The 144179-nt window shown below is 43.4% G+C and overlaps 2 protein-coding genes across 2 annotated transcripts in view; both read left to right on the forward strand.

Moving 5' to 3' along the window:
- Positions 1-2285: 2285 nt before the first annotated feature.
- On the forward strand, positions 2286-62798 carry LOC144724546 (sodium/mannose cotransporter SLC5A10-like). Its single transcript, XM_078603785.1, has 15 exons — positions 2286-2400; positions 6596-6667; positions 14643-14747; positions 22313-22372; positions 23746-23850; positions 34216-34321; positions 36036-36116; positions 36551-36759; positions 38048-38183; positions 46395-46502; positions 49580-49730; positions 54467-54635; positions 58380-58601; positions 59502-59745; positions 61361-62798. Exons 1-15 carry the CDS (start codon positions 2311-2313, stop codon positions 61564-61566), a joined length of 2064 nt encoding a protein of 687 aa, XP_078459911.1. The 5' UTR covers positions 2286-2310; the 3' UTR covers positions 61567-62798.
- A 35059-nt stretch (positions 62799-97857) lies between these two features.
- PTH1R (parathyroid hormone 1 receptor) overlaps positions 97858-144179 on the forward strand; it is a 55399-nt gene continuing 9077 nt past the window's right edge. The window contains exons 1-10 of the mRNA XM_078604151.1: positions 97858-97923; positions 107580-107685; positions 115510-115620; positions 118107-118228; positions 122594-122688; positions 124329-124491; positions 127865-128015; positions 128837-128897; positions 130846-130912; positions 136247-136341. Coding sequence (XP_078460277.1) covers positions 97858-97923; positions 107580-107685; positions 115510-115620; positions 118107-118228; positions 122594-122688; positions 124329-124491; positions 127865-128015; positions 128837-128897; positions 130846-130912; positions 136247-136341 — 1037 coding nt within the window. The remainder of the gene's footprint in view (positions 97924-107579; positions 107686-115509; positions 115621-118106; positions 118229-122593; positions 122689-124328; positions 124492-127864; positions 128016-128836; positions 128898-130845; positions 130913-136246; positions 136342-144179) is intronic.

Below are 144179 nucleotides of genomic sequence, written 5' to 3' on the forward strand. Positions count from 1 at the left end.
AATTTCCCCCAGATAATCGAGTTTTGGATGCAATGCATTTTAATTTACCGGAGCAAGCTTTTTTATTTGCAATGTTTTTTTTCACCAGCTCTTTTTTATTCTCAAATGCACATTTCCCCCAAATCTTAGTTGTGAAAGAGGCTTTTCTCAATGGGTCCACACGTGGTTATAAAGGGCAGGCGATGATTGACGAGAGCAATGCCGCCAATGTTACGTTCGCATTAAAACGCATTAATCTACGCCTTCCATTATAATGATGTGTTCTTTGAAAATCTGTTTTTAATAGTATCCATAATTCCTCCACCGTCTTTTTGATGACGCAACTACTCAAACCGATGCAGCTCATTCGAGCAACTGATGATATGATGACGAAGCAGCATCTTTAGAAGTACCAACGAATAATGGTGAAGTGCAAAAGGTGAAGCCAAATCTTATCACCATTCCAGACTCAGCTAAAACCACAGTGCACTTTGTAATTTGTAACCTATTGCTTTCCGAATCATGCTGCAGTTATACTGCTCAGCTTGCAATCCATGAGTTCAAATCTCAGTCAGGGCTAGCCACAGATAGGATTAGTAAATCAAGTGACTCCCACTTTTTGAGGAAGTCAATGGTGATTTTTCACGAGGCGAGGCCAATTTTTGCCTTGGGAATCTGTAATTCCTACCGCTGGCTCAAGATTATCAGTGGAGATGAACACTGCCCTACACCGCAGCAGGGAAATACGTTTGCCTTCAACTGAACTATTGCTGGCGTAAACACTGTGAAAGTAAGTGCAAGAAAATGTTTTTACAGAATTTGCAATCTCTGGTTGCTGTCGAGATAGGAAGCTATACCATCTAGAACTCACGTTTATGAACGTCTAACTTTGACTCTAATCTCGACCACCTTAAATACTTGTATTCTGAAATAGTGGACCACTGATATGATGCATGTAATCAACAAAAAATTAAAAGACAACTCTTGACAGAGCCCTGTCACACTAATGGCACCAGCGTATTTTGTTTTTTTTACAATTGGGCAATGTAATTATGTGCCATGATGCCATGGATATGAAGAATCACATTAATGTGAGATGAAAGGTGCTGCACAAAGCATCGTGTAAAAAAAATACAAGAACTAATGACAAAAAATATCGCACAAAGGGATATTTTCATTCACTCGAACAGAATATGCTATAATTTATGTATGGCTAATACAGGCCGGTGTACAAAATGTTGTCAGTGTAATTAAATATGACAACTTAGTCCTCAACAATGTTGAATACCTTTCAAATACTGTGCAGCATTCATAAACGAACACTATAATTTACGTAAAAGCTCTGCCAATAAAGATGAGTGCCACCTCAATGGATCGTTTGAACAAGAAGTCACTTGATGTTTTACCAACAGGCAGTCATTATATGTTTGTCCTCTTGCTGTTATGTGGATAATAACAGTATTCTAGAAAAAAAAAGATTTATATCTAAAAGAATGGGTTTCAGAATGGTTCTGCTAGGAACACTTTAAGTGATAGAAACCCAGATTGTCTGTAGAAAACCTACTTACTATTATTACTTTATTATACATGTGCGAACCCTTTTGGCACTCCACTGCTGGATGAGAGCCTCCCCACGCAGTGTATGTCATGGTGGTTATTTAACCATACTTCTCCACGCTGGTTAGTGCTGGATTAAAAGGAGCACATATGTTGGAACATAGTACAGTATAAAGATGCTTTTGCCCCACTGCTATCTGCTGACAACACGGCCCCACAACAATGCATGGTGGTCACGCATCCAAGCACAATCCAGGCTCAAGCCTGCTTGGCTTATTGAGATCTGACGAGATGATGCACATTTCCTGGTGATTTGGTCACGTGCTTTTCCTCTATGTTAATTAGAATTCAAAATATGAGCAAGGTGCACACACAGTTCCACCAGGTGGTAATGCCACACACAAGGTTCATGTACGTATGTATGTTGAACTTCTTTCGCACCGTAAGTAGCCAACCGTGCAAATCGGAGGTGCATGCGAAGGACAACGAACTAAAACAAGAATCTCAGAATTCAAACAAGAACCTCAGGCTCAAAGGCACAAACTCCCTCGATCCAGGCTGTACTTTTTAAACGTGCAAACATTTTTTTAACGGAATAACAAATCTACATTTTCTACAGCATGACTGGGTTAAAAATTAAAGGCCCGGTGAGCAATAAACACAACTGCGTGTAAAACAAAAACAAAGCTGGAGTTGATCAAAGGTTGCTCCACTTCGCCCTTATATTCTGGACTCTGTGACTTGTTAAGCTAATCGCCACAGACACCACCTACAATGGCCTCCTCCAGCAAAGCTGCAATTGATACGGTTGACATAGTGGTGATCGCGGTCTACTTTGTTCTGGTCCTAGCTGTCGGTATTTGGGTAAGTGCCACACCGTTGCGTGACTGCGCTTATGGACAGGATGTTTCCTTACGAGGCTCTCAATGGGTTAGCCCCACAATATTTGCAGGGACGGATCCGTTTTTATACTCCATTGATGTCCCTGACATCGTCGGATCGGCTGATTCGATGTGCTCCGAGGTCAAGGCTCTGTTCCTGCGGTGATTGGGATTTTGCCAGTGCAGCTCCCAGACTGCGGAATGCTTTGCCTTTGGTAATGCGACAATCAGAGTCGTTAGAGTTATTTAAGTGTGTCTTGAAAACTCACCTCTTTAAATTTGCCTTTACCTCATAGTCCTGGCCATTTATCCTGGTTCTGCGTTCTCTAGAAATTCAGCAACGACAACTGTAATATATATATAAACACATGCGTTAAATGTATATGTTGTCCACTAAGTAATGTATTCTACTGATTAGAAGCTGGTCCGGAAAGTAAGACGCACCTCAAACATTGGGGTATTTTTTATAACACGTAGGCTTTCGCGACCAATATTATTCATAATCAACGTTTTTGGGTTTAGATCGCGTTATTTATAAATGTGTCGTAACCCTCCACCACCCGACACGGCCAATCAGGCGAATTGCCCGATGATGCTGGATGCAATTACCAGCGAAACGTCGTACTCAAATTGTAAATGTTGTGGTTTCACGCTTCAACACACCGGTGGGCTAAAGCAGTGAACTATTTGTCTTTTGTCAACGTGACACTTTTTTACTGATTGGCCGTGTCGGGTGGTGGAGGGTTACGACAAATTTATAAATAACGCGATCTAAACCCAAAAACGTTGATTATGGGTATTTTTTATGTTATATAATCAAGAGAATACGGTATTGCTACGGAGGAGCCCATCTCCCAGTCGCACTCTCTACTTTTTTTATACATACAGAGGGGGAAAAAGTATGGCTTATAATGCAGAGAATACCGTACTTTGTTGCCAATAAACTTGTTGTATATTATTTTGAAGGGAAAATAAAAACGTTTTCACTTGCATAAATGTTCATGCAAACACGACTTTAATTGACATTTTTAAAGCAATCTCCGTAGTTTGAGGAGTGTTTCAACACAATGTGCACGCACGCATTGCGTTTACATTCAAAAATCAACCGTCACCATCATCGCCAATAACTGTATGCGTTATAGATCGTTCCATAGCCCAAGGTCCAGTAAAGCCACAACGAACATTTCCTTCACTCTGTGTCTATCTTGGCTACCTCAAGTCCCTACGTGTATGCTGCTTTTCTCAGCTGCCTTCCCACAGTTACAGCAGCTTTGTTCAATTGATTTTTTCCAGCACTTAATGTTAGTGTTTTTTTGTTAAACCCAAGCCATGTTTTTTTTTATATCTCCCTGTCTATTCAGATTATTTCTAACGCACATCTCTATAAAGGTTTAGTTTTGTGTGATTTTCAGTTCTAATAGAACATTATCACTTTAAAACAGCAGCTGTGTGATCCACATATCACACCTGGCAGCCTGTATTGATCAAGGACTGTTTTCACTCGAGACACAAATGCATTTTGCTTTTCAAGACCAAAATCAATTTTTCAATACCAATGAAGTACATTTCTTCAATTAGCCAAGCCGACGCTGTCTGTCTGCAAAGCCCAGCGCGAGCAATTGAACATTTGAACCGACATGTCTTTTTTAGATCCCTATCAAAATTACCCTTCTACATATAAGTATGCAGCCTTATATTTCACAGTGCACACACTGCCAGAAATTGCACCTATTATGAACGACTCCAAAGAGGACAAGCAGGTTGCTCACATTTCAACAACTCGTGCACGTAATTCTAATGGAACAAGATTCACATGGGGAGCAACAAATGTTTCAACGTTTGAAAAATGCGAAGTAGAAAATATTTAGAGGTGTGAGGGATTAACCGTTACATGAATGCGGCTCAATTAGCATATTGCCTTGCACAAAATTTAACGCAGCTACGCTAGTTGTCCTGCACAAGCACAAAAATAATAAAAACACTCACCACATTCGTCAATATCACCGTGGCCTTAAAATGAAGGAGTGTATAATAGGCGACGTTTGGGCTAATGCCCTTTCGTCTCTGGCCTCTTCTCTCTGTGTGCTGTGAAGAAGGGTCGTTGCTTGAAACATCGCCTGTCATACTCCTGTTCCGTTTAAGGCCACGGTGTTATTATTGACGAATGTGTTGAGTGTTTTTTTTTCCATGAACATTACAAAGAGAGGCTATGAAGATTCCCTCTGCTAATAGACAAAATCAAGCGCTTCCAGTTTGGAATGCTGTACGTCCAATACCTTGACATTAGCGGCTGATATCTGCATAGTGCATGTGAGTGACTGATTAAAATTGTACCCAATTCTAATCATGCGTGATTAAGTGCTGCTTATAACGATGCAACAGTGCCTCAAAATAGCAGGGCTCGCTTTAATTATTCATGCTGAAATTTGAATGGGAAATTAATACAGTGCCCACCACATGAGTGGGTGGCAGTGGGGAGCGGTAGTTGTAGCGGTTAGAGCGCTGCGCTATGAACCAGGCTACCCGAGTTCGATTCCCGCTCACGGCCACACCAGTGACAATTATCTAAATGAGTCCTGGGCCTCCCCCTAGGTCGACTCAGCCTCAAATGAGTACCTGGTGCGGTGTGTAAACATCGCCACCCACCTCCTCGTGTGCCAATCGACCTAAAACCGGTTGAGATAATCGTCACTGATGTTGGCCGTGAACGGGATTGGAACTCGGGTCGTCATGTTTGCAGCTCAGCGTGCTAACAACTACACTACCGCTCCCCGCATAAACAACAGCCGTCATTCGCAGCTAGTGGTGGTGACGTCACCACGGCGCCTGTGCCAGGCCAGGTGCACGTTGAGGCCACGTGAAGTGTCGAAGGCTCGCTGACAGGTGACTGGACAGAGCTAGGTGCCATGAGATGACTGGCAGATGCACAATCATCATCATCTTCTTCCTTGTCTTTATTTCCTTGTCTTCGTATTCGCATCTCTGATTACCACGGTTGGCAATGTACGGTCTGAAAGAAGTTCAAGATACATATGTACTTTTATCAGTGTGATCATCTCCCTGTACTGCACGTGAGCCCGCATTATTCTGCCACTTGCTACAACATTTAGAGCAACACAAACCTCCTCTGCATTTTCTAATTGTGTCGAAATCCAGTTGGAAAAAAATAGCAGAAACAATTTTCCACCATCAGGTAATTCCACAATTGCAGCACAAGTTACGGCTGAGTGGGAGAGGTATTGTGTGAAATTGGCCACAAGTGAATTGTATTTTTTCGTCCAATTTGTCCACGAAAAATGCTGTCGCTCTGCCAAAAAATGCCGGCATGGGCTCACACTATTGTGAACTGATGTCACATAGTCTTTAGTTCGAGTCTAATTCACAAAAAGCACATTGCATTATTTGATAAATGACCAGAGTGGTGGCAGGAACTTAAGAATGTACTCCCTACAAACCAGCCCTGTGCAAGTTCCATTAATGGTGCGCTACCTCCACGTGTACTTTGATTCCATATACAGTAGCTTGTAGACATTTTCCGCAACTTATAAGTGACTGCTAACCAATAGATTGCAATTCCAGCCAGTTCACTTAATTTGTGTAAGACAAATTGTATACATTAACATCGCGTCACGCCAAGAGGATTTTCAGTGGGGGCGGTGGGTAAAGGGAATGTTTTAATGTCTAACCTTTCTTTACAATTTCTAACACTGCACTTTAAAGGGTATAACGCCTTTTTTAAATGACCTATGGTTTTGATCGGTTATTGATCTTCGTTTTTTGTGTGCATTGTCTATATTTCCAACTTTAGACTCTGAGTTGCATTCCCATCGTGTATATAAATATTATCACCTCTCTGTCTCTTGGAGGCATTTAAATGAGCACCGAATGATTTTGTTTGCAAAAGCACTTACAGGTGCATTTGAGACTGTCAATTATTTGTGTGCTGGTGAGATGTTTCCTATGCAAAATGCTTTTACTGAAATAAAAGTGGGTACGGGAACAGCCTTCAGAAAAATGCCTGAAAGGACAACAAATGGATGAGAGTGATAGAGCTACGCCGGTGTGCACAACAACAGATGCATTGGGAGGAAGATTTTTCACATTGTGAATTCAGTGCATTAAAGGGAAGGGTTCATATTTTCTTCCCTTGACACTATCGTTTCACCGTGTCTTTGTAGTCCATGTGCCGCTCCAACCGCAGTAACGTGAGTGGATACTTTTTGGCTGGAAAGGACATTGTTTGGTGGCCGGTAAGAGAAAGCACTACCAGCACCACCAGCACCACCAGCACCGCCAGCACCACCAGCACCACCAGCACCACCAACACCGCCAGCACCACCAGCACCACCAGCACCACCAGCACCACCAGCACCGCCAGCACCACCAGCACCACCAACACCGCCAGTACCATCAGGACCACCAGTACCGCCAGCACCACCAGTACCACCAGCACCACCAGCACCTCCAGCACCACCAGCACCACCAGTACCACCAGCACCACCAGCACCACCAGTACCTCCAGCACCACCAGTACCACCAGCACCACCAGCACCACCAGCACCACCAACACCGCCAGTACCATCAGGACCACCAGCACCTCCAGCACCACCAGCACCACCAGCACCACCAGTACCACCAGCACCACCAGCACCTCCAGCACCACCAGCACCACCAGCCCAACCAGTACCACCAGCACCACCAGCACCACCAGTACCACCAGCACCACCAGCACCACCAGTACCACCAGCACCACCAGCACCTCCAGCACCACCAGTACCACCAGTACCGCCAGCACCACCAGCACCTCCAGCACCACCAGCACCACCAGCACCACCAGTACCACCAGCACCACCAGTACCACCAGCACCACCAGCACCTCCAGCACCACCAGCACCACCAGTACCAACAACACCACCAGCACCACCAGCACCACCAGTACCACCAGCACCACCAGCACCACCAGCACCACCAGTACCAACAGCACCACCAGCACCACCAGTACCACCAGCACCACCAGCACCACCAGCACCACCAGTACCACCAGCACCACCAGCACCACCAGCACCACCAGTACCACCAGCACCACCAGCACCTCCAGCACCACCAGCACCACCAGTACCAACAGCACCACCAGCACTGCCAGCACCACCAGCACCGCCAGTACCATCAGGACCACCAGCACCACCAGCACCACCAGCACCACCAGCACCGCCAGTACCATCAGCACCACCAGCATCACCAGTACCGCCAGTACCATCAGCACCACCAGCATCACCAGCACCACCAGCACCACCAGCACCACCAGCACCATCAGCACCACCAGGACCACCAGTACCACCAGCACCACCAGCACCGCCAGTACCATCAGGACCACCAGCACCACCAGCACCACCAGCACCATCAGGACCGCCAGCACCACCAGCACCGCCAGCACCACCAGCACCACCAGTACCATCAGGACCACCAGCACCATCAGGACCACCAGCACCACCAGCACCACCAGCACCATCAGGACCACCAGCACCACCAGCACCATCAGCACCACCAGCACCACCAGCACCGCCAGTACCATCAGCACCACCAGCACCACCAGCACCACCAGTACCACCAGTACCATCAGCACCACCAGCACCACCAGCACCTACAGCACCTACAGCACCACCAGCACCGCCAGTACCATCAGCACCACCAGCACCACCAGCACCACCAGTACCATCAGGACCACCAGCACCATCAGGACCACCAGCACCACCAGCACCATCAGGACCACCAGCACCACCAGCACCACCAGCACCATCAGCACCACCAGCACCACCAGCACCATCAGGACCACCAGCACCACCAGCACTATCAGGACCACCAGCACCACCAGCACCACCAGCACCACCAGTACCATCAGGACCATCAGGACCACCAGTACCATCAGGACCACCAGCACCACCAGCACCACCAGCACCACCAGTACCATCAGGACCATCAGCACCACCAGTACCATCAGGACCACCAGCACCACCAGCACCACCAGTACCACCAGCACCACCAGCACCACCAGCACCATCAGGACCGCCAGCACCACCAGCACCACCATGACCAATATTCGAACTATCAAAACACAACTGTACGATGGGACATTATGATTTTGATATGTAAGGTGTACATGCTATATTTTAATATCTTTTAATTATATATTTGGCTGGAAGCAATTGCGGCCAGGAACTCGAACTCACTGTAGTGCCGTAGATGGGCCACGCTTACCGGCAGTGGTAGACGAGGTCCATTTGCAAGAGTGCCCCGTACCGCCAGGGGGGATCTACGATCCCACACAACACCACCCCTCGATGGGGACCCCAGACAGCTAATCCCACCGCTGCCACCAAATGTAATGGGTTCCGGAGACACTTGTAGTGGTAACTTCTTTATTACGATACACCACTCCAACAATACTCTGACACAGCCTAGGGACATAGCCTAGGGACACAGCCTACTCCTAGCGTGCCTGACTCTGGTTACGTTCTCGGGTCCTCCGGCTACAATTACCCTAGGGGAGGCTACCTGACCCGACCCAGCAAAGGTGCGGATCTAGACTCTGGCTTCCTCGGAACTCGCCCTTACAAGGACGTAGAGCCGGGAGTCCTAGAGTCCCACCACTGACCCACACAGCGTCCCGGCCCTTACAAGGACAAGCGGGACGAGGGGGTCCAGGGTCCTAAGCTGGCTGGTCTTGGGTCTTGAGCTGCGACTGGTCCCGATCGGCTGGGGAAGTCCCCTTTTATGTCCCCTTGCCCATCGACGGGAGGCATTGCGTGGGATCTTAGATCCCCCGCAGCCCCCCCCCCCCCCGTTGGTGGCGCCGAGGGGATTATCTGTCTGGGGTCCCCATCGAGGGGTGGTGTTGTGTGGGATCTTAGATCTCCCGCAGCCCCCCCGCCCCCCTTGACGGTACGGGGCACCCTTGCAGATGGACCTCGTCTACCACTACCAGTAAGCGTGGCCCATCTACGGCACTACACTTTAACTATATATTTGGCTGGAAGCAATTGCGGCCAGGAACTCCAACTCACAATGAGAAGGCTTTGAGTTCAGATCAGAGGTTAACTTGTCACAAGAATATTCTGCACTCTGCCATGGGCATGTAGAATTTCCACCACTCTGGCTGAACACCAACTATGCAGATGAGTGTGACCCGTTGTATGAGCAGGTCTTAATAAATAACTAATGCTATAATTAATGGTACTCACTGTCTCGTTGTCGAGGGATATTTTTATTGTATCATGGAGCAGGATACATAAAATCACAACAGATACCTAAAAGTCGCTTCTAATCTAAATTATTTAATTAGGCTAAAATGTAAGACAGTATTCAGATTAACATTTTGTACTACCCTTGTTACAACAATTTAACAACATAAAGAAAAACCTGCCCAGCCAATGCAAACGCACACAACATACATTCGGTAAGGGCAAGATATTGGTGTCCCAGTTTGTATAATGTGAAGATTGCAAGGATTAAATATATTCTTCATTTGTCACCTCACATCCCACAAGGAATAACATGAGGTTACATGGGAGTGCATTTTCATATGTTCTATCTCTAACATCACAATACGTGTTTTTGGTAAAAGTCACAAATGCAACATATCCCGTTGCTCCTTCAAACAAGGATACAATCTTGGGGGCAGATTCATCGATTGGCGAAACAGCCAAACACATTAGTGGACTGTATCATTTTCGGTGCTGTCATGAAGAAAAGTGCACAAAGAATTACGAAGAGACACATGCCGGGATTCCTTTGAGAGACAGAAACATGAGCATATTGTTTTGGAGAAAATACACAGATAAAAATACATAATTCTAATTGCTAGAAAAAGCAAGTCGGCTCATTGCTAAAAGGGATGATGGAATAATGATCTCATGGCAGCTGAGTGATCGGTGTCCGTGAGGATGTCCACCTAGGAGATGGTCAGTTGACCCCAGATTTGAACTCAAAGACTTTTCATCGTGAGTCAGGTGTCCTGACGACAGTCCCTCCTGGCCAAATATAAAATTGAAGGATATTAAATATCGTATATGATATATATTTCGTACGTATTGGAAGTGTAATGTCTTAACGGCATTGTTTGAGCTAGCTATAGATGAACCTTTCAAGCTTGTATTTGCAGTACATTCTCCTGCCCACTGCATGGTGTGCTCACTCTGTCTCCCCTCGCCTCCCCTAAACTCCAAACATCTGTATTGTCCGCGATAATGAAAATAAAGACGTGGAATTGCTGTCAGGAAATGACAGCCCCGGTAACGGCCTAATCAAGGACGGATTACAGTGAGAAGGTTGAGATTTGAAATTCTGGATGGTGAATGACATTGCCCCATCATTCATGCATTGGCGATTAAATTAATTAGGCCTCGTGGAAAGTGTAGAGTGGGTCTCATATGGATATACAGGCACCCCGCTATAGGAATGTGGGATTTACATCAGTGACTCAGAGGTGGCGCAGAGATAGGCTCTGCCACATTATTTTGCTTTACGTGGATACATTTTGGTTGAATCAATGAGATCAACATCATTTTTTTATTGGTTTTAATTATGTTATTTGTACTGTAATGTAATTGTTTTTTTTTACTAAATGTTAGGCAATATATATAAAACAAATACACCGTGGGTATAACTTTTTCACCACATTCGTGATTAATTTAATTGGTGTGATTCAGAGTGATATTTCGATTCAAGATAAATTTTGTTTTACTTTGTGGTGAATGTAGTGGGCCTCTCGTAGCTGCCATTATATTAAGGCATTGCGCACATGATACACAGAACCCGTAAACATCTTTTGTCGATTGACTACTGGAGGCCATCCTACACAGACAGAAAAGCATTCCGACACACGTCTGGTTAACATTTAGAATAATTAATAATGAACCAATGCGTCATGCATAACTAAAATATATAGTGAATATACATTAGCTATGAAATACAAAAAAACAGATTACATATTTATACACGCTAAATTTTAAAATATCCGTGTCAAAATTACATACGTGTACATGAATGCATCGTTATCACAATTTTATGCGTGCATTATTTGCATTGTTTATACTCTACAGTATTAAATAGAACAAAGCAAAATCGTACACTTGCAAAGGTAATAGCGACGGGGAAGGCGACATTGCTGGGATATGTGACGGGACAAGAAGGGGCTTGGAAAACGTGTTGCGTCACTGGGAAATTGAGGGCAAGAGATCGAAAGCGAGACAAAGGAGTGAGAATATGGGCAACAATGAGGTGGTCTGGCTCAAAGGACAGACAAAAGAGATTATGTAGATGCTCACCCCGAGCTCTCATTACTCTGATAGTGCATTGTCTTTGGGCTGTACGCCTTTTGGCGTCCTCTGGTCTAACACCGTTTAAGACGAGGCTCAAAAGAAAGCTGTCTCTGGTGTGGACCAAGTGGATCAATCAGTTTCAAGGACAATGCATATATTATCAGAGTTTTTTTGTCTTCTTGGTTCTTTCGGTAAAGTCACGTAGAAGGGAAGTAATAAAATAATAAAAATTAAACATAATAAAATAATTCTCACGACGTTTCGGCCACAACGCAAGCAGCCGTCCTCAGGCGAAGACCAGGTCTGTCGGGGAGACAGCGTCTGAATGAAATTTCATTCAGACGCTGTCTCCCCAACGGCTGCTTGCGTTGTGGCCGAAACGTCGTGATAATTATTTTATTGTGTTTTATTTTTATTATTTTATTACGTCCCTTCTACGTGACTTTACCGAAATAACCAAGAAGATGAATCCCTGCAGTCACGAAAGCTTTAAATCGAAATTCAGAGTTTTTTTGTTTGCATTCTGACCACAAGCATTGTGGTTAATGCAGACAGGATTCCTTGTAAAAGGTTTCAGTTTGGTGTTTTAACATCTTAACACCTATTTTGTTGCCAGAAAAAAGGGGAAAAACCTATTAACAGATGGGAGACTGTCATCATCCCCCCCCCACCAGATTGGGAATCACGCATGATTCTTGAGAGAGCATAATGTTTACATTATTAATATGTGCGTGTGCATATAGCCAAAGATGATGCTATTTGATCATATCAGAAACATGTTGTCCTGGGATAGAAAACTAGAAAACCCTCGAGGCCATTTGGCCTTACGTGTCAATCAGCCACGTAAATGGGTGATTGTGCTCTAAAAGCAACCAATTTTCACACATTATGCCGCAATGCTTTACATTTAAGCATGATTTCAACAAAGGGAAATGCTGGGATTGTTAAAGGGTTTAAAATACATTTCTCATGGAGTCTGTCAGAAATTATAACAATTTGGTTGATGTGTATACGTATAGAATTTGGTCGCATGCCGTCCTTCAGAGAGGAGCATTCATACAATGGCCCGTAAGAGGAGGCGCTATTAGCAAGTGGCCATTTGTGGGTAGGCTCAGCAGGTAGCAAGAATCATTCTCAGCCACGACGTGCGATACACAGACTTACACGGAAGAAATCGGCACAGCAAAGTGTGGATTGATATCAACTGTCCCTTCTTTATGGGACAGAGGAGGGGTCGGCAATCTGCGGCTCCAGAGCCGGATGTGCCTATTTACAGACTGCTTCGTGATGTAATGTGTGTATGTATTGACAGGTAGTGCAGCTTATTCTTTGGTTCTTTCGGTAAGGTCACGCAGATAGAAGAAAAAAAAGTGAATAAAAATAATAATAAAAAACCACGACGTTTCGATCGCAACACAAGCGATCGAAACGTCGTGGTTTTTATTTTTATATTAATTATTCTTTATTATTTGTATTCATATTCTTGGTTCTTTCGGTAAAGTCACGTAGAAGGGAAATAATTAAATAATAAAAAGATAAAACAATACAAATTCTCACGACGTTTCTTGCTGTGGATTTCACACCTGATGATGATTGCTTGTGTTGCAGTCGAAACGTCGTGAGAATTTGTATTGTTTTATTTGTTTATTATTATTCTATTATTTCCCTTCTACGTGACTTTACTGAAAGAACCAAGAATATGAATCCCTGCAGTCACGCAAGTTTTAAGTCAAAAGTAGTGCAGCTCTTGAAATATTGAGTTTTGTACCGAATTCTAAGAAAATTGCTCTTCTTGTTACTTTGGTTGCCGACCCCTGGGATAGAGTGTTGCCCCAGTGCACACGTGGGCTTCCTCCAGGTGCTCCGCGTTCCACCCACTTGCATAACAGTATGTTGAACTTCTTTCGCGCCGTACGTAGCCAACCGCGCACCTCGGAGGTGCGGGGGAAGGACAACATACTAAACACAAAAAGGAGTTCTAAAGAAAATAGTTCTTAATCAGGATTTAAAAGTGGATAGCTGCAGTGGCTTCCTCACATCGGAAGGAAGAGCATTCCAGATGGCCGCATAAGGGCATCTGAAAGCGCGCAATGCGGGGACCGTCTTTGTTCGATGGCCAGCCAGAAGCCGCTGCTGTGATGATGACGGGAGTTCGCGTGATGGTTTAAACTCCTTGACGAGATCAGCAAGGTATTGTGGTTCATTTGTGGCAAGCACTTTGTGTGTAATGAAAATTAATTCGCTAAATACATCTTCATATATTGCATAGAAAAAATGCAAAGCTTAGGAGAATGTTGGCGCACGCCAACCGCCTGGCTACTGCCTACCAGCTTGTCTGGTGATTCCCCAGTGATGATGACATGGAATTTGCATGAAAGGCAAGGCTAATGTCTCGGCCCTCGCCATAGCTCTTTGAAATTTCCACCCAGGGCTGTAGGCAGGAAATGAGCAATGCCTCGATGCTAAGTTGTGCCTGACAGCATTCCGACTGTAAGTGGGTGGAAGATCAGTGTGCGTGCGTGGACAGCTATGGATCTCCCGTGTGGAGTGCTTGTGTGTGTGTGTTGTAAACCCGGCGACCCGAGTTCAACTCCCACTCATGGCCAACACCAGTAACGATTATAATCGTAACGATTATAATAATCGTAACGATTATAAGGTAATTATCTGAACTAGTCCTGGACCTCCCCTAGGTTGACTCAGCCTCAAATTAGGAACATGGTGCGGTGTGTGAACATCGCCACTGGGGAGACAAAAGCGGTCGGGCGTAGCGCTGGCCACCCACCCCCTCGTGTGCCGTGCCGGCCTTCATTGGGTGCTCGCTCACAGAACTTGCCCCAAAAGTCTGTTAAGGCTACACGAGGGATCTTTGTCGATGTCCTGTATGATTGTGTATGCCCGATCGCAGGTCGGGGCGTCGCTCTTCGCCAGCAACATCGGCAGCGGCAGCTTCATCGGCCTGGCCGGCACCGGAGCAGCATCTGGCATCGCAGTGGCCGCATATGAGCTGAGCGTGCGCGAAAACCTCGACACACACACACTGACAATAATTTTTTATGACATTTTTTTAAAATGTACTTTTACCAGGTAAGGCACACTGAGATATGTAGCTGTTTTTTTCAGAAGCAACTTGCTGACAAATGATAGCTCAACGTGGATATTGACAGTCGCAGTCAAATAATCCGAACGCATGTTTCTAAATGTGGAGGGGGAAAAAAAACGGAGGACCCGGAGAAAAATCCACGGTGAAAGAGACATGCAAACTCCAAATATACAGCAGGCGTCAGGGTTGGGATCAAACCCACGACCTCCTGTATACCAGGCGAGGTAGTTAACATCTCGCCAACACACGCTCACACACACCATGCACGCTCACATCTGCAGCGCGGTACGAAATCGCATTTCTGTCTTGGCTAATTAATCACCCACACCCATTGCAGTGCAGCATTCCTCTCGACATTCGCGAGGGGATACGTTCGGGAGATGATCGTGAATAACAAATTTCGCGGATAATGATAGTGGCCTACGGAAACCTATCTTTTTTAATGAATGACCTTAAATAAATACATCAATAAGCGATTAAATACGTTAAAATTACATATATCTCTCTCATCTCTTTATCTCATCAATAAGCGATTAAATACGTTAAAATTACGTATATCTCTCTCATCTCTTTATCTCATCGCTTCTTCTCTCACGACTGTATCTCTCATTACTTTTTATCTCATCACTTTCTTTCTCTTTCACTCTCGATGCATAATGCGATTCGAGGATAGCCACAAACAGCCGATCGCCAGTTCGTGAACAACGAGGGAATACTGCATTGTATTTGTGCGCGGTGTAATCGTCATTTGCTATATATGTTCACGTATCCGACTTCTACACATATTCGCCTATATATCGCATTGATAACGCAATGGACCATAGATGACTTACTCTAAAAACAGCGTCACTCGGTAGAGAGAGTGTTAGTCCATGGGCATAATTCAAGCAATAAAATATCGTAATCTACGCCAGGGATTTGAACCTGTGACTTTCATGCGTCAATCCCCATGGCCACTGCACATTCATGCAGAAAATGCTGCCTTACTTCTACGTGTCACCTGTACGTACAGCTAGGACGGTTAATGAACGCAGGCGATAACAAAATGTATTAAATAAAGAGGCGGATGAAAACAGGTCCAGTGCCTTTGGATAACTGTAATTACGAATGACAAGGGAACAAGGGAGCATTTCTAAATTATTTTTATTTCCTGCTATGCAAATATATTTTCTTGGAATTGCACTGAGAGACAAAACACAACGCGAGATAGAGACATTGAGATATGTGGGCGCGGGCAGGAGACGGTGGCTGGAGGGCACAATGGCCAACAGTCAAGACCTGTGACAGAGTGGCACCCAAAGGAAGGAACACGCCAGACAGGAAATCCACCACGGAGATGGAGCGATGACATCAGTCAGCTTGTGCCAGAGTGATTGTCGCATCGCAGAACTATGAGAAATGGCGATGGCTTGGTGAGGTCTTCAACCAGCAGTGGATTGGCCATGGCTGATGATGATAAACATCTGCGTGGATTGGCTCACCCCACACTCTGGCCTCCACTCTCACAGCCCCGTAAAGCACCCCCAACTCTCCACCACTCCGTCTTGTCGTGATGTCGTTTAGCCCCCAATATGGTCACTCACCCCATTTATGAGGACCTTCATAAACACGCAAGATTGATGGATTATGTTGAGAACATATCTTGTGAGACACTCAACTCCGCAGGGTTGTAAGCTGGCAGTGCGTCAAGTAGGCTAATGGCATCTGAGAGCTGTCCCCCCAGTCCGTATGAAATTTTCTCTGGACACACGAGTTTCCTTGTTCAAATAAATCAAGTAAATAATTAATTACCTCTAGATTCCTAGAGAGACTTTTCTGAGAAGGATTTAGTGAGGGTATTCTGGACAAATAAGTATTATTGCAATACCTTTTTTTAGCATGGTTATGTGTTTTTCCTTTTGAGGCTACAGCATTATCGACGCATGTGTTGACTTTATTGTTAATTGTGTGTGTGCACTATTGCCAATGCTGCATCACCAAATAAACAGTTAAAAATAGGTATATTAGGCTAAATTATCGAATGCATAAATTATATATTATTGAATTACATCATGGTATTGTAATTCCCATTATCATAAACAAATCTACTTAACTATTACCAAGACATCATTATCAGCAGCAGCATATCCATATTATTATGATTATCATCATCATTATATTCACGTCCTAATGGTAATCAAATTATTTTTATTACGATGCTTGTTTATTCAGGAAAGCCTTTTTTTCACGATAGTCCTGCCAATATTTTTTCCCAGTAGGAGGCGATGTTGCTTAGTGCAATTCCAATCGAGTCATTTTCCAGCAATGTGTTAGGGGCGATTTGTGGCCCATACCAAGTGCAATGCATTGGATTTTTTTGGTTTAGCTTTAGGAAAAAATCAGAGAACCCACAGCAGGGGGAGAACAAATTGCACACAGAAAGGCAGGTTTGGAATCGAACCCAAGGCCATCTTGCTGTGAGGCACAAGTGTTACCAATGTGCCACCCTGCCACTCATCTTCATCAGCATTACCATCATCATTGTTATCATAAATCAGCTAATTTCACATGATAGGTATATATGTCACAACAGAAGCTGGATTATTTATTGCCGTGTTTATTTCCTTATTTCTGGCAACATTTATCCAGGTTAGGTCCTACGTGGTGTCAAATGTATAATCATGTCAAGGACACCTTAACCCACTGTGAGCAGATAACATGTCCAGACCTCTTAGCAAAAGCACTCACCAAACATGTACAATTCAATGCATGTGCTTTAAAATCAAATTGCTTACACTCTTATATGTTATGCATAGAAATAAAAAAAAAATTGCGTGTACTACATGTATGCGTACAATACGTAGCATTTCAGGAATGTCAAGCACGCTTATTCAGCGACTTTATGCAATATAATCTCAAAATAAGTTCAGACATTCTTGCCATTTGTTTTACATACCGAACATATTTAAAATAAATACCGTACCATATTTTTTTTATGGATTGTAAATGTGTGAATGCTAAATATAGGAACAAGAGAAAAGAGTGCATTTTTTCACGAAAAATACAGTAGTACGTATATTGGAAACAACAGCAAACCCTTTTGCCTGCCATGGTCAAAAACCGTATTTATATCCGACTGGCAATTACACGAAAAATGACAATTTGTATATTAACCTAGTCTGAGCCTTCTTTAGGTCAACTCAGCCTAAAATTAGTACCTGGCATTGGGGAGGGAACGAGGTGTTATCATCACTCATGGAATGCCCCAATTGTGTTCTGTGGCAGCATTGAAAGAGTAATTTTTGTTGAACCAACTGAAAACTCAAGATACCAGGATAGTTTCGTTTGCAAGAATGAACTTGGTGGTTATAGGTTCTCGCGAAATGGTTTTCTCAAACAGTATTCGCCCCACCAGTTATGTGGCACAGTGGTTTGTGGATTATAGCACAACTTGGGTTGGTCTAGGTCACTCTTGCAAATGATACTATCCTGGTCTCTGGAGTTCTCACCTGGTTTAAAAAAAACTATAAATATGAACTTGATTCCCAGCCACGACCAACATTAATCCTCATTTTAGAAACCGGTGCAATCTGTGCTGGCACTGCCCTGGAATCAGGTTGGAGCAGAGAGCCTGTGTCCCCACGGTGGCCTCATCTGTTGGCTGTCTGGCACCCTTTGCTAAGCATGATTTGTTTTTTCCTAGGCTGACTCTCAAACCATTCGTGACGTTGCAGTTGGTGCAGCAACTAGGGATGTGTTCCATACAATCACGAGCAATGCATAACCACCCAGCCATGACATTTTTAAAACCATGGGGCGAAAATTAAAGTTATTTGATTTTAACTAAAACAAACCTCACCAAACCCATTCCTCTGAGTATGGAATGGCGGTGTAGTGGTGAGCACATTTCGAATCCCAGGCACGGTGGTGAGTGACATCTGAGCTGGTCCTGGCCCTCACCTCACTCCTAGGTCAACCTGCACTGACCAGCCTGGTGAAGTATTTTACCGAAAGAACCAGGGACTATGGATTCCTGCAGTCACGAAAGCATCAAATCAAGACTGGTGAAGTATGGTTAAACAAAAACATTACCAACACAATGTGGAGATACCTTCATCCAGCAATGGATTGACAAAGGGCTGTCTATACTCATAACGAAGTAAGCATTGGTTAAAAAAAAATATTTATATGTATAGTTTCATAATCACCATTCCCCAGTAAGGGTAGAGAGAAGCAGTGGGCAGAATGGAGTGGGAATGGCGGAGCCCAACAATCCTCATTTAAATATCGGGTATGGGAACCGAAGGTTTGGGTTGTTTTGGTAATTGGGCTGGCAGAGTCCGTGCTCCCTGTAGTCATGGAAATTAAACACGAGTACCAGATGGTATCTGGACCTGTTCTGGGCCTCCCCTGGGGTAAATGTGACCTAAACTAAGTACCTAATGTGGTATGTAAACATCAGTTACGAAAGGGACCTAAACCATTTGTGATTTTGGCCACATGACCCCCCTCCTCACCCCTCCCACCATCCCCTCCAGTTATGGGGATTCGTGGAGGGCACTTTGTATTTGTGTGTGTGTGAGAGAGGCACCAGCAGGAACGCTCTGGATGTGGTTCAGTCGATTAGGAGAGATATTTATGTGGGTGTGGAGTGGAAGGTGGTGATTGTACGGTGGATAAACAACGTATTATTATTGTAATTGCAATTACTATAAAGCGGTCTAATAACAAGTCACCGCATGCCTAGTATTGTTCGTGCAAATAAAGTGTATCCCTTAATGTAAACTGGATCACATGTGACATGATAGGACTTTATTACATCCTCTGACAAATGGAAGGCAACCGATGGCTCCATATTGTTATTTCTAAGGTCTACTATATTTTTTGTCGTATTCCCAAAACGAACATTTGAAACGCCCACAGAGCAGTCAATCAACCCGTGTTACACAACAGCATGTAGAGGAGATATTACGTAACTACTAACATTTCTTTAAATTACTTATTATCCACTATAGTGGCAGCACCTGCCCTGCTATAAAGAGTAATGCCTATCACACGACAGGCAAATTCATATTTATAATTCTCAGAGCTGTCATCAAATGAAGACATTTTAAAAAAAACTTCCATTCCAGAAGTCTCACAAGGAGCCCTGTGACATTACCTCATGTCGGAACTGTTTCTCAAGTTGCATCAGTAGGCTTATTATTTATACCATGTGCCGTATGCTTCTATATGCCCTGCCAAGTCACGTCATAACATGACAATCAATACAAAATGAATAGTCTCTAGAGCTGGAATATACTCAACTAATTTGACAATCAACGCACCACACTTCAGAAACTGTTTTAATCACAGACAGGTGGCTGAAATTGAACCAATTTAGCATTCTGACTTCTAAACCTCCTCATCACTTTCTCAGGTATATGTTCACTTATTTTGTACAGACCAATTCTTCTTTTCTCGTGCGGTGCCTACCCAAATTTGCAAACACAGAGTTTCAAAGAGAAAACATGGCAAAGTGTTACAAAACAAAGTCTAGACACGTTATAATTGCAGCAATGGGATTCTGTTTTGTTGTTTTGTATAATTAGATTTTGTATTGTCTTTGGAGGACTAGATACCAACTTGCACTGTCGGTCTCCCAAACCTCACTAACCCAGGCCAACAACATTCGTATCCAACTGGCCTCTCCAACCCATCTCTCCCCACCTCCCTTATGCTATGAATATTGCAAATGCACTATACACAAGCCAGTAGTGTCTGGTTGTTTTAATTAGAGAGAATGCGCGTATTTGACCTCACCATTCGTATAATGTATATGGGAGTGCAGACGTATACATCCAAAATAACAGACGGTCTCTTGGGAGGAGGGTTCTGGTGAGGTTTGAGGTCCGTGGGAGTGCACAGGTCTTAGAGCTGTGTTTGAAATATTGACGTCGCTGCCCAAAACTCGAGCGCATGACGAGTGAAGTGGTGGGGATGCTGCATGGGAAGAAAGTACATTGTCTTCATGTGTTTTGTCAATCAAAACACGCTGAGTGCAGTTGGGAAATAATCTTTTTTACCTTTCCATCTCCAGTATACCTAATTAGTAATATGTGGCGATGGTAATGCGTCAACAGCAGGCAGCATTATTTAATCGCACTGAACTCATCACAGGTCAAGCGTCAGAAGGTATGCAGGTGTTTGAACAAATATGTATATGCATATATATGTACAGTAGAACTAAAAAAATCCACACTCCAATCGGTGAATCCCTGTAATATGCGGATTTTCGGCGGTTCACGAACGCTTCCATAATCCACGGGACCATTGATCCTGATATTTGTGAAATCCTTGAGAATTGATGGCTCTTTTTTCGGAGAGGATCTTTGTCTTATAAATGTATCAATGTAATTTCCATATTTATTATAATTAGTTTACAGCACTGTGCAATGCAAAGAAACCGGCAGCCTCTTTGCAATGTAAACTCTGTAAGGATGTTTTCTTTAAATGCTGGGCATTCCAAAGAGCCCACTGGATTATTGCAATGCACACTCCATGATGTGTACAGATATGTCCAGCTGCAAATTATTTTTTTCGTAAAGAAAATTGCTGCATGTTTAGACTTGATATTGAAAGAAAAAAAACTTTCACGTAAACCATCTGATAGATTTTCTCAATGTGGGTTTTGACAAAATCGTAACCGTATAATAATTAGCTAATTTATCATGGATTCATTGGGCTACTAGTCATGTGATGCACTTCTCCTGTAATACGCAAAGTTTTCCCGGATTAACGGAGTCGCGCGGTTAATATCTGCCGCATACCGCGTCGGCATACATTTTTGCGAATTACGAGACTAACCTCAACGATGTGCCACAGATGATAGAATCAGCTATATGGTCCCCCCAAATCACCACGGATGATTAGAGTTCTGCTGTGGTGAATACATGTATGCACCTGTGCAGCCCTATTGTCAATCCACTCCCCTATGCCATGTGGGACATGGAGGGTTATTACACCATTCTTCACCATGCTGAACAGTGCAGATTGGTGAAGGCGGGAAGCATAGATGTGGAAACATAAAGTACATTACAACCATGGGGTTTTCTTCAGGGCTCTCTGCTGTCACTGCCTATGACACCTTAAGCATGGTGGTCGGCCCAACGCTGCTTAGCGACTGTGATCTGTTGCACGGGTTAGCACACTACACTATGAATTTGGTAAACTGAATTTGGTTCCCCGCCACAGCTTGCATCATTGACGAGTGACAGCTGAACGAGTTTTGGGCCCCACCTGTACCAAACCACACTGACCAGCGTAGAGAAGACTGGTTACACAAGCCCCATGACTGCAACAGTGTGGGAAGACTTTATTTAGCAGTGATTTAATGCCTTCATTTACTGTGCTATACTCGATCCAACGTATGTCATACAACTTTTCTTCGTGCATCCACACATACATACGTGACATAACTCCACGTGATTTATTAATTTCCACTATTACTATTACAGGGTCTCTTCACGCTGATTTTGTTGGCTTGGATATTCGTACCTGTGTACATCACATCTGGGGTAAGCAGTCAATATTCCATTACGCGATGCCGTAAATGTCAAATCTTTAATGAAGCAAAATCGAATTATAGTTCGGTTGGATAAATCAGAGCAAACACATTCTAGAACATAACATATGTCAATGACCCCGATACCCACTGTCATGTGCAATGATTTTCAGATATGGTTTGTCCTATTAAACTTTTATGCCCAGATTCTCTTGTTTTATGTATGTAATGTGTGCGACATGAATTATTTAGCCAGAAGTAAGGTTAGTGCTGACAAATATTCATTCACACGATACTAATGTATAGATACTGCTGTTGTGGTGTCATATTTAGCACACTGGACTTGTAATCCAGAGTTGTTCAGTATGAGTGGATCTCCCACTACGACAATTAAACAATGTGGTCTAGAAGGGGCTCTAGCGAGTGCCACTCGAGGCAAAAAAATTTACCCGATCTTCCACGATGGAAGATGTGGAAGTGCCCAACATTTACACCACGACGCGTGGCTTGCTGATCAATTAATTGCGGCGAACCCCTTTATTCTCCTGGGTGGGCAAAAACGGGGAAAAGGGATTTTAAAAAAAGTATCAATTGTTTCAACTGCCGCGCCAGGAGAACAAAAAGACCAGCGGCCTGTGAATTTCAAGTCCAATGTGCTAATCAATACACAATGGCAGCATCCTTACCCGCTGATGTACGATATGTAATTTAAGTTTAACAAGTGAGCAAACTTTTGTCTACCTTTTTATTGTTTTGCTGCTACAATGCTTCACTGAAGCCTCATATATTCTTGTATTGTTTTGTAACACTGCTTACATGCTCATTTCATATAAACTACATCTGCCACTGAAGTAATTTGTACTTACATGCCCGTTCATATAAACTATATCGGCCACTTCATGAATTTGTACTTACACACCCCGTTCATATAAACTACATCTGCCACTTAATTAATATGTACTTACATGCCCCGTTCATATAAACTATATCGGCCACTTAATTAATATGTACTTACATGCCCCGTTCATATAAACTATATCGGCCACTTAATTAATATGTACTTACATGCCCCGTTCATATAAACTATATCGGCCACTTAATTAATATGTACTTACATGCCCCGTTCATATAAACTATATCGGCCACTTAATTAATATGTACTTACATGCCCCGTTCATATAAACTATATCGGCCACTTAATTAATATGTACTTACATGCCCCGTTCATATAAACTATATCGGCCACTTAATTAATATGTACTTACATGCCCCGTTCATATAAACTATATCGGCCACTTAATTAATATGTACTTACATGCCCCGTTCATATAAACTATATCGGCCACTTAATTAATTTGTAACTTTTGTGGCTCCACACGGCTGGAGGTGGTCACGACTCCTGAGTACCTGCAGAAGAGACATGGAGGCAAGAGGCTGCGGGTTTACCTCTCCTTCCTGAACCTCATCCTCTGCATCTTCACCAAGATCTCCGTGAGTGCACGTCTCACCCTTTGTAAATACCATGCTGTTCGCCTGTGTGCACAAGAGTGGTCAGTGAGTGATGGGTATGTTCCCACGAGTGGCTAGTTTCACAGGATCAGGCAAGCGAAATGAGAAACGATTTTATGTTGGAGAGACGAAAAAAGGGTCAAGTGACGTGAGTAACTTGGTATTCAGAGTTTTGTAGGTATACGTGCACGTATGCATGCGTATGTGTGTATGTGAAATGGGGAGCAGTGGTGCAGTGATTCGCACTCTTTGCTACAAGACCAGATACAGCAGCTGCGTGCAATTCATGGCTATGGCTGCTAACACATCAGTACGTCAGTATTGAGGGGACAGCGGCTGTAAATCACCCCCTTGGTAAGCCGTTCTGGCATTAATGGCTGCATAGTCACTAAAAGCTCTTGTCGCAATAATAGTAGTGTCTGTGTGGAGTGGTGGCATAGTGCTCAATAACACTGCATGATTGTTCAAGTGCCCTAGATTCAACGTTTTTGTAAATGCTAAATACCGTTGGACTATTCGAATTGCAAAATAATTCAAGAGAATATTGTTTCAACCATATTGACTGTCAAGGAAAGTGGTGGGAGTGACCACCAATTAAGAGAAGCACAAACACACACGGGATTTGTATGGGCAGCATGAATGTTGCTTGTTGCATCTGTATCTCAAGTGCCAATGTTTGCTCAGCATAGCTTGTTCTCCTTTAAAACTGAGTTGACCTTAGGAGAGGCTCAAAGCAGTGGTAAGTGGTGAAAAACAAGTGTGCCAATGGTGATACACAGTCGTGACTTGGGGAGGCCCTCTATTACCAGCACCTCCGATTAGCCCCGCACCTCCGATTAGCACAGTTGGCTACGCACTGTGCGACGTAAGTTCAACAACAGACATTATCACTCAACATTTGGCAATGTTCACTTACTGAGTGCAGTTCTGAAATTACATTTCATACCTTCAGCTTTATCTACACATGTTTATGTTCACATAGTGCAGGTAATTCAAAAGGCAACAGAGTCCATTCATACTAAAATATAGTATTGTTCCAGGTTAAAACATGACCAATTTGCAGCGTGTACAAAAAAATGTGTTGTGACGGGTACTGCAAGATCATGTCCGTCCAATGCTGGCTGAGCTGCATTGGATTCCAGTTGCCGAACGAATACATTAAAAAGTCACTCTCTTGACACACAAAGCGTTTGACACAAATGAACCACAATACCTTGCTTATCTCGTCAAAGAACATAAACCATCACGCAAACTCTGGTCATCCTCGCAGCAGCTTTTTGCTAACAATTGAACAAAGACAGTCACTGCATTGTGCGCTTTCAAATTAGGAAGCCACTGGAGCTATGTACTTTTAAATGTAAATTGAAAACTCATTTCTTTACAACTGCTTTTTTCGTTAATTTTATTGTCCTTTCTCCGCACCTCCAATCAGCACGGTTGGCTATGTACGGTGCGAAAGAAGTTCAACATGCATACATGTGTAGTGTAATAGCGCCGGCTGGTGGACAGCAGCGGCAACTGTGGTGGACAGACAGTACACACGCCTGTGAGGGTGTGCACGGTGTGTGAGCAGAGGGGAGGAACTAGGGCATGGGTCATGGAAGACCCCGTCTGGAGGCCCCTGGAACCTGCTAGCGGGTTCGAGAAGGGAGGCGCGGTCAGGGCGGAGCCAGGCCGCGCTGGGAGCATAAAAGGAACCCAGAACGGGAGCTCGAGGCTGCCGGATCTGGGAGTGGACTCGTCTCGTCGTCGCTGTCGTCTCGTCGTCATTGTCGCTAACATGTCCGCTACGAAGGATAGCAGTTGGCTATCTCAGTCATCGCCGTCAGTGTTAGACGGCTCGTGTTATGTATAGGCTAGGCTGAGCTACAGTGGAGAGTGTGTGGATGAGACCCATGGAAGTTGTTAATAAAGAAAGTGCCTCCTAGAAACTCTGTCTCTGAATAGTTGACACGACACATTGCAAAGGTAGTTTCGCATCCCACGTGTATCTCAATCTATGTCTGTCCTCTTATTTAGTTCCTTGCCCAAGGACAGGTTCATGGCTCAAGCTCCCTCTCTTCTATCTGATTCCGCCCACCCTCTCCACCTCACCACACCATGCTCCTGTTCAGGAGCCATAACCAGGGAAAGACAGCTGAAGTGGTTTCCCCTTCCCACCCTCAACGGTGGTGTTTAGATGACACCACAATCACCGAACACAGATGAATGCCGTAAAACAGTAAACCTTCACTAGCGATCACTGAGCACCGTAATGATGCATCAATTGATCTATAAAAATCTATAATTATGCTTACGATTAATGTATACAATTGTGCGCATGATAATAACTCACAGTGTATGAACATTAAACATCGATGTCACATTGGGTGAATGGAATTGTGACAATGTATTAAGTACCTGGGAGAATGGAGCATGGAGAGGGTGGGTGGAGGGTTTGAATGATTTACATTCCAGGCGACTGCACGGCGCTTCAAACACATCGACAATGTCGTCTGCACAAACACTCGCAATAACATGGACAGCGAGGGCTCATTCAGATTGAACGTTCTTTGGCCTTGCCTCGCGTAACAAAGCAGGTAGCTCATTTCTCAGACATTTCCTTTTCATTTTACTAAAGGGTATCGCTTCAATGCAGCTGTCGCTTTAGACAGTGCGATGGCAAAGCTACTTAGCGCAGTGTGGAGAGTGTATTCAATCTGACAGAAGGTTGTCTGTCGATGCTCATCCATAAAAGGGGTTGCTTTGCCGGATAAACTTTCGCGGTGCGGATTCGTGGATTTCAGACAAATTCTCAAAACAAAGCCTTGACAGACCTGGTTTTCACCTGAGGACGGCTGCTTGCGTTGTGGCCGAAACGTCGTGAGAATTGTTTTATTATGTTTTCGTTTTATTATTTTATTACTTCCCTTCTACGTGACTTTACCGAAAGAACCAAGAAGATCAATCCCTGCAGTCACGAAAGCTTTAAATCGAAACAAAGCAGAAACGTTTTGGTATCTGAATTGCGTGGAGTTTGGCTGTTAGTCATGCCGTGCGGAGAAAATGCACTGACACGAGGAGGAATAAGAAGTACGCACCCATGGCACACCCCACAACCTCCACAACCTCCACGGCGCTCACTTTGTCTTCACCATCTGCTGCTGTGCGTGGTCTCGCACAGAGAAGGTGGGAGGGGGCTTCAGGGGGAGGCGAAAAGGCCTAACACCTGCATCCGTGACGTAAATGCGAGACGAGAGCTGTGGTGTGACCGTGTCGCCTTGGGTGCAGGGGGGGGGACTTAAATAGACGCTGGCCCGGGGGGGGGGGGGGGTATTGGCTGTGATGCCACGTGTCCGCTGCTAAGTTGGATGTAAAAAAAGACCAAGGGGGAAAAAAACAAATCAGGCCAGCTCGCTTGAATATCAAAACCGGTGGCTTTGTGTTCGTGGTATTTCCGCAGCGGTGAGGATTATATGCCAAGCCCTCAATTATCCATTTTAATATCTGAGTGATTGACGTTTTATATTGAATAATAAATAGGTTATTGAATGCATACATTCATTCACGTACCACTCGAAAAATTAATGTGACCCGAGTGGCATAGTTGGTTTGACAACTTGGCTCACAATTGAGTTGGTGGCAAGTTTAACTCTTAATTAGGGATCGACTCAGCCAATTATTTTTTTCATGAGGATACTGAACCTGTCATGATAAAATGGCATTCTAGATTTGAAGTTTTCGTGGCTGCAGGGATCAATACGCTTTGGTAGATATAAAATAAAATTAATTAAATCACGACGTTTCGGGCGCAAAACGTCGTGATTTAAAAAAAACGTGATTTAATTTATTTTATTTTATACCTACGTGACTTTACCGAAAGAACCAAGAAGTATACAATGGCATTGTCACCACTTGCTTTTGTGGAATTTCAGCGTTGGACAGAATTTCCCGGTAAATATGAGGGGAGATGGTCCCAAGCAGCTAACGATGTCAGGACGCACGCCCCACTCACAAAGTCAACCAATCAGGCTCCATCAGTCGCATAAAAACACATATACAGGAACAAAAAAACTCAACACATTCGTCAAAAACACTGTCTTATATATAAGTAAAAATGGGTGATGTTTCTAGAGACAACTCCCTTATCCAATCTACTTCTCTCGCCTCTCTATGTGCTGTGAAGATTAATTGTCCGAAATGTTACCTATTGAATAGAGTATGTACTCTTTCTTTTTAAGGCCACATTGTTATTCACGAATTTGTGGAGTGCTTTTATTATTTGCAATTTGTGCACCACTGCCAACACCGCAGCATCGCCAAATAATGTGCTTACATTTGAATCCATGCATACTGTATGCTAATGCATCTGGGTGCGTTCTGTCCACCATTGTGGTGTAGAATTGTCGTATCCAGACACAGATAGCTTAGCGTTCCTGTAAAACGATTATGATGGCAATGATTGGAATTATAATGATTGTTGGTGATGATAACAGATAAAGATGATGACTATGATCTAGATTTGAAGTTTTCGTGACTGCAGGCAACCATACTCTTTGGTTCTTTCGGTAAAGTCACGTAGGTATAAAATAAAATAAATGTAATCACTGATTTAATTAATACAATAAAATCAATAAAATCACTGATTTTATTTATTTTATTTTATACCAACGTGACTAAATTAAATCACTGATTAAATTTATTTTATTTTATTAATTAAATCAGTGATAAAATAAATTTTATTTTATTAATTAAATCTGTGATTTTATTTATGGCTGATTATGATGATGACAATGTTGGTAGTGATAAGAAAGAAGATGACCACGACAATGATGGCAACAGGAATGGCGGTTATGACATTGATGATGTTGATGATGATAAAGTTCAAGATGATGATATTTATGGCGAATCTCTGGACGATATTCATACTGATGATAATGGTGCTAATGACGATAATGATGATGACGCTGCTGCAGTTGATGGTCCACCAACCCTAAATCCACGAAAGCAGTGGTGCCCCGGGGAAAAAGACACCTTAGAATCAGATTTTTATTTTATATATATGTACTGGAGAAATCCGATCAGCCATGAACCTCTTTTTCACAGATGTCCAGTCGCGGCGGGTCAGAACGTTAACAATAAAACAGTACAAAAAACATGATAGGAGTGCAAAGTCTAGGAAAGGTAAACAAATCACGAAAAAAAGGGACAATTTGTTATCTTACCAGATAAGGCCCACTGAGCAATTAGTCTATTTTTCAGAAGGGACATGGCCAGAAATGATAGCTCCAAAGTGATTTATCGCGTGGGAATTTATAGCAGCCAAATCACCTAGATAAATCAAGTTTTCAAGTTTCATTTATTAGGTATAGCCCTGTGAGCCACTCGGCTCTTGAATCGGGTGCAACTGCAACAAACAAAAAAACAAAAACATGAACAAGAAAACATCTTAAAGTGACTATGTGTAAACAGAAAATCCAAGAGAAGACAGCAAAATATTGCAGAAAAGCACCGTACACCAACGCTGTGTGCTAAAATAATCTGGCCCTGCTCCACATATCTACAGACACAGGCACAAATGTCAACGGCAAAGATCAAAAGACGAAGCCAGCCCACCTTCATTGCCTTGATTGCTGATGGCGTGAGCAGTAGCCAGCAATCAAACCCAACCAAGCTGGCGGGCTTTGTGGCGCAGTGCTCACTCACAGCATTTGCCCCAACAGTTTACGCAGTCTACACGGGTGGTTTTTCTCTTTGTCCATATGCGTGTGGGTATCTGCGAATTTGTGTCTGTGTGTCTGTATGTAAATGGGAGCGGTAATGTAGCTGTTAGCATGCTGCGCTACCAACCCGGCAAGCTGGGTTCGATTCTCGATCATTTCCAAAGCCAGTGACGATTATCTGAACCGGTCCTTGGCCTCACCTAGGTCGAATCAGCCTCAAATACGTATCTGGTGAGACAAAGGCGGTCGGGCGTGGTGCTGGGCACCCACCCCCTCGTGTGCCTTGCCGGCCTTCATAGGTACTCGCTAACAGCACTTGCCCCAACATTCTGTTCAGGCTATACGGGGGATCTTTGTCTTGTATGTAAATTTGAATTGTATGTGTGCGTGCTGTGTGTGTGTGTGTAATGTGGGTAGCACAGTGGTGCATGGCACTGTGCTACAAACCTGGCTACTTGAGTTTGATTTCTGGCCATGGCTATCCCCAATTGGCTGGTGATTTGTGAACCTGCCCAGCCAGAGCTTCTGAGCCTCAATTGGGTTCAGTGGCGCTTGTAATCCATAACTTTGCAGGTGATATTATGTGGATCCTAGATTTGAAGCTTTCGTGACTGCAAGGATTCATACTCTTAGGTTTTTTCGGTAAAGTCACGTAGGTAAAAATAAATAATAAAAATAAAAATAATAGAAATAATAATCATCACGGTTGAAGTTATGTACAAACACAGACATAACTTCAACCGTGATGATGGGTATAAACTGAGTAATCATTGGAAAGATGCTATTAACCATACAAAAAAGATTTAACTACACATATTTGGACCATCTTATTTGACAGGTACTATTCTACCTTACCGAGTGTTGACATCCCCAGCGTTTAACAATACTCTCCTTTTTGTATTTGGATTGTCAACCAACACTGGGTAAAACGACAACTTGTACACCTGTTGTTCTCTTTCAGCCCCGCCCACCCCCCAACACGTTCCATTCATTGGCTACCACATTCAGATAAGCCCCTCCCCCCTCCTCCCCTTAACTTGTATTTAAGAACTTGTCTCTTGGAATTTTGCCTCACTTGATACAGTAAATTTAGCTGTGACGGTCCCACCTGATGACGGAGACTTGTGTTGCCTCCGAAACGTCGTGATTTATAATTTTATTTCTATTATTATTTCTATAATTTTGTATTATTTTTTATTTTTACCTACGTGACTTTACCGAAAAAACCTAAGGGTATTATGTGGATCATATATGAAATTCCCAAACACCGCTGGGCCATGACATAGCGAGCAGTTACAGGAAGAGGATTCTTGTTTCTACCTCTGTGGACATTTCCGTGTTATCCCCGTATATGTGTGTATCTTCTCTGGATGGTTCGATTTCCTTCCATGTACAAGGAACACTCTGCCTCTTCGTGCCATCTTCATCTTTGTTATCGTCATCATCAGAAGTCACAGAAACAATACCAGCAGCAACTGCAGCAAAATCGCAATCATCATGATCATCCTCTTCATCGATTTAGTCAAAATCCACATTAACCTCATTGTTATCGACAGCATCATGATCCCAGTCATCATCACAATAATAAACATCATTAAATACATAATATTATATATATTATTGTCATTCTGGTGACTCAGGTCACTCTTGCAAATGAGGCGATCCTAATTTCGTGAGGTCTCGTCTGGTTGAACAAAATAAAATGGAACTTAGTCTTTGTCTGTGTTGTGCCCGTCATCGTTGCCATCACCATCGTTAACATTACCGAAATCATCCTAGTCTTCATAATCTTTGGTTAGAGCTGAGTAGGACACGATCGGCAGTGGAGTGTGTGGCTGAATCAACTCCTTGATGTATGGTGAAGCAAGTCCATTTAAGCCTTGAACACAAGTAGATACATCTTAAAGTCTGGGTTTGCGTATTGTCAAATATCATCACATTCCCATACGCTTGCCACCTGTCTTTGTTGTCAGTTGAGTAACAATACGCCACTGAGTACAATGCATTGACGCGTATTTCTACCGTCTCCCTATATTCATGTATTCAGAGGTGGCAACCATAGACTCCCACATGCAAAGGACAGTTAAGCTGTGTTACAACAGGTGGAATTAATTGGTGTGCATCTTCTTCAGTGCTGTGTTACCTCCTCTAATGCATCAGTTGTCACTTGGTACTGATGCTTCTGCTCATATGAATTTTTTTTTATCAAGGATTGGCCAAACATTCCTAGCAATACTTTACCTGAATTAGTGGTTCGAGCCTCAGTTGACATATTATTGAGTAACTAAGGATATAATTTCATAAACACTTGAACGCAACATAACAGATGTGTCAAAGTTGCAATGGGAATAAATTAAACTACTTTGCGATGTGCAAAATTGATTTATAAACAACGCTTAGTTATGGGGTTTAATAACGTGACATTAAAGTGGAGAATTATGCCTGCCCTAATGAATTAACATTATTTTATTGCAATGTTTCTCGCTTGAGATGCATGCTCCATGACACGATGTAAATCCCTGATTTATGCTCGTAATTTGGCATTATGCCCCGAAGCCCTTTGCAATTTTAAAAATCATCCTTCAATGTCTTTGCAGCCCACATTGCATCTCCCACCTTAGGCCCTGACTTAACCCATATACTTTTCACAGCATCTCATGAAACTCGTAGGGAAAGTATCCAGTTCTGAAATGTTTAACTTTTTTATTCAATATTAGGGAAAATACAGTTTTGTTTTCTTTTGCAGTGAGATCATCTACTCTGCGCAAAGAAACAGCCTGTATGATCATACTACCCAGAATGCACCTGATCTCGTCATATCTCAAAAGCTAAGTGAGGTCGAACCTGCACAGTGATTGGATGGGAAACCACCATGCCAAATAAGTATATTGAGATTGGTCATAGACACGTAAATGCTTTGAATACAAATGTTAGTGAGACCAACTGAGTCACAGACGTTGTTCCTTTTAGAGGCACATTTATTGTAACACCGTAACACAAAGGGGTAACGGCCCCTTTACCCGATACAGCCGAGGGTGGTGACCACCCAGTTAACTACGCTATACAGATGGGTTACTGCTACGAAGCGTCGGACCCTCACTTTGGTCTCCGACCACGTGGTTGCCTCGTAAGACGAAGAGCTTCCAACTTGAGGCGTAGAGCTTCCCTCTTGTAGGTGTTGAGCTTCCAGCTTGTAGAATGCAGCGACCCCGGTCCCTCTCACGGACCCGCCTTATATCCCACTACGGTCGGGGGCCCCGCCCGCCTTCTCGAGCATTCTCGTTCCCTCTCGATCCTTCTCAAGAGCTCTCCCCGGACACGTGATCACCCACTAGCCCCCCCACCTGGGGCCCCCTGTGTGGACACTCCGGATCACGTGTCTACGGGGTCAACCAGAGTGCCATGGCCCGGGGCAACCCTGCCCCTGGGCTGACACTCACCCCCTCCTCCTTGTGGGAGCCCCCACCACACACTGTGTGTGGTGCCCACACTATCCCAGTGCTGACAAAGCCCCGCTAGGGCTGGTATTACACAAAGCCACCCACACTGTGCTGTCCACGATGTCGGAACATTGAACGGCACGGCCCTTCTGGGCCGGCACCATATTGTTTCATCTATTAATTTTCACCTCCATCTGTGGGGATATTATAAATGGTTCATCTTTATTCTAGTTCTGAATAGATATGCATTCTGTTTTTGTGTGTATCGTGCTCAGGTTCTGCTATCATATGGTCTTGCTGTGCAGCTCAAAAAGCTAAGGCTTTGCTGGATATTGGCTGTGTTAATGGAGTGACAGAACCCACGTGTTCATCAATTTACACATCCAACCATTCAGTGCAACGTGATGGCAAACGTGTGTACTATCCACATTGTGGGTTTTATGGCACGGTGTTTCCCCATGTGGTCGTTATGAAATGGTAGTAACATCAACAATTCTGTTAAACTTAAGATATTATAACAATGATTTCACGTGTGTTTATGTTTGCCTTTGAGCGTGTGTGGAAACTGATGCAGTCATTATCTCTCTGAACTTAGAAATTTGAGTTAGACTCCTGGCCATGGCTAACATCAGTCACCAGTGATATCTGAACAGGTCCTGGACCTCACCTGGGTTCACTCATCCTTAAATGGGTACCTTTTTACTTCATGTGAACATCAGCACTGTGGAGACAAAGATGACCAGGTGTGGTGTTGACCGCACCACCCCTCTTTGTAACACACAGGCTTTAATAGGTGCTGCTTAGAGATTTTTGCCCCAACAGTAAAGTGCAAGTTTATTTTGTTTAACCACAAAATCAAAATCCCAGGATAGCCTCATTTGCAAAAATGATCTGGGGCATTAGTCTGCAAGTAGGAGGTGTTGATGACTATGTATAATCCCACATTTGGACCCTGAGGATAGCACGTAATTGCCTACTCTTGATAATGAGGTCATCGGGATATTTAACGTCCACTACGAGTAAAGCATTATCCTCACCGTTATTACACCCACATTAGTGATCAGGACGGCCTCTGGATTCAAACCGTGCAACAATCGGTGAACACGCTACCGCTAGCCCATGTCACCACCCAATCTATGTAGGCTATATGAGGGGGTGTTTGTAATTTATATGTGTGTGTCTGCATATTCATTCCAATACCCTAGTCTGATATGTATGCAGGGGCTATTTTCATTCAACTTACACTGGGCTGGGACCTCTACACATCTATTCTCGTGCTGCTGGGTATCACCGCTCTCTACACAATCACAGGTGGGATCCATTGTGCACGATTCGCGATCAGTTCCATCTATATTTAGCTAGCCTCGAGTCATGTTCCCTTTGACAAATCGCATAGGTGCTTAGGTCAGGCACATGTCTGCGTAAGCTATTGCAGCTACAATCCCAATACGGATGAGAAAGTTTGACTTCTTCACTTTCAGTTTCAATCACAAACATACCAATGAAGGATAGAACCAAATACTCAACACTTTAAGCATGCTGGGTTGTTTGTGGACGAAAGCGATTGCTAAATCTGTCATGACTGTTTTTGATCAAATTCACTCCTGGAGTCAATGTTGCAGGAATATGGATGCAATCCTGGTGCGTTCGGTGTTACTCAGATGGGCATGCCACCTGAATTTTCGACGAAAATCAACAAGTAAATGATTTTGGTTACAATAAATAGATACAACCTGCTGAAAAAACCCCCACTCTATATCAATAGCTTCACCTTATTGAAAAAACACGAAAAAATATATAATCATGATTTCAAGTTGCTTTGAATGACCCATCATAAACCCTTGAATTGACATTGGTTTATCATATCATGGTTTTGCGACAGAAAATGCTCAATCGCAACATCTTTATGGCAGTTCAGGTAGAAATACTCATTCTGAGAATGAATGTATCTAAAGTTTAGTGTTAATAATGCGTATGGGTGAGATTCACAACGAAACAGTGGAGAGACTAGCAAGTTTGTTCTGTGCCAAAAATCCGACGAAGCAACCCATTTTCTCACGTGGGAATCTGAACCATATTCTTATTGAGGGCTAAAAATTACTTCAAATACTTTTGGAGGGCCACACATGAACACACACCTCAGTCACGTGTAATGACAAAAGTGAGTTAGCATGTTGTAATTATAAGCACAATGTTGCCAGGTTGAAAATATTCCCCCTCTAGTACCCGATTAGTGGGATTAAAATTTTGGCAGTGACGGATCTTGGAGGTCGTATGTCTGCTGTGCAGCAACTGTGGGATCTAGCAGAAGATAAAAAGCATTGGCGACGTGTGGTGACATTCACAACATTGGCCATTATGATATCTCAATATTGAGTGATGAATACATATTGTTTGTGGTCTGTTACTAAGTGGTAAACCTCATGCAGCAGTGCACCATATGGCTAGATGTGGCCTGCGGCTGTATGCTGTAATCTGGTCATAATCCATCCAAACGTTTTCAAGGTATTAATACAAAAATGTGGAGTTGACGCGACCAGTCCCTATGCCAGTGTTGGTCTTTCTGTTGCAGAAATCAGGTTTTCATTTGCCGAGTTTAAAATGGTGTTTTTTTCTGTTGTAAATTACTTTTATGATAGGGTAATGTGCCATCCCCATTTATAACAATAATAATTATCGTAATTTATACAATATATCATCACTGATTGTGAAGACGCTTTAAGAATGGCTCTGCCATGAAATATTTGGTCAGTTTGTTAATTAATTTTGTTTTGAATGTGGGGTGTTTGCATTGGGTTGCCAGTGAAAAGCCACTCATACATAGGGTTAACAATAAAATATTCAGGCAGTTTGGCATCCTGCTTTCTGTACTGCCACGCACTGGCCACCCTTGTAACCCAGCAAGACTGGGAATTGCATTCACACAATGATCTCCACAAATCTCACCTCCAAAGTGCTGGATAACAGATGTGTGCCACCACACCTATTCATTATGATTAAGAGTAAAAAAATGTTATTTTTCCAGGGGGACTGAAGGCCGTGATCTACACAGACACCTTCCAGCTGGTCATCATGCTCGTGGGCAGCTTTGTCCTCATGATCCTCAGTAAGCTGCCCTCTAAACCACAGACTTCATGCAGACATTTTGTCTGAATTTTCTAAAAAAATCCGCAATGTGTCTCACGCTTGGTACTTTCGAATCAAAATATGTATGGACTATTTATAACCTATAGGCATATTAAGGATCCATTTATTTAGCAAATTAAATCAATTCTGATATTCACAATAATGAATCTATTTGGCCGTAAGAATCCAACCCTAAACCATTTAGCCAGTGGCATACCCATGGTTGGCACGGGCTCTGGGACGAGGAAGGAAATAGGCCCTCCGATCCCATTACTCTCCCCACCTCCTCCAACCACCTTTGCAGCTCAGCATTTGGGGCCCTCCATCCCATGCATCCCAATGCAGCTGCAGAGCCTGCACACTCATTAACTACACCACGACAACCCACCCCATAACCCGGCTGCGCTGCCACAGGTTTCATGAAGGTGGGCAGCTTTGAGGAGCTGCAACTCCGCTACTCTAGGGCCATGCCAAACGTCACGCTCGCAGGGAACACGACCTGTGGAACCCCGCGGTCCGACGCCTTCCACATCTTCCGCGACGCCACCCATGGAGACTATCCCTGGCCTGGTGTAGTGTTGGGCATCCCCATCCTCTCTGCCTGGTACTTCTGCACTGACCAGGTGCTGAGTGCGAGATTCTGTTGAACACGTCAAAATGCTAATGCAAGATTTCTTACCCACACCGGTAAACGTGACATAAGCACTCCGATCTTCAGAGCCGTCCACTGACTCTTTTGCCCTCATTGCCTTCAAGATCATCATGGACATGCCCCTGCCCTTTCTTTTCCCTCTCATCTCACCCCACTCCACTTGACGTGCTCACCACTCCCGCAACAGAGGTGTTCTGTCGGAGGATCTTCACTTTGGTGGGAGGTTGCGTTGCTTCTTCTCCTCTGATGCCCATGTTGTCTGGCACTCCCTGCCACGGGATATCCAAGCTGTCCATTCCTTGCCCCTCTTCCAACTCCAAGTTCATGATCATGACTGTCTCCACTGTTAAAAAGTAAATCAGAATCTCCTTTTTCCCAGATGATGAACGTATCACTATTTTGTGCATTGCCTTAAGATGTGTTTATATATATATAGATGCTATATACATCCAAATTGTATTGGAATATACATTCTGTCCAGTCAAAAAGATAATTGAAGGATTTTATACAAATTGAAGGGAGGATATGAAGTGTGCTTTGTACAGAAAATTACCTGAAATTATTATTAAGTTCTCCGCATTTGTTGCGTACACACAGTGATTCAGGGCAGCAATTGCGCAAGCAAGGGCTGTCATTAAGAGTTTGTCACCTTGTGATTTGTCGTGGAGAAAGAGCAACGACTGTGACATCGGACGACGTGTTTTAAGGGCAAGTTGCCCTCGAATACTCCACAACGAGTCCACGTTACAATGTGCCTTGCACAGAAAATGCAGTGCGTAGCATCACTTTGAAATGAGCTAAAGATCACTTTGTAAGGAGTTGTTTTTTAAGATATTGAGAACTTGAAAGCAAATGCGATGACGCAACTGAGAGACACTCCGGTCGAAAATGTCTAGGTCTGCTTTCAGAAGCCATGTGATCTCTGGCAGGAATGTATTAGGGCTGTGGAAGGACGCTATTATGAAAGAGACCCACATTATAACTTCCTCGAATGCTTAACTGGAGCTCCTTGTGTACTAGATAAAGTGCATCGACCAGTTCATCATCAACAACTATTCTCTATCCACTGCTGGATGAAGGCCTCTGAGTGTAGTTGCCATCCCCCATGGTTATACGATTCCACACTCATCTTACTACTGCACACGAACGGGTCGAATCTCTCCGTCTCCAGATTGGTTATCTGCTCTGGTATAGTATGTGGTTTGGCTGCAGTCAGCCATGTAAAGCTCTCTGAACCCTGTTTTTTTGTGGGTCTCCAGGTTCTGGTGCAGAGGTCAATTTCAGCCAAGAACCTCACGCACGCCAAAGGCGGGTCGGTGCTGGCGGCCTACTGCAAGATCCTGCCTCTCTTCCTCCTCATCTTACCAGGAATGATCAGCCGTGTGCTTTTCACAGGTGCCACTGCAGTCTTGATACGAGTTGATCAAGTGTTATTTACTTTATATATCCATATTATAAAATATCCAGACAGACAAAAGCTGAGGTGACATTAATTCCTTTATTATTATAGAGGTATTGATGTAGTAAAAAAGTCAAACATCTCCCTGCTTCAACAATGGGTGGTGGTCATCTTCGTTCGCAGCCTTAAGGCAGTAATGGAAATTCCACATACCTATGGCAGGCATTGGACCATCACTGTTAACTTCCAATAAAGTGGCACTTATATTATTGACTCCACAAAGATGAGTTTGCCTTTGAACCAGGATATGAACTCACGTTTTTCTCATTGTGAGGTGACCACTCTAGCCATAGCACCACCAAACTAAATATGGAATGGCATAAATGAATCACAATGAGTGGTATCATGGTTGCGAAGCGTGCTTCTTCATGAACCTGGGCTCGGAATTTGACTCCAGTCTATAGTCTATTTCCTTATTTGGAACCTTACTAACGTGTGTAGTCAAAGATGATCGCGCTCAGGATGGTCTGGTAACAATAAAACTCTTTCATAATAATGAAAACGGGAACAACCACAAACACAGCTTACTGCAACCCATGCCAGAGCTCCGCCATCGCTGTCCAAAACGGAGGGAAGAAAATGGTTCCGCCCCTTTTACCATGACGACCAAATGTAAGTTGTCTACACACCCATGAAAGACATCAATGGCGAGTTATACTGGTAGCAACGAAGTGGACCAGCCTCCAATAGATTATATCGTCCGTCCGTCCGTCTGACCGTCCGTCCAACCGTGTAGCAACATCGCCCCCTACTGCAAACACTTGGCATGACCCTACAAAAACCTTTAAACTCAGTGACGCTTTCCTGGCTAAACAAGTGTAACATTCCCTTATCATTCCCTCAGATAGCTTTTAATTAAAACATTTACATTAATGAGGCTTTCCTGGCTAAACAAGTGTAACATTCCCTTATAATTCCCTGAGATAGCTTTTTATTAAAACTTTAAAATTCAAATTTTACTCACAGCGCCCTAAAGCCTACAGTTAGGCCTAAAGCCTCGAACTACGCCTATCACTCTCCCTTCGTATCGTACCCCCGCGTGTGTGCAAGGGAGTTAATGTTTAACAATGTTGCATTCCTTGATGCTTTTAAATAGAAACATTTAAATTTAAAGCTTTTACATAAATAATAAAAACATTTAATTTTAAAATTAACTCACGGCGGCCTAAAGCCTACAGCTAGGCCTAAAGCCTAGAACTAGGCCTCAACCTCTCCCTTCGTATCGTACCCCCGCGTGTGTGAAAGGGAGTTAATGTTTTACAATGTTACATTCCCTGATGTTTTTAAATAGAAACATTTACATTTAAAGCTTTTACATAAATAATTAAACATTTAAATTACAAATTAACTCACAGCGGCCTAACGCCTACAGCTAGGCCTAAAGCCTAGAACTAGGCCTCACACTCTCCCTTCGTATCGTCCGATTCGGTGTAGCAACATCGCCCCCTACTGCAAATACTTGGCAGGACCCTACAAAAATCTTTAGACTCAGTGGGGCTTTCCTGGCTAAACAAGTGTAATAATACATTATGTTTATATTCTTTGGTTATTCGTTCCTACCAGCCCACCCCACAGGGTCCTGTTATATATTAAAAGACCCACAACACAGTACCCCCATTTTGCCAACCCACTCTGCCCAGAGTGACAAAGTATAGTCACACAGCCCCCGTGGCTGACACAGCGTGAGAGTCTTTCATCCAGCAGTAGTTTAACAATAGGCAATTATTTGCTTTAGGTGGCATGCATATGCACACCATACTGTACATCAAAATTAACTAATTACTCCAATGAATTATTCTCAGCCTCGTGTGCATTATTTGGACCAGTTTACAAAAACCATAACATATATATGGCATGCACATTTCTATTATTTAGCTACATAACGGAAGTGCAATATGCATCTATTTGTTACCTAATTGGTTTCTATTAAACTGCATTAACATAGCTGAGGCCATGGCATCCATTAGTGGCCTCATAACATATTCATATATTTTCTAACACATACACCGTTGAAAGCAATAGCTGCAAGAGGGAACTGACAATATATACATATATTGTGGGTTCTACAGAGGCACACACTTGACTTGGAGGCAACGCGTTTATTATAACACCCCAACAGGGTTTCTACATAAACGTACATAGTTACCCAATAGGGTAACTACATAAACGGATCAGGTCAGCAACACACTGCCTGATCCACGATGCCGAGCGTAACGACCGAAGACCGAAGACTGAAGAGACGTAGCACCGAGGGTTCCATTCCAGCAGACAGCCGCGATTGCTCTCGGGACCTCCCTTTTATGCTCCCGAGCATGGCCTCACTCCGCCTTCGGCCGGCCATGTTCCATTCTGGATTTCACCAGAAGGTTCTCGACCAAGCATCACATGACCCTGAAGCCACCCTTTGGGCCCCCTCGCTACCCTGTCCCAGTCACGTGCCCTCTGGGGTTCACCCAGACTGTCACGTCCTTACTTGCCCTCTCTCTGACCGTCACCAGAACCATGTCCCCGAGGGCCCGCTTCCATGCCATACCTACTCTGGTGCCAGAGAGAGGCTCAAGACGTACAGTTCCACTCTTGTGACAGTAGCTAGGGCTAAACGCCATAGTGACTCCTTTTAAGTCACTACACATATATGGCCAGGTGGTGTTGCTGTTAGAGCTCTCAACTGCCATTGATAACCAACTCAGCCTACTATCCCTCCAGAGTTGTTAACATGAATACCACTCTGTGGGATGTCAATAGTGATTATCCGATGGAGGTCCTTGCCGCTGCTGTAGAACTGTGCCATCTTAATTACTGTCTCAGGTCTCAATGGGGATGTGTCTTCCTCCACTTTAGTTTGAGTCAGGTGCTACTGATCCTAGAAAGCCACAAATACAAAACTATACAATTCTCCCGTTTAGTCTTGTTGCCTATGGAGCCAAGTGTGGCTAGCGTGTATTAAGGCCAGCATGGCAAAAGAGTGGGTGGTGTGGCCAGCACCTAACAAGGTACTTATTTAACACGTAGGCTTTTGCGACCAATATTATTCATAATAAAGGTTTTTGGGTTAGATCGCGTTATTTATAAATGTGTCGCAACCCTCCACCACCCGACACGGCCAATCAGTAAAAAATGTGTCATGTTCACAAAAGACAAATAGTTCACTACTTTAGCCCAACGGTGTGTTGAAGAGTGAATCCACAACATTTACAAAAATGTTAAATGTTGTGGATTCACACTATAAATAACGCGATCTAACCCAAAAACCTTTATTATGAAGGTACTTATTGTAGTCCAAATCAATTTACAAGACATCCAGGACAAATTAAGATATAATTTGCGAATGATGTGCATGGCCACGTAGCCACGTGAGGATTCTGAGATCATAGTGCATTGAGTGAACTCTGTGTTGTTATTACTCCCCACATACTTACACTTAAATAAATAAAAAATCATGAACATCATCAGCCATGATTTATTTACTGCTGGATATATTTATCTTTGCAATTTTCCATTTTAGCTCCTGCAGCGCACCAACTGAAACCATTGTTCCATCTTAACGATTTAAATAATCTTCGACGTGAATTATCCTTGAGCTGCCACTAGGTTATAAGTCTCAACCACCGGCTATTAAAGCATCAAGAGGCACACCGAAAAACAAAGAGGAAGGCAATGACCAAAGCATGTACAAAGTTAAATACTATGATGTTAACTGTTAAGAAGCGTAATACGTGGGAATGGACAGGGCATCTCGCTGGAAGGGTTGATCGCCGATAGTATAAACTCAACTTTAGATTTTACCAGGTAAGGTCCACTGAGCTATATCGTTTATTTAGAAGTGACCTGGTCACAAATGATAGCTCAACGAAGTGGTTTATCATATGGAAATTCCTCGCAGCCAAATACTATAAATGCATGTTGCGAAATATGGAGGGAAACCCCAAAGGACCCAGAGAAAATACCTGCAACCGCAGGGAGAACGTGCAAACTCCAAATATACAGGCGTCGGGATTGGGATCGAACCCATGACTCCTGTTTACCCGGTGAGATAGTTAAAATATCTCCACCGTGGCACCCCTAAAATATGCCTCGTGTTACTTTATTCATGCAATCTCAATGTAGCCATTTCATATTTTTTCACATTACATCTAAAAATACATATATATTATTTCGGCCACGGTTTGCAAAAGCTTGGATGATCGCATCAATTTTCGCTGAGTCAAATGCCTTTTGATAAGTCTACAAAGGCTAGGCATAATGGCACTTTATATTCATCAATCTTCACCAGAGTCTGATTGATAGCTCGCGTGTGGCCAATGTTAGAGATATCTGCTGCAGGGTGCATATCATTTGGATGATCATCCACTTTTATGATATGAATATATATTTTTTAATGTAATAAGATATCATAATATGAATGAACACGACATTTACGTTAACTTGTGCAGTTTTATATAAATTAATTAAAAATGCATTTACAAAATGTTAATATAACCACTTTAATACGTGCATATTTGAAGCAAAAAGATCGTACAGATGCACGTGTAACAGAATGAGTAGACACAAATGAACGGACATATTAACCATCTCAGATGTTATTCTATTATATGAATTAAATTCCCACTGGTGTATGAGCGTCGCACCATGAGATGGAGAAGTATCCATGTCTAAGTCTCACAGTGAGCATTGTTCCTCTCTTTGAAACACGACATCACGTAACTACTTGTGAAGTAAATAGACTTCGTATTGACACCATGCAGTACCCACTTTCATATGTCCTGCCAAACCTGTTCCTCCTCATGACAAACCAAAAACGATTCGTCCTCAGAGCTGAAATGTGGTTATTTAACTGACACACTGACTGTAATGGGATGAGTCATTGGTGACTGGACCGAGATCAACTTGATTCTTCTGACAACCCAGTTCAATCATAGGTGGCTGACACCTGGATGAGAACTCAGGTTCTCAGAGATGTTGGCTTAGCACCGTGCAATTTCCCCGCACATTGGCTTGTAAATGCACACGCATTAAAAAATATCTCTAGCAAGCAATAACGTTTTTTTCTTCTTTACATTTTGTCCGGTGAAAAGGAATTTCAAAACAGCACACTCTTTATTCAACAAATTTTTCATGGAAACATGTTATTAGAAGCAGCTTCTCTTCTCTTTGTCCATCCATGGAGGTCTGGAATAGATTTTTTAAGTGACCGAAATGTCAAGCAATTGCGAGGGGCCACCTGCCACGCAATCTGGTTCATTCTTTGACATCCTCGTGGTGTTCTGTTTATTTTTATCAACACGTCCATCAATAATGGGCCAACAATGAAAATAAAGAAATAACCAAATGCGTATATTAAAATACAACGGATGATGTTTCAGACAATGGTCCTTCTTCTTTGTAGCAAAGAGATGCATAATGTTTCACAGCAATGGTGGATGTTCTCTTCAATAACCCGGATAAAGGCAATTGCTGCTCTGCACTATTCCTCGACTTGTCAAAAGCCTTTGATACTGTTGACCATGATGTTCTACTCACAAGACTTGGTCAACTAACAATTTCATACGGTACAATAAAATGGTTTAAGAGCCACTTCTCAAACCGTTCTCAAATGGTATATAGTGATAACATCTCGTCCATAAATATTCAAATAACAGGGTGTTCCACAAGGTTCCATGCTGGGTCCAATTCTGATCTCATTTTTTTTTTTACAATCTTGGATTAAACTTAAATCATTCAGAATGAAATATCTTTTCCGATGACACTGTCATGCTAGTATCAGATAAATCTCACAAAGAAGATAAACATAATCTCCAAACACGATTTTGATTTAATTCAACATCAATTGTCACGACTAAAATTGCTACTAAATAAAAAAAATGAGATCATGGTCTTTTCCTCAAACAAAAATCCAGTTTCATTCTCTTCACCTTATTACTGATATCAAAAACAACATGATTGAACAAACGGAGTGCTTCACACACGTGGGTTTACTAATTGATTATAAACGTACATTCCAACCCCATATTGATCACATCTCGAGGAAAATTACAAATAAAATAGGATTTTTATATAAAATCAAATATTGTTTTCCCATTCAATTACGCCTGCAAATTGTCGAAGCTATCATTCATTCTACCACTGTTTGACTATGGTATTGCTGCTAACAGATGAGCTCCAAATGAATCACTAAACAAACTAAACCCACTTTATAATTCTGCTCTTTGATTTGCACTGGATGCACCATACACGTCCCACCATTGTGACCTCTACTTAAAATCCAAGCTCTCATCACTTGGTGCAAGAAGAAATCTACATTGGGCCCTGTTCATCCATAAAATCCTTTTTGGTAAATCTCCGCTATACTGAGCTAATTCATTAACCCCATTGTCAAATCCAAAAAACCTAAGACATCCATCTAATTGCCTTTTCTCTATCCCAAGAACAATAATTGGAATAGGTAACAAAGCCTTTGCCATTGCAGCACTAACGTTTTGGAACAACCTTGTTTCCTCCCTTAACATCTTCCTTCAAAAATATTTTGAAGCAGAAGATTAGTGCCGAATACAGCCGCATTCGCAAATGTGATTTGTAAATATAATCCTGAACAATATATTGAGAGTTACATTTTAATGTACAATTTTTATTGTCGGACTGTGTGTGTTGTCTTGCCTTTCCGAAGCTTTGGAATTAGTGATGCAATTTGAACGTATATTTATTTTATGTATTTTATTTAAGGGACGCCATGGTGGTGAGATGTTATTTTCATCTTCCTCGCCTGGCATGCAGGAGGTCGAGGGTTCAATCCCGATCCCGACCCTGATGCCTGCATGTTTAGAGTTTGCATGTTCTCCCCTTCGTCATGTGGATTTTCTTAATCCGGGTCCTCCGGTTTTTCCCTCCACATTTAGAAAACCACATTGAGATTAATGAGATTATTTCGGACCTATAAATGTCCAAATCATGGGCCGCTTCTGAAAAATAAGTTAATACCTCAGTGGGCTTTGCCTGGTGGAATGGGGATGGTTTAGTTTTATTTGTATGTTCTATGTTGGGTTGTTTACCTTTTTTGTACTTTGCAATACTATAATGTTGTTGTGCTGTTTGTTGTTGTAACGTTCTTACCCGCCCCTACTGGACATCCGTGGAAAATAATTTTATAGCTCATAGGATTCCTCCAGTATAAATAAATATTCTGATTCTGATTTATAGTTTTGAATTACATTTCAGTGCAGTGTTATTTGTGATTATGCACCACTGCCAAGGCAGTCTGCCAAAAAAGCGGTTTTTTTTCATTCAGTACAAATTAAGATACCTCTGCAGCAGTGTAATAGCTCAGGTGGCTCATAATGGCCGGGTAATTTTACCTCACTGTAACTATTGAGATCTTCGGTTTAAAGATGGAGTTGTTTCGTTTGGAGCTGGATTATTTGTTTCATTTTCTGTTACAACGATTGATCCTATTATGACTTTTACTTATATATTGTATTTAAGTTACGTTTAGCTATAATTTAACTCATTAGGCCTATGAGCAGCAATATACCTCAATATTTTCTGCTGCTATACAAGACCCATGTTGGTATCTCTTACTCCTACAGCTTATCCATCAGCCGCTTCAGCCTACCTAATCCTACCCTATTCCAACACACACTAGCCTAACCACCCATTGACATCCCTTTCCTACCTACATAGCCCGACCCTACCCCTATACAAACCAACCTCACCCCGAGTGCTGTTGATGATGAGCTACACCAAACCTATGACATTTGACCTTAGTAATTTTTTTTATAATTTTCACCATGCTAATCTTATGTGGTTCAAGAAAATTTTAAACTCTCTTTCACGTTCCTCAGTTGTGCTGAGTTGAGAGTTAGGAGCAGTTTCTCTAAGATAAAGAAAAACATTAATTCGGGTAATGTGTCAAAGACAAATTGAGTCTACAGGAGAGGTGGGCCTTCCTGGCATTATACAGTCACTTTAGAGTTAAACAATGATGCATTACAGATGACATCGATTTGAACTCGCGATTTTCTGATTCCCAGTTGAGATCTCGACGCGGTTTACCACACCGTCAGACACAATTAGTTGTTGAAACAAACCCATTGTTCGGAGCGGTAGATTTATCACGTCATTACAGCTTCTCGTCCACGTGTGCCGACGTGCAGAGGAGGTGGCGTGCGCGACGCGGGAGACCTGCCAGGAGGCCTGTGGGAACCCTGCCGGCTGCACCAACATTGCCTATCCCAAGCTGGTGGTGGAGCTCATGCCTCCAGGTATGTATGTGTTGAAAATTGTGCGTTGAACTTATTTCTCACCGTACATAGCCAACCATGCTAATCGGAGGTGCGGGGGAAGGACAACAAACTAAACAAAAAACTGTTCTAGAACAATTATTTTTTTCAATATGAATTATTTCAAAGTGCATATCTCCAGTGGCTTCCTAATATCGGAAGGAAGAGTGTTCCAGACGGCCGCAGATGCACGTCTGAAAGCACGTGATGCGGTAGCCACTGTCTTTGTTCGATGGCCAGCCAAAAGCCGCGGCGAGGATGACCGGAGTTCACCTGATGGTTTAAGCTCCTTGACGAGATCAATTAACCACAAGGTATTGTGGTTAATTTGTAGCAAGCACTTTGTGTGTAATGAGTACGTCCATATGTATTCGTTCGGCAACCGGAAGCCAATGCAGCTCGGCGAGCACTGGATGGACATGGCAGGTAAGTCATCCAGTCTGAATCCAAGACTGCTTTTGCAATTTAAAAACAATTATAGGTGTATTCATTACAGTTTTTCATCCTCATCATCATCACCATCATTCTCATGATCTTCCAATGGAATGCCACTCACTTGGAGATCCGTTGACTATCACTACAACGTTATCATCAACAACCATGATTAATCCGCAGCTGGATACCATTAAGATATCAGATCACCTGCTGTCCGAAACAAGGATAAATAAAATTTCAGCTGAAATAAGTGTGAAACGTTATTTGATTATAGGTGCACATTCTTTAGATGTATGTGCCGACAAATATATTGTCCTGTGAATTTCAGAACAGGGTAAGTGTACTGCTCGTGTACATATACGTGTTGTGGAAAACCCACGGCAAATAGGGGCCTCATAAGCAAACCATACACACTATTTCTATAAAAGAAAAACATAGAGGGATCCCCATTTATATTGTACCACTTTAGGTAAGCAATTATTATTGTTGAAAAAATCGTCACTGAGTCTCAAGACTCTTTTTTCAGCAGGGTCCTTCAAAGTTTTCACGGTGGCGAGGGGCAACCTTGTTATGTGTATTCCCAAAATGACCAGCATTTTTCAGCATTGGGATATTTGGCCAATACTAGTTAAACTGTGGGGGGGGGGGGGGGTTAGCTAGTAGGTTACAATATAGCATGAAACCATTTTGGAGATTATTTTGGGTATGGGGGTGGATTCAAGACAGAGGGGGCAGGTTACCAAGACGTACATTGGAGTCGCACCCAGTGCTTGATAACTGTGGGGAAGACCTACAGCAACACGACGACGATAAGATTGTAAGATCTGATGCTGCAGGGACTGACAGCAGAAAGGAAGAAAGCAACGGCGAGGTGTGGTGTTATCAATGGGCCATGGTGGCCTCTTGATATGGACCGTGAGCTCAAAATAAGGCGACACGACCGAAAGTCGGACAGCCTGTCGTTTATTAAGCCAGTGCTCAGGGCGGCATCTTGGTTCGTATCTCATTAGCCCCATTCCATGCACTGCCCTAGGCGGCAAAGCTGCGCCAGATTGGTCACAACACAGCGGTCATGGCTCTATGACTGTGCAGTGTCAAACACCGGATGTCATGATATTAATGCCTTCGCCTTAGCCTTGATAATGACAGAGGTGAAGTCATTTGTCATTCTGTCGAGGAGCGTCGCTTGAGAGTCATGGAATAAAGAAAATTATAATACCAACGACACTGTTCTGGACTTCAGCCATGATACATTTCACTATCACCTTGAATCCCATTCAGTGCGGCATGTGGTAACACACTATAAAGAAGATAAAGTGTTTCGCTGTGTGTGCTTTCTGTGTATGTGCACGTGGGGAACGAAAGTGTCGCGTTTAGCGCGCCGCGCTACGAACCGGTGTGCCGAGTTCGATTTCTGCTCACTTTCAACACCAGTGAGGATTATCTGAACCGGTCATGGGCGTCCCCTAGGTTGACTCAGTCTCAAATGAGTACCTGGTGCGGTGTGTACACATTGGGAGAGAAAGACGGCCGGGCGTGGTGTTGGCCATCCACCTCCTCGTGTGCCGTGCCGGCCTTTATAGGTGCTCGTGAACAGCACTTTCCCCAACAGCATGTTAGAGGCTATACGGGGGATCTTTTTTTTCGTGTGCACGTGCAAGCTGTACGCTTTATTGCGTGTGCATGTGTACGTATTTGTGTTCCTGTACCCTTTAGCGCAGTTGTACAGAAGAGCAATAGTGGCTGGTGCACTCATAATTTCAGCCACCTGGGTTTGATTCCTGGACATGATGACAACGGTGACAAGTCCTATCTGAACCTGTCCGAGGACTTCCATAGGTCAATTCAGCCTTGAACGAGTTGCTGGTGTGCTTTGTAAACATCAACACCAGGGAGACATGTGGCAGGGAGAGTTGCTAATCATGTCACCACCCACTCGTGTTATGCTTGGCTTAACAGATGCTCGCTCAGAGCAATTGCCCCAACAACAGCATGGCTACAAAGAGCGCCCTTTATCTTTGATGTGTGAGTATGTGTGCATGCATGGATGTCTACATCGTATAGATCAAACTGCGGTCATCCTCAGAGCGGCTTTTGGCAAACCATCAAACACAGACGGTCACCTGACCGTGCGCTTTCAGATGCGCCTCTGCGGCCGTCTGAAACGCTCTTCATTCCGATATTAGGAGGCCACTGGAGCCATGCACTTTTAAATCTAGATTGAAAACGTATTTTTCCGATGAGCGCGGTTGTCTACGTACGGTGTGAAAGAAGTTCAACATACACACGTACTTGTGCACACACACACGGCAGTGTAGCCGGTAGCGCGCTGCACTACGAACCTGGCGACCCGGGTTTGATTTCCGCTCACAGCCAACACCGGTGACGATTATCTGAACCGGTCCTGGGCCTCCCCTAGGTCGACGCAGCCTCAAATGAGTACCTGATGCGATGTGTAAACATCGCCACGAGAGAAACAAAGGCGGCCGGGCGTGGTGCTGGCCACCCACCCCCTCGTGTGCTGTGCCGGCCTTCATAGGTACTGCTCGCTAACAGCGCTTGTTCTAACAGTCTGTTACGTGCCACGCGTGGGATCGTTGTCTTGTGCACGTCTTTGCTTGCAGGGCTGAAGGGTGTCATGCTCGCGGCTATGATGGCTGCCTTAATGAGCTCGCTGACGTCCGTCTTCAACAGCAGCAGCACCATCTTCACCATGGACTTGTGGACTCGCCTACGGCCCCGCGCGAGCGAGCGAGAGCTCATGGTCGTCGGCAGGTCCTGACCGCAGTCCTCACTCGCACACACGTCGGGCTGGAGCTAAATAAGATGGTGCCATTCTATATTTTAAGTTTAACGTGACGGCAGGGATCCATACTCTTTGGTTGTTTCGGTAAAGTCACGTAGCTAGAAATAAAATAAATTAAATCACGACGTTTCGATTGCAACACAAGCAATCGTCATCAGGTGGGAAACCCACAGCAAGAACATATTTTTGTTTTCGCTGAAGTGGGAGAAAGAGTTGCCGTGGTAAGAGGTAAGAGGAGATGGTGCCAACAATAAGACTCTGCGATGATGTGGCCCAGCAGTGGCACGTTTGCCGCTGGTTTCACGGGTTCATGGTTTGATCCCGGCAGTCACCCTGGTCAATACTGCAGGTGTGTTGACCTTATATGTATATGTGTTATCTGCTTCACAGTGACGATTAAAATATCCCATTAATTAATGTGAAAAAATAAAAGTGTTTGTGTGCAGGCATCATGGTCCAAATATGATAAATTACTCGTAGTTATGTAATTAGGAAGCCAGAGAGCAACATCTCCTCCTACTGACAGACGAATGCGCAATTGCAGGCTGGTGCTGCTTTCACCTTGTGACTGCACAGAGACAGCTGCCACTGGGGGTCACCTGCTGCAAGGCGCCTCGAAGCAGGTTCAATGATGATGATGATGATGAAACTAGCCGGCCATTCCATGTTGAAGTTAAATCACACGACTAATAATCGGAGAGTTACGGGATTTTAATCCCAATAATCTTCCCTCTGGGGGTCACATCACAGAGGTGCGGAATTTACACCACTGTCTGAGACCTCCAGTGGCAATGAGTCCTGAGGTCCGTGCTTGTTTCATCGTGAAAATGTTTTTGTTATTGTTGTTAATTTTCGTATATTACATTTCTCATTTTATATGACCTTTGTCCTCATGGATCTTAAAGCACCCTGTCTAATGACAGTATTCAAGGGCATTGTCTGTGGTGGCGTCTTGATATTTACTGTGACTAGATTGTTGCCATCCATAACACACACGTATTAATGAATAATTAACAATAATAGTAATTTATGGTCCCATGCTGTGACAGTTATGGAAGGTATTTTAGTATAATTGATCAGTGTGGGTTGGTGAAGGAGGGGTTTTGTCAGGAACAGTTCAGATGCCACTCATCACAGATGTTCGTCTTGATAATCGAACTCAGGTCGTGGGATTCACAGCACAATTCGCTTACCACCTCACCAGAGCTGACCATCCACCTGTTTACTGACTTGCATGCGTATGTACAATATACGTTAAAGTACACAGTAATATACTCAAGTACAATATGTTAAGTTGCACTTCCATAAGAATTCCATAATCCAAGGTCAACGAGAGACGCTGCCATGGGGTAATGGTTAGTACACAGGTTCGATTCCCTCGTGCCACAGTTGAAGAAATAAGTACTTTAAAAAAGCCCTCCCCAACACTGTCCACCAGCAGTATAAATAGGTACCACCAGGTTAGTTGATCGGCCGGTCGTGTTCGGTGGGGTAAAGTGTGGGTAATCCCACCTAATCCATAACGTCAGACCAGTGTGGAAGAATAGGCTAAAATACCATTTGGGGGCTCACCAAGAACTTCCTCCAGTGGAGGCCTTTTCCGCTCGTAGCAGGATTAAGCAAGTAATTGCAGGGCTGCACCTTTTCTGCCTTTACCTTTTATAGGACCTTTAGATACTACAATAAATTGTGAATAATGCAAGATGCTCTCAGCTCATGATAGGTCACGTTTTGATGATCCCAATTAGATCATTTGAAATAGCTATTAGTTATATACATATTTGTATAAGTTTAGGAGTAGGACTAAAATATTAAAACTTTGCCACCCATGTAGGGAAATATATATGATCATGCATAGTAATTTCATGCATTGGAGCGTGTGCGCCATTGCACACATGGACTGTGAATTAGCACTGGAGCAGAGGTAAAAAAATATATATTTCCAAATCAGCTTTGCACTTTCTCTAAAGTGCCAAAAGTTTTCAGTAGGCCGATCCATCCCAAGGGATGTTGACAGGGTCAACCAAAAATAACTTCAAAGGTTTTTCTTTACAAAGTTACAAAGTGCAGGAGACTTGTCCTTTTGATCTGCAGCCACTCTGCCCGCTCGCAAAAAGCCAGCCCATTAAAGGGGACATTTAATATCAAAGCTAATTGCGTTTTCTGAAAGGTTTGTGTTTGCACATATATGTACATACAGAGAAGTAATAACCTAGGTGATGCTTATAAACCAGTGTTTCTCAAAGTTTTTTGGCCTGCGCACCACTCAACCGATGCAAACATTTTTGCGGACCATTCAGCCCCCAACTCCTGGTGACAAAACGCATGCACTTCTCTCTCTAAATACCACTCACACTAAATGATTCATATTAACGGAACATATATCATAAGTAAAATATGAATGAAAATGTCATTATTTACAGATCAACCTGCAGTTGATTCACAACTCCACGGACCACCATGAGGATCGTCACAGACCACCGGTGGTCCACACTTTGAGAAGCACTAGTTATAGACAGTTAAGGGAGAGAGAAAATAACTATTTGCATTTTTCTGAACGAGCCCTCAATTTAGAGCAGGGGTAGGGAACCTTTTTTCTGCCAAGGGCCATTAGGAGATTTATAACATAATTCGCGGGCCATACAAAATTATCAACTTAAAAATTATCCAGTTATATTTGGTCAAACATTTAATTAACTCACCCCTAATGTGATGGCTGGAACTGCTTCTCTTTGGTGAGGCGTGTGATGTTAGCTGGTATTGATGATGTTGCTACTCGCAACTGCTTTTCCAGGTTGCTCCTAGATTTATTGAATTTCGAATCCCGCCTGCGGTTGCATTGGCAGGGCCACACCAAATGATATCGCGGGCCTTATACGGCCCGCCGGCCGGACGTTCTCCATCTCTGATTTAAAGGATAATGGTTATCTTACGTTGGGGAAATTTTCCGATTTTGTTTACATAGAAAAACATATTCTGTGATCAAATCACCATGATTAACCACCCTGAATGTGCCTGATCTTACTGTATTTCAGAAGCTAAACAGGGTATATATGCCTGGTTAGAGCTTGGATGTGCGATGATGAGAGATTTCCAGGTGTTGTGGGCCTGATTTCCTCCCAAAAATAAAACTATGAATGTATAAACAAGTAAAGGTGAACATATTTATAGAATTGGCCAAACATCCTCGTGCAGGACTGTCCTGAAAATGTATCTTGAGTTTGAGTGAGGCTTTCCTATGGTGAATAATTTATATGATTCTTATTTTCTTTAAAAACAATGAAAGACTAGTTGCTTAAATATTTCGAAAGTTTTATTTCGCTGTTTTCAATGTGTAGTGACATCGCGGATGTCACTGTATGGTTCCGGCCCTAGAGGGGCACGGCGTGTGATGTACTCACATTGCGTACATCATGTATGTAGCGAAATCGTGTATGTCACTGTGTAATGCCGGATCTAGCGATGCACGGCGTGCGATGTATTATTATCGCGGACACCCCGTAGGTGGGTGTAGTACCAGCCCTAGAGGGGACTCGGTGAGCGCTGAGATAGCGCTCAGTGGCACCACGCGTGGCGTGCAGTGCTGACTCCTACAGGAGGGAGTGTGACAGTGTCAGCCATAGGATGAGGTTACCCTAGGCCATGACACTTTGGTTGACCCTGGGAGGCACGTGACAAGTAAGATCTACACAGGGGCCCCAAGTGGGAGCTAGGGGATGATCACGTGTCAGGGTGAGATCCTACGGGAAGGGTCGAGAAGCGACGAGAAGTTTCTCGAAGGTGGTCGTGGCCAAGGGCGGGGCCAGCCACGACCCGGGAGTATATAAACCGGGGTTCGCACAGGGACTGGGGGTCAGCGTTGCTGCCGTCATCTGAAGATCTACGATCTACGTTCTACGTCCAAGAAGAAGTCCTTAACACGTGGACGAGGACCCCAGTGAGGGTCCTGTCCGTTGTAGCGACTCACAGTAACTAGCGTAGTTGGTCTGGTGGTCCACCACCATAGGTCATCTGGAAAAGGGGCAGTAACCCATTTGTGTTATGTTTTGGTATTCATAAATATGTGTTGCCTACAAGAAGTATGTTTGCGACTCAGTTAAATCCACGACAAATGTATTAAAGGAAAATTATACCCAAACATGCAGTCAGGAATGCTATGTGCAAAACAAATTCAGAAACGTTTCAAATCCTTGAAATCCTTTCAGCTCATGCTGAGCTTTGTTATGAGAGATGAGACTGAGAAATGTTTAGTTAATGTATTTAAGAAAGGAGAGTGCTCCATTGGCCTATATAGGTGTCTGCATCTTTTACAAGTTAAATCCCGCTACCAGATTTGTCTGAGAACCGAGCAGAATTGACCCATGACGTGGACAAGTGAGTGCTTGTTTCAAGCATCGCAAACACTGCTATAAAATTCTGCTGCGACTGCTCCTGCTGCTGCAGATGATGATGGTGATACTGTCACAATAGGAGGCAGTCACCAGAAACAGTTTTGTTTTTATTGAATTAATTTGCAATACAAACACATACACTGATTTGAGACCCCCACCCACCCAAGCCAATATCGACATGGCTCGTGCTCCCAGTAGGAACCTCAGCTTCACAAAGCCCAACTCAACCCCTTGGGCCACGAATGTTCGTTTGAACAGGAAGACACTTTGACGTTTGACAAACAAAGCGGCGCTGTTCCTCCACCTCCCCGCAGGGTCTTTGTGTTGGTCTTGGTGGGGCTGAGCATCGCGTGGATCCCCGTGCTGCAAGCCTCACAGAGCGGGCAGCTTTTTGACTACATCCAGTCTGTGACAGGATACTTCGCTCCACCCATCCTCATGGTCTACCTGCTCTCCATCTTCTGGGAGGGATTCAATGAGCAGGTCTGCACCACGGTTGCTGCGGTTTGTGGACTGTCAGTATGAATTAATTAATGCATGCATGCGTTGACCATGTCAGTAAGTAAGGGAAAAGGTTCATCCCTGCAATTGCTTGTTCACACCACTACCGGTGACAGGGTCTCCACGAGAGGGAGCTCTAGGGAGCCTCTCTAGAGGGATCTCTCTAGAGCTCCCTCTAAAGGGTTTATTTGGTCTACTTTTACAACACCATACACGACCTGCTGATCATCTGATTGCGATGGACCCATTTATACCGGTAGGTGGACGGAGGTGGGGCTATTTAAGAAACTTGCTCATTGAACCAGCGACCTCTGGATTGCAAGTCCAGTGTGCTGTTTATCTATATATATAAAAGGGAAATGTGTTAATATGTTTGTTTGTTCGAAATGTTTAGCATACTTCCCAACATGCAACAAACTTGAAAATTGGCATGTGGGTAGCTTCCAGAATGTACACAATGCAAGTATAAAAAGAGACTTTTGTATTTGGGGGGTGGGGGGGCGCAATAATGGATATATTTTGCACGAAAGGTTAAAGGTGCGTCACATCTGTGATGTCACCCGCATGCGACAGCAGTGTGCCTGCTGACGTCACCCCCCCACCCTCCGCGTAGGCCGTGTATTAATCCAAGACAAGAATCCAAGTCTCGAGCGAAGCCAGGTAGTAAAGCTAGTACATTATAATTATTACATCGTTTCCTTGAACCCCGTCCATGGCGCTGGTACCATTCACCAGGCGTGTTCAACACGTATCGGATCGAATTGCGTACATATGGAAAATGCCGTTCATTCGGAAAGGCGGGTGGTGGTGGTGGCGGCGCACGTCTGTAATCCAGCAATGTGGAGGCGAGGGTCGGTGGATCGCACAAGTGTTATTAAACTTCCTTCCCGTGTGCAGCAAGGTGCCATATCCTGGCCTGCCAGGACAAGGCAGTGCAGCAAGTGGACTTATCGCCATCTGTTTCCATCTGTACAGGGAAAGAGTGTTGCGCCTTGCACACATGGGGTTTCTCCAGGCGTTTCGGTTTCCTCACATTTGTATAAATACATCTTAAAATAAAACAGTCAATGCAGGACTTAAATGAAAAAAGAGTTTGGCAAGTCAGTGTGGCTCTCCTGGATAAATAAGAAGTAAAATGTAGTTGGATGGAGATAATTGGAGTTTGAGATACACTGTATAAATGCTTCGCTACATTATATATTTCTGAATAAAACAAGTATTGATGTGTATGATAGCTCAGGTATAATTCCCTCACAGAAGCACTTCATGATGGCATCAATGATGCCTTAAATGGTGCCGTGAATAACATCGTCATGGAACGAACTGACACATCTTCACGTGTCGTAAAAAAATGTGCACTGATCAAAAGTAAAACCAATCCTTGCAATGTAATCCATCCGCGAATACAGCCATCGAGGAGATGGAATGATAAAATCAGTTTATGTGCAGGTGTTACGTGGATTATTACATCGCAGGATCTTGCGACATGGTGGCGGCTTGGTGAGCCTTCATCCAAGCAGTGGATTCCTGTGACCGATGATGATCATGAGAATGCATTCTGTCACAACAAACATACTAGTACAGATAGTGACCGAGGTATGGAAGTATAGGCCTGCAGATGCATGTGCCCCTAGCTTATTAGAATCACTGAATTGATTATTGTGAGCGAGGGCCAATCAATTAAAGGTGCACAAACTTTGAGACCAGGAGGCCCAATTCGGAGGTAGCAATTGCATGCTCACTGCACAATTGCTCACGATACAAAGTCAATGATAGCTTGTTTAGCTCATACATTCAAAGCGCGTGTCACCCTGCTACACCAATTTGGAGCACTAGACTGAATCCTGTTGCTCATTGATTTTGAACAACAGAGGGGAGACGGAAGGCGAAGGTGGAGTGGGTGGGTGGCAGCAGTTGGACGGACACCCTTTTGGTGGGGCACCGTCTTCATGTGTAGCCAGATTTGTTGGACCAAACAAGCAGTGGCGGTTAGAGGCTCGAATTGTGGTGCGGCCGTTGCAGTGCCAAAGTATCCAGCTATGGCTCTAAAGTTGAGCATGAGCGAGTGGTCAGTGGAACAGTTAAGACAGGTTCGCGCTCTTTGTGCAAACGTGTGTGCATGGTTGTCAGCATTTGGATTAGGCCGTCAAACTCTCTACTCGTAAAACATTTTTCAATCTCTAAATTTGAAGGGTGAAAGCAGGATTCTGGAGGGGCTGGCTCAATAGGTAATATTTCTGAAATGCAGCCACTGAGATTGAATGTATTGACCTAAGTTGTTTGCTGTAGATCCACCACCGTTCTGCTTTTTTAGCGGAGGATAAATGGATCGTATGAGCAAAGTGGCAGCTAAGTCTACGATAACTTGAAACCATTCATCTCATTCACATTGCCCAAATACTGCTGAGGCTCCATTACATTTTAACACGCAGTGTTTATGGAAACACAAATGTGCTCTGTCATTATGAACTTGTATACATCACTAAATGTACCATTCAATAATTTGTAGTCATTTGACTCACTTCGACTGAAATAGGACGTTATGAAAAAGGGCAATTTTTCAAAGCCTTTGCGTAATTTTTAATCTGATATATTTTTACAGATTAACTACATTACAAGATGGGATTTGTAATGTGTTTCTTTAAATGTTATGAGCATTATAGAGACATTATCAAAGATTTTAAATAATATGCTGTCCTTTGTCAATTGACTGCTGGATGAAGGCAATATCAATCATGCTGGTTGTTGAACCCTACTTCACTAAGCTGTGTGGGTTGCTTAAAGGGAGGTTAGGTGCAAGGCCATGTATGTATAATTTCTTTCGCAGCTACCGTGCGAATCGGAGGTGCAGGAAAGACCAGTTCAGATATAATGTTAGCCGTGACAGGGAATTGAATTCATATTACAGGGTTCATAGTGCAATGTGCTAATCACGCTTCACTATATGAAGATCAAAATTAAACCGTGAGGTGTTTTTCAATGACAGATAAAGCAAAAAAGGTGTTTGCTATGTGCACTACACATGCATATATATATACACACGGGATTCATTGTAATTTGCAGTGTCAAAAGACCATAGACAATGCTGCCCACATTGGAAGACCTAATTAATCAGTGAATATAGCCTTGACATCGATATATACACATTTGTGATTAAAGCATCCCTTTGCTAGAGATTCAACATTTGTACACTTTTATCTAAATATGCAATTCTGTAAAACCACTGAACAACAGTATTCATAGTTATGATTATTTTAGCAGACAGTACAGCAGAGGGGGGTATGTGAGAATGCAAATGTAACAACATTGTGTTCATCCATCTACCAAGTAACACATGATTAAATAGACATAACATAACCCATACTGTGATTGTATATTTTTTTTATGTTATTTTTTATTTTAAAAAAAGGCACGTTTTACAATGGGTCACAAATTGTGCAGCGTCACAGCATTCACAGCTTGCACACGTGAAGCTGTTGCTTGCCCAGATGGTCATCGTGCGTCACAGTTTTTCTCTCGACAAACCATTATCGTACGGCCATATTTTACTTATATCTGCCCGTGTGTCACCTGTACCACGTATGTAAGGGCCATGTGAGGACACCTCGGGTAAAATAATTAATGAAAGAACTGTCACCTATTAATTGTTTTTCCTTTTAAGGCCACACACAGTGTCATTGACGAACGTGTTAAATCTTCTATTTTTGTGTCATTGCCATGTGGCAGGGCGCCTTCTGGGGTCTCATGGCTGGCTTTCTGACGGGCGTCATCCGCATGGGGCTTGACTTTGGCTACGGAACGCCGGCGTGTGGCGACCCGGATCCGCGGCCTCCTGTGCTGGCTCGCGTGCACTTCCTGCACTTCACGGTGCTGCTCTTCGTCCTCGTGGGCGCCGTGATGGTGGCCGTGTCGCTTGTCACCCGGCGATCGGCGGGAACGAAGAGGGACGTGAGTCACCCAGCGTTCGTTTCCACGCAATGCACACTTGCGTTTTGCCACCGCTGGGGTTCAAAAACATCTGGGCCACGTCGTGGGAATGTGAATATCTCGCAGCACTGGAAACAGGGAGAACTACAAGTAAACGCATCGTCTCGAGTGGTGCATTGTTATGCAACTGACAAAAAAGAGGACTTTTAAATGTCATGGGAAGACGACTTACAGATTTACCATGGCAGCTCTGTCAAAATGGGAATGATCATGTGACACCAGGACAGGTAGCAACTCTAATGCATGCACGTAAACGCCTTTGCTTTAAGACGTTTGTTACACTATGGGAGCATGACAAATGTACATTTGTTTTTGTGCAGTGATGGTTCATAAAATAGTCCACATTATTAAAGCCGCACCTTCAGAATTAAATCTGCACTCGAATGAGGTTCGAGGCGGCACTCTTCCCTTCTGGTGACCCTCGGTCAGTGTTGGTAGAAATTACACCTTTCCATGGCAGAGACCACTCTGTTCTCTGGGACAATCATTGTGGATGGCCCACAGAGTGGCACTCATTTTATAATAGGCTGAAATGATCCATGATTTGGATTTGAAGCCTTAACCTTAGAATTGTGAGTGAACCACTCAAATCCACAACACCGCTTGAATTGCAAGCCTGTAATCCAGAGCTTTAGGCGAGGTGTTGGTGGGGCACGCATACAGAACAATGTTTGTGCAATCCACCAAATATACACTCGCAGGGGCTTAGAGATGGCCAGTAGAAGTCAGTACACCAAGTATGCTATTAGAAATATAAATATGAATCCATCTGTTTCTCTACACTCTCATTAAAATGTATATTATTTTTTAATAATCACTCAATGTGCAAGGATTTCTGTAAAGTGTGCCTTGTGTTCGCAGCTGGCCGGTCTGACATGGTGGAGCCGATGGAATGTAGGTGCGGGCACCTCTGCGGATGCGTCTGGAAAGGACTCTCCCGGCCGTACGGATGGCGATGACAACCTCACATTCACGATGGACGTGAGTGGCTCGGCAGCTCACCTACAGGACAACGGCAAAGACTGGGAGACCCTCGGAGAGCAGGAGCTCGACCTGAGCATCCACTCAGATGCCGACACCGACAAAGGGAAGCAGAGCCGACCAGGTAATAATTATCACTATCATGATCATCATCATTGCCACTGTCATCATCAGATTTACATAAAAACCCTCTTCAACAGAATGCAAACCTCAAACATGTGTGGGGGTTTGTAATAACTTCTGTTGGTAGCACCTGAGCCAGAAGTGAATAATCCACATTCCCAGCCCATTAACAAATGTGTCCATGGAACAACCACTTTTGGATTTCCACTTATTATTTTATTGACCACAGGTTATTTTTAGTGATGACGGTGGTAGTGGTGGCGATGATAATGGTGTTGGTGGTAGCGGTGGTGATGATGATGATGGAGGTATAGTGTAGCGGTTACCGCGATGCACTCCAAACCTTGCGACCTGAGTTCAATTCCCGCTCACGGCCAATATCAGTGACGATTATCTAAAACTGGTCCTAGGCTCTCCTCTAGGTCGAATGAGCACCTGGTGCGGTGTGTAAACATCACCACTGGGGTGTGGTGCTGGCCACCCACCCCCTCGAGTACCATGCAGGCCTTCCTAGGCGCTTGCTAACAGCACTTGCCCCAACAGTCTGTTAAGTCTACACGGGGGATCGTTTTCTTTGTTTGATGATGATGGTGTCCTACGTCAACTTCAAATCACTTTTTTTTATTTAGTTCTCAACTTTCTAAAAGTTGGTTGATTGCTCTGACCACACACAGCTTCACCCTGAGAGCTATTTGTAGGTTCTCAGATGTGAAAAGTTGGATAGAGGTGTGAAAAATTGTCACCACTGTCACTGCCTCCACCACCTCCACCACGACACGACCACATCCACCATCATTACCACCAACACGAGCTTCACATCTTAATTTCCACAACAACCACCTTGACCACCACCACTACTTCCACTGCCGCACTATAACCAATAACAATGCCCGCCATTCACCACTAAGTGACGGTGACGTCACCACGGCGACTGTGCCAGGCCAGGTGCACTTGGCACATGCGCCGTGGTGACGTCACTATCACCACGACCACTTTCACCATCACCAGTTTCACCGTAATCAGCACCGCTGACACCACTTTCACCACAAATACCACTACCTCTGGCACCATTGCCGACTCCCCTATTCAGGGTGCTTAATGTCAGCCAGAACAGTCATGAGCCAGAGCAGTCAGGAGTATTTGTGGATACCCCATCCATCTCGCCTTACTTTGTCTTCATGATACTCCAACTATATTTGATAAACATGTTCATCGGATTTTAGGAATGTAGGATACAATAATATAGAATTATTATGGGTAGTCGTACAGTGCACTCTAGTTGTAGTACCTTACGCCGATAGTTCCTACTCCAAACCAGCCGAGCGGCGTTCCATAAAATATTGAGTGAGAAGATAAGCCCTGCCTACAATAACCATCACTTCCACCACCATCACTACTCCCTCTCACCATTACCATAACTACCCTGTATCCACCATCATCACCATCACTACCTATCTTCACATTTACTCAATCACCAACACTACAAAACCACCCTACACCCATGTGATCATCACCATCACTACCCAAACCCCTATTTTTTACATCACCATCACTCCACCATATCGGCCACCATTGCCACACGCTGCGCTTTCCCGCCCTGCCCCCCCCCCCCCCAGGAGTGGCCAGGTGGCTTCTGCACGCCGGCACGTGGTTCTGCGGCCTCTCAGGGTCCTCGACGGCCCCGTCCAGCGGAGGGGATGACCCCAGAGCTGTCGTCGGACCCGAGTCCATCCGCGAGACGCGGACGTGGCGAAGTGTGGCCGACATGAATGCGCTGCTCATCGCGGTGCTCGGAATCTTCGTTTGGGGGTTCTTTGCATGACAGGCAGCAAGGGAGCAGGGAGGGGACTAGTACTGTATGGTGGCTGAGTCCCCATATAATAAAAAATGTCACTATCGTAATTAACACCAGTGACGGTTTTTCTGCAGCGTTCACCAGTTGGGAGTGTAACGTTTGTTGAAATTTAGATTAACATCGACTCTGTTAATATCGCCCTTTTAAACATGGACCCGTTTCAGCAGTGTTCTTCACTCGTTATCAGAGGGGGGTCACTTTTGCAGATGAGACATTATCAGTGTGAGGGCCGCTACACCACCCTGCCAAGGGATGTTTTCACGATTTGTTGTGTATTGTCGGGGGCCTCGCGTCAGGGACCGCACACTAAGGGGCCGTCCATAAATGACGTCACGCGATTTTGGACGATTTTTTACCCCCCCCCCCCCTCGTCACACGGCGTCACAAAAAGTCAGACCTCCCCCTGAAATATGATGTCACAAAGCTCTGCCCCCCCCCCCAAACCATATTTCCATTTTGAAAATAAAATGTGCTTCAAATCGCTTTAAACTATTGTCATTGTAGTGCGTATTTCATGTGGCGCTGCACTCTGATGTTGTAGGAGAAAACACGCATTAAAAAGGAGGCGTTGGAAATCTTAAATTTATCATAAAATTCACTTGAAAATATTCAACGTCTAACTAAAACTCCAGATGTTCAGAAAATTATATTGAAATTATCTTATAATTATAAAATATTAAAAGTAATAACTATTTAAAAAAATACTTGAAGCTTTGTAGTAGAACGAAGCAAAATGGAGAGTACAATTATAACAATCATATATTTATTCCACAGAATGAAAAGCCTTGGGAGAATCATTAGAATCAAAATGTTTAATAACAATCATCAAAAAAATGTTCAAAATGTATGCTTCTCCATTCTCCCATGGAGAAGCAAAATGCTCCTTCATGGAATAAATAAAAGGTGACCTTAGTAAATTTTAATAACCAAATAGTTAATAACAAGGCCGTAGCCATGGAGTCAACATTGGGGGGGACCAAATCTTCCAGGGTCCCAACCTAGAATATCTAAATTAGAAAACTAATTTCCTGCCTAATATATAAAAAAATGTACTAACACACGGGATAGACTTTTTTTTTACAATAATGTGTAATAGTGTATTGTATTACATTGCTCTGTTTTTACTTTTTTACCATTTCTTGTTTCATTGTATGTAATGGCAAAGATTACGGATTAATAAAGTACAACCATAACCACAATCATATAAACAGAAATCTATGCATTGATTTATATGAAGACAAGTCCAGATATTGTGGCCAATGTTTAGCAAATTGTTAGTTTGTTTTACATAGCATAGCAATTTTTTTATAGCAATATATTGGGGGGGACATTTTGAGCATATTTGAATATTGGGGGGGGGGGTGTGCCCCCCCCAATATATATTATAATTACGGCCTTGGTTAATAATGATAATTAATCAAAATTAGTGTTGTTATAACAATTCTATATTTATATTCTTAAGTTTTTTCGGTAAAGTCACGTAGGTAAAACATTAAAATTAATGAAAGTAAAATAAAATAAAAATCACGACGTTTCGGAGGCAACACAAGTCTCCGTCATCAGGTGGGACCGTCACAGCCAGATTTGCTGCATCAAGTGAGGCAATGATTCAAGATGTAATCCCTTAAAAGCAAGTTGAGGGGGGAGGAGAGGGGGGGGTTAGCTCATCAGAATGTGGTAGCCAATGAATGGAACGTATCGGGAGGGAGGGGGGCGGGGCTCAAAGACGGCACGACGTGCCATGTAGAACGCATCGGGAGGGGGAGGGGGGACGGGGCCAAAAGAATGCACGACGTGGTACACGAGAGTCGGCGGCGTGGACGTGGTTGTGCGCAAGCAACTACTGCTGCACACGCCAACGCATTGGACAGAGAGGGGGAGGGGAGGCCAAAAGAGAGTGTGGGGTGCAAGTGTACGTGGACATGTGTGTGTACAAGCACCTGTTGATACACATGATAGGAAAGAACTAAAATGCCCATGTTTATACCAGTGCTGGCTGAACAATGAAGAGAGTACTGTTAAACACTGGGGATGTTAACACTCGGTAAAGTAAAGTAAAATAGTGCCTGTCAGATAAGATGGTCCAAAAATGTGTAATTAAGTCTTTTTTGCGTGGTTGATAACATCTTTCCAATGATTACTAAGTTTGTACCCATCATCACGGTTGAAATTATGTCTGTATTTGTATATTTGTATGGCTTCGTGTACAAACCTTTGATGGTAGCCAGGAGGTTTGCAGAGAACCTTGGTCTCGGAAAAGACAATTTCATGAGAGCCCACCGAGTTGTAGCAATGATCGGCAACGGCCGAAGAATCAGTTCTGCCGTGTTTCAGATCTGACTTGTGCTCGCGGACACGATCAGAAACATGACGTTTCGTTTCTCCAATGTAGCAATCACCACAAATGCAACTCAATTTGTAGACTCCAGGATACTGTAAGTCAGGAACGACATCCTTCACAGATAGAATCAGATTCCTACTTGAAACCGGATTCCCACCACCACCCATCTCAAAAGAATTATCTCATTAAAACGCTATACCTCAGAGCCCATGGCATTTCTGACCAACACCACCTGACCGGTGAATTAAGACATGTACATCGGGCCCTCAGGATGAACGGATACTCTGACCGCACTATCCGCCAAGCTGTTTCTCCCACCACACAGAAACAGCCACATGAAACTCCGACCAAAACTATCACGTTACCATACATAGCAGACGTGACCAAAAAGATCTCCAAAATTCTAAACAAACATAAGATCCAAGTCCGATTCAGTACGGTGCATAAAATCCGTGATCTGATTCCATCTGTGAAGGATGTCGTTCCTGACTTACAGTATCCTGGAGTCTACAAATTGAGTTGCATTTGTGGTGATTGCTACATTGGAGAAACGAAACGTCATGTTTCTGATCGTGTCCGCGAGCACAAGTCAGATCTGAAACACGGCAGAACTGATTCTTCGGCCGTTGCCGATCATTGCTACAACTCGGTGGGCTCTCATGAAATTGTCTTTTCCGAGACCAAGGTTCTCTGCAAACCTCCTGGCTACCATCAAAGGTTTGTACATGAAGCCATACAAATATACAAACACAGACATAATTTCAACCGTGATGATGGGTACAAACTTAGTAATCATTGGAAAGATGTTATCAACCACGCAAAAAAGACTTAATTACACATTTTTGGACCATCTTATCTGACAGGCACTATTTTACTTTACTTTACCGAGTGTTAACATCCCCAGTGTCTAACAGTACTCTCTTCATTGTTCAGACAGCACTGGTATAAACATGGGCATTTTCGTTCTTTTCTATCATGTGTATCAACAGGTGCTTGTACACACACATGTCCACGTACACTTGCACCCCACACTCTCTTTTGGCCTCCCATCCCCCTCTCTGTCCAATGCGTTGGCGTGTGCAGCAGTAGTTGCTTGCGCACAACCACGTCCACGCCGCCGACTCTCGTGTACCACGTCGTACATTCTTTTGGCCCCGTCCCCCCTCCCCCTCCCGATGCGTTCTACGTGGCACGTCGTGCCGTCTTTGAGCCCCGCCCCCCTCCCTCCCGATACGTTCCATTCATTGGCTACCACATTCTGATGAGCCCCCCCCTCTCCTCCCCCCTCAACTTGCTTTTAAGGGATTACATCTTGAATCATTGCCTCACTTGATGCAGCAAATCTGGCTGTGACGGTCCCACCTGATGACGGAGACTTGTGTTGCCTCCGAAACGTCGTGATTTTTATTTTATTTTACTTTCATTAATTTTAATGTTTTTCCTACGTGACTTTACCGAAAAAACCTAAGAATATGAATCCTTGCAGTCACGATAGCTTCAAATCTAGAATTCTATATTTATTTAAAATTGTGCATTTTGATGTGACATCACATTTCTCAACCCCCCCCACCCCCTCGTCACACATCGTCACAAATGTCTAACCCCCCCCCCCCCCAGGTGCGTGACGTAATTTATGGACGGCCCCTAAAGGCCACCAGGGGCCGCCAGTGGCCCACTGGCCTTGTAATGAAGAACACTGCGCTACAGGGTTTCATGGCTTTTTTACCATTCCAAACGAGCATCGCCAACATCGTGGCTACTTTAAATAATCATCATAATCTTCATTCATTCGTTATCATTGTCATCATCATTAGTTCTTGTGTTCAAATCACAACAAATGATCCATTGCGCCACCACCAAAAACGTGTTTGCAGATGTATGCGTTACAGCCCAGTGATGTTAATGAAGGAGAAATACCATGTAACTTAAACCCACTGGATGTCATTACTTAAAAACAAATTAACCCAAAAAGACTTAAAAAGAAGTTGTATTAAGATACATAAAAAATAGCAAAAACATCGATAACTATTTTAATATCTGTGATAATTTCTTAAAATATTAACATAGAATTAATTATATAATTGAGGAGATCAATTGACATATTTAGCTGATGGTTGATGCAGTATTGAACTTGAAATCCCTACATGAAAGCATAGTATGTACTGCTGGGGAAGTCTGAGAAACTGCTCGGCAATGCGCTTTCGGCATTAACCCAGGCATGAAGGGCGATCAATAGGTTTTTGAGCATACACTATTAAATGCACACACATACGTTATTGTATTTCCAATTTGTAAACCCTATCCCTTAATTCCTCCTCTCTTAACGCAATTGCTTGCTTAGGCCACTACTGGCAGGAGTGTCTACACTAGACGGAGCACAGGCATGGTTTGCCTACTCTTCCAGAATGGCCAATCATCTTGGAAAATGGTGGGAGTACCCACACTTTACCCCACCAAACACACGGTACGAAAGAAGTTCAACATACATATGTCGTGACATATGATGTCACTACTGTGTCGGGTCTGTATACACATGAAGACACTGCTATGTTGGGTCTGTACACGTGACGTCACTGCCTGTTTGGTATGGAGGCTGTTGATGGGTGCCACGGGGGTTGTGTTAGGCCGTGGCACTCCAAGTGACCCCGGATGGGCACGTGACCGGATCCAGGAGAGGGCCGGGGTTCCTGGGGGACACGTGGTTGGGGGGAGGAGCCTTCTCGTGGGTTCGAGAAGGGGGGCGTGGCCAGAGTGTGACCGGCCACACCAGAGAGGCTTATAAGCGGGCTCAGCAGGGAGAGCTGGGCTGTTGGTGCCTGGGATGAAGCCGTCTCATGAAGACTCTGAAGAAAGAAGCCTCCAGTCATGGTGGCCAAGCAGAAGCCAACCTGGCTTGGCCACGCCAAGTAGTACCCGAGTGTTAGCGAGAGTAGGACGGTGGTCACCACCTTATGTGTAGGGTGTGTTGCAGTTGTATTTCAGTTGTGTTAAATAAAGTGTTGCCTCCACACGAGTGTAAGCGCCTCTATCAACCCATTACACATACATCCACAACCTTCTCGACTAACTAACTGACTGCTGCGAGGACAGAAGCGGTGGGTGGGGGGGATTTAAGACATTCTCCAATTGTGTCAACTGTAGAATGAACCGGTGACGTTCTGCATCGAAAATCTGGTGTGCTAACCATTATTGCACCACGGCAGCATCCCTGTATGTGCACACAAGTCAAATTTTTCCACGTGTACCTTATGGACTACTGGTACATGTGTTTGTTAGCAAGCACCTGTTAAGACCACAACTAAGTGGCGTAACCAGCACTACACGTAGCCACCTTTGTCTCTCCAATGTGGATTTTGACTCTTGATGTCGGAGATGATTTTAGGATAAGTTTGCCATATAGGCGGCCCAAGTACGGCTCAGATCTCACTTGCCACGAATGTTCTTGTCCAGGAATCAAACATGGTGGCGAGATGTTATCTGCCTCGCCTGGCCTGCAGGAGGCATTGGGTTCGGTCCCGACCCTAGCACCTGTATATTTAGAATTTACATGTTCTCCCCGTGGTGGTGTGGATTTTCTCCGGATTCTCCAGTTTTTCACTCCACACTTAGAAACATGCCCTTAGAGTAGTCAGACGTTATACATTTCCATGTGATAAGCCACTTCGTTAAGCTATAATTCGTGGCCAGTTCGCTTCTGAAAAATACCTACATAGCTCAGTTGACCTTACCTGGTAAAATAAAAAAAGTTAAATAGTTAACACTGCTCAAATCACTATGATTGACATACACACAAACTAACCCATAAGGTAGATTAACATCCCTTAAGGTGACTGGGCAACTGTGATTACTGCTTTGACAAAACCCTAGGGAAAATTGCTTCCTGTGAAGGGAAATTTTTGTTCAGCCAGCAGAGATCAAGAGCGCAGCCCCTCAGGCGAACATACCCATACATAACAGTGAGCGTCCCTGATCAAGGTAGTGGTCTCTCACATTGTACACAGCAGAACATGGAAAATGAGGACAGGAGATATTCTGAAAATGTAATTGCAATGATTACCTGGGAAACCTGTAATCACTGGAGTTGTGCCCCCAGGCGTGTAAAATAGAGTTGGTGGCAAGGTAAGAAGGAATCGGGAGAATACCGGAAGTAATCCTTCTGAATAGTGGCGACCTCATAGAGGGAGAGTTTATATGAGTTCGATTCCCCCTCCACGGCTAATATCAGTGGCAAGTGAAATCTGAACCAGTCCTGGACGTCCTCACGCCCCCGCCCCCCACCTTTCATTAACCCATACTGACCAGAATTGTGAAGTATGGTCAAACAATCCCAATGACGGACATGTGTGGTTAGGACCTTTATCCAGCAGTGGATTGATAATGTACCCGAATTGTATTATTAATTACAATTATAACTATAACAACATAGTAATTCTACTTCTTAGCCCAAAGTCCCACCCACGATTGCGTGGGGTTGGCAGCTTGGGTTTTCATTTACTTAATCATGCCATTTTTTTTCAAACATGAAGCTTCTAATGAAGACGATAGCCTCCACATTACACTCAAGGGCTTTGCGAGATATGCCGCTCGTGTAAAAAGCCGTACCTAGCCAAACGATTTGCATTGTTGGCTACGAAGGGTTCGAAAGAAGTTCAGCGTTCATAATAAAGGTTTTTGGGTTAGATCTCCGAAGTATAAATGTGTTGTAACCCTCCACCACCCGACACAGCCAGTAAGGTTTGTCACGTAAACAAAACGCGCCAATTAGTTACTACTTCAGCCCACCGGTGTGTTGAAGAGTAAATCCCCAACATTTACAATTTGAGTAGTACGACGTTTCGCTGGTAATTACATACAGCATCATCGGGCGATTTGCCAGAATAGTGAAGCAATCTACCTGCTTCCGATCTTAAATAGAGCAAGACGACTTCATCGCTGTGAACCCATCAGGTGCGGAGAGCAGAGGGGGGAGGGGCTTATTGTAATTATATAACAATAGATTGTTAATCACATTTGATTAGCATGTGTTGCCTTTACAAGGAACACAATTGTAAGTTGTATTACTTCAACGTATATACACACATATGAACCCCTCGCAAAATTGAGGACATAAATAAAAGTCCTCTTCATTCTCTCAGCCTTGCACTCATTTAAACGCGTCATCCTCTTTATCCAAATCTCCCAACTGCCACCCAGCATTTCCCATCGCATAATTAATTCCCTTAACAGACCCATCCGTTCTTCCTCACCCATCTTCCCCATAATCCTAATCCTCACTATCTTTACCCATGTTTTTGATCCACTCCGAATCCAGAATTTGCTCGAATGGCCATGATTAGATGTTGCTATCTGTGTATATCTGGCTTTCATATCCGTTCAATCACAATTCCTTTTTTTGCTGTTATTCCGATGACTGAAATTGATCATTTGATCCCATGTGTCTGCTTGTTTATTTGCTGTGACTCAAACACCTATTTGCCACCTGCTACTGTTGACGCGTACCACATGATGTCTGATGTGTTTTCAAGTTTTACCGCACGTTGTTGCATCATGTTGGACGTTTCATTACCATGTGCTGGAAGCTTATTCAGTTCCGGAGAGCGAAACGTTGCACATCATGCCAAACAAACACTCGGTACAACTCAAAAACACATCGGAGACCTCACCCACCTGTGCTCGCTCGCTGGGAGCCTGTGGTCATCTAGCCTCGGAATGTTTATTTAATTGACATTTACACTGGCAGACTCATGGTAACAAGGTGTGGAACGAGAGTATAGTTAAATATATATTTAAAGGGAAACATCAGTGCCAGCCCAGCATACCACCTTTCATTGTTATGTTCCGTAGCAAAATACAATCAAATTAACATGACAAGTGTCATGTAATGGAGATACGAATTAACCGTGTATTGTGTAATGTGGATACAAATTGCCAATTCGTTTTTCGTGTTTATTTTAGATACAAATTACATTTTAAAAGAAATTACAAATGTATAAGGGCAGTAGAGTGAAGCGACGGTAACATTGCACCCTCACAGAAGGGCCTGGGTTTCGATTCCCGACTTGAGCAACTTAATTTATAGAGTTGCTATGGTCTCTCTCAATTCTGCATGGGTTTTCTCTGTATTCTTTGGTTTCCTCCCATAGCAAAAATAAAGATACAATATAACTGGCATGGGCCAAACATTTAAATGCTGAAATATCGCCTCTAAACTACTCAATTTGGAGTACACGGAGCAACATGGTCCCCCTACTGTGAAAACTTGGCAGGACCCTCTTAAAAAAGAGTCTTGAGACTCAGTGAGGCTTTCCTGGCAAAAAAACAGGCGTAATAATAATACAAATTAAATAAATTATACATCTAAATTACTTAGAATTGTGATACTGCCCATCTCCGTAAAGACCGTAGGCACCACACACTATGTAGTATATCTGCTTTCGATAACTGGTATACATACAGAATTTGCTATACCAGAAATTATGCTATTTTATCAATGAAAGATTATAAACACGAAGTACACGCTTAACGTATTGAAATGTAAAACTATGCATTCAAGTATTATTTTGTTCACTTTTTAAATGTGTCATTTATACCCAGTGGTGAAAAAGAAGATATTCCAGATATTAAATTGCATACATAACATGGCTCGATAGCAAATTTGTGTTTGTGTGTATCCAATAATGGTGTGTGTTGGCCTATGTTTTAAGCCTTATCAGATGCTGAAGTCTTATCTAGTAAGTACAGATACAAAGGGTGGCTATCATAAACTTTCCTATTCACACTGTGACCGTGTGGCCAATTTGATTGTTATCGTTTGGTCATAAATACCAGAGTTAATTTCCAAACGTTATTATCGGTGGAATTAATTGCCATTCTCCAGTGTAAGCAAAGCATGCTCATGGCATTTGACATTATTAGTTCGTATATATATACACACGACAAAGTATTGTTTTATAATCTTCAAACTAAACATAACACTATGGTAGTATAATGTAGAGTTAGATTTAGCAATAGATTAAAATCTATAGATAAGCAAAATAACGAAATGGATGTCACCACTAGAAATAATTCAACAACTATCATTGTTTTAGACAGTGCACTCGAGGTGCAAGGTAAAGTAAATATATTAACATACAACAAAATAATGGAAATGTGAAATGAAAGAAATTCACAGAACTCTGTATAACCATTTGAAAAAAAGGCAAAAAATCTTGAGAAAAACAACACCAAAATAATTGAAGATGTCATAACAAGCAACGGAGGCGCATGAGAACAGCAAGAAGGAAGTTAGTGATCGGTAAATCACAAATATTCCTTCGCCAGATTGAACCATAATTCACGATTAGAGACATGTTTGTGAAAATGTGGGAGGAAGGCTATGCAGATCTTCATTTAAAAAAACAAGAGGTTCGAGATGTCACACTTGAAGAAGCCACCATTGCTCTTCACTGTATGAAAGATAAAAAAAAGTGCTTCGAACCAGATGGAATGACTAAGGATATAAATTTTATTTAAATCTATGGGACCTTTTTGAAAGCATGTTTCCTTGCATGTTTTGCCACAAGTACGTGTGGTTAATGCAGACTTGATGCCTTGCAAAAAGGTGTTTGAACATCTTAACACCTGTTTTATTGCCAGAAAGGGTAAAATGCATTATTATTTTTAATTATTTTGGATACTGGGAAAAAGATCCCAAAGATATAACTGCTCGACCCGAGCTATAAGTGTTCGTATACTTGCATAGTCTTTGTACTGTTCGTTTTTTGGCGTTCCCTGGTCAAACACTGGTGAGACATTGCCATAAAGAAAGCTGTCTCTGGTGTATGTTTGATTAACACGTAGGCTTTCACGACCAATATTATTCATAATAAAGGTTTTTGAGTTAGATCGCGTAAGTATAAATGTGTCGTAACCCTCCACTACCCGACATAGCCAGTAAGGTTTGTCATGTAAACAATGCGCCAATTAGTTACTACTCCAGCCCACAGTAAATCCACAACATTTGTAATTATATATCGAAAAAACATTTATCTCAGATTTACCTACAGTCATAAAATTGCTATTGAAAAGCATAAAAATTTTGTCTGAAAAGTTAGGCTTTAGATAAATAAGAGCAAACCAAACTTAATATACCACTAATTCTATATCCAAACATAATAATTGTTGGAGGGACACACATAGAAGGCACAGCAGAAAATATATACCTAGGCAATGATTGATTTTTGATTAGGATATATATTATTAAGTAATAAAGATGAAAATTACGTGCTTTCATAAAAATGAATGTGATGGTGCGTGAAGAAGAACGTTTTCAATCTGTTAAGTAAAGAAAGTGGACAGAAAGGATGATAGCCAATGGACGAAAATGGTAATGGCCATGGAAATCAAGGGTGATAAGCATGCCTGAGAGGACAGCCACCACAGAAGAGAAAGAATGAGATCGGCTCATGATCAGGAGTGAGATGGATTGTGCCATCACAGAATAATGTGGGATGGTAACTGTAATGAGGAGGCCTTCAGACAGACCCTGGACGATGATAATGAGTCTGTCCAATAAGAGAACCCCAATTCTTTTTAGAGATTTTGATGGAATAACAAAATGTTTTCCGAGAAATACAAAAACTTACATCTAATCGACCGCACACATTCTAACGGTATATGCGTTAATTCAACTCGTGCGCAGAACCTTCTTTTTCTTAGCATTTTTTTTTTATCTTTTGATGACAAAATGTTCCCCCAATATTTTACAGTTATTGGTATGTGGCGAAATCTGTAGAAAATGGGTTCGGGGTTTTTTTTGCTCAGTGGAAAACGTGTGAAGTGTCCTTTTATACACATACATGAATTCTGGAAATGGCAATGTTACTTAAACAGTGATGGGATTTTTTATAATTCAATGGCCTTCCCTGCTTTGAAAAAGGGACATTGCCTGGTATATTATGCTATTGTGGAGGGCATTTTAATAATGGCAGTTTGTGTAGTTGTTAGATCTATGGAACTGTACCAAAGGACAGGAATCGTGTTGTCCCTGTGGATATTTTTTTCTAATTTGGAGAATGCACTTTGATACAAAAGACATTGTCGGCTTGCGAGCAATAATGCCATACGATTTGTAACAGCTAGTTGATAGCCGACTGCTTGAGGCATTTACTTTCATTTTGGAAAGCTGCAGGAATTGAAGCATCAACAGTGAAGCTGGCGTCGGAGTAACAGCATTGACTACTGACTTCTGACAACGACAAATGTCTAATGCAAAGTATGCGAGTTGTTATGTGATCCATCATTTTATACACCTTTCTTTAATGCTAACTGCAGGAAATGTCTGCCATCTTCCACTTGGGTTGAGGTTATTAAGTGTTGAAAATATTGCTGCTGTCAAACCCAACCTTCTCCCTAATTCTTACAGTCACCTCTCTATCGCTTTATTTATTTTTTTACCAATTATTTACTCTTTTGTATTTTTTCTCCCTCAATTGTTTGGCCTGTCTGCTCAGCACATCCCAACCCTTGCCTGGCCCTCTCTCCACCTCCCTGGTCCTTGTTGCCACTTACATTGCCTGCCGTTGGCTTCATTTGAGCTTGGTCTCCAGTCTTTGTAGGCATTCGATCTCATTGGCAATGCGCCTAGGGCTACCACCTGTCTTGGTTTCCTCAGGGGCATCTTTTTGAAGCAGCTGTCGTGGGAAATCTGTTCACGTCTTCCAAGGACTTGGAAAAAGTCGCGTCTTTTTAAATCCTTTATATTAAGTTCACTTGCTTGCGTGCTTGAGCGCTTACGACCGTGCAAATCTTTCGGTCGTTTTTTAACCCACTTACCGTGATCCAACCGAGCTGACATTTTGCACACAGACTCGTTGTGCGTGCCAATTTATTTTCGTGAAAATTTTTTTCCAAAATTTTACACTTTTTAGGAAAAAATAAATTATATTTAATTACCAATTGCTTAATGGTGGCAGGCAATCATCTGACCCATAGGTGGCAGCCATCTCAAGCCAGAGGACGAGAGGACTCTAGCTGCCACGCATATAAAGGATTTATAGTGAAAAACTTTGTTTTTACGGGTAAATTTTTTTGTTGGTTATCTAATAATATACCACTCAACAAAATACATTGACACATAGTTATCCCCTATTCCGGTATTGTGAGATATTCAGGGGTGTTAACCATAGACTCCCACATCCAAAGCAAATTTAGCATGTTGATGGGTTAGGTGTGTGTATTTTTCAGTGTTATCCCCTCGAATGAATGGGTTTTCACTCGGTACTCTGACTTTTGTTCATTTGAAAAATATTCATGAAGGATTTGGTGTAAAATTACTCCCAGGATTAAGATTAATTAAGGATTTGAGACTCAATTGAGATATTTTTCAGTAAATGAGGATATTTTTTGTTGTTAAATATTTGAGCAAAGCATAACAGATGTGTCAACATTGCAGTAGAATAACGACTTTATGACGTGCAAAAAATAATGAATAAAAAATGCCTATTTATTCCGTTTAATGACGCGACTTAAAAATGTCTAATTTGTGTGCCGTAATCACTGAACATTATGTTATTGCAATTGTCTCTCTTGAGATACATACTCTCTAATACAATGTGAATCTCTGAATTAAGCTCGTAATTTGCAATTGTGCCCCAAATCCCTTTTCCATTTAAAAAAAATCATCCTTCAAGGCCTTGGTAGTTATCGCCTCTTGTAATCTTGTGAATTATTCTTCTTGCAAGTTTTTTGTACATAAGCGGTAGCAACCCTAGTTGTGCCTCTGGGCCTCATCTATGATAGACCTTATAAGCATTAGGCCCATGGGCCTCGCTGATCCTGGACTTTGCTGCTGCTGTGCGCTCAAAGGGCCAGCTGTCACCTGCCTGGGTACGACTCTGCGTATTGCTTGCTGCCCTTCCAGGCCCTGTCGCCCAACTCCTGCTCCAGCCAGATAGGAGGCTTCTCCCCGAGTCTACATATTATTTTTCTACTTCATCGGGTAAGGTCCCCCCCTGAGCTATATTGCTCTCTTTCAGAAGCGACAATGCCAGAATTAATAGTTCAACGAAGTGACTTAATATCTGGAAATGTATAGCATGTTGCTAAATGTGAAGGGGAAAACCAGAGGAGCCGGATAAAAATCCAAATATACAGGCGTTACAGTTGGGTTCGAACCCACGACCTCATGTATGCCTGGCGAGATAGTTAACATTTCGTTACTGATGTGCCTCCTCGTTGGCCCTGGGCTGTGTCGTGATGTTGCCCCCGTTTCATTGTTTTCCCATTTGTTCCCTTATTTTTAAATCCTTTATATTAAGTTCGCTTGCTTGCTTCCTTAGGACCGTGCAAATCTTTCGGTCGTTTTTTAACCCACTTCCCGTGATCCAATCGAGCTGACATTTTCCACACAGACTCGTTGTGCGTGACAATTAATGTTCGTGAAATTTTTTTTACAAAATTTTACACTTTTAAGGACAAAAATATTATATTTAATTACCAATTGCTTAATGCTGCCATGCAATCATCTGACCCATAGGTGGCAGCTATCTCAAGCCAGATGACGAGAGGACTTTAGCCGCCACGCATATAAAAGATTTATAGTGAAATACTTTATTTTTACGGGTTATACTTGTTACGCGCTTTTATTTAACTCACGCTGTCTGTTGTTGTCGTCGTATCCTCAAATCTTGTAACTCAATTTTAAGCCACTTCCCAATGTGGTATCGACTGCAAACTTGGTATACGTATATCATACTGATGATAATACTATATTCTATCATTAAAAATGAAAAAATAAAATTTTTAAACATTATTTTTTAATGTTATGTTTCGGCTTGGGTCTAATTGTCCACGCTCAACTGACGTTGGCTATAAATCATCACGACCCCTTACGTTGTGCCAAGCTTCAGGGCCAATTCCTGGAGTCGTGGAGTTCTTCCATTACGAGTATGGTAAATTTCATTAAAGCGTGTTTTTACAAAAGTTTTTTTTTAATATTACTCATTGTGTTTTTAATGGCGTGGTGGAGACACGGGACACGCGGAGCGTATAAAGAGGCTCGTGCGGAGCCAAGTGTGGCTCGTCGAGGGGCGGGGGCTGTAGATGGAGGGGAGGGGCGATGGGGGAGGGAGCACGGGGAGGGGGAGCTCGGAGTTGACCAGGGGGGAGGTGCGGAGAGACGCGGGGATTCATGGGATGACAAGTCGGCAGTGCTGGGTGTTGTACTGTGTGGTGCTGTGTTGGGTGGTGTAATGGGTGGTGCTGTGTTGGGTGCTGTACTGGGTGGTACTGTGTTAAGTGTTGTACTGGGTGGTGCTTTGTCAGCTTTCATAGATGCTCGCTCAAATGCTTTAATACTTGTAAATGTTTTAACTTTTGTACATATTTTGACAAATATAATTTGGTAACAATTTTCGATGCCACTAAAAATAACTAAATAAAATGTTTTATTTATTTTATATTTTCTGTTCAAGTACTTTGCATTATACAGTACTAGCTGTACTACCCGGCTTCGCCCGGGACTTGGATCCACCACGCCCGGCCGTCTTTGTCTCCCCAGTGGCGATGTTCACACACTACACGAGTTACTCGTTTGAGGCTGAGTCGACCTAGGGGAGGCCCAAGACCGGTTGAAATAATCGTCACTAGTGGTGGCCGTGAGCGGGAATCGAACTCGGGTCGCCGGGTTCGTAGCGTAGCGCGTGAACCACTCACGACAATGCATTACGCTTCCACATGCGCGGGTCACGTGACAGATTTGACGTCACAGCTCACTTGCCGTGCAAAAAATACTGTATATGCATTTTCTTGGTTCTTTCGGTAAAGTCACGTAGATGGGAAGTAATAAAATGATAAAAAATAAAACATAATAAAATAAAATAATTCTCACGACGTTTCGGCTACAACGCAAGCAGCCGTCTTCAGGTGAAGAATGAGACACTACCAAGCTAGGAGCTTATATATAAGCTGGGTTGGAGGTGGAAGAGCGCCTTAACAAAAAGAATGTGCATATGAAGAGGAATTTAGCATATTCATGGGAAATGCGTAGGAGGTGGGCGGGGGGGTTTCAAAGTCATATTATGCCCATGCATTATGCAGGATCAGCAGCACCAAGGGGGGGTGCAGGGAGTAGCATTAACAAAGGAAAGGAATGTTAATGATATGTAGCTGCAGTTACTAAACAACCACGTAGAAAACTAAAGTATAAACTACATAAAAAACTAAAGTATAAACTGCATAGCACCATCAGTATACTTACTATACTCTACAATAAGCTGAGTTACTAACAGCAAGTAATACATTTCAATTCTACGTCGTAAAAATTATATAATATGCTTCCATCTAAACTTTATTCTCTTACATCACACGAGCATATACCGTACTATATACTGCCATAGATAAACCCAACATTAAATTATATACTGTATTGCTATAAACCACCTTATGCATTTTAATATAACACTATGTATTATTCTACCCACCCTAATGTGTATCGAAATGGTTTATTACGTCCTTCCAATGATTGCTAAGCCAGAATCCATCTTCTCGGTTAAAATTGTCTCTGTGTTTGTATATGTGGATCGCCTCATGAACGAATCTCTCATGATAGCCAGATGGCTTGCAGAGAACCTCTGTCTTGGAGAAGTCAATGTCATGTGAGCCCACTGAGTTGTAACAGTGATCTGCCACGGCTGAGGTGTTTGTCCTACCGTGTTTCAGGTCAGCTTTATGTTCACGGATGCGGTCCGAGACATGTCGTTTGGTTTCCCCAATGTAACTGCTACCACAGAGGCAACTTAGTTTGTAGACGCCAGGGTACTGTATGTCTGGAACCACATCTTTTACAGACGGTACCAGATCACGGATTTTATGTACTGTGTTGAATCGGACCTGGATCTTGTGTTTAATCAGGATTTTGGAGATCTTTTTTGTGACCCCAGCAATGTAGGGTAAGGTGATGGTCTTGAAAGGCTCCTTAACAGGATCCTTCTTGATGGTTGGAGTGATGGCTTTGCGGATTGTGTAGTCGGAGTAACCATTAGCCTTAAGAGCTTGGCGTACGTGTTTGAGTTCACTGGAAATGTGTTCATGGTCGGAGATGCATTGGGCTCTATGATATAGAGTCTTGATGAGGGAATTCTTCTGGGATGGATGGTGGTGGGAATCCGGTTTTAGGTAAGCATCCGTATGGGTGGCTTTCCTGTAGACAGAGTGGCTCATTGAACCATCAGGTCTCCTTTTGATTAGGACATTCAAAAAGGGTAGCTTGCCATCTTTTTCGACTTCCATGGTGAATCTGATGGCTGGCTGTATGGAATTGAGGTGGTTGAGAAATTGGTCTAGAGCAGGCCGGCCATGTGGCCAGATGACAAAAGTGTCGTCTACGTACCTCTTCCATAAGGTCGGGCGTAGAGTGGCAGTATGGATGGCGTCCGTCTCAAATTTCTCCATGAAGATGTTGGCTACAACCGGAGATAGGGGGGAGCCCATTGGGGTGCCCTCAGTTTGCTTGTAGAAAGTTTCATTCCAGGTGAAGTATGTATTGGTTAAGCAGTGTCTCACCAGGGGGGGGTACCCCAGCATTCAGTCCTTGATGAACCAAGTCTTCAATGATTGCGATGGTGTCAGGTACAGGAACCTTGGTGAATAAGGAAACCACATCAAAACTGACAAGCAGGTCGTCTGGGGACAGGGCAATCCCCTTGATTGTCGATACCAGGTCAGTTTAGTTTCAGAGGTGGTTTTTCCAGTGAAAGGCCGTAGGATTTCAGACAAAAAACGAGCCAATTTATAGGTGGGGGAGTTGATAGTAGAGACAATGGGACGAAGAGGTGTATCTTCTTTATGTATCTTTGGCAAGCCGTATAATCTTGGTGGCCTGGCTGCAGAAGGTTTCAACGAGAACTGTTTGGTCTGATCAAATAATGCGGTTGAATCAGAAATGATTTTGTTGGTTTTAGTAACGAGGCTGTTGATGGGGTCTCTTTTTATTTTTGTATAGCTAGTAACTGCAGCTACATATCATTAACATTCCTTTCCTTTGTTAATGCTACTCCCTGCACCCCCCCCCCCTTGGTGCTGCTGATCCTGCATAATGCATGGGCATAATATGACTTTGAAACCCCCCCGCCCACCTCCTACGCATTTCCCATGAATATGCTAAATTCCTCTTCATATGCACATTCTTTTTGTTAAGGCGCTCTTCCACCTCCAACCCAGCTTATATATAAGCTCCTAACTTGGTAGTGTCTCATTCTTCACCTGAAGACGGCTGCTTGCGTTGTAGCCGAAACGTCGTGAGAATTATTTTATTTTATTATGTTTTATTTTTATTATTTTATTACTTTCCTTCTACGTGACTTTACCGAAAGAACCAATAAGATGAATCCCTGCAGTCACGAAAGCTTTCAATCGAAATGTATATGCATTATTGAGCTCCGCCCCCCCAAAAAAATAAAAGTGGATTTTCATAATTTTTGAATGGTGTACAGTCTGGAAAGTACCCACATGGCAAATTTCAAGTTTGGGAAGTATGCTAAACATTTTGAACAGACACACATAATCACAACTTTGCCTTTTATATATATGTAGATATGTTTCATATACTCTTGTTGTAACTGACTCTAAATAAAAGCGTGGGGCGCTCATATTTACGCCTTGAAAACTTTCTGTAACAATTCCAACATATGAGCAGTTTCTTCCCATTGTCAATCCACATATATTTACTAAACAAACCGCCTTAAGAAACGTTACCTTGTAATTAGAACATATTAACAACATATGCGCAGTTACTTTACATTGCCAATTCAGACATTAACAAATATATACGGCTTAAAAACGTAACGTTTCAATTACAACTTATTCACATATGACCAGTTACTTTTCATTGCCAAATGCAGACATATAAACAAAAATAAACGCCATAAACACTTAACGTTTACTTTTGAACACATTACCAAAATATATCACAGTTACTTTCCATTGCCAATGCAGACATATTCACATAAATAAACGCCGTAAAATTTTGACGTTTATATTAAAACATATCACCAACATATGAGCAGTTACTTTGTATTGCCAATACAGACATATTCACTAAAATAAAGGACTTAAAAACGTTACCTTTAGAACATATTAAAAACATGAGCAGTTATTTTCATTGTCAATGCACACATATTTAACACAAATAAACGGCATCAAAACTTTACGTTTAAATGACAACATATTAAGAACATATGAGCAGTTGCTTTCCATTGTCAATGCAGACATATTCACAAACATAAACGGCTTAAAAACTTACACGTTTACATTACAACATATGACCAACAGATCACCAGTTACTTGCGATTGTCAATCGAGACATTCACAAACATCAACACATGAAAAGCTGTACGTTACAATAATACGATATTCACTACATATGAATAGTTATTTTACATTCTCAATGCAGACTTTCCCAAAAATAAACGGCTGAAAACCTTTACGTTCAAATTACAACATATTCACAAGACATGAACACTAACTTCCCATTGTCAATACAGACATACTTGCTCAAAAATAGTACGTACGCCCCACGCTTGTACTGTATTTAGAGTCAGTTACAACACGAGTATGTGAAACATGTACAATGCAAAGTACTTGAGCAGAAAATATTTATTTTAAACTTTTTAGTACATTTCATAAAAGCGTGTTTAAAAAAAAGTGTTTTTAATGTATTCTATTGTTCAGTGCCCTGAAATAATGTTCTCATGCCATTCCTGGCAGAAGGGCCTCCACTAGAAGAAGCTCCAGAGAGAGCCTCTTTAAAACACATTCCTGCGGAGGGAGCTGGTAGGAACGTTGGGTTGCTCGGTCAATGGCCAGGGTCAACGGCGGCGTGGTGTATTCCGCAAATATGGCCGACTGTGAGGATGGGCACAAGTTGGCGTGAGTAGGTTAAACGTTGAGTTTTATAAGGGCACCACGGGGTGACCAGCCCCTCCCCAACCAGCCCCACCCCTCCCACCCCCCACCCAGCCCCACCCTCCCCACCCAGCCGCTCCCCACCCTCCCCTCCTCACCCAGCCTCTCCCCACCATCCCCACCCAGCCTCTCCCCACCCGCCCCTTTACACCCAGCCCGACCCCTCTCATTTTTGGATGCACGACGGACGGACACAATAATCCCCTGTGGGCTGGTGGAACCAGGTGGTTACTACCAGTAAATGGTATTTTGGCTGACTTTACCAGTTGGGCCAGACGTCTTGAAAGAATTGGGAGTAACCGCACCTCACTGAAACACACGGGATTTGCCGATAGATTGAATGTGGTGTACCCATTTATACAGGTGTGGGAATTTAAGAAAATTGCATCGTTTAAAATGCCACACTAGGAGATTGAACCACCAACCTCGAGATCGTAAGTCCAGTGCACTAACTATTGCAAGAAGGCAGTAGCCGTTGCATTTAAATGCTTTATAAAATAAACCATTATTCTTATTAAACTGGTTCATTATCTATTTCGCGTGTTACATAAAGCCACAGACTCAATTTTGACATTTGTGATGCAATATAATTATTAACTTTAACATTTTCGCCAGAAGTGAATATGTATATTTCCCCACAGGACTACAGGCAAGTAAAAAGCAATTTAAATGTAATTTAACACAGGCTTTCGCGACCAATATCATCCATAATAGAGATTTTTTTGTGTTAGATCGTGATCTAACCCAAAAAAAACCTCTATTATAAATGTAATACATTTTTTTTCTCGTATTATCCATCTGCGATGGTTATACTTACATCTAATAAAGCCGTGCCCACTCAACACCAAGAAATAATATTAAATTTGGTTTTAAAAATTAAAAGTAAACTTTGGCTATGATGATGACTTGCATTAACTTGATTCTTTGAGATCAGTTGATTCTGTGAATTAGCTTATTTTATGTCTCTGATAAGCAGCCCGTGGTTTTATGCAATTTTAAAATTATCTTGATACAAGTCTTCCCACTGAAATGAACAATGAAGGTTCAACTGAGCCATTGGTGAGAATTCCATACATTCTTGTAATTTGGAACCAGGCTCTGCATAGAACAATGGCCGTTAACTTCTCAGCATGTGATATTAAATTAATTGACCATAGAAAGATGATAGGTGCAGTTTGTCTGTCGCAGATTTAGTTACCATAAATGCAAAAAAATGTGAGGAAGAAGCCTTATTCAGAGCAGGAAGAGCTTAGTGTAAACATCATGAGGCCTCCTTTGCCAGTACCAAAATATACTAATAGGGTTTTTCCCCTTTTGCTATCTCTGGTGTGGACCAATCAGTTTCAAGGACAATGCATAAATTATCAGAGTATTGTTTTTTATTTGCATTTGACTGCAAGTGTAGTGCCATAAGAGGGGAGGGGGCTGCTGGGGGCTCTGGGATCCTAGGCAGATAAGCCTTGGCGCCAGGCGCTAGGATCCCAAGCACCCCAGCCAGTTAAGCCCCTTGGCGCCACCAACGGGGGGGGGGGGCTGTGTGTGCTCTGTGGGATATCTGGGGGCGCACACAACCCCACCCCTCGTTGGGGACGAGGCATAAAAGGGCAGCTCCCTGGCCGATCGAGGCCAGTCGCAGTTCAAGACCCAAGACCAGCCAGCTTAGGACCCTGGACCCCATCGTCCCGCTTGTCCTTGTAAGGGCCGGGACGCTGTGAGGGCCAGTGGTGGGACTCTGGGACTCCCGGCTCTACGTCCTTGTAAGGGCGAGTTCCGAGGAAGCCAGAGTCCAGACCTCGGACGGTCAGATAGCCTCCCCTAGGGTAATTGTAGCCGGAGGACCCCAGAGCGTAGCCAGAGCAGTGTATCTCGGCTGTGTACCTATGCTGTGTACCTAGGCTGTGTACCTAGGCTGTGTACCTAGGCTGTGTACCTAGGCTGTGTCCCTAGGCTGTGTACCTAGTCTGTGTACCTAGGCTGTGTACCTAGGCTGTCTACCTAGGCTGTTTACCTAGGCTGTGTACCTAGGCTGCGTACCTAGGCTGCGTACCTAGGCTGCGTATCTAGGCTGCGTACCTAGGCTGCGTATCTAGGCTGCGTACCTAGGCTGCGTACCTAGGCTGTGTACCTAGGCTGTGTACCTAGGCTGTGTCCCTAGGCTGTGTACCTAGGCTGTGTACCTAGGCTGTAACAGAGTTTCAGGACTGTTGGAGTGTTGTATTGTAATAAAGAAGTTATCTCTACAAGTGTCTCCGGAACCCATTACACAAGTATTGTGGTTAATGTTATCATGATTCCTTGCAAAAGGTGTCAGTTTTGTTGCCAGAGAAAAGGGGGAAACCCCTCTTAGCTTAGTGTAATTTCAGGTCTTATTTTGGGCAGCGAGGCTTTGCCAAGCACAGTAAAGTTCAGATTAAAGTCGCATATGTATGTGTACAGCCCTTCTTGTTAATCCATTGTTCTACAGGTCGGGTATTTGACTTTACTTCACCATGCTGCTCAGTGTGGGTTTGTGAAATGATGCTGAAAGCTGAGCTAATATATGTCAAGAGATGGTAACTTTTTGGTGAATTGGTCATGGCCATGAATGAGGTGATGATATTATGATGAGACGAGAGGCCAATAATGTGAATTATCTTGCAATGGAGACCTATATGTATAGTAATATAGGAACATAAATTTTATTATATACAGTAGTTTTTGTTTATGAAATGTGGGCTTTGGGTTAATCTTGTGAACTAGCCTTTTGACCGTCCAAGGACGGGTGTATTGCAGTTAATCTGAAACTTGCAAGCGAAAAGCAGATCGCGACGTGGTATTCATTGCATCCATTCGTGTGCAATTTGTAAAGGTTATAATCTCTTGTTCATCATGACGTCCTTTTTAGTTCTATGTCGCAATAGCGTTAAAGAGATCGCGTGACATGAGGGTTTTGCCTTTGTAGTGAGGGTTGTAAGTTGACGCTGAGGAGGGGGGAGAAGGCGCCTCAAAATGTATTACAGCGTTTGGTGTATTGACCACCACTGAGTTATACACAAGAGTGACCAGACAATGAGAATTGCGTGCATATATTGATTTAACGGTGTGCGAAAGATGGACTGCTGTTGATGCGCTGGGCTGGCGTTTCCCTGACCTTAAAGGGGTGCACGATTGTGACTTTTTATGGTTTTGACTGCAGTGCGAATTTTCCGAAAGATCAAACTCTCGTGGCTCTCTACGTGACTCGCATTTTTCAACGATATGCACATGGAAATATATCACACTGATTTCCTCTTCAAAATTGTTTTGCAATTAATCGACGAACACCCTCCTGAGCATGGAGCTAAGTGTTTGTATTTATTTTCCCATCGTGGATTTAAGCAGAATATTTTTGCATTACTTTCATGGAAACAACTTCTTTGTTTATACTCTTAGTTCTTTCGGTAAAGTCACGTAGGTAAAAAAATGAAATAAAAATTAATAAAAAATAAAACAATAACACAATTAATTACACTGGTCAACAACAAAAAAATTCTGGCCTGGACTTTTGCAGCTGTTTTAGACTAATTTCAGGGTGCTGATTCCAAATCTGATCTCAGATTTGCTCTATTACATCTCATTTTTATGCTATCGGCATACCCCATTTTCATTGATTTTACTTATGATTGCAAGTTGTTACGAGTCAGTGACTGCTTTAGAGTTAAAATATGGTGGTGTATTTTTAGGATAGTGTGTTTATAATATAATTTTATGTAGATATCCACATTTATTTAATATTTTTCTTCTGCACGGCGTGATCTAACAATGGCTACAACATCCGAAAGAAGGAAATGCAGTAATGACCCAGATATCTTCTGCTACATCTGTGGCAGCTTCACTTTGCAGGATCAAAGGCGCAACATCAATACCTTTGTCAAGAAGGTTTATCTTGCTTACTTTAAAGTACGACTTGGAGACCAAGACAAAAATTGGGCTCCTCACAAAGTGTGTAAAACCTGTGTTGAAACTTTGCGATCATGGTCTAAAGGAAAGAATGCTAAGCTGAAGTTTGGTGTGCCAATGGTTTGGAGAGAACCTACAAACCATTTGGATAACTGCTACTTCTGCCTTGTCAATGTAAAAGGTTTCAATAAGAAAAACAAACAACACTTACAATACCCAGATATCCCATCTGCCAGACGACCAGTTGAGCACTGAGGAAATACCTGTGCCTGTATTTACTGAGCTACCAGAGATTGATGTTGAATCCCTCAGTTTACCTGCCTCTATAGATGATGATGATGCTCAGTTCGAATATACACCATCTGATGCAGATTGTGATAAAATGTATCTGTTTAGTCAGCCTGAATTGAATGATCTTGTAAGAAATTTGTATTTGCCAAAGCAGTCTGCTGAATTGTTGGCTTCCAGGCTGCAAGAGAAAGGACTACTCAGACTTGGCACTAGTGTCTCCTTTTATCGTAACAGAGAAGCAGCACTGCGAAAGTACTTCCATTCAGATGGTCAACTTGTTTATTGTAATGATGTTGAAGGGCTTCTCAATATGGGACAGAAATATATATGGTTCAATCCCAATAGGACACTGTAAAAATGAATGAAGAGTATGCCAACATCAAGATTGTTCTGGATAGATTGGAATACCATGTTCATGAATGGCTAATTTGTGTTGATTTGAAAATGGTTAATTTTCTGCTGGGTCAGCAAGGAGGTCACACCAAATACCCTTGTTTCCTGTGCTATTGGGACAGTAGGGCTACATTAGAACACTGGGTTAAAAAGAACTGGCCACCAAGAATCAGTTTGACGCCTGGTTACAAGAACATCAAGAATGAGCCTCTGGTTGATAGGAATAAACTTGTATTTCCCCCACTGCACATAAAACTTGGGTTAATGAAGCAATTCGTCAAAGCTCTTGATCACACTGGAGACTGCTTCAGCTATATATGTTCAACCTTTTCAAATCTCAGTGCCGAGAAGAAAAAGGCAGGAATATTTGATGGCCCTCAAATAAGAACACTCATCAGGGATCACAACAATGACTGTGGCAGAGGCTAGAGCTTGGAATGCATTCTCTGATGTGGTGCGGAATTTCCTTGGGAACAGGAAAGCGGACAACTATCGAGAGATTGTGGAGGAGCTGCTCTTCAGTTTCCAAGCACTTGGATGTAGAATGAGCATCAAGGTTCACTACTTACGTAGTCACTTGACCCAGTTTCCAGAGAACATGGGTCACGTGAGCGAAGAGCAAGGTGAACGCTTTAATCAAGATATTAAAGTTATGGAAGAACGTTACCAAGGCCGATGGGACTCAAACATGATGGCAGATTACTGCTGGTCCTTGATGAGAGACATTCCACAAGCTGTACATCGGAGATCGTCAAAGAAGAGGTCGTTTATGCAGATGTAACATCACTATTGTGAATTACCTTTTTGTACATATTTTTCTTATTTTCACAATTCAATTCTTACATGGTAATATGCATGCACTCATATTGATATGCAGTCACTCTCACAACTTTGTGCTATGGCTCATTAAATGTTTGTTTCATTATTATTGTATATTGTATATTATCTTATTCTTGTATGGATGTCTGTTTAGCTATTCGTATATGAGCATAAATTAGCTGTTTTCATTGAAAATGCAATATTTGATATCTCAAAAACCTGATGTGATAGAAAAAACTGATGCCAGATTTGGAATCAGCACCCCAAAATTACATTAAACCCGTTGGAATACCCTATGCCAGAAAAAGTGTGTTGACCAGTGTTATTAGTACTATTTAAATTTACTTGTGATAAAATTACGTTGGATGTCGCTGTGGTGTAATGGTTAGACTTTGTTATAAAGGTACATTACCATGCAAATAATACAATATTCACGAAGATCACATGGAAGAATCAGCAATTCCACGGGCAGCCAACCAAGCAATAAAGCTGGATATAGAAGTGGATTTTTAAAATATATATCATTAGACATATACATCCTATCAAACAGATTGTGAATAAAGGATAAATGCATTGCAATACCATTGTATCTGACTTATGTATACTATGAAAAGTTGAATAATTAAAAGTTATACGGTCAGACAGGTACTCACAAACCAAGTGTCCGAATAAAAATGATTTATGAAGATGGAACAACGATGCTGAAATTGCAGAATCTCATTTTAATTTACAAATGGAATAAATTGTGTTTGTATCGTGACTGTATGCAAGTACTGTAGGTCAGTCATTCAAACGTTAAATTAAAACTTATACATCTCTGTCACGAAGGCTCATGTCAAACTAAACAGCAATGTACTTTGTCGTGTCATTTTCGCAATTTGAATCCGGTGGGTCTCCAGTGATATATAGCCACGCATTTGCAATTTGCATCTCTTTTTTAGAATTCCCGACGTGTTGTCATTTGCATTATACTCCGTTTTTGCACTAGGCTATTCTGCTTGGGAAACAATTTCTCGATGTGCTTACATGCGGTCTATTATTTGTTCGTATTAATTTATTGAAAACATGATGGTTGCATTTTTGCCCATGGCTTGATATGCAACTTGATAATGGTGTTTTTCATTTGTGTTTTTGCACGTAACAATAATATTCTACATTCATACACAGAATGGCATAATGTGAATATTCCCTCGTTATTCACAAACTTGCAACCCGCAATTTTGGTTATCCGCGAATCGCATCTGAAATTCTACACGATTGTATCAGGAGAGAGAAAGTGATGAGATTAAGTGATGAGATAAAGCAATTTCTCGATGCAATTTGCATCTCTTTTTTAGAATTCCCGACGTGTTGTCATTTGCATTATACTCCGTTTTTGCACTAGGCTATTCTGCTTGGGAAACAATTTCTCGATGTGCTTACATGCGGTCTATTATTTGTTCGTATTAATTTATTGAAAACATGATGGTTGCATTTTTGCCCATGGCTTGATATGCAACTTGATAATGGTGTTTTTCATTTGTGTTTTTGCACGTAGCAATAATATTCTACATTCATACACAGAATGGCATAATGTGAATATTCCCTCGTTATTCACAAACTTGCAACCCGCAATTTTGGTTATCCGCGAATCGCATCTGAAATTCTACACGATTGTATCAGGAGAGAGAAAGTGATGAGATTAAGTGATGAGATAAAGCAATTTCTCGATGTCCTTATTTTTTTAAAGCTAAGTTTATTTATTAACTATTATTTAATACTCTAATATTAAATTGAATTTATATTGTTTATTATAACAATTTTTTATTATAATAATGTTCACGTATTTAATAGATTATTTGCATATTTATTTATGGAAGGTAATTTATGAGAAAGATATATTTTCTGAGACCAATATCATTATTCGTAAAATCTGCTATGCACGGGCATCTCCGGAACATATTCCCTAGCGAATAACGAGGGAATACTGCATATGCATAGCATATGCATAGCATGTGCATTAACATTAACTGCAGCATATGTACATGCAACTGCATTTAACACATCTATGTGCTCATATTCTTGGGTCTTTCGGTAAAGTCACGAAGATAGGTTCAAAGAAAAAACAAAAAAACTACTATGTTTCGATCGCAACGCAAGCGGTCGTCTTCAGGAAAAGGGAAGTTAGCTTCCAAGGGAAACTTTATAAGGGTTTGGAATGAGCATAGCCCAAATGTCAGCAATCAATGATAATGTAAGTGTTCGGCAGCCAGCCCAGCGGTGGTTCGTTTTCCACCAATCAAAGGGCTGCCAGGTGAAAATTCGCATGTTGCAGCGCCGCAACCAAGGGGTTGGCGCGCAAAGCAATTGTGAAGAAAGCACAAGTTTGAAATTCACCATGGAGGTGGAAAAGGATGGGAAGTTACCATTCTTGGATGTTTTAATCGAAAGGAGACCAGATGGCTCAAAGGGACAATGTTTACAGGAAAGCCACCCATACGGATGCCTACCTAAAACCTGACTCCCACCACCATCCATCCCAAAAGAATTCCCTCATCAAAACTCTATCAACGTGACTTTACCGAAAGACCCAAGAATTTGAATTCCTACAGTCACGAAAGCTTTAAGTCAAAATCGATGTGCTCATTATGTAGGGGTGTTACGGAGGGGCTGTATACATAGGATCACACGGGAAACAAACACAGTGGGCGGGGCTTCGTGAGTGCACGGGGAGGTGCTCTCAACGACGTCCGCACAGGGCAGCCAGGGGGGGCTGGCCCCACCCCTCAGCGAGGGGTTTTGGTATAAAAGGGGATGAGCCGGAGAGCTCGGGGGAGAATGTTAAAGCTAAACCAGTGAAGACCGAAGATCGTCTAGCTAGAGCCCTGGACTCCCCTGGGTCGCCGCCCTTGTCAGGGCCGCGCAGGACCGAGCCAGCGGCGTGGTCCCGAGAACCAGAGCTAGTGCTCTGGGACTCCGGGTACCGTAGCCCGACTTACCAGTGTCGGGCCAGACAGCCTCCCCTAGCCCGTTAGTGGAGGACTAGGAGGTAGGTCAGAGATAAATAGCAGTGTATTCCCAGCTAGCGGGTGAGGGGGCCGATACCCCCTCCAGTGTTGTATGTCCGCGGTTGTGACAACTGTTGCGGAATAAATACGTGTGCCTCAACCCCGGCGTCCAAGAGTCCTCAACGATATTACATCTGGTGACAGAAGTGAACGACCACGAACATGGACACGCGCCGGACAGCTCGAGCCGGGGTACCGGAGGCGGAGGACACCGCTGAAATTGTGGAGCCCGAGACGGCTGAAGAAGGCATCGAGCAGCCGGGCCCGGACGCATCCTTACCGCAGCATCGGGATGAAGGGGAGCCGTCAACAGACGGACTGAGGCTGGCTCACGCCAGACTGGCGGAGCTGCTGTACGCTGCTGCCGCCACGCTCGAACACATCACACGGCTGGGGGCTGGTGGACCGCCACGGGGCGAGGACAGCCGACGACCGGTGCGCCTTCCCGCCATTTCAACGGAGCACAACTTTGAATCTCCCGCCATCGCCGCAGCAGCTGATGAGGGCGTGGCCGGCCTGAACCTCGGGTCCGACATCGGCCTCACAGGTGCTGCCGCGTCATCACCAGCGGACAGAGCGTCACCATTGGTGCGACCGGCGATGCCATCCGTCGTTCACGCCGAAGCCCAGCCGAGTAACGGGGACAGCGGAGTGCGAGCTTCCACGGCGGCCGCTGCGCTGCACCAACGCCTACCTCCACTCAAAGAGTTTGTGGGCGAGGAGGGCGACTGGGGCGGCTTCCAGCGGCGCTTCCTCGCGCACCAGGAAATGGCGCAGTGGTCGGATGCCGAGGCCCTCTGCGCGCTGCCGGCGCTCCTCGACAGCGACGCCCTCGCCGCTCTTACATCGGCGCCGAAGGACAAACGCTCCACGCTACAGATGGCGCTGCAGTTGCTGGCTGGGGTCTATGGACCATCGTCGGAATGCAGGCAGCTCTTTTATGATCGCCAGCGGGGTGCAAAGGAGTCGCCCCTGGCGTACCGTACAAGTCTCCTGGCGCTGGCGAAGACGGCCTTCCCACGAATGGACGACGAAGGCGTGGACGCGATGGTAACGGAAAAGATCCTCCTGCTGGCGGACGACCTGGACATCGCCGTCGTTGCACAGGAGGACACGGAAATGGGTTCCCTCCAGTCTGCGCGGCTCCTCCACGCCAACCTGCTGTCGCAGCGACGGAAGGCCAGCAGGGCAGCGGCCGGGCGTACGGTGGCTGCAGCCACCCTCCCGGCGGAGGAAGTTTGCGCCATCAACCATCGACTGCAGCAGAGGGTGGGAGTACGGGCGGGCCGGGATGGAGCGAGCCGCTCCGACCATCCGTCATTGCCGCCTGCGCTCCCGCGCTGTTACAACTGCGGCATCCGGGGCCATGTCGCCTCGGGGTGCCGCTCTCCTCGGCAACGCAGGACGACGCCTCGACAGGACGCCGGCCCTCCTCCCAAGCTCCATCAACATAACCCGGCGAGTCGCGGCACCCCTCATGTTTGGCCCACGCACACACCCGTCACACACTCGCACACCGCAACGAACGGGGGGCCGACATTGCGCACCATTGCGCCAACACGCACCACTATGCGGACTCAGATCGAACCCAGGCAGTGGTCCGTGTTGGCCCATCGCGTTGTGGCTGCATCGTCGGGGTCATCAGCCGTGGTGGGGCACATTGACGGGGTTGAGGTGCGCATCCTGGTTGATACAGGAGCATCGGCGACCATCATTTCGGAACTAATTTACAATACTGCCGGTTAACGTCCCATTCTATGCTGCTAACGGGGGCTCACTTGGCATCATTGGACAGATTCGAGCACAAATTTGTATCGGTGATATCAAATTGTCCGGCCTGATTTTTGTTTCCTCCTCGCTGGCGGTTCCGTGCCTGCTGGGGACGGACTTCTTGGGCAAAATGCTGATTCGTATTTTAATAGACCAGGGCTGCATTGAGCTCCCGTCGGGATGATGCATGGCGTTTCTGCCGTCCCCTACTGCGGCTCGGACGGCGTTCGCGACGGTACCGGCGTTCGTCGTTAAAACGGTTCGCGTACCGCCGGGGGCACAAATGTTGGTGCCTCTCAAACTTCGTCGGCCCTTCGCTAAAGGCGTTGGGGACCAGGGAATTCTGCTGGGGCTATCTAGGGCCGGGGTTAGCGGACCTCATTTGATTCCGGCCCAGACCATCGTAAAAGGGGACGGGGACCCTTTCATCGCGGTCCTCAATGTGGGGTCGCAGACAGTGGTGGTTCCTCAAGGGACCGTGCTTGCTCACGCAACGCCGGTGCCCTGTGAGGAACCTGTCGCGAATCACGTAGGCACTGTCCCTCTGCCGCATCCACATTCGGACACCGATGAAGGGTGGCTCGAGGCGCTTTGTGCGGGATCGACGGACCTGTCGGATTTAGAGCGTCAAAAGCTTAAGACACTGCTGCGTGAATTTTCCGACGTTTTCAGTCAGAACAAATTCGATTTGGGCTGTACCCATCTGCTGCGTCACCATATTGATACAGGTGACAGCGCGCCAATACGCCAAAATCCTTTTCGGTTAAGTCCCGCCGAAAAGGACCATGTCAAATCGGCTGTTGATGACATGTTGGCCGCCGACATCATTTCTCCCTCTACCAGCCCGTGGGGAGCGCCGATCGTCCTGGTTAAGAAACAGGATGGCTCGTTGCGGTTTTGCGTCGATTTTCGCCGCCTCAACAAAATTTCTGTTGCCGACGCATACCCGCTCCCACGGATTGACGAATCGCTGGACGCTTTGGCGGGAGCGCGATTCTTCTCCACATTGGATTTGCTTTCGGGATTCTGGCAGCTTCCTCTGGACGATGATTCTAAGCCTAAAACTGCATTCCGTACACCGCACGGTCTCTTCCAATTCAACCGGTTGCCGATGGGACTCCACTCGGCGCCGGCGACTTTCCAGCGATTGATGGAATTGGTTTTGGCTGGATTGCAATGGGACTCGTGCTTAATTTATTTGGATGACGTTATCGTCTTTAGCAGAACATTTGACGAGCATCTCCAGAGGTTGCGGGCGGTTTTCCTCAAAATGCGGGCTGCTAATTTGAAATTTAAACCCCAAAAATGTCATCTGTTACGCGAATCTGTGCGTTATTTGGGACACATCGTTGGACGCTCGGGTATTGCTACCGATCCCGCCAAAACGCAGTGCGTCAGCTCCTGGCCGACTCCCACCTCTGTGGGGGAGGTCAGGAGTTTCATTGGATTCGCGTCATATTACCGACGCTTTGTCGCGGATTTTGCGACAATTGCAAAGCCCCTACATGCTTTGACGTCAAAGGGGGTCCGCTTTCATTGGGGACAGGAGGAGGAGGCTGCTTTCCGCTCCCTTCGGGACGCTCTGGTTTTAAGCTCCTCCCTTGGTTTACCCCGATTTTTCTAAACCCTTTGTGCTCGACACCGATGCGAGCAACACAGGTATTGGGGGCGTGCTTTCCCAGGTGGTTGACGGCGTGGAACGGGTGGTCGCGTACGGTAGTCGGGTGTTGTCTCCAGCGGAGCAAAGATATTGTGTCACCCGTCGGGAACTGTTGGCAATTGTCTATTTCATCCAACAGTACCGCCCATATCTGTACGGTCAGCGTTTCACCGTCCGTACAGATCATGCGGCACTACAGTACGCCCTGCGAGTTCAACAACCATCGGGACAATTGTCTCGATGGTTGGAGGTTCTCCAGGACTTTGATTTTGAAACCACGTACCGTAAGGGCGTCCGCCACACCAATGCGGACGCTCTGTCGCGCATGCCAACCACCCCCGAATGTGCATGCCTCCTGGGGTCGGGTCGTTGCAGGCATCCGGGTGAAATATCTGTTCCGGTCTTGGCGGCCGCAGACGACGCAGCGTCAATGACGAATTCGATCGCACAACAGGGATCAGATTCCCTGTTGGGGTTGCCTGTCACTGAATGGGGGCGCCTACAGATGGAGGATACCTCCCTCCTCGCGTTGCATCGTCGCGTCGGGGATGCTGGGCGGGGTAAGGGTGATGCCGACGCATGGGAAATGGTCACGGGTCTGCTGATGCATTGGGACGGGAAATCCCATCGACACCGGCTGGTGGTCCCTTCTGGGTTATGGGGTAAGGTGGTGTGGGCCGCTCATGAGCGCCTCCTCCACCTGGGGACCCAAAAGACCCTCGCCTTGCTCCAGCTTGATTTTTTTTGGCCGGGCATGACAAGGGATGTCGCAGATCTGTTGGGGTCATGCCCTCGGTGTGCGCAACGGAAACCACCAGCACGGGAGTCTAACCCGCCTTTGCAGTCTATCAGAGTCTCCAGAGTCAACGAACTTGTCGCGCTGGATATTCTGGGCCCATTCCCCGCCACCCCCAGGGGCAATAGATATTTGTTGACCGGGGTAGAGTACTTTACGCGCTGGCCTATGGCCTGGCCCCTGGCCAACCAGTCGGCAGCAGCCATCGTGAAGGCCTTTGTCCAGGGATACGTCCTGGACAAAGGTGCTCCCGAGCGGCTGCTGACCGACCAGGGCAAAAATTTTTCCGGCAAACTGCTCCAACAAGTCTGTGAGCTCCTGGGCACGAAAAAAATTCGTACCTCTCCCTATCACCCACAAACTGACGGGATGGTCGAGCGTCTGCACCGAACCATCACGTCCATGTTGTCACAGCAGGTTTCGGACTCACAGACCGATTGGGACCTGCAAATTCAAGGGGTCCTGGCAGCATACAGATTGGCCCCCCATGCGGCAACGGGATTTTCCCCCTTCTTCCTCATGTATGGCCGCGAACCTGACCCACCTGTTCGGGCCCAGCTGCAGATCCCCGCGCCGCAGGGTAAAACTAAATTGGCCGACCATGTTAAATTTAATCTTGCGAAATTAACAGAGACACGGGATGCTGCCATGCAAAATTCCGACCTACGTCAGAAAGCTAATGAGCGGCTCAGACTGGGTCGCGCGCACGTGCTACAGTGGAAGCCGGGGGACAATGCATGGATGCACTGTCCCCAGGTACCACTCGCGACCTCCTCTAAACTGGTGCGGCCGTGGCGGGGCCCTGTTGAGGTGGTTGAGGTTTTGCGGCCTCAGTACGTACGCATCAAATGGGGGAGGCGCCGGTGGTTTGTGCACCCCTCCAGATTGAAACCCTTCGTTGCGGTGCGAAGTCCCACTCCACACACGCGTGGCCAAACATGTGGGGGGTCGACCGACTCAAAGGGTCCGTCTCCGCTGCTCTCGCCTGACGTGTTGCCGGCTGTCCCGCCCCCAGGTGCACCAGGAATGACGGGCTCACGCCCGACAACCCCTACGGGGGATGCCGAGGGTCTCGCGACATCGAGAGGAGACTCACTTGGAAATGGACAGTTGCCACCCGACGGCCCGCCATCCGGGGTTGCCCCGTGTGACGGGCCTGCTGCAAGGACGCGCGCAAGAATGCGCAGACTCTTGTGATGCACAAAAAGAAAAGAAAAAAATATTTTTCACATGTTATGTTCACTGTGTGCGGCGTCGGTGGTGTGTTCCTGGCACATTGGATTGTACGAATGTTGTGTTCACGGTGTGTTGTGTGTGTGCTAGGGTTCCCTGCAAATTGTATATACGTTGGTTTTACGGATTTCGTATTTATTTGGGGGTGGGGTGCGTCGGGTTATTTTCCCTTCTTGCTTTTCTGGTTCTTGTTGTTGTTCTCGTTCGCGTTATTGTTGAAAAAATTGTGAGGCACACGCGGGGTCGAGGAGTAAATAAACTTTTATTGTCGTTTGTTGCAGCCGGGACGGCTGCAAGCTGTACAGGGGGGGGTGATGTAGGGGTGTTACGGAGGGGCTGTATACATAGGATCACACGGGAAACAAACACAGTGGGCGGGGCTTCGTGAGTGCACGGGGAGGTGCTCTCAACGACGTCCGCACAGGGCAGCCTGGGGGGGCTGGCCCCACCCCTCAGCGAGGGGTTTTGGTATAAAAGGGGATGAGCCGGAGAGCTCGGGGGAGAATGTTAAAGCTAAACCAGTGAAGACCGAAGATCGTCTAGCTAGAGCCCTGGACTCCCCTGGGTCGCCGCCCTTGTCAGGGGCGCGCAGGACCGAGCCAGCGGCGTGGTCCCGAGAACCAGAGCTAGTGCTCTGGGACTCCGGGTACCGTAGCCCGACTTACCAGTGTCGGGCCAGACAGCCTCCCCTAGCCCGTTAGTGGAGGACTAGGAGGTAGGTCAGAGATAGCTAGCAGTGTATTCCCAGCTAGCGGGTGAGGGGGCCGATACCCCCTCCAGTGTTGTATGTCCGCGGTTGTGACAACTGTTGCGGAATAAATACGTGTGCCTCAACCCCGGCGTCCAAGAGTCCTCAACGATATTACAATTATATAAGTGCGATGTTGCTGCTTTTATTTTGTGAACGCAATACATATTGGTATATATGTGTGTACATTTATTCTATTTAGTTTACATTTTTAAGCCTTTTTACGTCCTGTATATTGTTCTTTTAAATAACATAAAGAACACTGCTAAATAAAATTTAAAATGTTATATTTTAAAAAATACATTCACAAAAATCGTACATATGATTACATTATGAGCATTTAACATTAGAGAGTCAAATCAGACAAACCATCTGTCGATAGTAACTAACACATATACACACTAACATGTATTAATGGATATTGACTTTCGAGAGCTTGGAAGACCGCATCAATTTCTACTTAGTCAAATGCCTGTTTCATAGCCTGCAAAGGACAGGTATAATGGCATTTCACATTCATCAGGTTTTTCTGCAGAATTTGATTGATTGAATGTGGCTGATGGTACAGAAATATGTCCTTCATCCAGCTTGCTTGTGGCAGTTGGTTGACCTCTCAATTGTCTGTTGTCTGGTTCCTAAATGTTTGTCATGAACAATAAATTGTGTGTAATAAGAAGCTAATCGGTTTGTGATTCATCAAGTCGGTTTTAGAAGAATGATTGAAAGATTGCGCCCCAAGCTGAGATTACTTCCTGCTCAGTCAACAAGACCGCCTGCTTCCACCTCCACAACATTGCCCGTCTCCATCCTACTACACCCCAACTGCTGCTTAGACCCTGGTCCATACTTTAATCACATCCAGGATAGATTTATCCAATGCCCTCTTTGCTTGCAGTCCAATCACTCCAGTCCTGGCCTCACTTCACTTGCTTCCCATCCGTGCGTGTGGACTACAAGAGCCCTGTCCTCGCATTGAAATCCATCCACGGTCTTGCCCATCACTACCTCTGCAACTCCCTCCACCTACATACTTGAGAGGACACCAGGGCACAATGAAATGATGAAATCAGCTCACGTGCAGGAGTCAGATTGTTATATCGCTAGGCCGTGAGATATGGCATTGGATTAGGGAGTCCTTCATCCCACAGTGGATATATTGTAGCTGGCTTACATAATTGGACGAAACAATTCACAATGGGATAGTTGTGAGATCAATTCCAAGTTGGGGGTCAGCTAAACCCATCATCTCTCTTGGGTCAATACACCAAGTATCCCACATTGTGTGAAGCCCACAAAGTGGGTGGTCATCCGAGAGAGATCTGATCCTAACTATGGGAATGTGGTATTGCCACGACAAGGCAGAGCTGCAAAAGGAGATAATGAATGCTGTACAATTGTTTTATTAGGGCTACGCTTTCGCCTCAAGTACGATTAGATGTGTAGCTCTACACACACACATGAGCACGCAGTGTTATGTATGTATGTTGAACTTCTTTCGCACCGTACATAGCCAACTGTGTTAATCGGAGTTACAGGGTGGCCCAAAAGTTAGGACACAAGGTTATTATATTTACTTTAACAAACGTTCAAATTGACTTCCATTCACATCAATGCGTGCATGAATTCTATTTTGAAATGAATTAGGACTTTTTTAAAATATTACAGCTGCATATATAAAAAGCATATACAAAAACAAATTGCACTTGTTCGCCTTTCACCAGTTTTATTTCGATTTTTTTTATTTCATCTGAAAAGGCAAATAAAAATAGATATTAGCAATTATAAGAAAAACATATTAACATAAAGAATGAAAAATACAAAAAATAATGGCAGTGTTAAATGAAATAACCCTATGTGTCCTGACTTTTGGGCCACCCTGTATAACTTACATATTATAGCCGGCGTGTTAGTCCTGCCATGCACACTGTGGCCGCTCGTGTGAACTTATCAAGGCGTGACGGGCTCAAGGGAGACAGGGAGAGGCAGCGTGAGAGCAGGGAGAGGGGAGGAGTGCGGGGGGGGGGGAAGCAAAATCAATGTGAACGCTTGGAATTAATTCGCACCGCCATGCAATTGAAAAGCCCCACTGACATCGATTCATTTCGGCCGAGCGCTAGAGATACAAGGCTGCACGCGGATCCTATACGTCCCGTATAACACAGAGAAGTGGTGTAGCAGGAGAGAGGGAGCGAGAGAGCGAGCGAGAGGAAGACGCACACGCGGAAAGAGGGGGGAACGCCCGCTCTGGTGTCTATCTGCCACTGCTGCTGCTACTGCTGTGCATCGAGTCGAAGGTCCGCAATGGGATTCTATGCACGGGCACTGCACGTGCATGTCCTGCTGGTGTGTGCCCACGTCTACGCACAGGTGAGAAACATAATGGTCGTGCCTCTTGTTGTATTTTTTTTAAGTGGAAATTAGTCAGTCGGCGACTCTCGTATTTTAAGTGCATTTTAAATAATTGTGCTTAACACTGACTGAAACCAATGTGCACACGTGATCGTTCGATTGTCGTCCACGGCTAACGTTCGTGGAGAGTGATATCTGAAACAGTTCTGGAACACTCCCACCCCCAAAAACCCTTCATAAATACACACTGACCAGCGTGGTGAAGTATGGCCAAACAATCTCTATGACTAACACGTGCATGCGGTGGCCTTCATCTAGCGGTGACTTGACTGCTTGAGGGACGTAAAACATTTTTGCTCGTGTTATTAATTTGTTTATGGAAGTGACATTATTTTTTATAGCTTGAAAATAAAGTTAATATGAGCATGTAAGCATTATATGGAATGTTTGGTATTTAGACACACAGGACATTGTACGAAATTGCTAAGTGGTGTGGATTGCTGTCCGCCACACCGGTGGTGCTGATGAAGCAGCCAGATTGACACGTTTGTTGACGTGACACTTTTATTAATTGGCGTTGTTGGGTGGTGGAGGGATGTGCAACACACATTTTACTCACGAGGATGTGCCCCAAAAATATTGTATGAACCACTTGCTTTTTTTCTTTGTATATAATATTTTGCAACCATGCATGCAACAATGAAGTTAGGTGAGAATGTAAATGTATGCAACAGACTCCCAGCGATTACCATGAATGTAAAACCCTAACATCAATATCAGTGACTGAAAACAGATGGGGTTTTAGCTTGGTTACGTTAATTTTATGCTCACAATACAGTTACTCCTCTTTATTTACATACATGCGCTTGGAGACAAGCAATTCGTATTTTATTTATTTCAATCATCATGTATAATGCTTGGATTAACTACTGCTATGCATGCTAAATATATGTGCATTTAAAATCAATATTATTAATAGCTATTTAATATCAAAATTAATATTGCATGATTGGGATATTTTGTGAAATGCGTTGCTTTTTAACACAACATTATTTTGAAATACCAAAACATTACTTTAATTAACGTTAATGTCATATGAACGTTGTGATGAAGTGTTCATGGATATATTGATAATTATATGATTACAAAGGAACATGAAGACGAAAAAACGATGATGATATGGAAAGATGATCAGGATGTCCCAGCTGCTTTGATGGTAATGAGGATGATACTGACCTGTTGCATGCAGCAGATGATAATGGCCATGACGATGATGATATTGCTGATGGTGACAATTTTGACATAGAAGATGATGCAGAGGAGATAGTGGTCCCGGGAGAACATCTGAGTTCAAACGAGTGCTTGGTCTGTGAGAGAAAACTTGAGTACTCACAGAAAACCCATGCTTCGAGGGGGCTCTCAATTTTCCAAACATATTCAACACGTCGGCTTTCGTGACTAATAGTATTCTTCTTCACAATTCTGGCAAATCGCCTGATGAAGCTGGTTGTAATCACCAGTGAAACCTCGTACTCGAATTGTAAATGTTGTGGTTCTACTCTCCAACACACCGGTAGTAACTATTTGCCACGTTTTGTTTACGTGACAAACCTTGCTAATTTTCTGTGTCGGGTGGGGGTTGGTGAACGACATACATATTTGTATTTACGCCATCTAATGCAAAAAAAATTATTGTGAATATTCAGTGATCCATTTTTGTTCTGCCATTTTCTGGCCATCTCGCAGCTCAGTACGGTCAAACACTCATGATGGAAATGGTGTTAAGAGGACTCCACTTATCAGTGGATTGTTGCCCCCCTTGCACACGTGGGTTTCCTCCGGTTTGCTCCCACAGACATAAACACTAATTCATGGAGTTGGCCAAATATCCCAATATAGGGCCACAGAGATTGAGCACACGTTGGTGCTGGTTCTGGCTGCCTTCCCGTTTGTCTGTGTTTTCCTGTGCCTCCGAATATAACAAAAACTGTGTGAGTTGCACATTTGTGTATTTACTACATTTTTTTAATTGCTACAGTATTCCCTCGTTATATACGCACTTGATATCCGCGATTATTTGGCTGTCTGCAAATCGCATCTGGAACTCTACATGACTGCATCGAGAGAGAGAGAGAAAGTGATGAGATAAAATGATGAGAGCGAAAATAATGAGGTAAAGAAATAATTACAACCAATTAAAATATTTGCGTCAATGATGATATATACGTATTTAACAGCGTATTTACGAATATTTATAAGGTAAATTATTTTTAAAAAATAGGTTTTCGTAGGCAAATATCATTATCCACGAAATGTGCTGTTCATGAGCATCTCCAGAGTGTATCCCTCGCGAATAACGAGGGAAGACTCTATACATTTTGAGTATTACGGAAAGGATATGCAATCTTTCCGTGTCTACATTTTAACTAGCAATTTGTGTTACTGTTATCCAGGTATGTTTTCCTCCTAACATTGATCACTCTAATTAACCTTACCATTCATCTTGAACAATACAATTAATTTACCGCCATTTGTGAAGTCACTGCCTTTGCTTTTCGAATATTTAAGTGGGGAGTCGTGGCGCAGTGGCTTGCTCACTTTGCTACAACACCACTTACCTAAGTTAAATTCCCAGCCATGGAAAAACTCAGATTTGAGCATCCCCTAGGGAAGACTCAAACTTAAATAAGGGTTGGTACATCATCAGTAATTCTCATCAACATCGTCATCAATCATGATCCTCGTTTATCATATTCATCCGTTATTTTTACCATAATTCAGTTTAACACGTAGGCTTTCGCGACCAATATCATGCATAATACAGGATTTTGGGTCAGATCACGTAAATATATATAAATGTGTCATTGAAGCCGCCACCACCCGACACAGCCAATTAGTAAGGTTTGTCACGTAAACAGAACGTGCCAATTCGTTACTAGTACAACACACCGGTGTGCTGGAGAGCCAAGCCACAGCATTTACAATATGAGTACGACGTTTCGCCAGTAAGTACAACTAGCTTCATCAGGCGACAGCCAGATTCGTGGATTAATCCTCCTGTTTCGTTCCTTAAATAGAGCACACAACACTTGTGTGCTCTTCTTGCGCGACGTGATGGGGGATTCGTGATTGCATATCAATGACTATGGGTACTCATTTTATTATGTTTTATTTTTATTATTTTATTACTTCCCTTCTACGTGACTTTACCGAAAGAACCAAGAAGATGAATCCCTGCAGTCACGAAAGCTTTAAATCGAAACTGTATAGGCATTTTTAATATTGTATTATTTAATGATTCGCTTCCAAGCAGCACAACGTCTATAGCTAACCGAATGGTTAAAATTATTTTTATTTCTCTCAATTTCGATAGATTCTCTAATTAGTATTGACCAGTATTAACTAGTTTTGCACAGAACTTGAACATTATCAAAATCAATTGAGTGTCTTTGTTGGCACGCGTCTTCTGTCACTACTGACTGTTGTATTTGGGAGTATTTAATATTTCTTTGGTGTTCTTTTAGTCTGGTGCTGATTATTTGTCCTGTTTGCCCAACATAGCATTTGCCACAAGTGCAATTAATCCGGTACACACCTTCTGTTTATAAATCATATCGTTGAGCTATCACTTATGGCCAGGTCGCTTCTGAAAAATAACTATATAGCTCAGTGGGCCTTACATAGTAAAATTAAAAAATATATTTTTTGGTTAGTTTTTTTATTTGTATGTGCCTTCCTTACCCAGTCATGAAACATTTATTTTCAGGAGGGTTCTCTCAAGTTTTTTCAGTCAGGGGTTATGTCACTTTCTACATACAAACTGAAGGCACCCCAATGGGTTCTCCCTTATCTCCGGTTGTAGCCAATATTTTCATGGAAAATTTTGAGATGGACGCCATCCAGGCATCCACTCTACCCCCGTCCCTGTTGAAAAGGTACGTAGATGACACGTTTGTCATCTGGCCACATGGCCAACCAGCTCTAAACCAATTCCTCAACCACATCAATTCCATACATCCAGCCATCAAATTCACCATGGAGGTTAAAAAGGATGACATGCTACCCTTCTTGGATGTCCTAAGAAAAAAGAGATTAGATGGCTCAATGAGCCATTCTGTCTACAGGAAATTAACCCATACTGATGCCTACCTAAAACCTGATTCCTACTACCATCCATCCCAGAAGAATCCCCTCATCAAAACGCTACACCATAGAGCTCAATGTATCTCCGACCATGAAAACCTAACCAGTGGACTCAAACACATACACCAAGCTCTCAAGGCGAATGGATATCCTGACTACGGATCTGCAAAGCCAACACCCCAACCATGAGGACGGAGCCATCTGAGGATCCAATGAAAACCATCACCCTGCCTCACATAGCAGGGGTAACCAAAATGATTTCAAAAATCATGAACAAACACAAGATCCAGGTCCGATTTAACACAGTACATAAAATTCGTGATCTGATCCCATCTGTGAAAGACAAGATTCCTGACATACAATATCCCGGCGTCTACAAACAAAGCTGTATTTGAGGCAGCAGTTACATTGGGGAAACTAAGCGACATGTTTCGGACTGTGTCCGTGAACATAAGGCAGATTTGCAACATTGTAGGACTAATACTTCTGCCGTGGCTGATCATTATTTTATTGCGGCTTGCTCAGACAAAATAGATTTCTCGAAGACGATGGTATTTTGCAAGCCTACTGGTTGTCAACAAAGATTCGTTCATGAAGCCATCCATATATACAGACACAGAGACAGTTTCAACTGAGAGGAAGGTTATAGACTGAGCGATCATTGGAAAATGTCATCAACCACTTTGGGTCATGACTTGATTTGTGTTTTCCTGTCAACCTCCACTGTCAGCAGTGTGGGTGTGTGGAGCGAGGTGCAATGCTTTGATTGGTGTAGACCTACTGCCGGTGTCGGAGCTTTCTCCTACATTAACATTAGCTGCCCCACCCATGTTTAAACCTTTATAAACAGCTCTTTGATTGGTGTAGATCTAATGCCAGTGTCCGAGCCCTCTCCTACATTAACATTAGCTGCCCCACCCATGTTTAAACCTTTATAAACAGCTTTTGATTGGAGTAGACCTAATGCCAGTGTCCGAGCCTTCTCCTACATTAACATTAGCTGCCCCGCCCATCTCTAAACCTTTATAAACAGCTTGCCCTCAGAGGCTAACCTCCCTGTTCCTGATGACGACTACTTATGTTGCAATCGAAACGTCGTGATATTTTTATTATCTTTATTTTTATTATTTTATTTTTATTATTTATTTTTAAGTGACTTTACCGAAAGAACCATAGAATATGAATTCCTGCAGTCACGAAAGTTTTAAGTCAAAATTTAAGTGTGTTACTCTTTCGGTAGAGGGCTCCTGGCTCTTATTCCAGTGCCTGCAAATTTGCAGGGCATTGATACACTTTGTGGTGTGTGTGTGCACTGGGAGCCAATGCCCTTTTTCTGACATGCAGTTCCGGTTTACATTCTACGATTATCCCTTTTAATATGATAGTCACGTGGGTTCTGATTTATGGTTGTGCCCCTGTTCACACTATATAAAATTCATGTCAGTTTTTAGGGTTACAATTTCAGTTCATGTCACTCTCCATTCACAAGCTGTGATTCAAATTAAGATGTTAATTTTGCCACAATCGGTTTGGGTGCACTGAAATATTAATTATAAAAATTCTGATTGCTTGTTTCGTCAGCATATACGTGTTATCCATAAAAATCCTCGGTAATAAGTATTACAATTACCTAGAAGTAATTTTACAAGCTGCGTTCACCTAACTTCAACTAACACAACCGCTAATATTTATAATCAATGGTGCAAGTGATGGTGAAAACATGAAGACTGCCCAACACATTCTGTGAGTCACTGATATTGGTGTCTGAAAACATACCCAAAGGGACATCGTGCAGCATTGCTAATCCACATGAACATTCATACATACGAATCATCCATATTAAGTGCAAAATAAGTCAGCTATGAATACTATTTTCATTCTGTCAATGATTACATTTTGCAACAGTAAATATTGAAATATTTGTGAATGGGTGTTTAACATCCAATTTCGAGCAAACGGCATGATTAGACAATGCCTCCTGTCAACTCCATGCAAACCAGTGGTGAATTTGTTGATAAGTATAACCCGTAAAAACAAAGTTTTTCACTATAAATCCTTTATATGCGTGGCAGCGAACTTAATATAAAGGATTTAAAAATATATTCGCCTGTGGAGGACGCGGGGATCAATCCCGCGACCTTTGGCATGGGAAGCGAGGGCGCTACCAACTGCGCTACTCCGCCACGGCCTGTGGAGGGGTTACGCTCTGGGCTCTTATACTGTGACGTTCAGCCAAAGCCAAGAATGAGTTCTATTTGAATATATGTAAAATAATATTTTTTTGCCTAAAAAGTGTAAAATTTTGGGAATTTTTTTTCACGAACATTAATTGTCTGTCACAACGAGTCTGTGTGGAAAATGTCAGCTCGATTGGATCACGGGAAGTGGGTTAAAAAACGACCGAAAGATTTGCACGGTCGTAAGCAAGCAAGCACGTGTAGTGACATAGAATGGTCACTACTGTGTCGGCCTGTACGAGGGATGGGGGCCCCAAGGGGGTGCCTGGGGGGTCACGTGCTGGAGGGATCCGGACCTTCCCAGAGGTGGGGGAAGTGAGGCGTGTCCTGGGAAGGGAGGCGTGGCCTGAAGAGAGCCAGCCACGCCGGGCGGAGCCAGCCACGCCAAACCAGATATAAGCGTGGTGTGAACGCAGAGCGAGGCTGTTGTACTGTACTCCAAAGTGAAGACATCATCGGTCGTCAAGTCCCGAGTCGTCGTCCTGGGCCAGGCAGGCCGTTGCCTGCCTGGTCCAGTCTGTGTCGTGTTCCAGAGTGTTAGTGAGTTGAGGAAGGTGGTCACCACCTTATGTACAGTGTTATATTACTTACCGTTTAATAAATAGTGTTGCCTCCAAGCCGTGTGTGTGTGCACCTAATTCGGTCTTACTACACACGCAAGCAAGCACGCAAGCAAGCATGCGAACTTAATATAAAGGAATCATATTCTCAGGAGTCTACAAATTGAGTTGCATTTGTGGTGATTGCTACATTGGAGAAACGAAACGTCATGTTTCTGATCGTGTCCGCGAGCACAAGTCAGATCTGAAACACGGCAGAACTGATTCTTCTGCCGTTGCCGATCATTGCTACAACTCGGTGGGCTCTCATGAAATTGTCTTTTCCGAGACCAAGGTTCTCTGCAAACCTCCCGGCTACCATCAAAGGTTTGTACACGAAGCCATACAAATATACAAACACAGACATAATTTCAACCGTGATGATGGGTACAAACTTAGTAATCATTGGAAAGATGTTATCAACCACGCAAAAAAGACTTAATTACACTTTTTTGGACCATCTTATCTGACAGGCACTATTTTACTTTACTTTACCGAGTGTTAACATCCCCAGTTTTTTAACAGTACTCTCTTCATTGTTCATCCAGCATTGGTATAAACATGGGCATTTTCGTTATTTTGTCTATCATGTGTATCAGACCTCCCCTCCCCCTCTCTGTCCATTGTGTTGGCGTGTGCAGCAGCAACAGCGTCCAAGCCGTCGTCCAATTTTTTTGGCTCCCCCTCCCGATGCGTTGTATTAACACCCCGTGCTGTCTTTGAGCCCCGCCCCCCTCCCTCCCGATACGTTCCATTCATTGGCTACCACATTCTGATGAGCTCCCCCCCCCTCTCCTCCCCCCTTCAACTTGCTTATAAGGGATTACATCTTGAATCATTGCCTCACTTGATGCAGCTAATTCGGCTGTGACGGTCCCACCTGATGACGGAGACTTGTGTTGCCTCCGAAACGTCGTGATTTTTTTTTTTTTTTTCATAAATTTTGATGTTTTACCTATGTGACTTTACCGAAAATCCTGAGAATATGATTCCTTGCAGTCACGAAAGCTTCAAATCTAGAATTAATATAAAGGATTTAAAAAAGGGGGAAATTATAGTGCCAAGGCACCCCACCCAAGGCTCAATTTGAATATCATAGATAATATATAGTAAGATAATAAATGATTGTGATGAATAACTATACATTGTACGCCGCACTAATGCCTAGTGCCAATAATCCCTTACAAATTAAACTGACGGCGTTCCCTAAAAATATACAGTGAGTAAATTTGCCCTGAAACTCCTTCAGCAAGAAGTAATGTGTGCAGGTGTGCTATGAGCAGAGCAGTTGTGTTCATTAGGGCGATGCTTGCATTGGAAGATTGTACTAATTTAGCGATATGGACATATCTGCTTGTGTGTGGGCCAAGGGAAAATCGCGGTCGTCACCCCAACTAGCTGAGGTAACTAACCGGAAAGATATATGCAGAATAAACACGGATAGTCATATTCTTAGGTTTTTTTCGGTAAAGTCACGTAGGTAAAACATTAAAATAAATGAAAGTAAAATAAAATAAAAATCACGACGTTTCGGAGGCAACACAAGTCTCCGTCATCAAAGTTTGTTGGCAACATATTTTTTAATCCCACATTAATTTCCTCGTAACCAATCTTAACATTCCAAACGATATTTTTTGTTGCACGCGTGTTTAAAGGCTATCCTGCAGGATCACCTCTGCCACAACATAAAGTTCACAACCTAAAGATATTTTGACTATCAGTCAGTCTTAAACACGTGGAAGCTGCATGGAGAGCGGTATGCTCATTTAAGGGCTCTTCCCAGACTGTAAACATGAAGTTAATTGGATATATATCCATTTTATTGAAGGCTGTATAGGTTAACATGAGGATCTAAAATTCGCATCCCTTGGATATGGAAAGCCAATGTAAATCCTTTGGAATTGTTGTGGCATCCCATTTTTTTTTACTTAATAGGGCGATTGAGTTTTCACCATTTGCAAGTGTTTCAGTTCGGACGCAGGTAAAACAGTGGTTTAAAACACGCAAACATTTGTAAAAAGCACTTAGGCTTTGTGTATTACACAAAAGCCATCAATGTTTCCTAAGGAAGTGCATTGTGGTCCCTCATATCTTAGATCACTATCAAAATATATTTGAGCAAACGTGACCGACAGAAATGCATGTAGGTAAATCGGAAATGCGTGTATTACAATAACTAATTTCGAATAACACACTACAATGAATCATATTTTCTTTGGAACTGGATCGCACTCATGTCTGATGCCGGTCCTGAGCCATTGCTGGAGATTCCGCATTTCCAATGTGGTGGTAAGTTTCTCTATAGGACAACTTAAGTGTTAATATATACAGTTGTGTTAGTTGACCCTTGGGTCACTGGTCATACTGTAACTGTAGTATCAACATATTTTGAATGAGGTAACTAGCTCAGGAGTAGCATTCAAGGATAATTGAATTATTTGGGTTAAAATGTGGTTTCCGAATATGCATTGAATGAGTAATTCGTACCAGAGTGCTATCAAGAATTCCGCTTGGTATTTTTAAAGCACTTTCATTAGTCCTGTTTTCATTATGTGAAGCAACGGGATTTATTTTCCTACTGATGTCATTTATCTGTTGACCTATAACTGAAGTGTCTCAGACATTTGCGACGTGTGTGCTATGCACTGCTTCAAATTTAATGCTGCGTCACGATTTTTTGTACCCTTTCCGAAAGATCGATTCTGACGATGTCATCACCAAAGAGGAGCAGATGTTCATGCTGACAGAGGCCAAGAAACATTGCGAGAGAACAATTCTCTCCACAAATGCATCTTTAGCGGGTATGATGTTGTGTCAGTGTGCATCGGTTTTCATGCATCTGGGATTAGTCTCAGATTTCATGTATTTTTATATTTTTTGGCCTATTTTCAGGTGAATCACTTTTTCTCCACATTTTTACAAAATGTACTAAATTTAATTGTTTACTCAAAAAATAATCGTTTTAACAATTTTAAATGAGGAATTTAATGAAGCATTTTAACAGAACTTTCCATTAGGTAAACTAACAGTTTAATGTAAACCTTACATATATATTTATAATTTAAGAAGTTACACATAAACACACTTTTTACAGGAATTTACCTTACTTCTGGCGACATCATATCTTAAGATTAATTAGAAAAAAATTCTGATCTCCCAAATATTGTATGTACGCCAAAGTTTCATATGTATCGGATTCATTTGAAATTCAGAACACATCCTGAACATGTATGTGGATTGCAAGAATGGGGGACACAGACAGTGTATCTGTAAATCACCCTAATCAGTTAACCCATAACTTCTGGGTTTGACTCATGACCTCTGCCAGCGAGTCGTCACCACCTCATCTGATATTAAAGTGTAGCTAGATTGGTACATGTGTAGTGTGCTAATTCACAGACACTTGTAGGAGGTACTCTCTCTTTTATTCCGGCCTTCATAACCTTAGGGGATAACCACACACCGGGTCGGGACAGCCAACATGCTGCCAGACCCACAACTTGAAGAGGGTGAAGATCACAATGATGACGGCACGACGAGTTCCACTCTAGATCGCAGCAACCCCGACTGTGAGTCGGAGCTCGCCTTATATCCTGCCCAGCGTGGCCAGGCTCCGCCCGCGGCCCCGCACCCCTCTAAATCCCCGAGATAACCTCCGTGCCTTGCCCACAGGTGCAACTGGTAGAATGAACTGTTACCCCTAATTCTATTGTCTACCAATCTCCCAGCGGCACACGCTCCAGTGACTCATTCTATGTCACTACATCACACCCCCCCCCCCCCCCCCCCCCCGTGAAAAAAACCCAGCCGTCTCGGCTGACCTCTATGCAACACTTCGCAATGTATGGCAACAATCCAGCCCCCAAAATAACAGCAATCCAATGATGAGTAGGGGTGGTCATCTGAACCGAACCATATTGGAACGGGTCCTTTTCGCCAGTCCCTTGTATGGACCTGGCACGGGTCCCCCAGGGACCCTGGGGGTGACTCGCAGCTGGCCCAATGGCGTGGTCCCCCCCAGGACGAAGATGGAGAAGAGGAAGAAGCGGGTGGCAGTTGTACCGTCTACCCCGGTCTGCCTGTGGGCGGCACCGCCGCCGTTTCCATGTGCGTCACGCCCTGGGATCCTGCGGATGGAAGAACAGAGTCTCGCAGAGGCGAAATCTCCGTAAACGTACGTCCGTCCCTGTCAGACACATCACACACCTGGCCATCAGATGGTGGAGATGAATTTCCCTCATAAGGTGGAAAATATGGTTTCAGTCGTGATGGGTGCACATACACACTGCGGCCTCCAAACCTCAATTACCTCCACCGGGCCCTGCCATGGCCTATGTAATTTAGGAGATGTGCCCATGGGCACCTGAGGGCAATGCAGCCATGCCCTCACCCCAGGTTCCCACGGTTTTCCCGATTCCTTAAGCCCAGCCAATTTCTCATTTGCAGCCTGCCAGTTGTCGAATTTCCCCGGGACGCCTCCCGTGCCTCCGTCAACCGCTTTAGGGCGAGGCTCATCAGTCCCGGCACAGCGACTCTCTTTTTGCTTGGCTCAATATTTAACTTGGCTTCCATGGGGGGGGGGGGGGGTCGCATTCTCTTCTGTAGATTAAAAAAAAAAATGGGGAGAATCCAGTAGAGGCATGAGGGGCCATCCGATCGGCCGCAAGAACTCCCGGAACGTGTTGGTCCCAATCGGACTGTGCCTCGTTGACTTGTTGGCACAACATGGACGTAAGTGTCCTATGTAAATGCTCTACCATCCTGTCAGTCTGGGGATGTGTAGGGCGAGGTTCGAATTTTCTTCATACCCAACAAATCACATACCTCTTGCAATAGTTTTTAAGAAAAAATTCCACCCTGGTCCGTAAGGAGACGTCACATAACCATGCAGGAATACGTCCGTAATAAACGCTGCCAACTAATCCGGTAGGCGCCATGCCACTGGCCACCGTGACAGGTACTCTACCCCTACCAGCAATAATTTATTTCCCCTCGGAGTGGTAGGAAATGGCCTGAAGATGTTGAGGGCAACGAGCTCGTTTACACGGGACACCCCAATGGACTGCAGCGGTGGTCGGGTCAGTCTCGGCGGGCGCTTCCGGTGAGCACATTCTATACAACCCGGGCCAAAAGAAGTTCAGCTTCAACGTAGCCAATGTTTTCTGCACCCCTAGGTGCAATCGCACATGGGCAGCTCTCGCCACTCTACCCCGCAGAGCAGTTGGCACCACGATACAGTACCGCTGTACTTCCCTATTCCAGCGCATAAGTAGCCCATCTCGGAGGAGCACGGGGGACATACTCCCTAGACCCATGCTATCGCTTGGTGCATCACCACGGCGCCATAACTTTAGTTAGGAGGCATCCTCCGCTTGGAGGCGCCCCCATTCCTCATGCGCAACACCAATAGTATTATCGCATGCCACCCCCGGTGCGGGTGGCGGAGCATCCATCGATGCTACCACGGCACCCAGCCCACCCACATTCACCTGCTTACAATGGCCGGCGCTCATCAAACATGCACACTGGCTCTTCAGCGATAACTGTGACATAGTGTCCACGTTGCAGTGGTGTAACCCTTTCCTTTAGGTGACTTCGAATTAATAATATTGCAATATTTCCAACCCACGGACGGCTGATTAACACATAGCACGTATTGCAAAGCCGCGTGATCTGTGCGCACCATAAACTGCCTACCATAGGAGGTACAGGCAGTACTGTTGTACAAAGTGCACGATAGCCAACAACTTGTGGAGTGTAACACAATAGCGCTGCTCTGCGGGGGACACCACCCAGCTACCATAAGCGACCACGCTCTCCACCTGTGACAACACGGCGCCGATCCTGGTATCACTGGCGTCCGTATCCAATGTAAACGGCAAGGAGAAATCGGGGTATCAAAGGGGGAGTGCGTTCATGAAGCCGTCGCGCAGCGTAACAAATGCGGCTTCCTCCATCCCCCACCGAAACCTCTGGCCCTTAGCCGTGAGAGCATGGAGCGGCATCGAGATTGTCACAAATCTGGGCATGAAGCGGCGGTAATACAACACGAACCCCACAAAACTGCGGACCTCACCCACCGACGTGGGGGTCGGCCACTTACGCACACAGTCTTGTCAGGGACCATGGCGATCCCGGACTCGGTAACAATGTTCCCCAGGTATTGAACCAATTTTTGCAAGAGCTAACATTTCTGTGGCTTGAATTTCAAATTAGCCGCCCGCATTTTAACAAATACCGCATGCAACCACTGCAGATGTTCTTGTAACGTGCGGCCAAAGACAATTACGTCATCCAAATAGATCAGACATGACTCCCATTGGAGCCCCAATAGTACCAACTCCATAAGTCGCTGAAACGTAGCCGGAGCCGAGTGAAGCCCCATCGGAAGCACATAAATTGAAACAGCCCTTGCGGAGTCCGGAACGCGGTTTTGAACTTTCATCCAGGGGCAACTGCCAAAACCCTGACAATAGATCCAGGGTGGAGAAAAAGCATCCAACGAATCGTCCATCCATGGGAGAGGATACGCGTCCGCCATGGAGACCTTATTCAATTTCCGAAAGTCCACACAAAATCGCAAACTCATGTCCTTTTTAACCAGAACAATGGGAGCACCCCATGGACTGGTTGATGGGGAGATTATATCAGCGGCCAACATCTCGTTGACCACCTGACAAGCGTAGACCTTTTCCTTCAGACTAAATTGAAATGAGTTCTGACAAATGGGAGCGGCGCCACCCGTATCAATATGGTGACGCATCGGGGACGTGCAGCCCACATTGAATTTACCCTTATTAAATACATCGGAGAATTCCCGAAGCAATGCCCGCAACTCGCCCCTCTGCTCCCACGACAAACCCGAATTACCCATGCACAACGGATCCATCCACGAGTCATCCAACACCGCTTCCCCTTCAATCCCGGCCACGACCCGAGTGATTACATCATCCGTATCCTCACAACACGCAGCCGTCGCGTGGGCCAACACTGTACCAGCCTGTATGACCATGGTATCCAGCCCAGCATTTAATACTTGCAGGAAGGGCTCCTGATCCCCCCTCACTATTGTCTGAGCCCCTATCAAAGTGAGCCCATGAACTGCTTTATTGGAAGGGGTTAAAATAACCCCACCCCCAATGATTTTCTGGTCGAGCCGCTTCTGCAGCCTCAAGGGTACAATCACCTGTGCACCCGGGGGAACCCTAACAGTTTCACACACCAGGGCCCGAACCACAGCGTTAGCCATACACCACCCAGTTGGGGACTCCAAAAACCTCAACCGATGCCCCGACGGTAACTCCACACAACCCTGGTCAAATTAAATTTGGAGGGGCATTCTCTTCAAAAAATCCATCCCCAATAAACAAGGCAACGCCAATGAACGTGAAACCAACACCGGGCCCGTCCTTTCAATATCGCCAATCCGTATTGATGCCTTAATTTGGCCCACAATGCCATTAGCGGCAACACACGGATTATCGACCGGACTAAGGCAACTCTCCGTCGACGGCAGAGTCCTAAAAATTAACTCAAAAACCATGGTGGCGGATGCCCCCGTATCTATGACCATCTGCACCTCAACACCCTGCACAAATCCACATACTGTGGATGATCCCACTGCCATGACACGGTGTGCCAGTGCGGTCCATTGCCCGAATCCCCACGGCCAACCATCACGCACCGAAGCACCACCTTTGTACCCCGTATCCCTATGAGGGGTAATGGCATGTGCACCCGACACTGACTGCAATGGGAATGCATGAGGTGGCTGTGTCGGAAGGGTGTGTGACGCATCGCGACCTGTCTTTGGACCCAGAGGAGTGGAGGCCGGCAGGGCGGAGGACGGCGAAGCCGGGAAAAACTGCCCCAAATCCTGGAGATGTGGCCCGTCAGGCCACACCTGAAGCAGGTAACGGGGCTCCGTCATGGCGGAGGCAAGGTCCCCCCCGCTGGTCCCGTCGTCGTCCCGCTCCGACTCTCCCCCGTGGGCTCCAACCACCCAACGCGCAGACCCAGGGAGACTCCCGGTGCTTCTGGTCGCCCTCTTCTCCTGGAAATCCAGCCCCGGACGCCACCCCGCCACATCGTCGCAGGTTACAGTGGGCCTGGATGCATCGGGCGACATGAATCGAGGACAGGTCATCCTCCTCTGTTGCCGGCAAAAAAACGTTCATTTCCTGAGTCAGCGTCAAAAGTTTCTCTAGCACCAGAGAATCCAGTCCTGCCCGCTCTATCCTTGGATACGCATCCTGGGCCAGTGACAGTAGTGCGCTGCAGCAGGCAAGGGGCATCTCAGTCTGCCCCCGACTCCGCATCACGAATTTCCACTGCGCGTTGGACGGCGGGTCAAAAATTGCCGCCAACTGGCCATACGCCTGATGCAGCGTCGTTCTGTCCACCTCGGGAATGGAAATGAGCACCGCCAAGGCTGCGTCATCCTGCGTGGTGGGAAGAATATGTAGTGCCTCTGCATCGGACCACCCCGTGAGCCCACAAGTGGCAGCGAACCACCACCGGAAGGCCGCCCAATCATTCCCCGCAGCCGAAAATCACTTGAGAAACGGCAGCCACTGGGAAGGCACCCCCAAATGAGCCGTCCACGGCAGGTTACTTTCGGCGGGACTCGATACCCACCCTTGGTCGGCAGTGACGGCGGAGTCACCCATTCGCTGCCCTCAATTCGCAGCGTCCTCCACCGGCCCTTCCTTGCCCAGCTGCCCCACCAGTGCCGTCACCGTGGAGAGCAACTCCACGATGTGCGCGCTGAGTGCCCACAGCCCTTCTCCAACCGGTGACGGCTCAGGATCGTCGTCCTTCACCCGCTGCCCTGCCGGGACCGCCACTCCGGGACCCCCCCGCCGGGGTCTCGACTGCTGGGGCTGCCCAAGAACCCTCCTCGCTGTCGTCATCTTCGCCCGAGGAGGTTCTGATGAGAACCATCCTCTTCGTGGATTCCGCCATAGCCTATTTCCCCCTTAAGGATTCGAAAGGACATTTTTTTTCCTAAAAACCCTACAATAGAAATGAAAAAAATGTTGTTAACACTCCTGACACCAAATATAGTGTGCTAATTCACAGACACGAGCAGGAGGTACTCTCTCTTTTATTCCGGCCTTCATAGCCTTAGGGGATAGCCACACACTGGGTCAGGACAGCCAACATGCTGCCAGACCCACAGCTTGAAGAGGGTGAAGATCACAACGACAACGGCACAACGAGTTCCACTCCAGATCGCAGCAGCCACGACTGTGAGTCGGAGCTCGCCTTATATCCTGAACAGTGTGGCCAGGCTCCACCCTCGGCTCGACACCCCTCTGGATCCCCGAGATGGCTCTGTGCCTTGCCCACAGGTGCAACTGGTAGAACGGGCTGTTACCCCTAAATCTATTTTTCTCCCAATCTCCCAGCGTCACGCTCTCCAGTGACTCATTCCACGTCACTACACATGCACTGGGGAAATTATCGTCACTTCGTAGCAGCAGACAGCTATTGTTACAATAGGTGCGTGTTTTTTAAACGATTATAAGTGAATCTTTGGGCCACACTTTATCAAAACGTCCCATTAGTTGCATTTTGTAATGACGTTGAGAGCATCCGTCCGAAAAAAGAATTGATAACAAAATCTGGAAAGTTTCTCACACAACCTGGCAATGTAACCAATGCAACGGTGACAATGGAACAGAACCCGTTCGTAAGTCGGGGACGGTTCGTACTATTATTTCTATAATTATGTATATTACATTTGTTGATTTGATGCTAATTCAGATACATGTGGTAGAATAATTACGTAAATAGAAATGTCTAAATTATCGGAAAACCAAACAACAATAGAGGACATTGTGATGATTACATGGACACAAGGCACTGAAAACACTGTGGCCTAACAAAAACAAGTTACGAATAACGATCATGAAACTCACTACTCTTTAAATGTTGTGGTACGGCCATTCAATGTGTTTTTGGATTGTGCTGTGCATTGATTGGCATAATATCTAACGTTTTGCACCACACGCTAGAGAGCTGCAGAAATAACACTTGATACAACCGCAAAAACACATCATAGAGCTAATGATTAAACACATACATTCTCCAAATAAAGTGTAATACCCTTGGCCCGCCAATGTTTCAAGACTTAATTTGTGCCAAGAAGAGTTATTTGTCTCATACCTCGAACCATCCATTCACAGCACACCTAACTTCGTTATCATTAGGACATTTCTTTCTCAACAAATCGATTATTTAACTTGCAAATATGTAAACGTTCCTGAGAGCCAGGTCTGGTGAGTATCGGGTTTCTCCAGAATTTCTCAATTAAAAAAAGAATTGTTTTATTATGTTTTACATTTATTTTTTATGGCAGAGATGAACTTGTATTTATATATTTTCGAAAACAGCAGAGACTGGATATAAGAACGTCTTCTACAAGCACAGTTAGGTTAAGAGAAATGCATCCTTACATTACACTGGTTGGCGGGGAGGAGGAAAAGGAAAACTTTAAATATAAGCACACCTGGACTTGCTCCTAAGGGGTTTGCTTTTTCTATCTATCTTATACTGATAACTCCCTCATTGCCTTCCCATCATTGTTATGAGCAGGAACTCAGCATTTATATGTGCCACAGACACTCGCTGCACTGCTGAGTGGGATGGCTTGATCTGCTGGTCGTGGGGGCTGCCAGGCTCAATGGTGCGTGAGAAATGCCCTTCCTACATCTACGACTTTAACGCACACGGTGAGTTCGTATAACTTGGAACCATGTGAGGTCAGTGCAACGTTGCCATTTTATAGCAATGTGTAAAAGTGAAAGGAGCAATCCTGCAATGTTTTGTTCACGTCACTGCTGGCGCAAGGGCCGCCACTCGATGGAGCTCTAGAGAGCCCCTCTAGATAGTATTTGGCCTACTCTTCCACGCTGGCCAGTCATCCTGGAATAGGTAGGAGTAACCACACTTTACCCACAACATGTGATCTGCCGAACGACTCACTGTGGCCTACCTATTTATACTGCCGAGTGGAAAGAGGTGGGGCTGAATGTAAGAAACATACCGAAATGTGTCAACTTCCCCTGCCGGGAGGTCACATAGAACCAGTGTCCTCTGGATTGAAAGTCCATTGTGATCACCATTACACCACAGCAACATCCCAGGAATGTGTATTCGGCCTTAAGCGTGGGAGTGGTGTTTCATATATGCGACACCGAAGGGTATAATTTACATTTACCTTATAGATTGTAAAATATCGTTCGGAATTCTTAAAAATGCATTCTAAGCTAAAAGACTGGTAAAGCCCAACATGAAATGGTTGTTTAATGGAATGAAAATATTGCACACATTAATCATTTGTGACAAATGTATTTATTTTATTGAAAGTTGTTTATCCCACTTGTAATGATATGTTAATTGCACACTGGAGAACCAGATGTCAACAATAATGATTGATTATCTATATAATAATGATATACTTTTGCAGGGCGCTAAATGTGTGCTAATTTAGTATCATTGAAGCTGACTTTCATACTTCAAGTAATGAATCAAAACCTTACTTTCCTTTTTTATTCATTCATTTCATTATACGAAAATGTATTAAGCACAAATTTATTTATTCCTAGTATTTATAATCACCACCAGCAGCAGAACACGCATATCAAGTTCAGAAATAGCCCAGGAAAAAAAATATTAAAGAACATAACGAAAACTCAGCCAATATCTGGCTAGCCCGGAGGCCTCACACATTTCAACATTTTAATTGAGTTTCGACTCAATCACAATTGTCTATCCTGAGAGAGGTAAATCCTATCGAGTGCAAATTGCAGTTTTAGTGTAGGTTTTTTTTCCTACGGGCAGCGATTTTATGCGATATTGGAAGATGAAGTTAGTGCGTTGTTATACGCGAGAGACATTTTCGTGCCAATTTTGCTTGATAACAATGGATTGGAAAGTACAGGTTGGAAATTGCTGGGTCAGTTATCTGACATAGGCCACTATTAACTTTTAAGACACTGTCCCATTATTACTATTTTATTACCAGGTCAAAGTAAATGTGTCTCCACACTCCAACGAGCATTGGGAGGTGCTCATCTCTATTAGCAGTCCCCAGCAAATGATATAAACTCTTTATTGATGTCAGAGATTAACATAGTACTGTATACCAGAATAAACGATGCTCCGGAAATAAAACACGCACTCCACAAATTTTGGGTCCTTTTGAAAAATTACATTCATACGGGTAAATACTACGCAGGAAACGTACCTTTACATTACCTACACCGAATGTGAAAATTACAGTATCTGGTATGTAATGCAATGCGAGCATGGCCATTCGTTCCAAAATTGTTACAGCACCGGTAAGAGCACGTTATACGCAGGACTCCATTCTGAGTCTCCACATGTAATCTAAACAGTGGCGGCTCCTGCAAAATCTCTCAGGGGGGGCAAATGTCTGGATGATTTATAAGGATAAGGTCCACCCATGCAAAGGATAAATTAACAGCTTAAGCATGTAAAGGCAACTTCACTTCTTTAATATTAATGAAAAATAAAGTGACTCTTACAATACATCTTGTTTGTTTCTATACTCACTATTAATACAATCCACTCAAGTTTCTTTATTAAAGATTCCACTAGGTGGCGACAAATAATATTGTTGGATGAAACGTGCTTACGTATGATGACGTAAGCACGTTAGTGCGAGCCCTCCCGGAAGCCATAGAGAATGCATTGCAGCGCCCCCCGTTCGAAAAAAAACATCTTTAAATGTAAGTCTATGGGACCACTCGGGGCGATTCTCAGCCGGAGTGAAATCGCCCAAAAAGAGGCGGTACTCCACAGAACGTGACATGACGCTGATTGGACTATATCCAGAGGCACAGTGACGGCTCGCGTGGTTGAATGACATTGGTGGTGCGTCGCCCAATCGCCCTAATGAAGAAACCGCCCCTGACTCTAAAACAATAACATTGTCATTATGAGTTTGTGTAAAATACCAGCGAAACATCTTCTCCCCAGTCACTTACGAAAATCCATTTAGGTGGACTGAGTGTCACGTAGATTAAGTGGCAAGGAGACAGTGGCACATAGATTGATTCTGTTTACAAGCAAAGGGTCTGCCTCCCACTCTCTCGATTTTCAAGGAACATTAGATCTGTCAATTTATTTTGTTCAACACTTAATTAATTATCAAAAGCTAAGCGACTGTACAAAAGTGTCTTTTATGCTGCAGGTCACGCTTATAGGAAATGTGAGAGTAATGGGACCTGGAAAATGTCAACAGCAAACCGGTTGTGGGCAAATTACTCCGAATGCACCGAGTTTCTCAATCCACATGTACAAGCCAAGGAAAAGGTGAAAGAATCCACACCACAATTTACTCAGCAATCGCACATTACAATTCACAACAAAATGTCGGCATGGCACACGTTGTTAAGAATTAATTGTGTCTGTACCACCAGGGCAAAGCGAACAAAAAATACTCATCGTTGTTGTTTCATGACAGTGTTATGGGATCGGTGTACTGTTCGTATGACGGATAGCTACTATCTCTATGCACGTTTCCGCTTTTGTTGATATAGATAATGTCTGTGTTGTGGGAAATTAATTCAAAGGCGCTTCCTTAAAATGTCACTGAAATACGTAAATAACCACGCATGGCTCACAAAGCAAACAAACAATTCGAGAGACGTTGATTGATAAGCAAAGCAAGTGGGCCTAAGCAAAGACATATTGATGACCAATGGTCGAGAATGACAATAGTGTGGCTGCCAAAGGAGGGAAAACATGCCCGAGAGCTTGACCACCATGAAGGGGGGGTGACGAGGATCATCTCATATGCAGGAGGCCTTTATCCAGCAGTGGATAGAGCATGGCTGTTGCGCGATGGTGATACTGATCGTGATACGACGACTGACGTAGAATGGCAAGGACTTCATACAGCAATGAAATGGCTGTGAATGTTTTTTTCTAAATAAACGAGACGAAGATTGCACCAACCTACACCGGGCAATACTTTGTCTCAATATTTGACTTTGATCGTATCTCTAGTAGCTTCATTTCCCATATTCAGGCACAATAGTTATTTATCTTGCCACATGGTTAAATCAACATATTGATGACGAACCGGCAACCAATCTTCCAGCATGAGAACGTAGGCGCGCACAAGTCTTCCGGAGAAGGAAATAACGTCTATCTAGCCTGCCATCTCATTTACCCTCTGCAATGCACGGCTGGGCATTGACCATCGGGTGATTGAGTTGGGTCAGCTATCTTCAGACCGGCTGTGACAACCACACAATAAATAACCACTCATCGAGCGAGGGGACAGTGGGCGGTCATAAATGCGTGTAGCGTAGCAGTCAGCTTGGGCGAACCAATGAGCCATTTCACACAGGTTCGACAGTTCCATTTCCGCAAGCAATCCAGTGAGGTGTAATTTAAAAAGTGTACCGCCTGCTAGAGACTGGATATTGAAGACCTTGTAACAAAGACGGGTCATTCACTGAAATAAGCCAATGTGTGTTTCACCCTCACGTGTGAAGGCATTCCTGCTGCTTAATGATACTGTAATAATCAGTTCCATGATTGACCTCAGCCAGAAGATTGTGAGTTAAAATCCCTATTGGAGCCATGTCCATTATCCTTTCCGGGTCAATTAATTGAGTACCACTTTATTAGGGGTAAACAGTGGTCATCATGCGGAGAGGTTCCCCCCCCCCAGGGGCTGTCAATGGAGATGTGCACTCGCCCAATGCACTCTTAAAGCGTAAATACACTTTGGGCCACGTTCACTCTTGATGAAATGGCTGAAAGACTTTATTTCGGCATTTTATTGCATTGTTGATAGAGGAGATGTCAGCACATTGTCTCCAAAAAAATCGGGTGAACGTGCACCATTATAGGAATTCGAACTTTTGATTTTACGACAGGATGGCTCAATGATGGCTCAATGGAGTCTTAACTTGTTTATTGATGACATACACACATTAATTACTGCGGGAAATTAGTTTTCTGAGAGCAGTAATTTACTTCCCCATTCAAAACAGTGTAGCAATAACAGAACGCCATATTGATCTTGAAAGGTCATCTTCATGTACTGATAGAGCAGAATAGGTAAAAAACTAATTAATTGGCACATTTGCCCATGTGACAGCTTGATTTGATTGGCTTTGTCGGGTGGTGGAGGGTGATAGTTAAACATTTACATATATATATGCATGTATATTAAACTTCTTTCGGTCCGTACGTAGCCAACCATGTTAATCGGAGGTCAATCATGGAACTGAGTATTATATAAACTAAGTATGGATCATATTGGGTGTGAAGGCCTGCACGTAGAATTATGTGAATTAATGTAAGTGAGTTTTTAAATGTATTGGAAACAATATATATAATAGTTGATTCGTGCAGTAATTTATCGATTAAAATCGATTCTTATACTCACGATACAGAATTGTGCATGTAAGGATTGATTCTGTCATGCGTCCATGTGACACCTGCAGCCATCAGAGATGCTACATTCACCACTGAGTTAAAGAAAAAGAATCAGTTCTTGAATCAATTCGTGAACCCAAAGTCTGCCAAATCATTGAATCGTGAAGGGATTTAAATTGTTACTCACGTAATTCACACCCATAAATAAAAAATGTCCAAAACTCTAAAAATGATCACTTTAAATTTGACAACTCATTTTAAGTTACATTTACTTTGACATGTTTCTAATTATACATCGCCATGAGCATTCATTATTTATACAACTTGCTAATTCACATTATTGTGCCAAAACATTTATACATAATAGGTCCCTCGAGATACGTTCACCTCATTTATGTGGGTGTCCAGACTCCTCAAGGGAAATCAAATGTTAATGCACAACTCCAGTTTCCCACACACTTGAATAATTAATTTACGTATCTAATTTTGGACTGTGCATGTAATGTTGTTCATTTTGTACTCTTTGGTTCTTTCGGTAAAGTCACGTAGGTATAAAATAAATTAAATCACGACGTTTCGGGCGCAACACAAGCGAGGAGAGATCTCTCCTCCCTGGCTCTTCCCCCCTCTCTCATCTATATAGCCTCTTGTTACACGCAGCCCTTTTGCCCACTTCAGCAATTGTTTCTTGCTGTGGTTGTCCCACCTAATGACGGACGCTTGTGTTGCGCCCGAAACGTCGTGATTTAATTTATTTTATACCTACGTGACTTTACCGAAAGAACCAAAGAGTATGGATCTCTGCAGTCACGAAAACTTCAAATCGAGATTGTTCATTTTGTATTAAGGATGTTTATTCCTCTACTCTTTAACCAAAGTCTCCCATGCAAAAGAAAAACAGGGTGCCCATATAAGTACATTCCGTAAATAACGAATTCGACTGAGACCGTATTGTGAACAGCATTTTTGAAATGTTTGAATTGTGCGCTTAAGTTGTATTAAACCAAAACTCTTGAGTGATCTACAACAGCGACATAATAGAATAATATTAAACAGTCGCAGCTGAAAAGCTGGTGAACACCAGGGACTCTCTTAAATATCGATGCGACATGAAATGCTAACACCATGGCGGACATAGAATAATGAGACTCGTACGATGAAATATTCACATTACCGAGTGTTTGTGTGTGCGTAGTTTTATCCATCCATTTCAAACTTCTGTATAATAATATTTTTGTTTAATAGATGGAAGCCCTGTATTTCATCTTTATGGGATGTCATATACCTTTAAATAAAGTAATTGACTGATTGAATGAGCAACATTTGGCCTAAGCTGTGACCAGGATCCAGCTGGGTCTATATTTCAGACTTAATTTTTAAAAATGCCCTGTTCAAGTAAGAACAGAGAGATTCATAAGTTGCCCAGCTAAACTTACATCACGGTGGTACAATTTCTCGTATGGCTAAACGTCTCGCCTGATTAACCTGCCCAATTCAAGTCGACGTGTGGGTTCTACGTAGTTTAACGTTAATTCAGAAATTCAGAAATACCATGGCTTTGTTTTATATAAGTATTTTTTTGCAGCTGAGAATTTATACACTCACAATGAATTGCCAATATGAACAGATATAATCCAATTAACCCTCATACTCCACTGAACCTTAAAGCAATTTGATGTTGATGTTCTCATATTACCTCTTACCCAATAGCAAAATTTAAAACAATTAAGAGCAATGATATGACCAAAATGAAAATTGCATTTAGCTATTTAACACTGGATGAAACACATGCTTCTAATATTCCAGCTCTGTCACCAATTAAAAAGCATTGCTTACAGGCACAATCGAGTAATTGTATCTGTAAGGATAGGTGCAGAGGCAATTTTAAGTTAGATTAGCACAAATGTTAAATCAAATTCAGTGCTGTGTACGAGTGGGTCTAATGTGTTCCAAAGGCTGCAATTGTTTTATTCCATAGAAAGGCAATACCTAATTAACAGGAATAAATGGTACACATTTAAGCACATAATGGCATTAAGCAGTTCTCAGTATAATTGCAAGTATTATTTTAGTGTTGAGAATTTAGAATAATGTAGAATGTCTCCAATTGACAAGCCACCAAACGGAGATGAGCTGTGCCAACCTTTATTTGAACATATACGGTTTGATTTGATAAAGTTGTAGAGTTTTTTTGGCAAAATTTTAGAACATATAAACGCTTGTGTTTTTAATTGTTGTATGATGCTCTTTGATCTGACACTGGTGTACGGTGTTCACGTGCAGGAATCCATACATCGCCTCTCCATTCTTTACACGATCGGGTACTCAGTGTCGCTGGCGTCTTTGGCTATTGCTCTATGCATCCTCACGATGTTCAGGTAATTGCCATGGAAGCAAAAAGAAACACATTGCACTCGCTGCTTTATTGAAAGCACCATCACCTTCATGCATTATCACTATTGTCATTGTCATGATTATCACCACCACTCATGTGCCAAGCGTGTCCTCGTAGTAAATATCCCCTGGAGCGAGAGGTTAACTCCGACCTTAACCACACATGATCTCGTATCCAGCAGAGCTCAAGAGGAAATGGGCAGCTTGGTAATTGTCGGGTAATTCTGTCCCATTTTCCTTGCGGGATATGGCCAAGCAGCACTGTGGTTAGAGTGTTCATCTCGCAATCATAAAGTTGCCAGTTCATATCTAGGTCGGGGTAGACTCAGGTCATCATTACTTCGGGTTTCAATTTGGTCACTTTGGAGGGGGGAATGAATAGTGGGAGAGAACAGATCACTTCGTAAGAATGTGGAAGTTCCATTGCTGTTTCAGTGCAACCGAAGGGAAATTCGCAGCATTATTAAGAGTCAGTGGGAAGCCTCCTTGCTCCAAAGTAAGGCACATTTACTCATTGGGCTCTGACGCGGCCAATGATATGACAATTCTGAGTGTCGTCCCCTCATACGCCTGGGTGCTCTTTAAACACTTTTGTTGAGCTATCATTTTCAGCGACGTCGCTTGTGAAAAATACGTTAATATATCAGTAGGCATTACCTGGTAAGACGAAAAAATGTGTTTAGTTTTATTTGTAAATATTTTTAAGTGATTTGTTTACCCTTCCTATACTTTACACTCCAATCGTGTTTTAGCATTGTTTGTTATTGCAACGTTCTGACCCGCCCCTACTGGACATCTACCAAAACAAGTAATATTAAAATATACTTTTTTTAAAACACGCTTTAATGAAATGTACCGTACGAGTAATGGCAGAACTCCACGACTCCAGGAAGTGGACCCTAAGCTTGCCATAACGTAAGGAACTGTGGTGATTTACAGCCAACGTTAGTTGAGCGTGGACAATTAGACCCAAGCCGAAACATAACATTTAAAAAAGATTGCTTTAAAAAAAATGTTGTTTTTTTATTAAAAGAATATAGTTTTGTCATCAGTATGACATACGTATACCAAGTTTGCAGTCGATACGACATTGGGAAGTGGGTTAAAATTGAGTTACAAGATGTGAGTATACGACAACAGACAGAGTTGAGGATACAACAGAGTGAGTTAAATAAAAGCGTGTAAAAGAGCTTCATCGCTCATCGAATTCGGCCAGGATAAATACATATTCTGATACGCCTCTCACACGTCAAACACTTATTAATGACATTAGCCAAACATCGTAATGCAGGACCCTATATAAAGTCTTGCTTGAGACTCAACAAAGCTTTCCTGGGTCATCAAATGGCATTATTGTGATTATTACATATGGGCATCACGCATGAGACAACTTGCACCCCATGTTTGTTTTCTGAACAAGGATAAAAGCTGTGAACAATCACAAACTGGCAAAGAGTCCTTTAAGCTTTCACGGGGCACTTTGTCGATGCGTTTCATCTTTTACCTTCATCTCTGCCAAGACAGAGAGCGCGTGGCCTGCCAGGATGAATGGCTCACAAGCCAATGTGAATGAATAGCAGGCTCCTATTTTTTTTTAATGTTTACGCCGATGTTTGGCTTGCAGGAGGCTTCACTGCACGCGCAACTACATCCACATGCACCTGTTTGTGTCGTTCATGCTGCGGGCCGCGAGCATCTTCGTCAAGGATGGTGTTCTCTACTCCGACAATGAACTGAGGCTCTCCACCCCAGGACCATCACCTCCCGCTGAAGCGCCGTACATATTTGTACGTTTTTGCACGGGAGTTCACTGGCCGGACAGAAGGGAAAACATGGGGGACTGGCTCTAGGGTAGCAGTGATTATAACGAGTGGGATCGAGAGAAGCCGGGATGAGCAAAATATTTCCCTCCCTGCCCAAGAGAACCACTGGGCAGAGACCGATTAGCATGTGGGCTAAGTTAGCGACAGGATTCTCCGAGTCGGAACATTCTCTCCCTGCTATAACATCCACGGAGATTGGGTACTGGTAACATACGGGGCCCTGGCTTTACACTTGCTTTAGTAAACAATTGTGGTTAGCAGAGGTGGGACAAAGTCATTGTTATGCAAGTCCAAGTCGAGTCGCAAGTCATCAAATTCATGACTCGAGTCTGACTCGAGTCCAAGTCACATGACTCGAGTCCACATCTCATAGGTGGGACAAAGTCATTGTTATGCAAGTCCAAGTCGAGTCGCAAGTCATCAAATTCATGACTCGAGTCTGACTCGAGTCCAAGTCACATGACTCGAGTCCACACCTCTGGTGGTTAGCACATTCAACTGTATTTTATCTAATCGTGTAACTTAGAATTGTTACATATATTTTAGACATATTTGAGTTAAACGGGACATTGGTTGCTATATTGGCATTTTACTGTATTTTCATCATCCATGGTCAATCCACTCCTGCACGAAGGCCTCCCCAAGCTGGCCACTATCTCTCACACTCCTCTCATGCAACAATACATCCAGCTTCTGCACAACACCGCAATGTATGACTCCTGCTCCTCAGTGGTTGTCGTCTTACATGCATTCCATGTAGACCTTCCGTATAAATACTAAACAAAAAAAAATTTATTTGGCTTTTGGGCTCTGACATTACACGAGTGCCTGCTCTTACATGAGCTTTCTGGCTCTTTATTATCCAACGTATGGTAGGTATGGCAGCGTGCACTGTTAATTTCCACGCAATTTTGCACACGGCTGTGAAATTAAAACTCTTAATCAGTGTAAACTAGTTAAAGATGGGTTACACAGGTCATTTTAAATAGTCTTCAATGATCATGTTAGTGATGAGGTGGCAGTAGTTTGTTTTAACGTGGCTTTTCGGCAATGGCAGCGCACAAGTCGCTGCTTTAATCAGCGCGTTCAGGCGAGTCAGTGCCTACATTACAGCAGAGGACCCTGCGCGATTCATTATTCGACACGCAAAAACCACTGGACAGCTGTGAGAATAACAGCAGAGGCTCGGTGAAAACTACACCCTAGCCAAATGCCGTCCTGCAGTCTCTTCATGCGGTCTTTGAAGAAGAAACACATTTGGCAAAGTTATTCCGACAAGGGTCATCAGAGTCAATCATTGATTATATTTTAGAGCCCCCAAATGTCCTGTAACTCCCTATTATTGACAGGGCGGGCTGACAACTGAGACATTTATATGATTATTACTAGATTGAGCGTCCAAAGGGAAGTACAAAGGTGATGTTTTATCTCCAACTGCCAAATGCAATTAATGACGAATAGATCATCTGGGAGCATGCTGGCTATAAGTGGTAAAACAAACCTAGAATATATGGCTCAAAGGTGAGGCCGTTGGATCACATTGAGAAAGTGTCATTACACGAATGAGACATTCGTCCTACAGGGATATGAGGTGGATGTAGGAGATATGTACAACAGTCAGTTGACTTGCATGTGCAGACTACGTTGGGGTATTTTTGTTTTCGGAACGCTATGCTTTCCTCCCAAATGCACACAACTCTCACTTAAGATGTCGCCAGAGATCCCAAGCAGGCGTCTCATGAAAAGAGTCTTGAAACTCATTGAGATTGTTTATTTGAAATAGAGAATGCTGCCATTGCCGCTGCTGTTGTTATTTGAGGGCTGTTGGGCCCAGGTAGAATGCAGGACAAAAAAGTGAGAAAATAACATTTCCTATCATCTTCTTCTTGGCTCTTTCGGTAAAGTCACGTAGAAGGGAAATAATAAAATAATAAAAATAAAACATCATAAAATACAATTCTCACGACGTTTCGGCCACAACGCAAGAAGATGAATCCCTGCAGTCACGAATGCCTATCATCTGTTTGTAAACTGAGCCCATGAAATTAGACTTAATCCCTCAATCCTGTTATTTTTTTTCTTGCGAGTGATTGGTTGTTGGCAAGGCTTGTCTCCTGTGTGAATCAGTTTAGATGGACGTGCTGGGATGTGTGGGTGTTTGTGTATTTGTGCTTATCGCTTCAAAGTTCATGTCATTATCATGAGCAAATTAGCAATTGATTAAGTGTCAATGTCCGATTTACTCATTTTTATTGGTGACTTCCATATGTGTAGTAATGCATCAATTTCTTGTGTTCGCTGCATTTACAATTAATCTAAAAAATAAAAGTTACTACTTCAAGAAAATTGCATTATTAAGCGTTGTTTAGAGCTACATTGACACATCTGAGCTTAGCCACAATTAAAATCATGAATAAACGCATGGATATTTGTTTTTCAAATATGTAACATTACAATTATTTTGGCTAAATAATTATCATTTAGTTTGTAGGCTAGTAAAGCCATGCAGTCCTGCACAGATAAGTGATGGTCGCCCATTTTCTAAGGAGATTGAAGCTGCATCAGCACCCCCACAATCACAAATCACTCTGGAGTTTCATATTTAAAGGTAACTTTCAGCACCACTCCTATTACCTGGAGATTCAAACTCTGACCCTCGTGAACAGGCTTCCTTAAATTATATCATTACGCCTGCCTGGACCACAGGATTGGAATAATTGTCCTGGTCTAGGGGGGCCGCATTGTTTGTAATAACCATATCTCCTTCCTCAGTGTGCCATGAAAGGTACTTGCAATGATCATTCCACGTTGCCTTGTCAGGGACTCTGCGGATAACCTTGCAGAGGCCCAATTTGGCTTCAGGTCAAGGACATCCTGTACAAACGCCCTATTCCCATCCATCTGCCATAGCAGAGGTGTGGGGGATTTCAACAGGATCTATATCTCTGCTTTATTTACCTGATCAATGCCCAATATACATTAAGAGGTCCGGGATATGTGTTATTCCTCCTGCGTTCAGAGTCCTCGACCCTCTGCTCATGATTATTAAGGACCTTTGTGGTGGGCAGGCTTGAGTAATGCTGGATTGCCAGGAGTCATAGCCATGTCCTGTTCACCTTGGGGTGTGACAGGTATGCCCTCTCACGCATCAATTAGCCTCCCCTTGTATCTGGTATATATTAATATTATTGGATGAGCTTCTTCAATGTTTCATGCCCAGTGTTGATCATACCATATACTCTCATGTGCTAGCCCTACAATAGCTGCTCGCTAACAGCGCTTGCCCACACATTTTATGAAGCTAAACGTAGCCTTCTGTGTGGTTTACTGCCAACAGGCAGGCTGCAGGGTGGTGGTGACTCTGTTCCTCTACTGCCTGGCCACCAGCTACTTCTGGGTGCTGGTTGAAGGGCTTTACCTTTACAGCCTCATCTTCCTCACCTTCTCTGCATCTGGACGCCTGTGGACATTTGCTCTCATCGGCTGGGGTAATGCTCCAACGCAGCAGCATAATCTGTTGAGTTAAATATGCTTTAATACCAGTAATGAAAAAAATGCTTGCAAGTCATATGGGTCCAACGATTTACGTCAACCGAAAATTTTATTTCAAAGTCAGGAACTCATTTTCCAGCTCAGTGGCACTTTTGGATGAGCGTTTGGGCCTCAAAATCTGATTTCAAGTTCACATCCAAGTTAGGGGTCACGTTGACCCATTATTTTTAGAAGTTCAATAGAATGAGCACCGTATTATGGGAAGTAAACGTCGACTGTTGTATCGATAGATTGGCTCCTGCCATTGGAATTTGAAAAATCCGACAATGTCTTTACCATCGCAGGACGCCCATGAAATAGAGCCGACTTGCTTTTTTAGCCATTCCTGCTGAAATAAATAAAATCTATCTATCTTAGCAGTGGTTGAACAATACATTAATCCGTTGATTCTTATTCTTACAATCCATGCAGCGTATCACACGTAACAATCTACATGTTTCAACTTGCGAATGTTGTATGTAACGAGTTAATGTTAATCCCTGCGGCTACTAGATTCTGCTACAGTAAACAAAAAATACGTAAAATTTAAATTGAATCGCGACCTTGAATAATTGATTGCAACATGAGGGAGAACATCGCTATGCCCCTAATAGCAATGTAACTGCGACCAACTGCCAGGTAAACGCAACGCCCCGGCGTGTTTGCTGTCTATTGCCGTGCGCCAAGCCCTCTAACCTTGCTCTGTTCCACCTTCCCCTATGACCAACTCCACCGATCCCACCTCGTCCTCCCCTCTCCCCTTGCTGCCTTGTTGCAGGGTTTCCCGTCGTATTTGTGTTCGTTTGGGCTGCAGCCAGGGCGACTCTGGCAAACTCACAGTGAGCACAACGCACATTCCTCCGTCGGCACACGATCGGACGAACTGTTGTTACCGAAGCAAAACTCACAACACAGTTATAAGCACTTGTACAAATGTTAATTTGCAATTAAAAAATTACGCCTCTGAGAGTCAGAATAATAAAGCATTAGTCCATGGGCGGAGTTGGGGGGGCAGGGGGTGCAACACCCTTCCAAACTGGACACCTTAATTAATTTAGTTTCAGTAGTTTACAATTAAGATAATTTTAAAAAGTTAATTCATTATATTCACCCGCGATTGTGAGGAACAAAGCAAACCCCTCCCCCTCAAAAATAGAAGTCGACGCATTTTAATTCCAAATTGTTTTAAATCAAAAGTTGTGTGTGTAATCAGTTTTTGTATAAATGATACAGGCTCAGCCTTGCGGTGGGTCTAGTTTTATGGATCTTCCTATAATTTTGATACAACATATCAATTCCCAAACATGCTTAATACGTTGGGCGAAAGAAATATTTTAGCCAGGCAGTGGTGGCGCATGCCTATAATCGAGCACTGTGGAGACGATGATTGGTGGATCACAACAAATGTTGTGAAACTCCCTTCGTGTAAGTGCCGAGGTTCCATATCCCGTCTTTCCAGAAAAAAGCGGTACGGCAAATGTGGAGTCCACATGTTCCATACTGTGTGCGATCAAGTGTTGCCCCCTTGCACATATGGGTTTTCTCCCGCTGCTCTGGTATCTTCCCATATATAAACACTCATCAATTAGCCTGATAACACCTAAATGTATCGATTGCAGAACTTTGGAGGGAAATGTGGTGCTGGCTCACACCTGGCTGCCTTGCCCACTTGTCTGTGGTCCATAGCATCTCCAAATCATTTTCTTTATTCGAGAGGGAGCGAGTACTGTGTGCGTTATAAGTAGAAATTATTATCGTAACTTAAATAGTCCAAGGATACATCTCGCATTCACCTATCAGCATTCACCAACTCGATCACACAAATCCCATGACTGTCATGGTGTGGAACAGACCTTGATCCAGCAGTGGATTGACAAATAGCTGTACATTATTTTTAGAGACGTACTTGATTAACTATAATGCATAAACATCACGATGCCTCCTTGCACGATTAATTGCACGATTTTAAAGGCTGTGTAGTTATTACTCTTTCCCGAATGCACACTCTCATTTACCCTATAAGGTGTGCATCGGCCAGTAATGTACCGAAATAAAGGTTTAACATTCCCGCTGTGATTTCGCAAGCTCACAACCAGACATAGGCGCCCTACGTGCATGGCAGTCTCAGTTAACCTGAGATGCATGGCAACGCATCAACAGACAGCAATTCCCAGCAGGCGTGGGTGCTCCACTTAATAACTAATGCAATTTCATATCGAAGTGAAAACACATTTACACAGCCTGAAAAAACTTCACCTGATACACACGCAGCTGTCCATTGCTCATTATAACTGACATGACAATTTCTGTAATATAAAGGATGATTCGTCATCACCTGAATGTTATTTTGCAGGCTATGTGTAATCCTGCTACACGTCCAACATTTATGTCAGCCAATGCGTAGGCTTTTCACGGTCGTGCTTTACGGCTCTCTGATGTGCTTTTTGGTTGTTACCACTCTGTCTTGCTCGTCACGATGTCCCAAGTATTCCTGCACGTGCTGGGGAGCTTCTTTCAGCTTCTTCAAAAACAGAATAATTGGCGAAGCGTCAGACAACATGTCAAACAAACAGCACAAGGCACAACCCGAAAAACTCGTTGTGAGGCTCTTTCTGCCATCTATAAATGAATTAGAAACAGCGCAATTAATTTTGAAAGGTACAAACATTCAACGAAATTGACACATAACTCTGCTTGGAGACTAGAGAAAAAAACCAGCTACTAGGACTGAATCTTCGTTTTTTGCACGAGGAAATTCTTACCGTGTCGTGTCTCTGACCCATACAGATGCTGGGACCTTAGTGCTGGGTGGCTCAAGTGGATATACCAGGCACCCATCCTGGCAGCAGTGGCGGTATTTCTTCTCTGACTCAAATGTGCAATTATAGTAATTTAGCTTGCTCCAACCCACCTTACCAGCTGTGGGTTACATGTTCATCACGTTGGTTCGTACCTTCGATCTAAGGTCAGGTGAAATACGCAGTATCTAGTCAGCTATTTAACAAAAACGTCTGCGAGAACTACAGCTTCCAACTTATATTCTTAGTTCTTTTGGTAAAGTCACATAGAAGGGAAACAATACAATAATAAAAATATAAAACAATAAAATGCTCACGACGTTTCGATTGCAACACAAGCAATCATCATCACAAGCAATTATCATCAGGTGTGAAAAACACCTGTGAAAAACACCTGATGACGATTGCTTGTGTTGCAGTCGAAACGGCGTGAGAATTTTATATGTGAAAAACACCTGATGATGATTTTTTTGTGTTGCAGTCGAAACGTCGTGAGGATTTTATTGTTTTATATTTTTATTATTTTATTGCTCCCCTTCTACGTGACTTTACCGAAAGAACCAAGAATATGAATCCCTGCAGTCACGAAAGCTTTAAATCAAAAGCTTCCAACTTGACACGCCATTTTTCGCAAATGCAGGATCTCTTTAAGTTTGCGTTGTGCCACTTTATTCGAGACTGCCCAAAGGTAGTCGATGACTGTAATTTGCATTTAATACAGTATCATGAATATTCGTATGGCTGTACTTAAATGTGGGAAGCGTTTGAATTTCTTACTTCAAGAAAGATTCAACTGGTGTTTCAATTGGTATCCACAAATTATGCTGTCCTGTTTATAGAGTACACCTACAAGGAACACGTTTTATGGCTACAAATAACGAGTCGTTGATTATGCAAATTACTGCCCTGCAATTGAGGAATGTTGGGTTCAATTCCTTGCCCTGCACAACAGGAGGGGCAAGTGTTTTCTGATAGGCATGTAACGATGCATCAATTAATCGACAATACACGTGTGGAATTGTGCGTGTGAGACTTGGTTAGCTCTGTTTATTATGTATGCCAATATGATACGTGAATGTTACTTTTAAGCTGATTAAAATAAAACTGCACACATCCCACCGAACAAATGAAAAACAATTAAAGCAAGACAGTGAATATGATACAAAACAAATTATAACGTAAAAATCGTGACCTTGAATCATGACAAATCATGGGACCGCTGGAGGGTGAATCTTTGCAAAAAATAAAATGTAATCGAAAAAGTACTCGATTTGGGATTATACATCACAATTATCGCCTCCCTGCTGGGCAGACTCATGCCCCTGTAGCAGCTCTCCTTGCGCCAACAAGGAGAGCTTCCACTGGAGGTGTCCTTTCAAATGTTTGGGATGACTTTATGTGAAAAGCACTGAGACGCCTTGGCATATAGGGAGCTATATCAAAAACATAATCATTTTATTATTATTTGAAAATATGCAAAAACCATTTGCCATGGCAATTACCTTTGGATTCAATACTGCTCTTACATCATTTGGAGGACAAACGTGTTTTGTAAAACGTTACATATACTATGCAATGCACGCTTTTTTTTCCCTGGATCCTTCATCTCCATTATTTGTAAACATCAATTTGAGCCTCTATACAAAATATATGCAAACCGCACTCTCTCCAACATTCTGTAAGTATAAACAGGAGTCTATGTGCGTGTGTGTGTGCATACATGTGTCTGTAAGGGGCAGATATGTTGAAGTACCCTTTGGGAAACTCAAATCTAATGAAATCTAACGCTCCTGACAGGGTCATGCTTGTGGTGGTCGGGATGTGCCTCTTTGCTTTTCTGAGCAGAGCCATCAAGTGTGTTATGCCTTTTGGCAGTATTTGATTGCATGTGATTGGTTTTTTCCCCATTGGGAGCTGGCACATACATATATATTCTGCATACTGTGGGTGAGCGGTTCATGGGTTTTGAATACAATCACGTTTCAGGATCAAATCGAAAATCCGATTCTAAACAAATATTATTAAATGCACGATTCCTAGCAATCGAACAAAATTAGCCAGGTGATTCCAACTGGCATGGCTTGGAACGTGTTTTTGTCTTGTCTTTGTTTGTGCTGTGCTCACTCAACATAGATCTTCCTTGTAAAATAGCCGGGCAACTGGCGAAACGGGATCAACCGTGTAAAATATAAAATAAACTCAAAAATTCAAAGAGTGTGGATTCCTGCAGTCACGAAATCTTCAAATCATATAGACTCCCTTGACCAGCCTGCACTGGCCAGCGTGGTGAAGTATGGCCATGCGACAGCGTGAGCGACACAAGGGAAGGCCTTCATCCCACATTGGATTGAGAAAGCGCCAAACATTTAAGTGTTTCCCTGCTAATAATATTTAACTGCACAAAATCGATCAGACAGAATCCAATTGGATGACTTTGGTACAATGTGGTTTTCATTCAAAGCTATTCTGATTGCAGCAATGTGAATCCGATCTCCTGAACAGGGAGCATTGATCGGCTCATGGTAGTTTATGATGATGACCTCATCCGATAGAATACACCTGTATATACGAAGTACACAAAGGCAAAGTATTCATGTGCTCTGACAAACATTATATTCGTATTATAACGACAGCAAAATCTCTCAAAGCTGGGGGAGAGCCTTTCCTGTTATGGAGGGTACTAGACATATTTGAAAATTATTGATAAGCATTTCATTATCACCTAAAATGTACATTTACTACATATTTAATAACTTACTGATAATACGCATAAGTACAGGCATCCTTCGCATAACACGCGACATGCGCTGTATGAAGCCTATTTTCCCATAAGCATCCATGTTGTCGGGGGGGGGGGTGCGTAACCGAAGAAAAATGAAGCATCATTTCATAATTTTAGCCCTGGATTTACAAAATACGTATTAATGCAACTAACAATGCTATTGACATTATAAAAAAAATACTAAATGAGTTTAATAACAATAATTAAAATCAAACAGATTACTACCTACAAAGATTACTTAAGGAGTCCCTTCAGGGCTTCTTGAACTGCTCCGTGGGCTGCTTGCAGCAGCAGCAGCGCGTGATGCCCGTCACATTCGGCACTGACGTGGACGCGGTCACACCATCAGACATATATTTATTTTTTATTTGAATTTTTATCATTGAAAATTGTATTTTGAAATATTTACTTACACAATGTTTTCTCTCTTTCTTGAGCGCGTAACTGTGAAACGCAGAACGTAAGTGTGAAGTATTCCCCCAAAAGATGAATTGCGTAACTGCGAATTGAGTAAGGGGGTTGGCGTTACGCAAGGGATGCCTGTAATTAAATGCTATTATAATTTCTAATTTAATATCATTTCAAAATCACTGCTGTTCAGCTTACTCTCTCATCGTCTCCAAGAAGTGGAGGTGGAAGGCTGAGGTTCACTCGATGTAGAAAGATTACGTGTTTTTCTGAAGGTATTGGAGAATGTATTATATTTGTAATTTAAATCTTAAATAACTGTGAAAAAAAATTAAGGGAACACCGTCAGAGCATGTATCAAATTTTGAAAAATAATAACCGGTTTTACCCTTCCTAGCAATCTCACCTGTAAGATATAGGGACTATATTACTTTCAGAACACTGTATTAAATCGTTTGTTAAGAAGAAAACAAGATGTCCATTATAAACCAGTGCAGTGTCTTAAATAAATCACCCTGTATATTTATGAACATGTATAACGTTAATTTAATTTTATTTAAACGATGCACTTCTTCCTGGCCTGACATTTATGAGCCTCTGTATTATGTTTGCGAGGGTCTTTGCGAGTGGTCACAAAGGTCACATGTAATTTGCGTGGCCTGGTCATATAGGTCATTGGGAATTTGGACATTTAATCTAAAAAACGATCCCTGTGGTGAAGATATGTTATTACATATGGCTGATTTAAAATTTAAAATAACAATATTGCATTTATAACCTGGCCGTTCACATACAATGGCCAAATTTAAACCACAACATAATTCACAAAATATATGAGTCATGGATTAATTTAATGAAAAGGAGATGTAACGTCACTTCGCAGAAGGGTCTATCATATGAGATCCATGAGTCACTCTGAGAATGTAAATGTGTGACTTAAGTAAATAATTGGAAATATTACAGCCTCCTTGGGTCAAATAATGGGTGACGTACCAAGATATTATTAGAGACATATTTTTATCAAAATATAATAATAGAATATTTACAGGGTTGTAAAAAGCAGTATTTGTTTCACATTCATTTAACTCTGGCGAGTGTTAACTTCATACGGCATTACTCGTAATGTTTCACCTGGAAGGACTCGACGGGAGCTCACCATATTGAAAATTGCATATAAACTGAAATTTAAATGGATTATAAAATCTAATTCCACAATCTAAACTGGTAATTAATGCTGTTGTAAAAGATGACTAATTTTAATTCAAATTATGTTTTGGCTGTAGACGTTGTGAATTACTGTTTATATAAAACAAAATCATCATCAGTCTTTGGTTCTTTTGGTAAAGTCACGAGAAGAACCAAAGAGTAAGGATCCCTGCAGTCACGAAAACTTCAAATCTAGAATGAACATCATCATCAGTCATTAGCAATCCACTGCTGGATGAAAGACGACCCAAGCTGTCACCATCTCTAAAAGTCCTGTAATGTAATAAAGATAAAGATCCCCCGTATATCCTGAATACATGAGGTCATGTCAACTATCCGGTTACTTATATTCTTGGTTATTTCGGTAAAGTCACGTAGAAGGGAAACAATAAAATAATAAAAATATAAAACAATAAAATTCTCACGACGTTTCTTGCTGTGGATTTCACACCTGATGATGATTGTTTGTGTTGCAGTCGACACTTCATGAGAATTTTATTGTTTTATATTTTTATTATTTTATTGTTTCCCTTCTACGTGACTTTGCCGAAAGAACAAAGAATATAAATCCCTGCAGTCACGAAAGCTTTCAATAAAAATGTATCCGGTTACTTGTTATATTGTCTTAAATTTTAGAGCAGAACATATGCGGAAATGAACCGTGTATAAGCTGAAATGTAATCAATACTAACTTACAATATTTGTGGAGGAAAGCCTCGCTGAGATTCGATGGCTTTATTTTCAAAATATTTCATATTCTTGCCAAATATGTTTTTTTTCCCCATGCAGTTACACATTTTTCTTCTTGGTTCTTTCGGTAAAGTCACGTAGAAGGGAAGTAATAAAATAATAAAAATAAAACATAATAAAATTATTCTCACGACGTTTCGGCCACAACGCAAGTAGCCGTCCTCAGGTGAAAACCAGGTCTGTCGAGGCGACAGCTTTGACGCTTGTATAATTACGTGGGATTTTTTCCTGTCTTTCTACACAGGTTAATTTCGTCTTGTTTGTGAACATTGTGAGAGTCTTGGCAACCAAGCTCAGGGAGACAAACGCGGCAAGACAAGAATCGCGGCAGCAGTACAGGTAATATGCCTATAGCAATGTAGCTAGGTAGCACGCTGTCTCAGCCTGATGAAGACGCAGTGTAGCAGTCATTGTCAAGACGCCATCATCGCCAACGCCAATTATGACACCACACCTCCCGTTGTGTCCTTACTTCTACTAGGCCAGTGAGCTGTTGCGCAGTTGATAATTGACACTGTCTGGTTTCAGCCCCTTGGTCACTCACGTCTGGGTGCTACCCCAATGCCTGGCTCAGCAATGTGCTCTCCCCTCTTCCAGGCTACATTATTGATGCTTTATTTGCCATGCTTTGTTTAACATTTCCAACACTGTAATTTGCTGCACTTTCGAACATAAATGATTAATTAGATCACAGTCGGCCATAGTTAAGATGAATGATATTGAGGAATGTTTTATAAATATTGACATTTATATTTAAATACACCCAGAGATCAGTTACCAAGGCAAATTCATCATCATTCAATGTCTATTCACTGATGGATGCAGGCCTGCTCACGTCATTACCATCTCTTAGAGTCCTGCGATGTTGCAATGTATCCCCCACTCCTGCACAGGAGCTGATCCCATTACTCTGTCTTCAAGGTGTTCATTTTCCCTCCGATCGCTGCTTTTTTTATCAACCGTCATGTGTGTGTATGTATGTTCAACTTCTTTCGCACCGTACGTAGCTAACCGTGCTATTTGGAGGTGCGGGGAAAGGACAAGAAACGAAACACAAAGAGCAGTTCTAATGAAATTAGTTTACAATTTACATGTAAAAGTGCATGGCTCCAGTGGTTTCCGAATATCGGAAGAGCATTCCAGACGGCCGCAGAAGCACATCTGAAAGCGTGCGATGTAGTGGCCATCTTTGTTCAATGGTTAGTCGAAAGCCGCTGCGAAGTTTGTGTGATGGTTTATACTCCTGAATGAAATTAGCAGGGTCATGTCCATCAATATAACGTTCTATTTAGCGATGTGTCCTGCCCAAGCCCACTAACTTAAACAAGATGTCTCTTCAAATGTGTTCTTCTTTGATATATGTGTTCGTCCTTGTGTACTTCTCAGCATGTATCTCTAATTTTTTTTCATAATTTTCAGTTTTTGTTTCACGTTTTTTGTAACATCCTATGTTTCTATTACCCATGTCATGGCAGATACTATGCACTGATTTAATACTTCATCTTACTCGCATGTTTACTGAATAATGTTGTTCCTAGTTCGCCTAAACGGAAATGGTTAATTGTTTATTTGCTTCAGCAAACCTGTGTGTGTGTGTTTTGTGTTTGTCCACATTTATCTTGAGCCTCACTTTTGAGTCTTCTTTGTTAGGTACTTCAATCGTTTCCCATCTGGTCCACCACTTCCCATAATAATTTTGTTATGGTTGTGTTTTCAGCGAATCTGAGATGGTTAACATATTCATCATATATCGTCATGCCTTTCATTACGGTAACTGCACTTGCGATTGCTTTTGACATACAGTATATCTATGTTTGTTTACATATCAGTGCTATTGGCAACCTACATCTGTTTAATGTTAAATATTTATATTGCTTAGTTTGGTAATTTGTGCTGTTATCAATCTGAAGATAATCTGCCAGAGGTGATATATGCTGCAGGAATTTAATATTTAGCTTTGATTTGATATTGATTTATAATCGGTGTATTCTCCATTCCTTGTGTAAGTGTTTTTGCTTTCGTTCTGATTGCTTTACTTCATCGCTGTACTTTATTGTTGTCATTTTGGTGACCCAGGTCGTGATTCTTGCACACAAAACTCATTCTGATCTCTTGAGTCCTCACCTGGTTTAAAAAGAAAAATTAACTTGAAAACTATTGGATGACTGCAACAGATTCTACTTAATCCAATATATTTGCATAGTGTAAATAAATCCATTATGTTCTTTCATCTGTATATGTATATCTCAAATGAGCTCAAGCCTCCTGGAAATCATCTGACTTCTGTGTGGCCACCCCACTTTGAATCCCTTCTCTCTCCCTGTCCTCTGTGGAAACAGACGCTGCTCTGTGCAGTTTGAGACCCTAATGTAGCCCATTCCTCCCTCTCCTCGACTTTACTCATCTTTTGGTCCCATTTTTCAATTAATTTTCCATCCTTTTCATCTCATTTCCCATTCGTTTTATTGTCTCTTCCGGATACTTTTCCTCTTCCCAATGTGTACTACAGGTAAAACGTTGCTAGAAGTGTATGCAAGTGTGAAAATAAGTATAGAGGCTATCATTTTTCACATCAGTTTTATCTCACTTTTATTGATAAAAGAAGTCCATGATAGACGTATTTAATTTCAGTGTAAGATTTAGTAATTATGCTTGCTATAATTCTAGATTTGAAGCTTTCGTGACTGCAATGATTCATATTCTCAGGTTTTTTCGGTAAAGTCACGTAGGTAAAACATTAAAAGTAATGAAAGTAAAATAAAACAAAACAAAAATAAAAATAAAATTCACGACGTTTCGGAGGCAACACAAGTCTCCGTCATCAGGTGGGACCGTCACAGCCAGATTAGCTGCATCAAGTGAAGCAATGATTCAAAATGTAATCCCTTATAAGCAAGTTGAAGGGGGGGAGGAGAGGGGGGGGGGAGTTCATCAGAATGTGGTAGCCAATGAATGGAACGTATCGGGAGGGAGGGGGGTGGGGAGGGGGAGGGAGCCAACAAAACATTTGGCGACGGCTTGGACGCGGCTGCTGCGCACGCCAACACAATGGGCAGAAAGGGGGGAGGGGAGGTCTGATACACATGATAGAACAAAGGAACGAAAATGCCCATGTTTATACCAATGCAGGCTGAAAAATGAAGAGAGTACTGTTAAAAATAACTGGGGATGTTAACACTCGGTGAAGTAAATTAAAATAGTGCCTGTCAGATAAGATGGTCCAAAAAGTGTAATTAAGTCTTTTTTGCGTGGTTTATAACATCTTTCCAGTGATTACTGAGTTTGTACCCATCATCACGGTTGAAATTATGTCTGTGTTTGTATATTTGTATGGCTTCGTGTACAAACCTTTGATGGTAGCCAGGAGGCTTGCAGAGAACCTTGGTCTCGGAAAAGACAATATCATGAGAGCCCGCCGAGTTGTAGCAATGATCGGCAACGGCCGAAGAATCAGTTCTGCCGTGTTTCAGATCTGACTTGTGCTCGCGGACACGATCAGCAACATGACGTTTTGTTTCTCCAATGTAGCAATCACCACAAATGCAACTCAATTTGTAGACTCCAGGATACTGTAAGTCAGGAACGACATCCTTCACAGATGGAATCAGATCACGGATTTTATGCACTGTGCTGAATCGGACTTGGATCTTATGTTTGTTTAGAATTTTGGAGATCTTTTTGGTCACGCCTGCTATGTATGGTAACGTGATAGTTTTGGTCGGAGTTTCATGTGGTTGTTTCTGTGTGGTGGGAGAGACAGCTTGGCGGATAGTACGGTCAGAGTATCCGTTCATCCTGAGGGCCCGATGTACATGTCTTAATTCATCAGTCAGGTGGTGTTGGTCAGAAATGCCATGGGCTCTGTGGTATAGCGTTTTGATGAGAGAATTCTTTTGAGATGGGTGGTGGTGGGAATCCGGTTTCAGGTAGGAATCTGTGTGGGTGGCTTTCCTGTAGACAGAATGTCCCAAGGATCCGTCAAGCCTCCTCTTAAACAGAATATCCAAGAATGGTAGTTTACCGTCTTTCTCCACTTCCATGGTGAATCTGATAGATGGGTGTCTAGAATTGATGTGGTCCAAGAAGTGGTTCAATGCTGGGAGGCCATGTGGCCAGATGACGAAAGTGTCATCCACATATCTCTTCCACAGGGAAGGACGCAGGGTGGATGTCTGGATGGCGTCTGATTCAAACTTTTCCATGAAAATGTTGGCTATAACTGGTGACAAGGGGGAGCCCATAGGGGTACCCTCATTCTGTTTGTAGAAGGTGCCATTCCAGGTAAAATAGGTGTTGGTGAGGCAATGCCTAACCAGCGCAGGTACATCAGAATTCAATCCCTGTTGGACTAAGTCCTCAATTATTGTTAGGGTGTCCGGTACTGGGACTTTGGTAAACAAAGATACTACATCAAAGCTGACGAGAATGTCATCAGGAGATAGTACCATGTCCTTAACCATAGAGACTAATTGGGTTGAGTTGAGTACTGCCGAAGAGGTCTTGCCTGTGAAGGGGAGCAGAGTATCTGATAGAAAACGGGCTAGTTTGTACGTCGGAGAGTTTATCGTCGACACGATGGGTCGTAGCGGGGTGCCTTCTTTATGGATTTTAGGAAGACCATAGAGTCTGGGAGGTCTTGCCGCCGATGGTTTTAGAGAGGGACGTTTGCTTGGTTCGATTAGGGAAGTCGAACTCATGATGATACTGTTGGTTTTTGTCGTTAGGCTTTTAGTGGGATCGTTTTTAATTTTGGAGTAACTCCCATCATTAAGAAGGTCCAGGATTTTGTTGTTGTATGAATCTTTATCCATGATGACCGTGGCATTGCCCTTGTCTGCCGAGAGGATGACTATATCATCTCTCTTTTTTAAATTCGCGAGTTCAGAGCGTTCGTTTTTGCTGATGTTACTAGTGGGTTTCTTAGCATTCTTGAGAATAGTAGCTATTTCAGCTCTTGCTACATCAGCATGGATGTGTCCTATGCCTCTGAGGGCTACATCAATCTGAGAAATCATATCCTCTACTGGTATATATTTAGGGGTGACGGCGAAATTTAGTCCTTTGGCCAGTACCGTTTTTAGATTGACAATCTAAAAACGGTACTGGCCAAAGGACTAAATTTCGCCGTCACCCCTAAATATATACCAGTAGAGGATATGATTTCTCAGATTGATGTAGCCCTCAGAGGCATAGGACACATCCATGCTGATGTAGCAAGAGCTGAAATAGCTACTATTCTCAAGAATGCTAAGAAACCCACTAGTAACATCAGCAAAAACGAACGCTCTGAACTCGCGAATTTAAAAAAGAGAGATGATATAGTCATCCTCTCGGCAGACAAGGGCAATGCCACGGTCATCATGGATAAAGATTCATACAACAACAAAATCCTGGACCTTCTTAATGATGGGAGTTACTCCAAAATTAAAAACGATCCCACTAAAAGCCTAACGACAAAAACCAACAGTATCATCATGAGTTCGACTTCCCTAATCGAACCAAGCAAACGTCCCTCTCTAAAACCATCGGCGGCAAGACCTCCCAGACTCTATGGTCTTCCTAAAATCCATAAAGAAGGCACCCCGCTATGACCCATCGTGTCGACGATAAACTCTCCGACGTACAAACTAGCCCGTTTTCTATCAGATACTCTGCTCCCCTTCACAGGCAAGACCTCTTCGGCAGTACTCAACTCAACCCAATTAGTCTCTATGGTTAAGGACATGGTACTATCTCCTGATGACATTCTCGTCAGCTTTGATGTAGTATCTTTGTTTACCAAAGTCCCAGTACCGGACACCCTAACAATAATTGAGGACTTAGTCCAACAGGGATTGAATTCTGATGTACCTGCGCTGGTTAGGCATTGCCTCACCAACACCTATTTTACCTGGAATGGCACCTTCTACAAACAGAATGAGGGTACCCCTATGGGCTCCCCCTTGTCACCAGTTATAGCCAACATTTTCATGGAAAAGTTTGAATCAGACGCCATCCAGACATCCACCCTGCGTCCTTCCCTGTGGAAGAGATATGTGGATGACACTTTCGTCATCTGGCCACATGGCCTCCCAGCATTGAACCACTTCTTGGACCACATCAATTCTAGACACCCATCTATCAGATTCACCATGGAAGTGGAGAAAGACGGTAAACTACCATTCTTGGATATTCTGTTTAAGAGGAGGCTTGACGGATCCTTGGGACATTCTGTCTACAGGAAAGCCACCCACACAGATTCCTACCTGAAACCGGATTCCCACCACCACCCATCTCAAAAGAATTCTCTCATCAAAACGCTATACCACAGAGCCCATGGCATTTCTGACCAACACCACCTGACTGATGAATTAAGACATGTACATCGGGCCCTCAGGATGAACGGATACTCTGACCGTACTATCCGCCAAGCTGTCTCTCCCACCACACAGAAACAACCACATGAAACTCCGACCAAAACTATCACGTTACCATACATAGCAGGCGTGACCAAAAAGATCTCCAAAATTCTAAACAAACATAAGATCCAAGTCCGATTCAGCACAGTGCATAAAATCCGTGATCTGATTCCATCTGTGAAGGATGTCGTTCCTGACTTACAGTATCCTGGAGTCTACAAATTGAGTTGCATTTGTGGTGATTGCTACATTGGAGAAACAAAACGTCATGTTGCTGATCGTGTCCGCGAGCACAAGTCAGATCTGAAACACGGCAGAACTGATTCTTCGGCCGTTGCCGATCATTGCTACAACTCGGCGGGCTCTCATGATATTGTCTTTTCCGAGACCAAGGTTCTCTGCAAGCCTCCTGGCTACCATCAAAGGTTTGTACACGAAGCCATACAAATATACAAACACAGACATAATTTCAACCGTGATGATGGGTACAAACTCAGTAATCACTGGAAAGATGTTATAAACCACGCAAAAAAGACTTAATTACACTTTTTGGACCATCTTATCTGACAGGCACTATTTTAATTTACTTCACCGAGTGTTAACATCCCCAGTTATTTTTAACAGTACTCTCTTCATTTTTCAGCCTGCATTGGTATAAACATGGGCATTTTCGTTCCTTTGTTCTATCATGTGTATCAGACCTCCCCTCCCCCCTTTCTGCCCATTGTGTTGGCGTGCGCAGCAGCCGCGTCCAAGCCGTCGCCAAATGTTTTGTTGGCTCCCTCCCCCTCCCACCCCCCTCCCTCCCGATACGTTCCATTCATTGGCTACCACATTCTGATGAACTCCCCCCCCCCTCTCCTCCCCCCCTTCAACTTGCTTATAAGGGATTACATTTTGAATCATTGCTTCACTTGATGCAGCTAATCTGGCTGTGACGGTCCCACCTGATGACGGAGACTTGTGTTGCCTCCGAAACGTCGTGAATTTTATTTTTATTTTTGTTTTGTTTTATTTTACTTTCATTACTTTTAATGTTTTACCTACGTGACTTTACCGAAAAAACCTGAGAATATGCTTGCTATGTTTTGATCCAACAATGGTGCCACTTTTTTGATGTCACAATTTTACTCTGTGTGACCCAGTAGCTTTTCCTTCTTTTCAATTCCCAGTTGAGTGGTTTCCTATGCAGATATTGCAATTGGAACATCCTGCTCACCTGAAAAGTATTTATTTACTGGGATATATGATTTTATATGCTAATAGAGATCTAAATCCATTTCTTACTCCAGTTGTATTATTGTTCCGTTTATAGCATGCGTTCAAATTCAACGTTGCATTCTAATGGATAATATTTGCGATCAAATAATCATCAATTTCCCTTTTTTTGCATTAATTCGCCCAATGCTTAGTATGGCATCTTCCATCATTTTTATATTGTTTTACATTTTCATACCTTTTCATGCCTCTCCTTGTTATTTAACATTTGTCATCTATTTCCTCCAACCCCCTCCTTTCATATCATAATCAATTGCAATGTAAAACATACTATAATTTATCACATACATTTCATCATTCTTATTCTCATTGGATTTTTCTATTTTTTACAAAGAACCAGTCTAAATTACCATTCCTCCTTAACAATTTTTATGGTATATGTGCTGGTCTTCCCTGTAATCAGCTTTTTTCTCCCTTTGGAAATGTTGAATTATAACTTGCATCGTACCAGACTCCAATCACTTCCACTGACGATATAGAGTGAGTCCATGAGAATCAAGT

Source organism: Lampetra planeri, chromosome 21, assembly GCF_965212315.1.
Source record: "Lampetra planeri chromosome 21, kcLamPlan1.2.h2, whole genome shotgun sequence".
NCBI lineage: Eukaryota > Metazoa > Chordata > Hyperoartia > Petromyzontiformes > Petromyzontidae > Lampetra > Lampetra planeri.

Bases quoted from the DNA above. Each gene is read 5' to 3' on its own strand.
- LOC144724546 (XM_078603785.1), top strand. From the start codon at position 2,311: ATGGCCTCCTCCAGCAAAGCTGCAATTGATACGGTTGACATAGTGGTG. The intron at 14,748-22,312 runs GTGCGCGAAAAC...TTACTATTACAG, and splicing joins TGGCCGCATATGAGCTGAGC to GGTCTCTTCACGCTGATTTT. The intron at 49,731-54,466 runs GTCCTGACCGCA...ACCTCCCCGCAG, and splicing joins GAGCTCATGGTCGTCGGCAG to GGTCTTTGTGTTGGTCTTGG.